Raw genomic sequence first — 108,305 nt, 5'->3', positions numbered from 1 at the left:
TATCTTGAGGCCACGAGTTAGTATCTTGAGGCCACGAGTTACTTATCTTGAGGCCACGAGTTAGTATCTTGAGGCCACGATTTACTTATCTTGAGGCCACAAGTTAGTATCTTGAGGTCACGAGTTAGTATCTTGAGGCCACAAATAAGTATCTTGAGGCCACGAGTTACTTATCTTGATGCCCACGAGTTAGTATCAAATTGAGGCCACGAGTTAGTATCTCGAAGGCCACGAGTTACTTATCTTGATGCCACGAGTTAGTATCTTGAGGCCACGAGTTAGTATCTCGAGGCCACGAGTTAGTATCTCGAGGCCACGAGTCGATATCTTGAGGCCACGAGTTAGTATCTTGAAGCCACGAGTTACTTATCTTGAGGCCACGAGTTAGTATCTTGAGGCCATGAGTTAGTATCTTGAGGCCACGAGTTAGTATCTTGAGGCTACAAGATAGTTATAATTGTTTATTTTTTTGACAAAGTGGGACCAGAGGGGCTCTGTAGTTTTCCTAATTAATGTTGTTCAGTTGCTTTGACGCAATCTTTTTTGTTTAAAGTGCTATATAAATAAAGATGACTTGACTTGACTTGATATCGGAGCTTTAATGCTCCGACTAAGTTCTTAAAGCACTATTGTATCACGCACTGTACCGATGCTTGTACTGAAATGACAGTACCACGTGACTGATGACAACGGAAGCTTCGAACGTCATGCAGTATTGGAAGGGACAGCTGGTTTGAAAAAATTGGCGCTTTGCATGTGTGTGTGTGTGTGTGTGTGTGTTTGTACACTTCTTTGGGATTCAGTAGAATAGTTGAGTCAACTGTAACTTCAACATCAGACAAAAACTTAATGCACGTCACACCCCTGTTAATTGTATTTATTTAAAATCTTGTTTCTAAATCAAGTGTATATAATAAGAGTCAAAGGCAAGAGTTTTTTTTATAAAAAAATGGTATGTTCCAATTTGGGGAGAGTGGGAAAAATGTGTTTTTAAGATGGCTGCCACTAGAAGTTGGGGCATGGACAGACAGAGAGCTGGGACAAGATTGTTGTGCTGTGTAGCAAGGGAAACTCCAGCCTCGATGTTGTAGAGGGGAGTTGGTACTGATTTTAGTACTTGCAGTTCTAGTTTTAGACTGTTTTTATTACAATCTTTGTTTTAAGCTCTTATACCTATTTATTTGCACATTTTGCACACCTGCTTAAATAAACAACCCTTTGGACCCCAACTTCGCTCATTGTGACTGCTTGGGTCATTTTGGCTACATACAAACTGCAAGTTTCAGGATTGACAACCATGAATGGCAGCGTGGTAACCATAGCAACATTGTGGTGTCTCGGAGAGAATGGAGGCTCGCAGATTAGCGAGTTTTGTGTTAGCTGCTGTTGACAAAACAAACATTAGACTGCAAAGACATATGAAAATCCGCTAAATGTAATTAAATCGCTGTCATCGGGAGAGGTGCCATAATCTAGTTTTTGTTCTTTAAACTGTTGTTATTGAACAGCCTACACTCTCTTGACTTCAACTACTCGGTCCACAATACACCTCTCTCCACATACATTTATATACAGTGAAGATGATCAGTGTATTGTTTAATTAACATGAATTTTCCAGTGTTTGTAATAAGTTACTCAAATATTTGTAAATTATCTGTGCATATAAAGAGGGTTTATCTGTGGTACAAGACAATTAAGAATCACATTCCATTAGCATATTCTTTTTTTCACCTTTAACTTTGCATCAGGCTTATACACACCATTTTTTTCTGAAACAAGCAAAATAACTTGAAAGATATATGCATGAGATAAATACCATTAAAGGGATCATATGATGAGATTTCAAATTTTCCTTTCTCTTTGGAGTGTTACAAGCTCTTGGTGCATAAAGAAGATCTGTGAAGTTGCAAAGTCTCAAATCCATAGAGATATTCTAAAAGTTAAGCCTCGTCCACACCCCCCTGAAACGGCTCGTTCTAACACGCCCCCACATCTCTACATCAGTATGTGGGAAGATTTGCATAACACCGCCCAGAGGTTCACACAAAGAAAGAAGGCGTACCTTTTATTTTCGGTGTAGTATTGTTGTTGCCGCTGCTGCCATGTCGTACAGAGGCTGTGTGTTTCACTGTGAAAGTGAAATTACTTTGTTTTTGCATTCCAAAAAAAAAAAAAAACACAACTAGAAATCATGTTTATATCACGTTTATAGTGGGTTTTATGTTTATGTCTCGTCGCTCCGTCCGGACAAGGCATCACAATATGTTAAGGCGGGTAACATTTCCTCACACGCTCGAGGCATTCAGCCAATCACAACACACCTCGCTTTTCAGACCGATGAGCTTTGTGAAAATCGACTCCTTTCAGAAGGCAGGGCATAGAGGAGAAACAATAATGTACAGTATGTGGAAAATAATGTGTTTTTTGAACCTTTAACCGCATAAACACATTTCATTACACAAATACAAAAAATAATGTTCTTTTTAGCAGCATCATATGACCCCTTTTAAACAACTAATTCCATCATAATAAATAACTGGATTCTTTGAATGGTGAATTCCTAGTTAGGACACTAGATGGCACAGTAATACATAATATGCACACTGTTTGCAGATACATAAATGTGCATATGTGTATTATACTGTAATCTTAAATATTAAGATACACAGGAATGTACAAGAGGCGAATGTGCAAACAGGATGACTCTGTCAGTATATCAATATGAGGTAGAGAATGATGAATATCTTACTGATTAAGTGAATATTAAGTGGAGACGTAGATGTTAAGAGGCTGGTTTTGAGTTTAGGAGTGTGATGGCCTGGGGGAAGAAACTTTCTTAAATATTTTAGATAAACAGGCAATGCTAAGTCTCTCAGTTTTTGCCATCAGGCTACGGAAGTGCTTCAGATGGCAGCAAAGTGAAAAGATGGTTACTGGGGTGGTTGGAGTCCTTGGTGATTTTAACAGCTCTGCTTTTGCAGTGTTTGAGGTAGATGTCCTGCAGAGAGGGGAGAGCAGACCCTGAGATGCGCTCAGCTAAGCGCACAACTCTCTGCAGGGCTTTGCAGTCTCTGCAATTACCTATTAATGAAAAATCATGCAATTTAAAAAAGGGCACACAGTGTGGAAACCTAATCTTTTCAAATCAGTGATTCGGAGCCGCATTTCAAACTGCCAAAGTCATGTGATTTCCATAAATGAGGCTTTGTTATATCATAACCGTTTCAAAACATTTTAGGCCTACATCTGACGTTAAGTGATGTTATGTCATGTAACTTTTTTCTTAGTAAAGGTTTGAAAAAGTGACTTCCTGAGTTGAACTGAAAGAAGAAAGCCTACTTATCTGTGTGTAAACTTTCTTGTACCGTTTCAGTCCAATGCTCGCAGGCATAAATTACTGTTTTTTCATGTGCTGCTATTATGCTACTTAATGCTTTCACTTTCTGGATGATGAATCAGATGAAAAGTCCCTCGGAAGCACAAGACCCAAGTCATATAAACATTCTACAAACCAGAATATCACAGAGATGTGGGCTTTTGATTAGTAACAGCAACCAACTATGTTCTAAAAAGGTACTAATATCAACCAGTACACCATACTAACCACATTTTTACAAACTATAGGCCTATTTATTTATCAAATTAAGTCTTTTTTCCCCAATAAAATGAAATGAAAAAGTAAATGGTTTACATTTTATGTTTGGATAGCAGCACTGTTATGCTACTGAAAAAAAGAAAAAATAAAAGATTAGCAACATTGCTACTTTTAGTTAGCATCACCTCAAAACTGATTAAAACTACAGTGATTATTAACCATCAATCATAAACTGTAAATCATACATTTATTCTTAAAATGACTCTCAGACATTGACAGAAAAACAGGATATGACCTTTATTTATTTAGAAAAATTTAGTTCTTAGAAGGTACTACTGTAGAGCTGGAAATAACTGCAGGATCACCACATAAGTAACCTAAATGTAGAAGATCATAATATATATGCACACAAATATATATTTTTATATTCCACAGTAAATTCTCTGTATGATTTAAGACATTAATAGCTTTAAAGCAGGTTTTGTGAAATGCAGAAATGAAATGATTTCATGTGAGCAGGAATGGAAAAAGCACTTTAACCACATGCTATTGATAAAGACGCACTTTCCACACTTCAGAGATGCACTCATCAACAGACATCGACCACAAGACACACTAGACACATTCTCATGAACAAGCTGCGTGTGACTGTGTGTGTCACAGATCAAAACACATTTGTGTAGAGATGTAAATAAATGTGAACATAGCAGAGTCTTCACTCCTTTTGATGAGTATTTTGCATCTGCATTAAATGCTATTTTCATGAGTTTTCACACATTTAAGTGTAAAATATAAACTTGCTCCATTTGATTTAGAATTGTATTACAAGGGAAGTGCTTTTGAAGTTTTTTACAAGACCATTTCAGACTTTAAACCCCTCAGGATGACTGATTCTCACCAAAGACTCAGACTCAAAAGTTGTCGCAGGCCACACAGCTAAACGACTGAAGTTTGATCATCTTCTCTTTGTGATTGGTGCATAATCCACATGATCCTCCTCTTCAGCTTTCTGTAAAAAAATAAAAAATAAACAAAAATGCCTAACACAAGAAAAAAATAATAATACAGGTTCATCCTGAAGAATGAAAGACTGAAATTATACAAAGACACTCAAAACAATAATTAATTGTCTTACTGATTTATGTGTGTTTCTTTTGTTGAATGTTGGCTCAGCATAAGTGATCTCATCTTCGTGAGTCTGAACTGTTTCAACAACAACAACAACAGATGCATTAAAATGACATTAACAAATTTAATTTGACATTAGGTCTATAATTTTTCACACAAATTCTTAACAGAGTATGAGGTGTTAGTCATTAAATTTATAGTAATATTCTTTAAACATAGTTCTTTACATATCAATCAAACCCAGGCAGGATGTTTAATAAATGTCATTTGTATGCTTTCTATGCTGAAATGAAAGCTTAACCCTTTTCTTAACAGTTTTTTATTATTTATTTATTTATTTATTTATTTATTTATTGCAATGATGGTACTATATTTTAATTTGACAATGTTTTTTATTAAATATTTTTTATGGTACATAATTATATGTGTCCAGTAGTTATGCTTAATTTTTTTTGTTTTTATTTATTTACTTTTTAAGCATTCACAACTTTAACTGTAATAAATCTTGAATGCTTTAGAACACACTTTCTGGTCTGGTTTATTTTTAAAGATGACATTATAGCATGAAAATTTGTAAAATAACATTTTCAAATTTTATATAAAATATATATTTCCCAAAAACCATTTTAATGTAAACTGTGAGAAAAGCAAAGACCCAAATCTAAACATGATGTGTTCCAAATTTGAGGTTGATATCTATTAAAAAAAAAAAAAAAAAAAAAAAAAAATCCTTTTAGTAAGAATTTGTTTGTGCGAGTGAGGCGAGTTAAATGACACATTCATTGTCATTGCATATTCAAACATAAATGTATTCTGATATGATTGAAATCTATAGAAAAAGCCAAAACTACTCATTATTTTGGTTCTTGTCATAAATAGAAACTAGAGAGTGTTAACTACGAAAATACTTGAAGTCAGTCTGTAACACTTGCCAGTCTTGAAGTCAGTCTGTAACAGAACTTGTTGTTCTGTTTTTCTGTGTTTCCTGTAGATGCAGAAGATCCCAAATCCAGCCATAATCAACAGAGATCCAGCAGCAGCAGCAGAGAACAACTCTATCAGAGAGAATGAGTCTGGAATGGTTATCATTAATGTAAGTGAATGTGTCACAGACAGAGATCAGGTCAGCAAATAAAACACACATATCAACACTGATATACCTGCACATGTCTGACAGAGTTGAGTGAGTGATGTCCACCAGGTGTTTCGTCTGGTTAGTGAATGAATTGTTGAGCACACAGCTGTAGGTGTTTTTATCCTGATATTCCACCTCCAGAGGTAGAGAGAGATCAGACACACTGATGCTGGACAATAAACTGTTTCCTTTGTACCAGGAGAGAGTCACATGACTAACATTCACCACTGAACACACCAATAAACAATTCTGCTGTGGTGATGATGATGATGATGAACATGAAGAAGAACATTGTGAAGAGTTACTGCTGATGACAGGAACAGACAGACGAGCTGAAAACATAAGAGTAGAAGAGAATACAGATCAATCTAAAAATGCTTGGTTTAATGTTGTAAAAAAAAAAAAAAGGGTTAGTGTGAAACAATTTTACAGTATGGGACCACGTTTTACTATCTATGTGTACCTGGGCTACCTTGCCAAATGGCTTAACACTAGTCACTAGACCAAGTCATTGTTTTGCAAGTCGCAAGTAAGTCTCGAGTCTTTGCATTCAAGTCTTGAGTCAAGACAGACAAGTCCAAGTCTAACTTTTAGCTTCAAGTCTTAAACAAGTCATTAGTGCTGTTTGCACAAATTAGTGTCTCTGTATTAATTACTACAGTCAACTTCAAGCCATTAGTCTATAGTAAGTAAAATTAAGTATAATAATAATAAATATATAATAATAAGTGGAGTTTCATGGAGGAATTAATTATTGTTTGTGAACAAATCGTGTAGGCCTAAGTGAATGAATAATTTCTTTCATGTTCACTGTTTCATTTGTAAATGATTCAGTGATTTTAATGTATCAATTGAATCAAATATTTAATAACTTGCCAATATGTAAATCAGACACTCATTTATCACCACTGACATAGGTCTAGAGAAAAGCTGAAAAGTAAGAAATATATAACACTAGTTAAATATATATATATAATATATAATAATATATATATAAATATATATATATATATATATATACAGGTCCTTCTCAAAAAATTAGCATATTGTGATTTAAAAGTCATTATCCATAATGTAAATGATAAAAAATGTAAACTTCATCTATTTTAGATTCATTGCACACCAACTGAAATATTTCAGGTCTTTTATTGTTTTAATACTGATGATTTTGGCATACAGCTCATGGAAACCCAAAATTCCTATCTCAAAAAATTAGCACATTTCATCGACCAATAAAAGAAAAATAACACAAAAAAGTCAACCTTCAAATAATTATGTCAGTTATGCACTCAATACTGTGGTCGGGAATCCTTTGTTGCAGAAAAACTGCTTCAGTGCGGCGTGGCATGGAGGCAATCAGTTGTGGCATGCTGAGGTGTTATGGAGGCCCAGGATGCTTCGATAGCGGCCTTAAGCTTAGAGTGTTGCGTCTTTTCGTATCTCAACTTTCTCTTTAACAGATTCTCTATGGGGTAGGTCAGGAGATTTGAGCACAGTAATACCATGGTCAGTAAACCATTACCAGTGGTTTGGCACTTGTGAGCACAGGTCGTGATGAAAAAAACGAAATTTCATTTTAAAGCTTTTCAGCAGATGGAAGCATAGCTATCTCCTGATAGCTAATTGACCCTGCCCTTGATAAAAAAAACACAGTGGACCAACACCAGCAGCTGGACATGGCACCACCGACCATCACAACACTGGACTTCAGGCAATTTTGGCATTTCCTTCAACTTATTTCCCGAATGACAAAAATTTGCTTTCATCCGAAAAAAAAACACTGAGCAACAGTCCAGTGCTGCTTCTCTGTAGCCCAGATCACGCTTCTGCCGCTGTTTCTGGTTCAAAAGCACACGCGCTGTGCACGGTGGCTCTATGTTTCTACTCCAGACTCAGTCCACTGCTTACGCAGGTCCCCCAAGGCCTATTCAGGGTCGGTCATCGTTGTGCAGCGTTTTTTTGCCACACTTTTTCCTTCCCACAGATTCCCACTGAGGTGCCTGATACAGCACTCTGGGAAACAGCATATTCGTTCAGAAAATTCTTTCTGTGTCTTACCCTCTCGCTTGAGGGTCCTGGTCATGAGCCCTTTTGGACAGCAGTCAGGTCGGCAGTCTTACCCATGATTGCGGGTTTTGAGTAAAACCAGGCTGGGAGTTTTAAAACCCTCAGGAATCTTTTAAAGGTGTTTAGAGTTAATTAGTTGATTCAGATGAGCTCGTTTATTTTCATGATATGCTAATTTTTGAGAATTCATGAGCTGTATGCCAAAATCATCAGTTATTGAAAATGACCTGAAAATATTCAGTTGGTGTGCAATGAATCTAACATATATGAAAGTTTAATTGATACTTACATTATGGAAAAATAATGAACTTTTATCTTACATGCAAAAATTTTTTGAGAAGGACCTGTATATTTAATATATAATTATATTGATATATATATAGATATATATATCTATATACATAAGATATATATATATATATATACACACACAGTATATAGGCTACAAATCTTTATAAAAAATTGCATGGATAAATAGAAGGAATGAATAAATGTGTTTTCTTGAAGCTCTATATTATTTTATTTTCTTACATAGGCTAGTCCTTTAACAAATATTGATAACAACAAATTATTCAAATTTCAAGAAATAAGGCACACACAATTATTCACACCGAAACTGTAGCTATTCAGATTCTTAAATATACAGTAGTCAACATTTGAAGTGGATCAAAAAAGTTAATCAAAATTAATCAAAGACAAGAACACATTTTGGTTTTAGGTTTTAGGACAACTTTGATGAAAGATTTTGATCCTCTTCAAATTTTGACTAGTGTAAGTCAATGTATTTTGTGGCTCAAACAATTCATAATGATCCTAGTTGAGGGCTTAGTTTAGGGACTATGTGCGCTATCATGACACGTGAATTCAGCCATTTCTGCTGAAAGACATGAAAGTGAGTGGCTGGTAAACAGGGAGAAAATTAGAGTGAAATTTTTAGGTAGGCTACATACAATGTGCGTTTGACGTGAAAAAAAAATCTAATTATGTTTGAAGGTTTATTACTGCCATTTCCATATACATCGGTTTTTATTATAATTATAAATGGTTTATAGTGATGATGTGCATTTTAAATTTCTGAAACATTAAATAGCCTAAAACATTAGTGGTGAAAAGCACTGACAAGCCTTACTTGGAAAGCCCCTCTTAAAAGCCACGCTAATCATAGCACCAGTGTGATCATACGCTTCAGTAACCAGGCTATCACAACTCTGTTTTTTAACCTTAACTTTCTCATCCATAGCTTAGACAGCATATACTCTAGAGATACAAACATTAGACTATTTACTGCTACATAAACACAACTGCATAACACTCCAGCTTATGCTAAGTAAATCACTCCATAAGACTATAAACATGACACTTAGTTTAACTGTATTGATTTTTTATTTAGGTGTGACTCAGACATGGATCTGAATCAACCACACACATTTAGCATAGTTAATGAAAACATTGCTCTTGGAAATAAATGAACACTTCATTAGACTTACTGCTAAATATGATGAACCCCATTTAAAGCACAAGTGCTTATATCCATTTAACAATTTTCATATCCATGCTAGACAAAGTTTAAAATGGCAATGACATAATAGACAACTTGCTGCTGCAAAAACACAATGTGCAGTAAACACTGTTACTTATGCTTCAGTGATTCACTCCTGCAGAGTAACACTAATCACCATTATGATGACTTATGAATAATTACTGTTATAAACAATTACATAACAGTTTCATAGTTAAAGACAACTTTATAATGTGAATTCACAGCGAATGACTGTGATGTTAGCATCATTCTGCTATTGATTCACAGTCATTTGTAAGAAAATGATCCAGCATGCATTTATTTCGCAGTCAAAGGATGAGTATTGTAATTAATTGTAAAGTAATACTCTGTACTAATGTGTCACATTGGTTTGAGTTTTAGTTCCCATTTATGTTCTCATTTATTTTTGTAATTTGTTTCATGTTTCTTGTCATGTATTACCTTTGTTCCTCATGTTAGTCTGCCATGTGCTCCCCCGTGTATGTGTCATGTTCTGATTGGTCGTGTTAGTCATGTGTTATGTTCTGATTGGTTCATTGTTTGATTGTTCACTGGTGTTCCTTTTTAGTCATTAGTCTCTCTCTCTCTCTCTCTCTCTCTCTCTCTCTATAGCCCTCATTTGTCTCATCTAAGTTTTGATGAAGTAACTTACTGTTTGATGAGTACAAGTCTAGGTCAAGTTCATGTCAATGCTCATATTTATGCTTAAGTCTATGTTTATGTATATTTTCAAGTCAAGTCATGTTTTAAGTTTAGTTTTTTACATCTACGTTTGTATTTTTATTTATTTATTTAATAAATAAATGTCAATAAATGCACATGGGTTCATCAAGCTTGCCTACAGTGGAGTATGTTAGATAATGACAGTAGTGAGTGTGTTTGACATCTTTACCAAAATCTTAAATGTAAATAGTTCTAATAAAATAAAACAAGAATATGTTGAAAGATAGGACAAATGATCTTTACTCACCATAGACAGAAACATTGAATGCTTTTGTTCTCACTCTAGTTATCTCTATTTGATAAACTCCAGCATGTTCAGTTGCGATGTTTGTGATGGTCAGAGATCCGGTTTGATCGTCCAGCTTCAGTCTGTCTTTGAATTGCCCATTAGTACCGTTATATGTGAAGAACAATACATACTTTTTATTGATTTCAGCTATAATGCACTTTTCAGCTCCATATTTCCACAGTATACTTTCGTCTTTCTGTATTTCAGTAATATCAATGTATAAAGTGACAGAATCTCCCTCCGTCACTGACACTGACTGTATTTCAATTGTTTCAGCACCAAACACACCTGAAAAAATGGAAGCGTTAGCGTAAGTTCTACTAGGAAGACTAAATGTCACGTCACATTACAATTAAGGTCTAGCCAATCGGCTCTCAACACGTTGGATATAAAAGCGCACTACTCACATCCTATTGTGTTTTGCAGATACTGCCGCTGTCATTTTTGCAACAAACTGTCGTTTAGGCTATTGCCCCGATTTCCCCTGTGTTACTTGCAGTTAAGTTTGTCTCCTGCAAACTATTGCGAGTTTGACATCCTCTCAAGATGCACATTAGATAGTTGGCAAGCTCTGGTATCGCGGGCGACTGTTTTTGGTCGTTTAGTAGTGTTGGATGATACACAGGCTTCGGAGTTTTTCTCGGCAGAGGAGTGAAACATTGGTGGAGTTCCGAGTGCTTCCAGTGTTGCCAGGTTTTTTCAAAACCGCAATTGCTACTCAAAACTATCCCAATCGTGTTTCGCGAAGGGTTCCCCGGAAAAATTCACATTCCAGGCGCTAAATATCACATTATTGGGGTCGCTTCAACTTGCGGACATGTAAAGCAACCCGCAGCAACAGTACAATATCCCAATTCCTCAGAAAAATCGGGACATGGCAAGGCCGGTGCTTACCGAGCTGTCGCGTCAGCGCTGCTTGTGTCTCTATCAACAAATATTTCATCTGTACGCTCACGTGAACCTGCACGCATGAAATCTCTCTGGGCCTGCTGACGGTGTCTTTAGGCATCTCTCCTTCATCAGCCTACACCTTTATAAGTATCATTTGTGTTTTATGCTCTTGGGCATACATTTTATTCTCTGCAAGGTTATTTACTCAAACGTTTAAGATAAAGCGTTTGGTGTTGCGTGGTGGTTTATCTAGCAGCGCTGCATGATCAAGATGTTAATCAAACTAATACATTCCATGTTTGGAACAACTCTTCTGTAGTGAGGCATTTCGAGGCTCGTTATTAAAGGCTTACAATCTTTATAGCCTACTGATAAAGATCGTTGCTCGCATTATTCCTTTCTGAAAAACGGGCTATGTTTCGCAGACCGTTAAGTATTTTTTGTCTTAATCATATGCTTTTGTCTTTGTTTATTCAGTCATTGTTTCATTTGTGTCTATCTACACAACAGGAATGGGGTAAGTATTACAACTTAAGTCTTCTGTTGCGTAGACCATTTCTGCAAAGAGGTCCTTGCTGTCTATTTCTGCACCAGCGTCCTCTGAATAAAAGCATGAATGTAAACTGACACGTTTCCCACATGCTCAAACACTAAAGTGTTCCCCAATACACAATAAATTGACTAAGCATTTTATCATTCTTTCGTACAATCCGTGTTCTTTTACCATTTTCAGGACATATTTAAGGTGATTAGCACTAGCTTAGCTACGTGCCGTTAGGTTGCTCTGATAAATAACTAGCTGGCGCTCTTTCTCTGTGTGAGCTTTTAAAGTATTCCATCTTGGAACTTGCACTCGTTAAGGCCTTCTATGGTCTGATGTTTTTATGTACTTCCCCTATCTATAGATTACTTCCTCTCTGATTTTCTCCTAAACTTCGTCAAAGTTTGGACCTGGAGGTTATAATTAGAACTATTCTGTTAATTTAGTTTGTGCTTCATGACTTTAATATCCTGGACAGCGCATGCTTACTCATAAACATCTGCTTTTAAAGTTATACAAAAATCTTTGTGTAAGGGCTTTCTTATGCTTTTACAGGATTCAATAGTTACTGAAGTTTAATCGGCTATTAAGGCATTATTGTTTAATTGAATGCATTCTATCTCCTTCTGCAAGGGTCACTCGCTGGGTTCCCATGGTTAAATGGGAGTCATCAGCTTCGTAGGAATTCCATGGCTGCAGATGCAGAGAACTTTGGCTCTCACCTCATCTTTACACAGGTCACTCTTTGGACTGGCGCTATTATGAAGCAGGCTCTATTAAGCTGATGTATATGGTCATCTTTCATTTGAGTTCTAGGTAAGAGTCTGCTCATCTTTAAAGTCCACGTAAACTGGAGGTCGCTGCTGACTTTATTTCATTGTGGTGACGTATTTTCCAGCTGAAACAGAATATTGAATAGAGGGCATGGTTTTGTTTGCGCTTCTAGTCTGTCTTTCACTTATAGCAAACTAATGGCTGGGGGGGTGTGTTTTAAGGATATTCTGGCCCTGCCATCAAACTGACGTCATTAGAAAAGGATGCCCATTCCACAGCGGGAGTATATGTTCAGATTTAGAATTAAGGATTACAAAGAAGATTATTTCTTTTTTTCTTTTCAGCGATTACTTAACTTGCACAGATCATTTACATTAATACTAGCCATGTGTGCTAGTAAAGCCAATTTTGATTTCACGCAGACTTTAAGTTATAATCGAGGCTTGTTAGGTCTTACCCGGCTGTTGCTGCCTTCACCTTACACAGACTGCTGAGGCACTTTGAATAACTCTGCTATGATGGTCATCAGGGACGTTGTCCATTAGTTTATGAAGTTTGGCCTATTGTGGCCTTCACATGTCACAGTGACTTTGCTTAAATTGAGTATCTCTTTTTATGGTCATGCTGATCTGGCTCATTTTCTATTTTCTTGGGGGAGGATAGGTTTCCTCTGCAGTTTCTGGCAGTTAGATGGAGTTTTATCAAGAGTGCGCAGGAGTCTAGCATAAAGAATTGTATCTGTGTATCAGGCTGCCATGATCCTCCTCATCGGATGTCCGTCAAGATCAGACTCTATTTCACGTAATGCTCAAGGTACAGTATAAACTCTTAGCAAACTACTGGTGGTGACTACTTCTCACATGCTCCCCATGTCCAGTTTTATCATGGTTTTTCACACACAATGGTCTATCGTTGTCATCTACACACAAGGCTTTCACATCACATAGTTTAAAAGAAAAGTACATTGCCTATCAACGTAATGTAATGCGTGTGTTTAAGGGTAAATTAAGCAAATACTGGTGGTGGTGTGTGTTACACCTATTCATTACATTTACTCTTCCAGCGCCTCTCGCAGGCTTCCGTCATGGCCTTAGTAGCTATACTCTCTACGGCCTCTTGTAGCGTTCTCTTTCTCAACTCACGGCCTATCGGGCCTTTGTCTCTGTGGGCTGGTTCAGCTCCATGTAGTCACGTTTAGAAGCTGCGTCTGTCACCGCTTCTATCACACTGGTCACAAATGCTGTTGAACTCAGAGTACAAACATCAGATATGAAGCTACTGGGAAGATCTAAGACATCCTCCGCATTTGAATCCTACATTAGACCTGAAATACTAAACATCTTAAGGAATATCAAGCTGTCCTCAATGTAATCTATAAGCAAATAATGGTGGTGGTACAATTCCTCTTCATATCACTCCCAACAACCTCTGATTACTGTGGCTTAACTTGGTCCTTTCTTTTTGTGGCCCGTCTTTCGTGGCCTTCCCCTCTGTTACCCATCTCATGGTGTTCCCACCGTGGTCTAATTACATGGCCTTCCTCTCTGTGCATACTGCATTTCACTTCATTCTACGGCCTCTTCTTGGCTTTCTCACTATGGTCCATTTGGACATCTGCCGGGGCCTTTTCTGTGGCCTATCGTGGCGCCTCTCTCACTGTCCGGCCTATCGTGGCCTCTCTCTCTCTCAACTGTCCGGCCTATCGTGGCCCCTCTCTCTCACTGTCCGGCCTATCGTGGCCCCTCTCTCTCACTGTCCGGCCTATGCCTATCGTGGCCTCTCTCTCTCACTGTCCGGCCTATCGTGGCCCCGCCTCTCTCACTGTCCGGGCCTATCGTGGCCCCTCTCTCTCACTGTCCGGCCCTAACGTGGCCCCTCTCTCTCACTGTCCGGCCTATGCCTATCGTGGCCTCTCTCTCTAATCACTGTCCGGCCTATCGTGGCCCCCTCTCTCTCACTGTCCGGCCTATCGTGGCCTGCCTCACTGTCCGGCCTATCGTGGCCTGCCCCTCTCTCTCACTGTCCGGCCTATCGTGGCCTGCCTCTCTCTCCCACTGTCCGGCCTATCGTGGCCTGCCTCTCTCTCTCTCACTGTCCGGCCTATCGTGGCCTGCCTCACTGTCCGGCCTATCGTGGCCTGCCTCTCTCTCCCACTGTCCGGCCTATCGTGGCCTGCCTCACTGTCCGGCCTATCGTGTGCCTGCCTCTCTCTCCCACTGTCCGGCCTATGTGGCCTGCCTCACTGTCCGGCCTATCGTGGCCTGCCTCACTGTCCGCCTATCGTGGCCTGCCTCTCTCTCCCACTGTCCGGCCTATCGTGGCCTGCCCCTCTCTCCCACTGTCCGGCCTATCGTGGCCTGCCTCTCTCTCTCCCACTGTCCGGCCTATCGTGGCCTGCCTCTCTCTCCCACTGTCCGGCCTATCGTGGCCTTGTCCCCTCTCTCCCACTGTCCGGCCTATCGTGGGCTGCCCCCTACTCTCCCCCGTCCGGCCTATCGTGGCCTGCCTCTCTCTCCCACTGTCCGGCCTAATCGTGGCCTGCCCCTCTCTCCCACTGTCCGGCCTATCGTGGCCTGCCCCTCTCTCCCACTGTCCGGCCTATCGTGGCCTGCCCCTCTCTCCCACTGTCCGCCTATCGTGGGCCTGCCCCTCTCTCCCACTGTCCGGCCTATCGTGGCCTGCCTCTCTCTCCCACTGTCCAGCCTATCTGTGGCCTCTCTCGGACGCTCTGTGGTCTATCTTCATTGCCATATAAGCTAATACTTTATGCTATAATCTGATGTTGTATTCTTATGTCTGGCTAATTATCTCAATTTATCTCTTTCGTTCATGTTCCAGGATCCTCTAAGAAAAACTTCATCTGGTGCGTATTACGTTTTTCTTCTTTCTTTTGGGGTAGGCTCCGCCCTGCCTTCGTCTTCGGCAGGATTAGCTGGTATCTACAAACTTCAGATCCACGCTACGGATGGGGCCTATGCCAAAATAACTTCTATTTTTTGTGTTTTTGGGAAATAAATACTTCAGTCTTATATCTACCTCCTGAGGTCTTTCTGGTAAAACAGAATTTACACAGTTTAATACATCTGATGGTTTACATAGCCTGAAATCAGCTGTAGATTTTATTGTATACATGTGAAGTTGAGAACATCCAGAACGGCAACAGAAATGCAAACTTTAAATGAAGGCTGCGATATGTGAACATACAAATATTTAGGTTTGGTTGCATAACTTAAAAAACAGATTAACAAATCAGGGGTTATAATTCTAACCTTTGTTTATGTGATTAAAACTTTCATCTACAGTTCATTTTGGCCGCCATGAATTGCAATTGTAATTAAACATCAATAATGCTAATATTACATTTCCTTTTTGACTGAAATAAATGTGTAAAATGTCAATTGTCTTTATAAACCGATACCGTTACAATTGTATTTTTTTAGAGTTACCGATACAGAGAGACTATTAGAATCAAAATTGTTTTGCCATGTAAATATGTATGGATGTGTAAAAAAATATATAAAATGCATGCTTAATCTTTAACTTGTGGAAAATCAGTGTTTATAATGACATCATTTATTGACAACAAATACTTGTTGATTATTACAGCCTAAAAGTACAAGTCTTAATGTGTTGGATATTTTCAAAATGTTTTCTTTTTTTTTTAAATGAGACATTTCGACTGAACGCTAAATAAGATTCAGTGCTTCATGGCTCATTTTTTTTGTTTTATTTTTTTCATAACTTTTGTAGACTTTTTAGATGGCTTAATATTTGAAAGCAACTTAATGGAAGGTTTTGACTTTCTAAGCCTCAGTGCAGAGCAAAAACAGAGACAGTTAATTTCATGACATTTCCAGACCTGGAAATTTCAATTAAAAATTCTGAACAGAGAATTTATAGTTAGTGGATTTCACAATATTCATAATTCATCAGAAAATAAGGTACAAAGGGAGCGGTACCCATTCAGAAGGTTTACCTGGGTACCTTTTTTACCCCTAAAATTGCATATTAGTACATTATGGTATATATTAATTTCTAAAGTGTACATATTTGTAACTTATTTGATATATATTTTAAAATAAATTTTATATTTGTTTTTGAAGTTTTGTTTTGACTTTTTTATTGCTCTAAATTAAATCATAAAAATTTGTTTATAACTTACCAGTCAGTCTCCACCAGTACAAACAGAACAAAACAATCATGAGAAACATTTTCTTTAGTTGTTCAGAGTCTGATCTAAAAAAAAAAAACTATCTGCTGAAAACATTCAAGCTGGTGTGAATCCTCCCACGACAGAGTTTGACCCTCTTATTTCACTCGTTGCATTTGCACAGTTACAAATTACATTAAAAAAGTATCCAGTAATGTAATCCAAGCACCACAATATGAAAGTAATATAATCTGATTACTTCTGGATTCCTTCATGGTCACATATGTAAATAAACTGTTTTGATTTGAAAATTGTGTATATTTATTCATTTTCTTAATTTAAGTGTTTAAAAAAAAAAAAAAAAAAAAAAAAAAAAAAAAATAAGTACAAAGTTAAAACCGTCTCTGATCTCACCGTGCCAATTTTATTGATGTTGGTCAGTTTGAATGTTGTTTTTTGTTGTGGGAGGTGTTGTTGTGGTGGTGTTTGTTTAGTTGTGTTTGTGTTTGTTTTTGTTTGTAGTTTCTTCCTGCCCTGCTTCTTTGAACTTTAACTACAGAAAATTGCTACGAGTCTTTTTTAAAGTCTCTCATGCAAATGTCCACAGATATGCAAGTGAACATGTGCAAAAAATCCAGTGACAGCACTATTAAAAAAAAACATTGTTCATGTAAAGTGATGTAAAACAACATTATACACAAAATGCAACAATGCACCCTCTTAGACAATGCAGATATACAGTGAAAAGTTATATGAATTTACCATTTTTAGACAATGTGTTTATACAGAAACATAAATACATTTGCTCAATGGTGCAAAAATACATTGTCAATGGAAACCTTTGGCGCTCCACAGATTGCAAACACAAAAATGCAATGGGCCTCATTCATGAAACTTGCGTAAATATACAAATAAATTCTGATTAATTTGCACATAAAACAGACCATCCCAAAAACTTTATTCAAACATCGCCGATTTGATAGTTAAACAGATGTATGTTATGCTGATAGTTAAACGTTTGTAAATGAATTCCAATCATTTGGAAATACTCGTGGACTCTCATTCACAATTAGCATAATCCCCACCTTTGCCTGGAATGCAGCGGAATATTCTGGTCTACTTTCTCAGGTTTGGCTCCAGTATATTGCATACATGCATAAAAAAGACTAGGCCATATGCCTATCAATAAATATTCAATAATGTGTGACCACCAAAGTGTTTTAGCCAGCTGAAAAAATGTCAGGCGCTCTTCTTAAAACGACTGGCTGGCGGCGCTTGAGAACGCTTTGGTGGCACAGCATTTTTCCAGCTGAGGCGCTTTAGTTGCTTTGGTATGGAATATTAATGGCGGCAACGTATTAGCCTACTAATATCTAATTTCTAAGAATTTTACTAAATATAATAAAGCAGTAACCAGTTATATTAAGAATGTAAGAATAAAGAATGTCTCTTTGGGTTTGAGCCTTTGCAACTTTAGGGATCTTATCTATTTACAAACAGCTTGTAACACTCCAAAGGGAAAGGAAATCTTGAAATCGCATCATATGACCCCTTTAAATTTTACTAGAATATTTTTTATGAATTAAAATATACAATAACATTTGACCTATTGATAAAAATAAAAAGGATGCTTTTATAATTATAGGATATGGTGCTGGTGTGTGTGATTGATCATTATGCAGACAAAACAAAATGACAAACCCACACTGATCTAAATCTGACTTAGGATACTGGTGAAATCATACAGAGACACACGACAGGTATAAATGATCTTACTGATATATGTGCGCTTCTTTTGTAGAACACTGGCTCAATGTAAGTTATCTTATCAACACAAGTCTCCACTAGATATTTTTCTTCAAAACGTTACTAGGGCTGTTAAAGCTGAAGTGTTAATGCAAACAATTAGTTAAATTTCAGGATTAACTTTGAAATTTTTCTATTTGAGTTTGGGACAGGAAAACAGAAGTCTTTGATAATTTTTGACCCTACATATATAAATGCCTTATTAATCTTGTTCCTATATACCTCTTTATGGTTTAATGTGTGGTTATATTAATTTTTTGTAAGTCCTCTGGTCTGGGTTGTGATACAGTGGGGATTGTTTGTGAAATGTACTGTACACGCCTAGAGAAAGAACTGTATATAAGAGGGTCTCTGTTTTATTGTCTCTTGATAAAAAAAATTCTTCTGGCATCAAAACCCTTACGAATTTGAGAATGATTCCTCACAGCATCGGATGAAACCACCACAGAGGCTCCTTGCGCTAGCTGTGCAGACTGCACAGACTCTCCAGCATTTTCCTCTGAATATCACAAGCCCCTGTGGCTTACAGCTACAGCAGCTGAAATGAGCACGAAGCTGCTTCACTTGCAACACAGGCCCTTACATCTCAGGCTTTTTCTCCAGTTACTTCTAATCCTTTTTCTTTTCAGTGGCCTCCAGCTCCCATAGCAGACGCTAGCATGAGGGCTGCCTCTGCTAGCTGTGCATGCTACACAGGCTCTTCAGGATGTCACAAACCCCACTTCCTTCCCTTGGCCTACAGCAGCTGAAGGAAGCTAAAGGCTGTCTCCGCTTGCAACTCAGGCCTACACATCTTAGGCTTTTCCTCCTGTTACTAATAACCCATTTTAATTTTTTTTTTGTAGTGGCCTGCAGCTCCCATAGCAGACACTAGCCCAGAGGCTGATTTAAGCGTGAAGCTGCCTTCGCTGACAATTGCAGCCCATGCTCGTCTCCCTCACAGCTCTGTACTTCATTCAAAATGTTGTCTTCCAGATCAATTTCTGGCTCCCCTCGAGCATCAAGACGCAGCAGGCCATCAGTAAGCCTGGGCCGCTCCTCACACTGCACTGCCTACTTCCTATTCTCAACCAATCACTGTGGCATCTTCAGCTACCACGCCACATGCAACATTGCTGCCTGCATGACTTTCCAACCTCCTACCCTTCCCACTCCCTTCCTTCTACCTTCGGCAGAAGACGCTCACGTGAGGCTGCCTCCGCTAGTCGCTCAAGATCAGCCATCTTACTCTTACCCTTCCGCTACTTCTTTCCCTGTCAATGACCAGGGGCTAATCCGTGCATGAGGCTGTCTCCGCAAATTTTTACAGCCCCTCCTTATCTTTCTTCTAACCCTTCTCTCAAATCTAAACCTCAGTGCACTTTATTCACAGCAGTCCCACTACCTACCCCACCGGGTGCTAATCCGTGCATGACTCACAATTACTTAATTTATTTCCTACCTCAATTCCATGGAGAATCTCCAAGCCGGGTCTATTAAAAGGTTACTTAAGTGGCGTTACATTTTTCCTCTTCTTATCAAAGGAATTCAGCATTCTCAACCATCAAGCCCGGATTCTAGACAACCTTTAACTCTGGACATCCTTACAAAATGCATCCCAAATCTCTGCACAGGGTACCATGAGATCCATACTGCTCGTACCCTCGATGCCATATTTTTTATTGGCTTTCTTCGGTTTTCTAAGTTCAGAAAATTGACGGGGCTCTCCCTTCTGGTGCAGCAGGGTTGCAGTGTGAGTCTTCCGTCTGTCGTTCTGAGTTATGCTTCAAACTTGGAGGTGGACGGGGCTCTCCCTCCCAGTGCAGCAGAGCTGCAAGCTCCCTTCAGTCACAGTGAGGGCCCCTCCATCCAAGGAATCAAAACCGGACCTTGTATTCAGCCACAAGAGGGACTCTCCCTTCCGGCGCAGCAGAGCCACAGCTTCCTTCGGATGCAACGGAGAGTCCCTCCACCAGTCGCTTTGAATTTCCTTGCTTATTTAGCATCGGATAAGGCTCTCCCTTCCGGTGCAGCAGATCCTGGCTCTCTTCGGTCATAGTGTGAGCCCTGCCGTCTGTCGTTTTGAGTTACGCTGCTTGCTCTGAGTCGCTCATTTGATATCTGCTTATGGTGCTCCTCTTCTAGCAGCATGTAGGGCTCGCCCAGTCCGGCGCTGCAAGCCACAGCTCTCAACGAGCACCGCACGGGCTCTCCCAGTCGCCCCTGCCCCCTTTTTTTCTTTGCAAATTTTAATCCATATCTCTTCACAGCTCGCTATTTGGGGGCAACTAAATATGTTGCTCTCTGGCTGCTGTCCTTAAGCTTCTTTTGGGGAGCTCTCTGGTTCGGGCTATATTCCGGGCTTGGAGGCCTCCCCCAGGGCTATATTCCCAACATATGTCTACTATTTGCTATCAGATTAGATGTAATGGTGAACTTGTGAAATGTTGAGAAGATTCCAGCTGCTCTATTCATTTTAGCTAAAAACAAACTTGTCAGCTCCAAAATCCAACAGTATGTCATCGTCTTGATGTATTTTAATATCATCAGTGTTTAGAGTGAGAGACGAATCCTCCTCCATCAATGATACTGTCTCACCACCAACAGCACCTGACTGAACATTGAAAGTTGTTTTGTCACAGATTAGGTCTCCTGATAGTTTAAAAAGTTTTTAAATGTCAATTGAAGAACAACAGAATAAACACATAATTAAGATATTTGGAACAACATGTTCAGAGTCTCATCTAATAACAGCAGAACGATATGTGAATACTCAGTTAACCCTCTTAGTCACACACACACACACGCACATTAAACATGTTATATGTGTAGTAACATATAATTGTCCTTAAGACTTTAAATGTTTATATAGTGACAAAAAAACTTTTATGTTATTTAAACTGATGAAAGATAGTATTCTATGTTAAATAGCTAATGTATACTAAATATTTTTGTGTATTACATTTTATGGTCAAGTAGAGCCTAAACTCTAATGATTTTAAAAACTTTTGTGTGTATATATACAGAATATATATATATATATCTATATATATATATATATATCTATATATATATGTGACGGGGTGAGCCAACGACAGACACCAGTGGGCGTGGCGTCAGGCCTCGGAGAGGTTTTTATTTAACAGAAAAACCAAAACAAGGGGGAATAAAGTGTCCAAAAGGGGAACAGTGTCCAAAACAACCAGGGAATCTGGTGTCCTCGTCGTGCTGCGGGGTTGGTGAGGGTTCTGGCAGTGTTCATGGAGGAAGGGTCCAGGTAAGGGGCAGAGTCGGGCGCGGCCGCACCGCGCTCACCTCTTCGGGTCGGGGCGCGAGGGGCGGCGGCTTCTTCTAGCGGCTTCATACTCCAGCTGGCCGCGGCGCTACTGCAGGGGATAGACGGCCCGGCATCCTGGCCCGACGGCCGTGTAGACGGGTGCGGTTCTCACCGGGACGCGGGGTCCGGCAGCTCACGTCTCTGGTGGCGAGGGAGTCCCCTCAACGCACCCTCATGGACCACGAGGACACCAGTGTGCATGCAGGGGAAGAGACGGTGTCTCCCGAGGAGAGGCGAGCGTGGGCTTTTAAACAGCGGCGGTGATGAGGCTCCATTTCCTTCAGGTGTGCCCCATCACACGCCGCCAGCCCTGACTCGTCCAGCGCCCCTCCTCTCTCCCACACCCACTCCTATCGGGAGCCTGGTGAAGGGCGGCGATTTAGGACGGGGTGCCGGTGATTATCTGGGAGGAGGCAGCTGACTCGTCACATTCCCCCCCCCAAGCGACATCCCCGTCCTCAGGGCGCAGCCCACACGGGAGTGCTACCTTCCTCAACCAGGCCCCAAACGGTCGGACGTGGGCGGGGCGGGGATTCCTCTCCGGGCAGTCCTCCCTCTCGCAGCGCGCCGGAACAGGGGCAGAGAAAACGGGATTTAGTCGACAGCCTCAACCAACCACAGGGTAAAATGACCGTAAAAGAGAAAGAAGTCACTTACCCCTTTGTGTGGTTGGGAGGCCGTCTCCTCCGTTCCTCCGTCCCAGTCCGGGTAACGCGCACTTTTGCAAACGAGAGGGAGTGACGTCATCAGGTGTTTCCCAACTGCGCTGTCTAGGCTCCGCCTTGCCCGCATTCTCCACCACTGTGACGGGGTGAGCCAACGACAGACACAGTGGGCGTGGCGTCAGGCCTCGGAGAGGTTTTTATTTAACAGAAAAACCAAAACAGGGGGGAATAAAGTGTCAAAAAGGGGAACAGTGTCCAAAACAACAGGGAATCTGGTTTACTGGTAGTGCTGAGGGGTTGGTGATGGTGTGTCAGTGTTCATGGAGGAAGGGTCCAGGTAAGGGGCGGAGTCCCGCGGCCGCACGCGCTCCCCTCTTCGGTCCGGGGCGCGGGGGGCGGCGGCTTCTTCTAGCGGCTTCATCCTCCTCGCTGGCCGCGGCGCTTGCAGGGGATAGACGGCCCGGCATCCTGGCCCGACGGCCGTGTAGACGGGGTTGCGGTTCTCAACCGGACCGCGGGTCCGGCAGCTCACGTCTCTGGTGGCGCGGGAGTCCCTCAACGCACCCTTCCTGGACCCACGAGGACACCAGGGTGCATGCACGGGGAAGAGACCGGTCTCCCGAGGAGAGGCGCGTTGGGCTTTTAAACAGCGGCGGTGATGAGGCTCCATTTCCTTCAGGTGTGCCCCATCACACGCCGCCAGCCCTGACTCGTCCAGCGCCCCTCCTCTCTCCCACACCCACTCCTATCGGGAGCCTGGTGAAGGGCGGCGATTTAGGACGGGGTGCCGGTGATATCTGGGAGGAGGCAGCTGACTCGCCACATTTATATATATATAATATATATATATATATATATAGTTTCAGTTTTTGTGTATGGAGTCATTAATACACTGAAAAAAGGTAACCTCAAAATGGCAATATGGATTAACTAGTTTCAAGTTTAAATTATTTTAAGATCATTGAACCAACCTAAACACATTCATTCATAGCAACAACCTAATTTTAAAATCCTGTGGTTAAATCAGGTGGAAATAGGTCTTTAAAGTAACAATTGCAGGGGACCGCTTTTTATAGTAGACAGCGTCTTCCGTCTCACATGACCAGGTTTAACTGAACATATACACTGACACTCACAGCTCAGCCTCTGATTAAAACTGAAACCTGTGGTTGGTTTTCTTAAGAAACTTGGTTTGATCTTTTGGGTCACATAGCATCTTGTGCATGACATTGGGCATTGAGATCATGTGTGTTTAGTTTGGAGGAGAGGGGCTTCTTCCTGTCCTGCATAAGTCTACGCTAACAACCAACCAAGATGAGAACCTGCATTTGACAAAGAAGGATAAAACACATGTAGAATGGCTGTCATCATTTATTTTGTTTTTAAAACAAATTGCTAAATGTTCAGTGGGGTTTTATATAGAACATTTACTTGTGCACCTTTTATGTATGTTTATATATGTGAGTTCTCATACCCAGCGATACGATGTTTGCAGATACCTCAAAAAATTCTACAATACAATTTTGATACAATTCGATCCAGGAGTATATGACTGATTTATCGACATTATGATTTTTAAAACAATTTACATTTTTATTAACTCACAAATGCAACCAAAATATATAACATGAACATTTTATCTGAAAGGATTTCCACATCCTGTACCTCAGTTGGAACATTCACATCAAAAAAGGCCTACACTTTTTTTTTCTTTTTTTAATAATAAAGAAAAATAAATAATTGAAAAAAAAAAAAAAATCAATGTCACACAATAAGATCAGTAATCTCATGATATGACAAAAGTCAAGAAAGTCTTTTGTGCTAAAAATGTGCAGTGTGTAAAAAGCATAAATAAAAACAAAAAAGAAGTACTCCAGTTTGTACAAAAAAATACTATTAATGTAGAAAACTAAATATACAAAAAATCACAAAAAACAAAGCTGTTAAAACTGATTTAAAGGGATACTCCACCCCAAAATGAAAATTTTGTCGTTAATGACTATCCCCATGTCGTCCCAAACCCGTTAAAAGGATCATTTTGGGGTGGAGTATCCCCTTTAAGACAGGGATAGGCAACTTCGGTCCCGGAGGGCCACTGTCCTGCAGAGTTAGCTCCAGTCCTAATTAAACACACCTGAACAAGGCAATCAGTGTTTTCGGGATTACTAGATAGATACAGGGCAGATAGATACAGTGAGTTTTTATGAGGGCTGAAGCTAAACTCTGCAGGATAGTGGCCCTCCAGGACCGGAGTTGCCTATCCGTGCTTTAAGTGATGTTTGGCTGCTACTAGGACTCAGTGAAAATAATCTGTTCTAGAGATCTTTTCTATAGCAGAAAATAAATACAATAGAACAAAGACACAACTCAAATAAACAGTGCCTTTAAGGTTTCTCAGGTAGGTCTAAAAGACATTTCAGATACAGAAATTTAATAATTATATGTAAAATAACCCTGGATAATCTTCACTGTATAAATGAAAATATATCCTTATTAAAGTTACAAAAGTTATTCAGTCAAGAGCAGTGAGAGATTTTGTTTTCTTTGACAGAGGTTTATTGTCTGCCTTAACTTTAAGACCGAAAGCACAGCCAATATACTGATACACACACGTTTCTTCTCAACTGTTTACGTTAAAGACATAAGCCTAACCGACTGTGTTTAGGAAATTCACCAAGACATGCATGTTGATGTAATCTTGTCTGTATTTGTCCATCCAAGCACATAAAAGTGGAAGAGAATTCAATTTGCATGCTATATTGTATTTTACACCCCTAATCTTTCAGAGAAAGATACTGGGGGTTCACATTAAATATACAGGTGCCTTTTTACATTATAGTTTATTAGGACCCTCTCAGAGCACAGGATGAGCTCCCCCTGCTGGCCACACTAACACCTCTTTCCAGCAGCAACCTGGTCTTCCCAGGATGTCTCCCTTCCAGGTACTGACCAGCCTCAACCCTGCTTAGCTTCAGTGAACATGCAGGTGAAAGCTTCGGGTTGCTGTTGCTGTCTTGTGCAGCCAGTCTCCTCAAGCGTCCCAGAGCTTTCCAGCTTTAGACCAGCATCACTTTGAAATGTTGTTCACTAGCATTTAGTAGTTCAACTTTACCTTCTCATCTTAGTCCCATTAGCCCCGAAGCTTTCAAATCCTAGAAACTCTCCTGAGAGCTTTGATGCTGTTTTATCTGCTGTTAAATAATAATATTAATAATAATAAAATACTAGATAGATGGTGGCATTTATCAGTAAAATCAATATAAAAAGTGATGACCAAAATACTGTGTAAATATCAGTCAAAAAATATCAAACCGATTATCAGCAGATTGCGAGTAATTATAACCATCTGTCATTATCAGTACAGAGTCATGTCTGCAGGTCCTATAGCAGGAATATGTGAGGGTATTATTGTTATTCTGCTGGTAGCTGAAACTGCTGTGATTTTACTATCACCACAATAACTCGACACAAGCATGACAATGGCAAGCATTATATGTATAGCTGAGCCTAATATAAAAAACATAACAGCCTCCATCTTTGATTTATGCAAGGAAAAATAGACTCAAACAGGAATCTTGCTGTTGAGACAGGCATTTAATAGCAGTAGCCTACAACAAGGTGTTGTGCATAGTTTATCTACAAATAACCTACTGACAATTTTGGTTTGTTTGTTTTGGAAAAAACTACTGCTACAGAACCGATGGCAACATGAAATAGCAAGAGGAAATTACTTTAATCCCGTTTATCACATGAATTTTTAAGCAGTTAAATATTCTGACTATTATTTAATGAAGGTAGGTCGAGATAGCCTCTGCATTGAGAATGAATGTCTCTCACACAAAAACAACAAAGATATTTGTTGCATCTCATCTACAAATCAATGCCGCTAAAGTTGCATTTCACCTCAGACAATCATCCCACATGAAAAAATACTATAGTAACTTACAGTAAATACTGTAGTGTTTTTGATCCATACTATAGTAAAGTGTATTATACTGTATATATTATAGTATTTACAACACTTTTTAATGAATGCTTTTAATTTAAATTTTTAATTCAAATATGAGGTCATGCTGTGACATATCAATCACACGGTTTCATATAAAAAATAAATAAATAAATAACAAGGTTTCACATGATATGAATTTTCAGGTCAGAGGATAATAAACCACAACATTCAGAACCATTCTGCTCAAAAGGCCTTCAAATTTAGACGAACGAAACCAATTATGTTGTAGGCTACTATCACCATCAAGCAGCATTTAAACTTTTTTTTTTATTTATTTTTTTTTATTAATGCCAAGGTACCAAAGATACAAATACAGATAACATCACTGTTACATGCAAAAAGAGGCGACATACATGCAAAGCACCATTTATAGACATATGCAACAGTAAATAAATAATACAAAACAAAAGCTTTAACAAAATAATTAAAAAAATATTAAATTGATTGTTTTAAAAGCTTTAAGATTCTTGGAAGATGAAAATAGTTTGGATATACTGTTGAACCTCTCTTTCAAAAACAATATATAAAGGATTTTGACGAGTGATTTTACTGAGGTGAATATGAGATTTTGCAAGAAGTAATAATAGGTTAATAATAAAATATTTATCTTTTTTATATTAAAGAAGCCAAACAGTATATCCTTAAAAAGCAGAGAGAAACCCTGTAGCACACTGGGATGGATAACATTAGAGAATTCAATCCCAAATAGCCGTGTGTGAGGACAGTCTCAAAAGATATGCATATCAGATTCATTAGGGTCACCACAAAAACAACAGCTTGTATCTATGTCTGATTTAAACCTTTCAAAAACATTTTAGCTGGGTAAAACCTGTGTAACAATTTGATTTCTCTAACCTTGTTAGTTATTATATATATTCGAAGACAGAGTCCATACTTTTTTCCCAATCAGTATGATCAACCACATTCTTCCAATAAGACACCACTTACGGAGTTATTACAAGCTCCTTTTGGAAAAAGTGATCTAATCTTATAGTTACGTGATGAAGGAGGTGACAAAAAAGCATAGTTTTCCTACTGGGATTTCAAATGGGTTTAAAGAAATAGATAAAGTGCTGGATGATCTAACGGCTTCCTTTAAAAGCATAACAACTCCTTTAGGAATAGCATCCATGACAATGGAGAATTCTTTTTTCAAAAAAATTTACATACAAATTTTGTTCATTTAAATAGCACTTACTGGACGTGATGGCACATCTCCACGTCATCGCGCTGCAGCAAATACATTTTCACTTCATTGGCGACACAATGCTCAACTACGCTGAATGCCAGCCGCCGTAAAACCAGAATATAATAAGACGACACTATGGCTTCGGGTTTAATGAAGAGGAACAACATTGCACTATTATGTATCATGTTTTATTTTTAGAAAACCTGGTGAAAATGAAGCTTCTCTTTGTTTCGGCCTTATTATTCTGGTGTATCCTCGACCATGGTAAGATATTTAGGCTTATCTCTCTCTTCCAGTGTTCTGACGATTTGTGCTATCCGAAATTTGCGGTTAAAACCGTGTTTTCATTAAAAACAGTAGACTACCAAACATGCGTAGGATGCTCGTGTGCACAACAAAAGATGTGGTCTACATCAGCGTCAGGAATGATTTATCTGGCATAAACAGACTGTCAATGACGAGTCCCATCATGCAGGGACAGCACCCTATTGGTCTTCTGTATTGACAGCGTTCTGTGTTCTGTAAACACAGTGCGCCTAGACGGAGCGATGAAGTAGCCTATCTATATATATAAATCTGTGCTTTCGCAGAGCAATAAACAGCCATTACAGAGTAATACACTTGTATAGAATGATATGGGAACATGAAAGGCTCTGTGGTGGAGCTAGCTGAAAAACCATGACCCATACTGGGGAATGTCACTTTATAGTTGTGATTTTTTTTTTTTTTTTTTTTTTTTGAGCATTACTGAATGTGTAATATTTGTCTGTGAGTCCTTCAGTTATCTTCAGTATGAAGATGGATTTCAAAATCATACAGTCACTGCTGGAATGTGTTCAAATATACAGGAGATGCTGGACAACTGTGTTTAAACTGCTCAGGACAAACAAGGGCTTCACTGAAACAACTGTCACACAAAAATAACAGATTTCAGTCACTTACTGTAGGTACTGACGCAGTATCAAGAATCAAGGGAATGTAAACTATTGAACCTGTTCATTTGTGTGCTATTAAAGGATTCTCATCAAGGCAAAGAGTTACATTAATGTTGTCAACTGCGGTGGAACAGAGCAGTTTTATTTCATAGAATTTGCATTTCATTGGGAAGAAATGGTGAATTGGTTAAAAATAGTGATTGATTTCTTCTGCAGGTGCATCTGGTGTTTGATATTGATGGAGTGTCAGTGATAGAGGGAGATTCAGTCACTCTACACACCGATGTTAAGACAAAAGCAACAGAGAGGAAAATCAGATGGTATTTTAATGACACTCGCATCGCTCAAATCAATGGAGATCACCATAAGATCTGTACAGATGTTCAGTGTAATAAAGGTACTGAGAGATTCAGAGACAGACTGAAGCTGGATCATCAGACTGGATCTCTGACCATCATGTACATCAACACCACAGATGCTGGACTTTATGAATTACTGATAAGCACACCAGCATGGCATGGACAGTGAAAAGAGCTTCAGTGTTACTGTTCATGGTGAGTCATGTTTAGAAATTACCCTTGTATGTGTAAGTCACGTTCATTAATATGTTAGTTATCCTTTTGCAGTGACATTTAGATGTGATTTTATTTTTAATTCACATACAGTATATAGACGACTTAATCAAAACCACATTACTGTTAAAGTAGAATTTGCAGACTTAAATTTGAATTTAGTTCAGTATGATTTACAACGTGTTGTTTTTTATTTGTTATTATAGATTTTTCAGTTACCTTCTACTGATCATCTCTTTAAATCCATCTCATTTCACAGTCAGTATGATTCCCCTCCCACCAGGAATCCAAAGTGCAAAGTATTTAGTTTCAAATCTCTTTAATAGCACAAAATGTTAATAAATGTTGCTTTCCAGACGAAGTCAAGAGGGCATGTTTTATTACTTACATATACTCAGTTCTTTAATCTTATGTGATGTTTTCCCCTAAAGATCCTCCAGCAGCTGTTGGTTTGTGTTTCAGGTGTCTCTGCTGCTGAACGAGATAAAATGAAGAGAAAGTCAGCGAAGGAGGGAGAATCTGTCACTTTAGATTCTGATGTAGTAAAAAAACCCAAATGATTTAAAGGTGTGGTATTTTAATCACACCCGCATCGCTCAAATCAGTGGAGAATCTCATTGATATCAGTACAGATGTTCAGTGTGAAGATGGTGATTTGAGATTCAGAGACAGACTGAAGCTGGATCATCAGACTGGATCTCTGACCATCATGAACACCAGAGAACCGGACTCTGGAGTTTATCAACTACAGATCAACAACAGCAGATTCAGCATCTTAAAGACATACAGTGTGAGTGTCACTGGTGAGTATCATTGTAGTCATTCAGTGCTTTTTCACTTGAAACAGTTTTAGAAAACTGATATAATTAAATCGGCCCAGTAAATGTTTTGTTGTGGCCTGTTTGAAGGAAGTTAGCTTTGACTCAATATTAAATTATAACTGAGATCAAATCTATCATCTTCACATGCACATCAAAACCGACAGACAATTGTCACAGTTTTGTGACCTTATGAATTAAAAAATTTTCAATTATGAATTTTAAATTATGAATCTTAAAATTGTCTATTGTTAATAGAAAAAAAATCATAATATTAGTCGGTTATTCTCTGAAATACTGTTTCTTGTTGCTGTTTTTAGCTGCTGGGTGAACAAATCCACCAGATGGCACCTTTATCAAATAAATCAATGTCATACAACTTTCTACTAAATATTGGTCAAAAGTATTGATAAAGTTGTTTCTCAGTCCATCTCTAGTAATAATGACTGTCTTTCATTAGCTGTTCCAGATTCAATTGTTGTTGTTGTTGTTGTTGTTGTTTTTGTTGTGGTTGTTGTTTTTGTTGGAGTTGATTTTATTGCTGCTGGTGTTGTCAGGAGATCTATACAAGCAAGAAAAAATGGCAAGTATTGCATACAGCTAATTTGACAAGCTGGAATAATGAGATTTATGTAAAAAAAAAAAAAAAAAAAAAAACACCACCCCACAGATACATAGACTTTAAAATATGGTTTAAAGTATGTATTTTTTTTTTTCTAATTGACCAAAGTAAATAAAAATAATAATGTATTGTTCATACAGGAAAAAAATGACGCAGTACAATGATCCTGACCTGGTGAGATACTATGTACAAAATATGTCTGTCTGTAAAAAACCTATGAATGTACAGAAACTGAGCACTGATAGGGCTCCAATATACTTAAAGTGAACTGGTTCATTATGTGTGATGTCATTTTAAAACAAAATTAGGCCAAAACAAACTTTTTGTTGCTGTTGTTTGTTTTTTTGGAGTGTTTTATTTGGGGGGGGGGTGGTGGTTGAAACGACTTGCTTTGAGCTACCATTGGTCTGTGGTGATTATGCGATAGGTAGATGGGGCTCCTCCTAGAGGTCTGCAAGCCTGTCAGGTCCCGACTCAGGTCGGACTCGGGCCAAGAATTTGATGAGCAGTTAGACACGGGCCGGGTTAGGACCTATATTTGTGGCCCGTGCAGGGCTCTAGCTCCTCCTTCTTTGACACGGAAATCTTCTCCAGTTGATTTATTCAGTTCAGTCCGTCGAAATAGTAAAAAGTAAAAAACGTGAATACTCTGGAGAGCTGCTTTATAGAAACTGAAGATGTTATTCTAACTGAGAAGTGACACTGACACTATTTTTTGTGTTTAATACAGTTAAGTTTCTTGCTTTAAAGCTCTTTTTTATAAAGTGCTTTATAAATAAATGTGACCTAAATAGTGTACCGAATTGCAGCTTGTGCAAACACAACCACATAGCTATTGATAAGATGCTTTCTTAACTGCTGTTTTCTCAGCACTGTTATTTTTGTTGTATGTTTATTCTGCTATTGAGAGGAAAGTGCACAGCACATATTTACATATTCATCTAACGCTGCTTTCAGCAGTGCAGACAGCATCGGGATGTTGGCAAACAGTATATGGCTGGTCACGTATTTCAAACTTATTTTTTATCCCCAAAGTGAGTAAGGAAATAAACTTCACCATGAGTATATTGGGGCTTTAGGTGGTACAGTATGTAGATGGTACAGTATGTAAATTTCATTGAGATGTTTTCTTTGAGATCTTTATATTCAGCAAGCATCCGAGAGAAAAAAAATAGTGTTTGTGTAACTGAATCATCAGGGTTTTTCACAATTATTTTTGTATTACCTTCTGTGAATCTGTTTTTCTTTCAGGAGAATAATGAAGAAGTATCATTCCTTATTCAACATGAGACTATAGGTACATCCGCTGATCCGGGTGTGAGCACACAGGAGGGTGACGTTTAAAGAGAAATCTGCTGTTCCGGTTATGAGCACACAGGAGGGTGACGTTAAAGAGAGATCCGCTGATCCGGGGTGTGAGCACGCAGGAGGGTGCCCGTTAAAGAGACATTCTGCTGATCCGGGTGTGAGCACGCAGGAGGGTGCCGTTAAAGAGACATCTGCTGATCCGGGGGTGTGAGCACGCAGGAGGGTGACGTTATAGAGACATCTGCTGATCCGGGTGTTAGCACGCATGAGGGTGTCGTTAAAGAGACATCTGCTGATCCGGGTGTGAGCACGCAGGAGGGTGACGTTAAAGAGAGATCCGCTGATCGGGTGTGAGCACGCAGGAGGGTGTCGTTAAAGAGAAATTCGCTGTTCCGTGTGTGAGCACGCAGGAGGGTGACGTTAAAGAGAGATCCGCTGATCCGGGTGTGAGCACGCAGGAGGGTGACGTTAAAGAGACATCTGCTGATCCGGGTGTGAGCACGCAGGAGGGTGACGTTAAAGAGAGATCTGCTGATCCGGGGTGTGAGCACGCAGGAGGGTGATGTTAAAGAGAGATCCGCTGATCCGGGTGTGAGCACGCAGGAGGGTGACGTTATAGAGACATCTACTGTCCGGGTGTGTGAGCACGCATGAGGGTGTCGTTTAAAGAGGACATCTGCTGATCCGGGGTGTGAGCACGCAGGAGGGTGATGTTAAAGAGAAATCTGCTGTTCGGGTTATGAGCACACAGGAGGGTGACGTTAAAGAGACATCTGCTGATCTGGGTGTGAGCACGCAGGAGGGTGACGTTAAAGAGAAATCTGCTGTTCCGTGTGTGAGCACGCAGGAGGGTGACGTTAAAGAGAGATCCGCTGATCCGGGTGTGAGCACGCAGGAGGGTGACGTTAAAGAGACATCTGCTGATCCAGGTGTGAGCACGCAGGAGGGTGACGTTAAAGAGACATCTGCTCCGGGTGTGAGCACGCAGGAGGGTGACGTTTAAAGAGACATCTGCTCCGGGTGGGAGCACGCAGGAGGGTGACGTTAAAGAGACATCTGCTCCGGGTGTGAGCACGCAGGAGGGTGACGTTTTTAAAGAGACATCTGCTGATCGGGTGTGAGCACGCAGGAGGGTGACGTTAAAGAGAAATCTGCTGATCCGGGTGTGAGCACGCAGGAGGGTGACGTTAAAGAGAAATCCGCTGTTCCGTGTGTGAGCACGCAGGAGGGTGACGTTAAAGAAAAATCTGCTGATCCGGGTGTGAGCACGCATGAGGGTGACGTTTAAAGAGAAATCCGCTGTTCAGTTGTTAGCATGCAGGAGGGTGACGTTGAAGAGAAATCCGCTGATCCGGGTGTGAGCACGCAGGAGGGTGACGTTAAAGAGAAATCCGCTGTTCCGTGTGTGAGCACGCAGGAGGGTGACGTTAAAGAGAAATCCGCTGTTCCAGTTGTGAGCAGGCAGGAGGGTGACGTTAAAGAGAAATCCGCTGATCCGGGTGTGAGCACGCAGGAGGGGTGACGTTAAAGAGAAATCCGCTGATCCGGGTGTGAGCACGCAGGAGGGTGACGTTAAAGAGAAATCCGCTGTTCCAGTTGTGAGCAGGCAGGAGGGGGTGACGTTAAAGAGAAATCCGCTGATCCGGGTGTGAGCACGCAGGAGGGTGACGTTAAAGAGAAATCCGCTGTTCCGTGTGTGAGCGCGCTGGGGGATGTCATTAAAAATATATCCGATGATCTGGCTGTGAGCCAAGACACTGAATCACATTACTTGCAGTAAAACTAAAGCCGGTTTCACACCGCACACGTAAGCAGCGCATATTTTTCCGGCACCTGTTATGACCCTTTATTTATTTATTTTATTTTTTGGTTTGTTGGTTTGTGTGTGTCTGCCCAGGTTGCTGCTGATTGGTTCCTGCAGAATCATTGCTGTCATCCTCTGATTGGTCTTCTCTCCCTTAAAAAATTTGTGGGGAAGAGGTTTTTAAACGAAGTTTGAGAATGATGTTTGTGTTAAGAGCACATCACTAACAGCCGGTTTTTAATTTTCTTGTTTGTGTTAAGAGCACATCACTAACAGCCGGTTTTTAATTTTCTGGTTTTCTTTGAATTGCCATTGTGTATGAAAATGTGGTATATAAATAAACATGCCTTGCCTTGCCTTGCCTTGCCTTAAAAGAGATGACAGCATTTTCTTTTTTTGTGGGTGGGGGGGGGGGACTATTGCTGTTTGTTCTGTGCTTGTGCTGATTTACCCCATTTGTAGTGATTGTTTGGATATTTATTGTTTTGAAACAGTACTCCGGCTTACCCGACCCTTGTCTGTTGTACGATTTTGATTTTGGATTATCCCTTTGAACTTGATGTTTCTTTGTAAATATTTATTGTGAATATTGTAAATATTTATCATTGGAGAAGTAAGTAGTCAGACGCCATCTTTGTTTTTGTATCGTTTGGATCTTTGTCTTTGGATTAGGTAGTTAGGTTAAAGAATTTTATTTTTGTTTCTTTATTTTGATAGGTAATTTAGAGGGTTTAATAATTTAGAACGTTTGCCATTTAGAAAGTTTTTTTTAGAAACATTTGTTTATTATTTTGGCCCATCGGCTCCTGAAAGTGGACTCCCAAATAAAAAAATTAGAAAGAAGTTGATTGTTCACACTTGTTTTTTCTTGCATGTTACACTCTACCCCTAGACGGGACGTAAACACACCCATGTTAAACAGGTTAGAGTATTCACACTGCATGCAGAGGTGGTGTGGCAGTGCATTGCAGGAGCAGAGATGAAGCGGCAGAGAAGAGATTGTTTCCATGCTTGCCGAGTAGTATTTTTGCTGCGCCGATCACGCTGGATTAAAGCCACAGTGCATTGTTCTTGTTAAAAAACCAAAAAAAAAAAAAAAAAAAGATTGAACACGAAAAATAACAACTTTCACCGTAAAATCAAAAAATGTGAGCTGTTCCGCGTTTCCAGGGTTGTGGAGTAACGGAATACATGTATAACGGCGTTACGTAATCAAGGATACAAAAATCTAATAACTGCAATCCATTACAGTGCATCAAAAAAACAATGTATTCATGGTCTGTGTATGTTTGATCATTTCCTATTTGGAATGGAATATCGAGAAATGAAAAGATGGCTCGTTTATTAGTTTTTCTGTTAGTTTCACAAATGGAATATGAGATTTCGGGCATGATGTCTCGGCTTTCCTCTGTGTATACATATCCCTTTACAAGTACAATTTTAGCTGTATTATTTGGGTCCCCTTAAAAAATTGCTCTTGATAAATATTGTAATTGTCCCCCTTTACTGTTAGACAAAATTACACCCCTGTCTGCAACATATTCCTGATTCAAACTGTTATGCATAGTTAACAGTGAGTGGGGGTTTCAGACAATAGTCTAAAGAGGCAATATTCAGCACCACACTCGATCGTATGACTCTTATTCTGTCTGACAGAATTAAAAGTTCGTACTGAAGGCGGAGCGATTTGACCTATCCGATTAAAGGGGCGTTTCAGCATGCCCATCTGTGTGAATCAAACCTGAATCAAAATCAAATCTCAATGTTCATACTATCCATCGTAAATAGTATGTGAGATTAGAATAAGTGTGTCCTAAAAGCATAGTATGTTGAAAAGAGATACTAAAAGTCTCTGGATGGTTACTATTTCAGGTCGATTTTTGAAGTGTGGATCAGTGCACACTCTGTTGGCTAAAATTGCCCACAATCCATTGCGCTTTGGTAAAGGATTCGGTCCAGAACTACAACACACAAATAAACGTTAGAAAAAACTACAAACGCGTGGAGGATGCGGCGCGATCAACGGTTAGTTAGAGAAGTTGTTAGATAAAAGCGTCTGCTAAATGATTAAATGTAAATGTTTGCGTTACTAATAATCAACATTTAACCTGGTAAAAACATATTTTTTTATTGTTATCCGTGTTGTATTTCATCTGCAAACAGCAATGTGAAGCTTTATAAACATCCATTTGGTCGTTAACTTTTAAATGCATCATTATGCAGAAAATGAGCAGAGTTCTCCGCATGAAAGACCCGCGACTGGCAGATCAACATGCTACTTCTTTTCTTAAATTAAATGTGAAGGATGTTAACTGTGACGAGATGATTGACAGGCCAGTTAACAGTGACATGCTGCGTGTAACGGGTGCGACAGAGCGGTCCTGACGCAATTGTGTGACGTGATAGTATGTCCCCAAAGCTTGCCTACTCTTCTACTACACACCATTAGGCCACACTTCAGGGGGAAGTTGTGGCCTAATGGTTAGAGGGTCGGCCTTGTAATCAAAGGTTGCGAGTTTGAGTCTCGAGTTGATATTCTGATTTGCTGCTCAAAAAACATTTATTATTATGATGATGTTGAAAACATCGTTGAGTAGAATTTTTTCACGTTTATTTGATTAATAGAAAGTTCTGAAGAAACAGTATTTATCTGAAATAGAAATCTTTGTAACATTTATAAATGTCTTTATCATCACTTTTGATCAAGTGTTAAAGCATCCTTGCTAGATAAAAAGTATTAATGTTATATAAATTCTTTTCCGAAAATTAAAAATTATACTCACTCTAAGCTTTTTAACGGTATAGTGCAGGGGTGGCGAACTCCGGTCCTGGAGAGCCGCAGCCCTGCAGTGTTCAGCTCCAACCCTAATTAAAACTCACCTGCCGGTAGCTTTTCTAGTAACCCTTCAGACCTTGATTTGCTTGTTCAGGTGTGTTTGATTAGGGTTGAAGCAAAACTCTCTGCAGGGCTGCAGCTCTCCAGGATTGACGTTCACCACCCCTGCTGTCTAGTGTATAATGTTACAAAAAGCTTTTTATTTCACATAAATGCTAATCTTTGGATCCTTCTATCCATCAAAGAATCCTGGCAACAAAAAAAAAATACCTCAACTGTTTTTAAATATTGATAAATAATAATAATAAAATAATAATAATAATTAAAATAAGGTTTCTTGAGCAGTAAATCATCAGCCTATTAGAATGATTTCTGAAGGATGTGACACGTGAAGACTGGAGTAATGATGCTGAAAAATTTAGCTTTTGATCACAGAAAATAAATTACATTTTAAAATCTATTCTAATAGAAAGCCCTTATTTTAAATAGTAAAAATATTTTACAACAATACTTTTGCTGTATTTTGGATCAAATAAATGCAGGCTTAGTGAGCAGGAGAGACTTCTTTATAAAACATTAAAATCTTACAGTTCAAAAACTAAAATTTCTGCCCCCCTCACTTCTGAAATGATGGCTACTCCCCTGCTGTGACCACGCCTTGGTCACCGTAGGCTTCCGGATAATTGAAAATGGACAAATAGCGGGAGCTGGTTGCTGAAACCACGCCCACCTAGCTCAACGGTGGTGACAGCAGCGGCAATCCACAAGGCAATAAACAGAAACATGTAAAAAACATGTACAAAAAAACTACCACCAGAGCCGAACGAGAACCGCACATAGACCGCGCCAACCTTTTTTCTGCTGTAAAGTTGGCCATTTTAACATGGGGAGTCTATGGGGATTGACTCCCTTTTGCAGCCAGCCTCTAGTGGACAGTTGATGAATTACAGTTTTAGTCACGTACAGAGTTTAGGTATTCCTTGGTTGGCTTCACGAGAAAGAGTGTGGGTGGTTGCTGCTTGATGCTACAGCCTAGAAATAATCTGTCAGCATATATTACAGTGTTGCTACAGCCTAGAAATAATCTGTCAGCATATATTACAGTGTGCATTTGTAAATCTACACAGAAAAAAATAATAAACAAGCTATCCTTTCATTTCTTGTTATTCCATTACAAATAGGAAATGAAATTATCAAGATGTACACAGGTCCGTAACACTTAAATGTTTTAACACTTAAATGTTTTTTTTAGTGATGCTTCTTCCGCACATTCAGTGAGAAACTAGAGCTGTCTTTGGCACAATGCAGAGACTTAATACAAATGTTATTTTTTAAAAATAGACATTGCAGAATCCTAGGAAATCTATTATCATTAAATTATACATTGGGATTATTTTGTCATAACTTTGTGTGCTATATGGGTACGTTATTGGAGAGTGTAATGTTTGTCACTACTGTTCTATATTGAACTGCATTACCCAAGAGTATTAGGGGGACCGGAAGTGGAAATAATAAAGGAAGAAAGGATGTCGAGCTGATAGTCGACACGCACTGCACGTTATGCCTGAGTTGTGTTTATTCCAGATACGTTGATCACGAAATGGTGAAATACGAATAACACATGGTGTCAGAGAAATAACGAAACTCACACAGATGAGAAGATTGACTCCGCCGGTGTTCCGATGCCCAGGATGGACTGGGATTCCCTCGATTTGCCTGACTCGTGGAGGAGATTCCGACAACACGCAGAACTGATGTTCAAAGGCCCACTCCACAAAAAATCGGAGGAGAAACATTTGCAGCTATCTCCTGTTATGGGTAGTAGAAAAAAGGCAGAGACATTTATAACACCTGGACGCTGACTGACAAGAACGCAAAGGTTTTAGGCACGTACTACGAAAGATTCAAAGCATATGTGATGCCGAAAAAGAACCACATCTTCGCACGGTACAAATTCCACGAGAAAGTACAAGCGGAAGGTGAGAGCTTTGACAATTTCGTCACAGAACTAAAATTATTAGTTAAAGACTGCGGATACGCCAATACAGACGAGATGGTAAGAGACAGGATAGTCTTCGCCATAAACTCCGCAAAAGTGAAGGAGAAGTTGTTAAACTATGGACCAGATTTAACCCCTTGAGAGAGCCATAGACATTGCACGATCTCACGAAATAGCGCAGGGACAGCTGAAATCTATGGGCCGGGCAGCACAGCACAACTCACACGCAACAGGTTGCGCATGCCGTGTTTCAAACGAAGCAATAAACAGAAACATGTAAAAACTACCACCAGAGCCGAACGAGACCGCATAAGATCTACAACATGCGGACGATGCGCGCAGGTGCATAGAGACAAGGAAAATGCCCAGCCTTGGGTAGACAGTGCAAGAAGTGCGGGAAACCAAACCATTTCGCAAAGGCTTGCAAATCGCAACAAACGTAGAAAACAGAAAAAAACGTACATGCCGTGAATAACGACACCGAACAAGCTTACGAATCACCTCAGGAATTCTTGATCGACACGATAACAAAAGAGCACAGCAACGTGATAAACGAACAGGTTTTTGCCGAAATTGAAGTAGGTTTCAGAGCTACAGAAGATGAAAATTTAAATTGGACACTGGGGCACAAGTAAATATAATACCAGAAAATAAAATAAGAGATGGTTATCGGTGTCAGCCAACTAAACCCAGCAACACGCAGATTGTCAGTATATGGCCGAGAACCCTTATCCGTGAGAGGAACATGCAGACTGCAATGCAAGCACAAAGGGACCAAAGCCATGCAAGAATTCTATGTCGTTGACACTCAAGCACCGCCTATCCTAGGACTAAGAGCATGTCTGGAAATGGATCTAATAAAACTGGTCCTCTCTGTACAAACCGATACCAGGCAAAGTGATGAGTTGCTTGTGCTGAGTGAGTTTGCTGACGTTTTTGAAGGGATCGGAGAATTCCCAGGCGAGTGCAAAATACACATAGACCCCAATGCAGTCCCAGTAGTATATCCCCCACGAAAAATTCCATTCACACTACGCAGTCGTTTAAAGGAGGAATTAGAGAGAATGGAGCGCCAGGGAATCATCGCAAAGGTAACCGAACCAACCGATTGGGTCAACGCTTTAGTTGTAGTGGAAAAACCCCGCACTGGGGCGCTTCACATATGTCTCGACCCGTGCGACCTAAACAAAGCGATCAAAAGGCCGCATTATCCATTGCCAACCCTGGACGACGTAATCTCCAGACTCACAGGCGCAAGATACTTTAGTGTACTGGACGCCAGATCAGGATACTGGGCCATTAAACTGACGGAAGAATCATCGAAGCTTACCACATTCAACACCGTGGTCGGACGGTACCGTTTCCTCTGTCTGCCCTTCGGGATAATCTCTGCACAGGATGAGTTCCAAAGGAAAATCGACGAGACGTACGAAGGACTGCCCGGAGTAGCGGCGGCGATTGTAGACGATATCCTAGTGTATGGTCGCACAAAAGACGAACACGACAAAAACCTGCGTGCAATGTTGGAAAGAACGAGGGCAAAGGGTGTCCGTTTGAATCCTGAAAAAAGCACGATTTGCGTGCCGGAGGTCTGTTACTTTGGACACAGACTCACACATGACGGCATCAAACCAGACCGTGAGAAAATTAAATTATGTTTTATTAACAAGGTTCAGGAGGAGTGTGTCAGATAATTAGCCTAATCAACAACCGGTGGACCACAATCAAGTAATCAATACCACAGTATAAATACCGCTGACTTGCCTCTATCCATTGACGGTTTATCAGCATTCGGCTCGCACCTTTTGCCATCATATGGCAGACTCAGCTTCTCCATTTAGAAGCTGAGGTCTAAAAGGGGGATTTTTTCAATTCTCTGGCCAATCTGCTGGGCCCAGGATTGCTCCTTCTCCGCCAGACACTGCCGCAAGCTCCGTGCTTCATTGCAGCCGCTGCTCTGATCGACCAGCCACACGCTCCCCATGACGCCGAGGCTTTACCTCGCATCTACCAGCGTCACGTCCAATTTTCCCCAGCATCCTTTCATCTTTCACCTGTGCTTACAGTTCCTCCAACGGGACGTTGACCGCATCTAATCCTGAGGCAAACAGCGATTAATTCCCACGCTCCGTCCTTGCGAAGGTTTAACAAAGCGGATCCGTACGATATAAGTTATTAGTCTCCCAGCAATCCGCCAAACCTCCACAAATCCACAACAACAGGGTGGCCAATATATCGAGCAAAACTCACAAGGCCCCCGAACTCGCCTCACTCAACAACTCCATTGCCCCGCGGCGCACAAAACCCGGCTCTCCTTAAGCGCTGACTCACAGCGGCAGGCTTCCAACTAGCCTGGGCCATGCCGCCGATCTCACCACAGCAAAGCCTCACTGGCTTCCCGCTTCGACTCAACCTTTTACCGTGGCTCATCCGGCCGCAGCGTCATCATGCAGCCGGGCCTCAAGCTCTTGCGCTAGTGGCACAGGCTGTGATGCAATACAGTTTTAGGTAAGTCGCTAATAGGTGTCGTCGGTTGCTGAAAGTTGTTAAACGACGTCGTGACACAAGGATCTTTATTTGTTTTCATTTATTTTATTTTTTTTGCCACGTCGCAAACGGCGTAGAATACAAATAAATTTTTAAGATTTTCTTAATTTCATGAGTATTTTTTCCCGTATTTTAAATTACACTTCACTCAGATAAACGGATAAAAAAGATTGATTTGTGAGAAAATGATTCAACTATGTACCTAAATGACTATTGATTATAGGCACATAAGGTTTACACACAGAAGAAACAATCAACAAGTGCAACCTAATTCACATGTGACATGAGTATTACTAGGCACCTCTCACCAAGTCTAGCCAACGTGTGCATCGGCTAGTTTTTTCATACTTTCTTCTTCTTCGCGTGATTAAGAGGAAATGCATGTCTTTTTAAACCTAATAACCTAATAACCTTAAAGTTGAAAAAAAAAAAAAAAAAAAAACAAAAAAAAAAAAACCGCTGCAGTTCTCGCTCCTTCAGGAGCTTTTCCCCACTGCCGCTGCAGTATCTGCTCCCGCAGGAGTGTCTGCTCCCGCAGGAGCCTCTTGGTATTTCTCTACTACCGCAGCAGTGTCAGCTCTCGCAGGAGCCTCTATCTATATTTCACAGAAGCCAAGGAAGAGAGTACAAGGAAGAGAGAAAAAAAATAAAAATTTAAAACCATTTTGCTTTAGGAAAACCAGGTTGATAGGTTAGTTTAAGAAATTGCTAAATCTAAACAACAATTGGCTAAAGTGGGTACACTGCAGGCTACCCGGGCTTTTTTTCCAGCATTTCCCATTTAAAACGTCACAAACCACCCTTTCCCGTGGCCTGCAGCTGAAACAAGCGTGGGCCCCTGCTCCTCTCAGCTCTCTACTTCATTTTTAAAATCACAATATTCTCTTTTTATAGCAACTCACTGCCCGTTCCACCAAATGCTGTTGCCTCGGAGTCACTTCCAATGGTTCACAACATCCGGGCCCAAATCCTGGCAAGGGTGCGGAATTAGATCCTTCATTTAAGGTCATCACTAACAATTAATTGGGTAACAGAGTTTTTCTGTGGATGATTCTGTTGATTAGTCGGGATAATTACAATTTATTTTCGTGTGTGTGTGTGTGTGTGTGTGTGTGTGTGTGGGAAAAAAAATATTAAAAAATTAACTAAACAACAGCCTTCTAAATTACCTAAAATACAAATATAACACTAATGAGGCTGTGGTGACTGGTTTAAATGAAGTATGAAAAGCATTGAACAAACTTATCATAATATCTATTGATCAAAACTTAACATAATGCATTATATCAAAAGCCTTCAAGGGCACCAACGTCCCAACACTTGTTTCTACATCTCACTACCCAGCAAACAATTTGGACGTCTATTGACCGTTGAGAGATGTCCATCCAACACGTCCCGTCATGGTTGAAAAATAGTTCCAAAATGACAGTTGAACCGACGTCTTTGATGTCTTCTGGACGTGAATTGCACGTCTTTTCTGCACGTCCCTGGACGTCTAAATGTGTCATCTTCTGGACGCCTAAATGTGTCGTCTTCTGGATGTTTAAATGCGTTACTGAATAGTTTAAGTGTATGTATATATAAGCCTGCATATAAATGCATTTTTAGGGAATGTTCTGTGTTACATATTATTTCACCGATTTATGCCGTCCTAACCGCGACTATTTTTGGCGGGGACATGATGTCACCGTCGGACCAATGTTTGCTGGGTGCGCAGTCTAATCCTCGTTTGGCTAAACATTTTATTGAAATGTACACAATCTTTAATATTGGACTATTCTTTATGACAGAAATGCTACAGCAATCATAAATCCTCGAACATGGACATCAAAACGTTGCCATTTTTCATTACCTTCAGCCATTCCAATGAAATAATCTGTTCAGCTTTCCCCATAGGCGGCACGAATTAAAGAAGGGTTCATGATCAGCCCTTTCGAAAGGCCCGCCTTCTCAGTTTTTTTTCCATTAGCCCATTGAAGTGGCTACTCTGAAAATTCTGCGACAAGAAAAACTCCCAAATCGATCTGCCAGCTCCATATAATTCGCCGCTTCCAAGCATAATCATCTCGATTGCTCTTAATGAATCCCCTCTCTCAACCGTAGACCAATGATCTTGCAACCAATTTATTAAAAAAATAAATAAATAAATAAATTGGTCTTAGCACTTGGCTGGCAAAAGTAGACATCACCTCAGCTTTCAAGCTATGTCCATGCATGCAGATCCATGACACTTATTTGGGGTACACTGACACAGGAAATTCAATTTTTCCGTACGCTTAACTTTTGAAGGCAAGCCGCACCAAGATTTTCTGACTCGTTAGCGGAAGCATCTTTTTGGGTTCGTTAAATAATTACGCAAAGTAATCCTCATAGCATCCCCCTTTTAGACAACTCAAATCGCTCTGAGTATTGAACTCCTGGTCAGGTGCTGCAAGAGTGTTTCCCGGCGGAACAATGTTTCTCTTTCAAATACCAGCAAGGCTCACCCATCTGATGCAGAGAGTAATGAATTCCCGGTCAGATGCCTCAAGAGCCTCCTGGTCGAGCAAACCTTGCCTTTTTCCATTCAACTACCGGCGAGGTTTTACTTGTTTGATGCCGCAAGTATTAAACTTCCGTCAGATGCTGCAATAGCTTTCCAGGTCGAGTGAATGTTTTCTTTCAACTAACTAACTTTCAACTTTTCTATTTTGCGGCCAGCTAGGCTTACCCGTTCGATGTATGGAGTTGGAGCTCCCATCGGATGTAGGTGAGAGCCGCCCGGCTACTCTACATTGCTGTTCCGTCTTACGCCCGGAGAGGTTTACCCATTCGATGCCCGGAGTTGGAGCTCCCATCGGATGATGGTGAGAGCCTCCAGGTTAGACAACCTTACCTTTTCCATCTTTCGGCCAGCGAGGCTTACCCGTTTGATCCATGGAGTTGGAGCTCACATCAGATGTAGGTGAGAGCCTCCCGGCTAGACACTATTTTCCATCCTTCAGCCAGAGAGGCTTACCCGTTCGATGCATGTGCTCCCTTCGAATGCTGGCAAGAGCTTCTGGCCGGCCAGACAACCATTACCTTTCCACGTTTTCTGGACGCTAAACCGATCTACCAATATGCAAGCCGTCCGATGCCGCGAGTATTAAGCCCCCACTGGACACCGGCGAGAGCCTCACGGCCTCACAAACCACCTTTTCCTTCCTATGGTCATTGAGGCTTACCCGTCTTATGCCGTGAGTGGCAAACTCCCATAAGACATCGACGAGAGTCTCACGGCCACACAAACTTACCTTTTCCACTCTACGGACTACGAGGCTTACCCAGCCGATACAGGGAGCAGGAAGTCCCTGTTGGATGCTGACGAGAGCCTCCTGGCCACCTAATTTGACCTTTTCCGTCTTACATCCGGAGAGGCTTACCCGTTCGATGCGTGTGCTCCCTTCGGACGCCGGCGAGAGCCTCCCGGTTAGACATCCTTACCTTTCGATTCTGACGGTTGGCGAGAGGACTTACCCGTTCGATGTGTGTGCTCCCTTCGGACGTCGGTAAGAGTCTCCTGGCCACGCAAACCTACCTTTCCATTTGACTGTAGGCGAGGCTTAAACCGTCCGACGCTATGAGCCTCGACCTCCCGCCAAAACCCTGCCTAAAACCCTCTTGGTTATCCTCACATCTTTTAACCGCGCCTGGCGAGGCTTACCCATTCGATGTTCTGAGTATGATACCCCATCGGATGCCGCGAGAGCCCTCCCAGTCGCGGTTTTCCTTTTCAATCTCCCCGTCCAGCGAGGCTTACCCGTCTGATGCGTGCGCTCCCTTCAGACGTCTGGCGAGAGTTCTCCTGGTCGGGTTTCTATACTTGCCGCCCGCAAGCAAGTCTCATCCATCTGATGCCGTGAGTCTTGAGCTCCCATCGGATGTCACAAGAGTCTTCCTTGTCGGTCAGCCCAAAGCTTTTTATCTGCCAAACTGAGAGGACTTAATCTCCAGTCGGAGGCTTCATGGGCCCTCTCGGTCAGCTATTTGCCCTTCGCCACCACTGAATAGCAGGGGCTTGTCAGCCTGTAGGGCCCTACGCTGACACTGTGACCTATTCCAGTCGAGGCAACCATCGGGTCCTCCCGGTCGGGCTATACAATCACGCTGCTCCTCCTCATCAGCCGGTAGGGCTCACCCGTTCCAACGCAGTGAGCTCCAGTTGATCATCGGCTCGAACCCTGCCGACCGGGTGCCCCAAACCTCGCAGTCCGGTACCAGCAGCTGGTAGGGCCTACCCTTCCAACGCTTAAGTCACTCCCACCGGAATACGTAGGCTCTTCAGGCCTGCCAACCAGCTGAGCCCTTCTCAGGAAAATAAAAACTAGCCCTCGCCAGTACTTACAATTATATTTTTGGGGGGCGTTCTTAATCTGGCGGCTGTCCTTTGTCCAATTGCTTTTTGGGGGGGTACTCTAGGTTCGGGCCATTCCCGAGCTCAGAGCCCTTCCCCGGACAGCATGCCAAATACGCATTTCATACCTCAGCTAATAATATGTAAGCGTGAACTAGTGAAATGATGTTTTATTAACAAGGTTCGGGAGAAAGCGCGTCAGATAATTAGCCTAATCAACACCGGTAGACCACAATCAAGTAATCAATACCACAGTATAAATACAGCTGACTTACCTCTATCCATTGATGGTTTATCAGCATCCCTCCTCCACCCCAACTCCTCACTTCAAGTTCACTTTATAACTAGACGGGGAAGGGGGGGGGGTACTCTAGGTTCCGGCCATTCCCGAGCTCGGAGCCCTTCCCCGGACAGCACGCCAAATACGCATTTCATACCTCAGCTAATAATATGTAAGCGTGAACTAGTGAAAGCCATAAAGGAAATGGAACCCCCGAAAAAAAACAAATCCGAACGGGAAACCATACTGGGTATGATAAATTATCTGTCCAGATTCGCCCCGAGACTAGCAGAGATAAACGCACCGCTGTGACAGATGCTGAAGCAGGGCAATGAATTCACATCGGACAAGACGCATAACGTTGCTTTCCAACAAATCAAAGACTAGATCACGAGGGAGCCAGGACCTGTATTAGCATACTACAACCCAAACGAAGAACTGCGGCTGCAGGTCGACGCTTCCAAAAATGGTTTGGGCGCGGTACTTCTCCAACAGGAAAAACCAATCGCTTACGCCTCAAAATCGCTCACAGAGACGGAACAGAATTACGCACAAATCGAAAAAGAACTGTATGCCGTTCTGTTTGGGTGCAAGCGATTTCACCAGTATGTATATGGGAGGGCATTCATTGTGGAATCGGACCACAAACCATTAGAGTCCATATTAAAGAAACCGCTTTCTGCCGCCCCTCCACGCCTACAGCGCATGTGTCTACAGCTGCAGAAATATGACTTCACGTTGCTCCACAAACCAGGTAAAGAAATACCCGCATGTGTCTACAGCTGCAGAAATATGACTTCACGTTGCTCCACAAACCAGGTAAAGAAATACCCGTCCACACCGTAATCAGCAACTTACCTGTATCAGACGAAAAACTCGCAGAGATCCGTGAGGCGACGAAGCAAGACCCCCAGCTCACGGCCTTAAAGCGTATAATTCACACAGGATGGCCGGAGACGCGAAGGAGCTGTCCACCGCTGGTGCTGGAATTTTGGAATCACAGAGACGAGATCTCTTTTGTCGACGGCATTGTACTAAAAGGGGAAAAAAGATCATTGTACCGCAAAGCCTAAGAAACAACATGCTGCAAAAGATACACACAGGGCATATGGGTGTGGAAAAAAGTAAACAACGAGCGAGAGACGTCCTGTTCTGGCCGGGCATGGGCAAGCAAATAGAAGAAACTGTGCAGAATTGCTATATTTGCCTAACACATCGTAATTCGAATCAGCGAGAGCCAATGATCGCGCACGTCATACCCCGATTCCCAAATGTCCATGGCAAGTGGTCGCAACTGACCTTTTCACGTGGCAAAGCGAAAACTACATCATAGCCGTTGACTACTACAGTTTTTTTTTCGAGCTGGAAAAACTACACTCAACCTCCATGGCTGCGGTGATCCAAAAGCTCAAAGGAATGTTTGCGTGCCATGGAGTGCCTGAGAAGATCGTGTCAGATAACGGTCCGCAATACAGGTCTCTCAGGAGTTCAGCGCTTTTGCGAAACAGTGGGACTTTGTGCACACAACAACAGTCCAAACCGCAAAGCGTATACTCACAAAAGCGCGTGAAGAAGGAAAAGATCCATACCTGAGCATTCTGGAGCATAGAAATGCACCTGTTGATGGTTTTTAAATCACCAGCACAGCTTCTCATGAGCAGACGGCTTCGCTCAATCCTTCCCATCACTGGCAAAAACTTCTGCAACCACAAACATGCAAACCTTCGGCAGTACAACATAAAAGAGAACAATGCCAAATTAAGCAGAAGTCATATTACGACAGATCCGCGAAATCACTCATTACACTGGAGCATGGAGCCCGCATATAAACTATGCCCAGCAAAATAACGGACAGTGGAAGCCTGCTGTAGTGTCGAGCGCATTGGAGGACGGACGCTCGTACATCATCCGAAACACCGACGGGTCAGGAATATCGCCGTAACTGCAAGCACCTGATGGACGTTAAGGGACAAAGTGTGGCAGTTTCAGCCCAGCTCGTTTCTAATGATAACTCCAGTTCCCAGGAAGATACAGCAAGCAACCACACTATAGAAAACTATAGAAAAAGGCAATCACACCTACACCCACTGATCATTGCGTGATTACCAGGTCAGGTCGCTTAGTTAAAGCAGAGGCAAATACTCGATTTATAAATGTCTTGAGCTAAGAACACTTAAGTGCATGCTTGCAATGGTAATTTAATGTTTTCATTTCAAATGTGGAAAATGATGTTGTAATGTTTTATTCTGCAGGCATTCTGCTACTGCTATTCATTTGAAGAACATTATATGATAGTTATATTCGATGTTCAGCTAGAGTTCGCCAGTTCACCTGGTACAGTTATCTCATTTAAATGGGGAATATAAATATTTCCTTAAGTCATGAATATATCCTAACTGAAGTTCATGTGACATGACATTCTGTTATTTCATGTTGAATTGTGTTTAAAAAAAAAAGGGAGATGTAATGTTTGTCACTATTGTTGTATATTGAACTGCATTACCAAAGAGTATTAGGGGGACAGGAAGTGGAAATAATAAAGGAAAAAAGGATGTTGAGCTGATAGTCGACACGCACTTCACGTTATGCCTGAGTTGTGTTTATTCAGATACGTTGATCACGAAAATGGTGAAATACGAATAACACAGAGAGGGGACCATGCATGGTTTTTGTTTTTCACTATAATATAAGAGAGCTTTTTATAAATGTGTGAATGTTTTGGTTTTTTTGTAAAAAAAATGTGAGTGTTGTGAGAGAGAGCTATGCCACAAGGCTCTAGACTCATTCTTCCCACTGGTCGCTCTTTTGCGACTTTCTCAGTTGGTCTCACTAGCACATCATTTGCAGTTTTTTTTTTTTTTGCTACAACATGGTATTAATCAATGCAGGCTGATGATGAACTTTTATCATAGTTTATAGTTATAACGAGTGTTCAACATTCAACGCGTTCTTTTTCATCAGTATTATTTTTGATTTAAATTTAGTGAATGGGAATTCCTCTTTTGCTGTGTTATAAGCCGGACTTTGGACACATTCACTTTGAATTCACGATCTTGGTGTCACGTTATATAAGAAAAGATAATTGTCTGTTTTGTTTATATACACTTTTCACTTTTTAACACTAAAACAATAGATTGATTGATTGTTATAGCCTACTTATAAAGCACAACAACAATAAAACAGTGGGCTATAATGACAAACTAGATAATGTTTATTAACAAAAATGAATAAGATAAGGCATGACTCCCACCGAATAATAAATTATAGAATGATTAGCGAACAGTGAGGAATCAAGTAAATAAATTAATAAAAAAAGAAAATAAAGAAAGCCTCCATGGGTGTAAGGTGAGGTAAACAGCAAAGATAACAAGCTTTTTGAAAACAAAATGAAAACTGAAACTAAACTGGCTGTCGGTGACAGGACTCGCATGTGTGACAAAAACTGTGAAAAATGCGACCATTTTCGCAGTCTATATGCGGATGTTTGCAGCGTGCAGCTTTCACTGGTCCAAAAAGCACAATGAATAACAAAATTTATTCAAATTCTGAATGAATTGGCCGAGAAAGCGTGCTCTGCGCTCCCTATAATAATTATAAAGCTGTCATTCATTTCAGTTTATTGTGATCTCACAAAAATCCATTATAATCAACGAGGCTCGACCATAGGAGGGGTTTAGAGAGACTGAATCTTAGAACTGCTTCAAAACAAATCGTTTGAGAATCGTTGGAAAATGAGGTGATATTAAATATATATATTGAGAAAAGGAAAGGGTTGTTTGACCTTGCATGCATGTAAACCTATTGTAGAAGACTCCCAAAACAATACTAGGAACCTTAGAAATGGCATAATAGGGTCACTTTAAGATCATAAAAATATTGAAGCTAAAAGTTTTCATAAAGCAGTTATTGGAGCGACGCCAGTAGCGTGAAAGGGGGTATCAAAGCTAAAAGTTTTCATAAAGCATTTTACGATTTTTAATGAAATACAAATTTTGAATAATGAAAATTTGTTTGTGTCTGCTATTCATTCAGTGTTTGAACCATTAAAGAAGAAGAAACCGGCATTTTCCGTATTTCATTTCTGGGTTAAAAAAACGAAAAACGAATGGACGCAAGAGTACACAGGACCATTCAGATTACAGTTAGATTTTGAAAAAGTGGGAATACTATTTGGATTACAATTGTTTCATTTAAAATTAAATGAGTATTTTGACATAACGCTATATATTTACCCACTGCATAGTTCCTAATTCCCTTCCACTATGTCACATTCAATGTTATGTCAGAAAGAGACTGATGAATGGGGTCTCGCCCAAGAGCCTAATCACCTTCGAGTGGTAACAAAATGAGCCAATGGTACACAGTGTATCTTGGTCTGCGGGATTTGCATCATGAGCTCCACCCCGCTGTGTGGGTATATAAGAAGCAGCGCAAGCAACTCACATTCAAGTAATCGCTTCGGAGCCATTCACATCTAGTCTGCTGGTTTTTCCTGGAGTGCTTTCAAAGTGAGACAGCTGGTGTTTGGTGTGATGGCGCGGGGTTCAGCGGTTTGTCGAAGAGGGAGTTTTCTGCCTTCTTCTCTCCAGCCCCAGTGTTCCCCTGAGTGCTTCAGCACCTCTGAAAGAACTTTTTCTAAAAAGAGTATACAGGTTGTGTTTGCGTCTTTTTAAAGATGTCATTCCGCCCTGTGTTTCTGTGTGGTGTGGTCGATATATGGCTCCTCGTGATGGCCACGATCGCTGTGTCACGGCGTGTCTGGGCTTTCAGCACGCAGAGAGACTGCATTCGTGGATGACTCATGTTCTCATTGCGGGGACATGACCCATTTCTGCATTAAGATTGAGACTCGATTACCTTAAGAGTTTTAGACACCCCCCAATCTAGTTTCTCTTCTCGTAAGAGGGCTACTTGCGATGCAATGCTCAGAGCATCTCCGCCTGGCGTGGTGGTCCCAAGCCTCCATCTAAGGCCTGTAAGTTCTCATCCATGCTTATGGCCAAGGCTTACAGAGCTGCAGGTCAGGCCGCTTCCACTTTGCATGCCACATGGCCACCCTTCAGGTCTACCAGGCCAAGGTGCTCAAGGAGCTGCACAAGGGCAGTGCTGACTCAGAGGGCTTGCAGGAGACGTGCACTACTACCGACCATGCCCTCCAGGCGGCGAAGGTCACTGCATGCTCCCTGGGTCAGGTGATGTCCACTTTGGTGGTCCAGGAGAACCACCTATGGGTGAACCTGGCAGACATGAGGGAGTCTGATCGGACTCAGCTCCTCACCTCCAGTGATATTATGTAAAAAAATAGTGATATTATGTGAAACCAGCCTAAGAGTGCTAAGGATTTTCAGTATGTAATGGTGAAGAGATTGTTACAGCAGCTTAAAGGATCCAGATAGGAACAGTGCATTTACAGTATTGCTGTTTCTTTAAACCTTTAACACATGAATGTTCCAGTAGCCCCTCACTGCGGAACACAAGATCCAGGGGGCATGGTTGGACTTGTGTTCTGCAGTGAGGACCATCTCGAATGTTTCGCCAATCATTATATTCAGGTCTTTAGTGAACTGGACCTATATATCCAACACGGATGGATCTCTAACTGCTACAATAGCATAAAACTCTCCTGATATTTAAAAAAAAAATTACAAAAGAGTAAAATAAAACATATTTCGTTACCTTTTGAAACTTGTAAAGGTTCAGTTTGAGCAGGTGGTTTTACCATCACGGTCATCATCAGACCCACATTTCTCCAATATTCAACATATGGCTAATATTCACGATTTCAACCATATTCTCAAAATTGTTTTCAATGTCATTAAAATCAATATTTTGATCATTGGCAGCTTCTTCGCCACATCCACTATCAAATGCTAGTGACAATTATATTTGATTGTGTACAGTAATTGCTCTTTCAGTAAAGCCATTTAAGCTATTTCAGGTTTTGCTGATGATATTCTTTTGTTTTTATACTTGTGGTAATTATCTGTGAAACATCATGTCATCGTGTATCAAAAATTTACCCTATTATACTATTGCTAGGGACCGGTACGGTAACAACAGGCCAAGATGAGAACCTGCATTTGACAAAGAAGGATAAAACACATGTAGAATGGCTGTCATCATTTATTTTGTTTTTAAAATAAATTGCTAAAAGTTCAGTTGGGTTTTTTTAAATTAGAACATTTACTTATGCACTTTTGTATGTTTTATATATGCAATTCTCATACCCAGCAATACGATGTTCGCTGATACCTCAAAATATTCTACAATACGATTTTAATACAGTTTGATCCAGGAGTATATTGATTGATTTATCGATATTATGATATTTAAAACAATCTAAATTTTTATTAACTCACAAATGCAACCAAAATATATAACATGAACATTTTATCTGAAATTTTCACATTCTGTACCTCAAACCGGGAATTCACAACAAAAAAAGGCCTACACTTTTTTTTTTTTTTTTTTAATAATAAAGAAAAAATAAATAATTGGAAAAAAAAAATCATTTTCACACATAAGATCAGTAATCTTATGATATGACAAAAGTTAAGAAAGTCATCTGTGCTAAAATGTGCAGTGTGTAAAAAACATATAAATCCTCATTAAGAAAAAAAAAGGATTACTCCAGTTGTACAAAAAAAAATACATTAATGTAGAAAATATATATATACAAAAATCACAAAAACAAAGCTGTTAAAATTTTTTTTAAGACATTTTTTGGGCTTGCTACTATGGGCTCAGTGAAAAGAATATTATTTTCTAAAGCAGAAAATATATACAATAGATAAAAGACACAAATCTAATAAACAGTGCTTTTCATGTTTTCAGGTAGGTCTAAAAGAAATTTCAGATACAGAATTTAATAATTATACACTCTTAAGAAAAAACTGGTAAACAGTACCAGAAAAGGGTTCTTCAGCTTGTAACAATAGCAGAAACCCTTTTAAGTGCTAAATAGAACCCTTTTTATAGGGTTCCATAAAGAACCATGCTTTGAAAATGCTATATAGGACCTTAATGGTGTTATAAATAACATTTTTTAATGATAGTTTTATTTTTATTAATATTAGTATATTAACATATTTATATCATTATTAATATTATCTGTATATATATTTTATAAATATTGTTTTTTTTTTACTCCCCTATCTGCCTGGTATTACAATATCCTGCAGTGTCTGTTAGGGTTTTACATAAAAACAACAACAAAAACGTGTCAATTTGGTACATTTATTTTTTTAATGACATGTGAATTTGGTACCAAAAATGACAGTGCTCTAACAACAGTTATTAGCAAAATACATTAATAAATTACAATTGACATTGAACATAAATAAATACTTAAAAAAGTAAAACAAATAGAAACTGGAAATAGTGAAATGAAGACCAAACTCCAGTGAAATATTGTATTTTCAAATTCCTCTATGACGCTGTAAGTCCATCATTGTGTGTATTTTGGGGGTGATTGAGTGGGCATTTCTCTCTGCAGATGACGAGGTTGTAGGATGTGACAGCATCTGAAATACACAACTGAGTTCAGAGTTACAATGTGTCTCCTTCCATGTATTTTTGTAAAAACACAGCACTAAAAAAAGGACCATAAATTAAAAATTTTTGTGTTACTTACTTATTGGTGAAGAGGAGAGAAGTGTTCCTTAACTGACACAGGGCTGGTCACACTTACAATACTCTCTTAAACTGAAAAGAGAACAAGACATGATTTGTAGGAAACCAATTACAATTTGAAAATTAAAATGTATAGATATTTCAAGAAAGAAATCATTTAACTGCTGAGAGTGTGTTGACAGTCTGTGTAGTTGGATAGCTGAACTCCAGAAAATCAGTAGGCCTAATGAGCCATCTTTTTTTAGAGTGAGCCTCTGTTAGTAATAAATAAGTAATTATAAAAAAAAAAGTAAAAGCCTAAACATAATTATTAGTAGCTTTAAATAGAAATGTTTAAGTTAAGTTTACTTGGGAATTGCCAGTACATTTATTGACTCTTTGCTTGTAAATTTTACTTAAATAGTGCTCATGACTGTGTGTAGTGTGATTTTATGTTAAATTAATTTAATTTAATACGCTGAAAATAATAAATTAAAAAAAAATAAGTTTGATTTAATTTTTTTTTCTTTTTTTTGGTTTGTTTGGGCATATATTTTTTGTATAACTTAAGTATTGAATTAAATGAAATCTGTAAGTAAGGAAATAGACAGATTGTTATCCTTTTTAAGATAATATGTCCACTCAATATAATTATTTCCCAAATGAACATAGAGACCTCAATACTTGGTACACCACACACAATGAAGAGTGGTAACAATCAGTGAATAGTGTTTGAGTATGAATGGGTCATTTTGAGTATAAAAATGAACTCCAGATGTCACAAAACAGTAAGTTACTAAACCTAACCATCAAAAGCAACCATAAAACAGTGTAAATAGAACCCGAAAACAGTGAAAAAATTTAACGTTTTCAATTATTCAATTGATATTTACTTTAAAAACCCTTGTAAACATAACAAACAGTTCCAAGTAAAAATATACTTATGAGATCCAACTTTAATTTCTACAAAACTTAAATTGAGTACTAACATAGAATTAACTTTTTTTTTAATTTTTGCCGGAACTAAATTATTCAGTGTAGAAATTACATGTGTTTTTATGTAGTATTTACTTCACCACAAAATAATTTTTATCAATGTACTTGGTTGTATTAAGGCACCTGCATACTGCTTTGAGGAGGAGGGGGTGAAGGGTGTTTTGTCATGTTCATTAAGTTGCACAAGCATGTCCATGAGACTTTGCCTCTACACCCAAAGCTTAATTTTGGGTGCTTTCACACCTGCCTCATTTGTTGAATCATTCCAGAGTTCGTTTCCCCCTTTGGTGCGGTTCGTTTGGGCAGGGTGTGAAAGCAGCAATCGCACTCGGCGTGCGCACCAAAGGCGGACCAAACAAGCGTACTGAGACCTGCTTGAAGAGGTGGGTCTCGGTACGCTTTCAAACGAACTCTGGAGCGGTTTTGTTTGTGGTGCGAATGTGATCCGACCTCGAACAGACCCAACTGCAAAAAAGTACTGATATTTTTGGACTAAACCAGCTGCCGTAGTCAGCTGCACTGTGCATTATGGGATGAGGAAGTGTTTGTTGACAGTTTGCACTTTAGCATGGCAGCTCGTGGATTAATGCACGCCTCCGCTTGAAGTTACGAGCGATGCCCGCTCGCCGTTTGCAGTGCATTAGAACGTTGTTTTCAAGCCGCATCTGCGCTTCAATTATAGAAATGTATTGTTTGCATATTGTGGTGTACACAAACAATGTAATAAGTTATGGCCAGGGACAAAACCAGCCCGCGCAGTCGTCTCTCCATAGTTGTGTTGTCTCCGTGTTGTTTGCTGGCTTTTCCTCTTATGTGTAAATTTTTCCCGCACGTAAATTCTGACCAATCGAAAAGCAGTTTAGGAAATACGTCATGGCCAATGAGTGATGTGGATGTTGTCATGTGACTGCATTTTTGGTTCGTTTCAACTGATTCGGGACCAAAGCAATCAGTGTGGTGTGAAAAGGAACCAAAAAAGGCTGAAAAATGCTACAATGTATAATTGTTTGCCCTTGGTTCGGACCAAATGAACCGAACTAGAGATGTGAAAGCACCCTAAGTGTTCATTCTTTTGAACCAAATCAGTGCTATTTGCTACTTGGAGATCTTTACTTAAATGGTTAAACTCACTCACATGGTGGGAGGCCACAAAATAGCTGACCTTTTTTACTCAAGTTTTACACATATGAACTTATTTTATTTGAGCTTGTGGAGGAGAAAAGATGCATGTATTATGTAAATTATTATGTAACCGTTGCTGCAGAAAGGTCACTAGCAACTTCACTGAGAGATATGCTATTGTGAATGCAGTAAACTAAACTAACTGCTGGTAGCTGCAACTGCGCTGTGATTTACTATCACCACAATAACTCTATACAAGCATGACAATGGAAAGCATTAGATGTAGGCTATTGATGAGCCTGATATAATAACATATAGCCTCCATCTTTGATTTATGTAAAGGAATAGACTCAAACAGGAATCTTGCTGTTGAGACAGGAAATTAATAGCAGTAGCCTACAATAATATTTAGTACATAGTTTATCTACAAATAAATAACCTACTGACAATTTTGTTTTGGTTTTGTTTTGGAAAAAACTACTACTGCTACAGAACCGATGGTAACATGAAAATAGCAAGAGGGAAATTACTTCAATCCCATTTATCACATGAATTTTAAGCAGTTAAACAATCTAAGTAATGAAGGTTGGTCGCGAGATAGCATCTGCATTGAGAATGAATGTCTTTCACAAATACAAATCAATGCCGCTAAAGTTGCATTTCACCTCAATCATGAACCGCAGAGCAGCTGCAGCTCGAGGCCAGACTTCAGCACAGGCTTCCTATAGTTTCTGAAATGTAAGGTTAATTAAATCTTTAATTACATGAATCATTTTTTGGTGGCATAACTGACTGGATAATGAATCTAGAATCTCAGCGTGTTTTGCTTGATACTGCCATTATAGGAGAGTAAATGTTGAAATTAGTTATTGTATGTGCTTTTCAATAAAAGGTAAATGCATTTTAGGCTTTAATGTTTAGAGTTTCTTTTTTGTGTTTGGATTTAAGCCACGGTCTTTGAGCATGCACAAATTCCTTCGGATGCTGAAATGATATGACCATGCTCTACAGCGTCGTTTTAAAAATAATTTACCACATAATAAATAATAAATGCATCTAAAATGTTAAAACATACAATATACTCTTTCCTGCAGCGCTGAAGTTTTAAAATATATGTTCTTTTAATTCAAATATGAGGTCATGCTGTGACATAACGATCACGGTTTCACTTGATATTAAAAATAATAATAATAATACATAAATAAAATAACCAGGTTTAAATAACCAGTATCACGTGATATGAATCTTCAGGTCAGAGATAGTAAAACTACAACATTCATAACCGTTTCTGCTCAAAAGCCTTGGGACGTGGACGGCACATCTCCACGTCATCACGCTGCAGTGCGTAGGGAGCCTACCAAATTACATTTTCACTTTTCATGGTGACACAATGCTCAACTACGCTGAATGCCAGCCGCCGTAAAACCAGATTATAAAACGACACATTTGGCTTCGGGTTTAATGAAGTGGAACAACATTGCACTATTATGTATCAAAATATGCTTTATTTTCTAGAAAACCTGGTGAAAATGAAGCTTCTCTTTGTTTCGGGTCGGCCTTATTATTCTGGTGTATCCTCGACCATGGTAAGATATTCAGGCTTATCTCTCTCTTCCAGTGTTCTGACGATTTGTGCTATCCGGAAATTTGCGGTTAAAACCGTGTTTTCATTAAAAACAGTAGACTACCAAAACATGCGTAGGATGCTCGTGTGCACAACAAAAGATGTGGTCTACATCAACGTCAGGGCTGAGTTTATCTGGCATAACAGACTGTGTCAATGACGAGGCCCATCATGCAGGGACAGCACCCTATTGGTCTTCTGTATTGACAGCGTTCTGTAAACACAGTGCCCCTTGACGGAGCGATGAAGTAGCCCTATATATATATAATTGGAATGCAAAGTAAACTGTATTTCAGTGATAGGTTTTTTTTTATGTTAACTTCTTATTCTTTGTATTGTCGTTAACCATAATGCTGCAAAATGCATCTACTGCAGGCAACGCAGTCACCGGCATGACAGGATGAGAAAAGCCACACACACAAACAAAACGCTTTCTCACTTGAAAATTAAAGGGGTTTTTAGTCTGAATAAAATGCTAGTAAGGGACTGTAAAATGAATAGATGTGATTATGATCATTTGATAAAATGTAAAATGAAGAGAGGCGCGCGCCATTGAGGTCATTTTAGTTTGTTGACTGTTTCCCTGCACGAAGACCACTGAACGCGGCTCTTTAAATGGTTTTGTGGTGCTCGTTGTTGTATTTTAAAAAACAATTGCAATGTTTTCAACTGACATTATGGTATTTAAAATAAAATTATGCCAAACATAACTGTGGCGCGCGTGGTGTGACTGCGCTGCAACATTAAGTGAACCTCTTCCATCGGCGCTGCTGCACCAAACAACACAATGTTGCTAACATTAATTGGATCCTGACTGGATTCTGTCCCTAGAAAAATGTCAGATTTTTTTTTTTTGCGTTCCGTTACGCTTATTTGTTTTTTAAAAATCCGGCATACAGTGCATCAGATCGTGGACAGTGCATGTGTAGGCCTATACGAGGACGAAGCAAGCGCTGATTGGAGGTTTTTTGCTCATGTCTCATTCGGCCACAAATCCAAATGTTTCCATATTCGCAATGCATTTGAAGTGGTAAAACTATTATTTATAATGTAAACTGACTTGTACTTTACACTATACGCATTCGCATAGTTAGACGGAAAAGAATCCTCTTCATATGAGCAAAACGTCGCTTTGGCATAACAGCAGAGTGAAGCCGGTATACAACGGTATATTTATTAAACTGACCAGTGTAACCTTTTAAATGTTTAGTTGACTATTTTATTTTGATAATGAACAGACTGCTGCGAATGTTAAATTTTGAATCGCTAGAATATACGTGTGCAGCAGGCTCCGGCTTAAGCGATCGAAAACAGCTGAGACATAAAAAAAAAAAAAAAAACCTTTTTCCGCAAAAGTGTTTCCTTTCATTTGTGCGCACACAATAAAAACAGAAGTTTTGTGCTCTTGTAAAATAAAGCAAACAAACAGAATGCGTTGTCATCCTTTTTCTTTTTTTCCCCGTGAACTTATGGAGCACCGCCACACTTCTGTTTTAAATCCGTTATCTTAATTAAGTCAGATATATTTCGCATATTAAAAAAAAAAAAAAAAAAAAAAAAAAAAAAAAAAAAATTATGAGAACAAAATTGTTATTTTTATGTTGGGCCTATTACTTAGGCTGCATAGGCTATACATTTTCCCTTAAAGCATCCCATTTTTGTCCCAGGGCTTGAGAACCTGTGCCTAGTACTGTAGTGGTCCATGCAGAAACTTGTGAACGATGCTTGATGTGGCGTCACCGTTTTAGCGGACATCATTGAACGCTCCTGTAATTGTCTGTGTCGGTCACACAGCGCCTATTAATCGCTGTTTTTGAAATAACAGCAATTATTTATTTACAAATTATAAGCTCTGGTTATGACAAGTGTGGTATAAAAATCTTTGTTTATTAGAGGAATACTAGGAAAATGTTAGATCGCGAGCATGCCTCTGGATGCTGTTCGGGCCCATAGCCTTTATTAACGCGGGCTTTGTTCTGGTTTGCCGGGTTGGTCACGAATTTCCACAAATTCACATCCACATTGTTTCTTTTCTAAATCTTCACAGTCTAACCCTCTAATTTCGCAGGTTTTATTTTATTATATTTCACTTTTAATAACTGGTTTTCGCATCTCTTACGGTTGTAAACATGTGAAGGGAAATTAAAGATTTAATGAATTAAGAATTCGTTCGATTTATTAATTTGTTCCCTTATATCACTTAAATCATGGGTTATTTAGGGAACAAAATTACATGAAACACTGAGACAGGTGGACAGTACTGCCACAAATTAATAAGTCACAGGAACGAATTAACAAGTTGTAGGAATGAATAACGTTACTATCTATCGCCTGTCACTGTGTCCCCGCAGCCATGCAAAGCGCACGATATGAAACAATTATCTGAAATGAAATGACCTTAGTTACTACATTTCTATTGCTTTTTATGTTGAAGAACTTTTATGTTGTTTCTATTTTAATGTACTTTAAGTTTAAATCACATTAGTTAAAAGCTTAATTTGTACATATGATGAAGAATGATGATGCTTTTATATACCGTCACCGTCACTCACAGCCGCGCTCGCACGTGTGTTCTGCGCATGAGCCGCAGCAGCCCAACATTAAATCGGTTAACCGACCATCGACAACCTTAATCGATTGTATCGCTTATCGACAATTAATCGATCATCGATTAATCGTTGACATCCCTAATATATATTATATATATATATATATATATATATATATATATAATGAAGATGAAATGACGTCAAAAAGATTCGCAGTGTTACGTAGGGTAATATTTGTGGAAGTGTACATAAGACTGTAACGCGTAAATTAAATTAGCATGCGCAAGAGAAGCTTTTGTAAAGGTGTAAATCGCGTTTCAAGCGTAAGAAAAAAATTAGTTTGCAGCATTTTACTGTTACTTTTAATGTGAAACTGCAGCTTCATGCTTAAGCAAAATAAATATGATATGCATGCTTCTGACTTCCATTTTTCTGTGCTTACACTTTTGGCACGTTTTTTTTTTTGCTTTTTCCGCCAAAAGATGGTCAAAAGCACTGCAAAGCCTGCAAAACGGATTGACAGCAGAGAACAAAATCACTGTTGCAAATTTCTAAATGACCTTTTGTGCATGTGGGGCAGAAAGTTCCCGAAATAATCCGATATGTACAGCTCCGTCTTTCTTTTCTCTGCACTTACAATTTTGGCACGATTCTCTCACTAACTGAGTTTTGCAAGGTTCCCCCCCCCCCGAAGGGCGAGGGAGGGGTCCACCATCTTCTTTGTAGCCAATGAAAATGAGCCTCTTGCTGACCATCTTCATTTACTCTTATCTGATTGGTTCAATAAAACACATCATATGCCAAGACATTAAAGGGTTAGTTCAGCCAAAAATGAAAATTTATGTCATTAATGACTCACCCTCATGTTCGTTCCAAAACCCGTAAGACCTCGTTCATCTTCGCGAAACACAGTTTTTAAGATATTTTAAGATTTAGTCCGAGAAGCTTTCTGATCCTCCATTGAGAATGTATGTACGGTATACTTCGTCCACGTCCAGAAAGGTAATAAAAACTCATCAAAGTAGTCCATGTGCATCAGAGGGTCCGTTAGAATTTATTGAAGCATCGAAAATATATTATTTTGCTCCAACAATAACAAAAATTATGACTTTTATTGAGCATTTTCTTCTCTTCCCGGGTCTGTTGTGAACGCGACTATCTGTGACTGTTGACGTACGACGCTGCTGACGTGTTTTTCTGGTGCGCCCAATAACAAAGAAAACGACGTCAGCAGCGTCGTCGTCGTCAGCGGCATCACTGCACTGTTGTGAACGCGCTCATAACAGACCGGAAGAGAAGAAAATGACGAATAAAAGTTGTAAAATTTTTGTTATTTTTGGAGCAAAATGTATTTTCGATGCTTCAATAAATTCTAACTGATTTTTGTTATTTTTGGAGCAAAATGTATTTTCGATGCTTCAATAAATTCTAACTGAAGGACCCAGTACACCACCTACATACATTTTCAATGGAGGGACAGAAAGCTCTCAGACTAAATCTAAAATATCTTAACTGTGTTCTGAAGATGAACGGAGGTCTTACAGGTTTGGAACGACATGAGGGTGAGTCATTAATGACATAATTTCCATTTTGGGTGAACTAACCCTTTAATCTTCATTTAGTTCAAAATAGTTATTGCTGCAAGAATGGTACTTTGAACATACTTTGAAGTCCAGACACGGCCGTTCAATCCAACGGCCGTCGGCTGCCCTGCTGATTCATCATCAAAAAGAAAAAAAGTGTCAAATAAAGTAACGTTGACGAAAACCGAACCGAACAAAAGGGAGTGCTAATGCAATCTATTTTTGCTTATAAGAAACCGAAACTGTCATATATTGCCCCGCAGTGGCCAGTAGTATACGGCCCGCTGGGGTCCCACACTTTAAGACTCATTAGGATGCATCAGTTTTAAAATATTTGAAATGTAAGTCACCTAAAAAGATTGTTTTCAGTTTATGATGTCAATACTATCTCCAACCAGGAGAGGTTCAGCCACTCCCTGAATTTAATTTCAGTGTAATAGGACATCCACTCCAATGTAAACATTCCACTATAAATTAGCAAATAATAAATGAAAAACTGACCATGAAAACAGCATTTTTCCAGTCAAGATGGTAAAACAGATTATCTTTTTACCAAGTTCAAGGGGAGTACTTATATGTTTGGAAATCTGTTATTCGTCATCAAACAGCTACGCACAAACAACATGGGACGCCAGAGTTGCACTTGCCTCAAATATCAAAGGTAAAATGCATTGTCATCAAAAGCTTTTTGCCAAATGCATGGACAGAAATGTTTGCACTGAAAAACTATGTTCTTAGGGTTTCCATGGTTCCTTAAAGTCTTAAGTTAAATTGTTTAAATTTTAAGGGGGCCAAGTAAACTCTAAAATGATACATAAAGTCTTTAATTATAAGAGGTCTTAAACAGAAAAACAAGAATTGCAATATAAGATTAGTATGTAGATTAAACTACAAAAGGCTATGATTTCACTAAACTAAACTTGAGCACTGCACGTTTTCAAAGTCAGGCGCGCTGCTTTGTGCTGCCGTTACCGGGGAAACTGCTAGTTCTACCAGAAAGACTCAGGAGGTGAAGATAAACCCAAAAGTACTTATTTACAAAAACCAATACAAAGAACATAATTTGGCGAAGGCCCCATCTGTAGCTTGAATCAGACGTTGTAGATTCCAGCTAATCCTGCCGAAGATGAAGGCAGGGTGGAGCATACCCCCGCATGGACGGGGCCAACCTGGTGGTGGTGGGGAGGATGGATGGGGAAAACGTTGTGGCAGTATCTGCAAAACACAATGAAGGGTGAGTAGAGGGCTTTATATTATTCGTGTTGAGTGCCGATTGGCTAGATCTAAATGTAATATGTGACTTGGCATTAAGTCTTTCTAGGAGAACTTGCGCTGACGCTTTCCATTTCTACCAGAAAGACTCAGGGAGGTGAAGATAAAACTAAAAGTATTTATATACAAAACCAATACAAAAGAACAGAATTATTTTGGCATAGGCCCCATCTGTAAGCTTGAATCAGACGTTGTAGATTCCAGCTAATCCTGCTGAAGACGAAGGCAGGGCGGAGCATACCCCACGACCGAGAAAAGAAAGAAGATTAATACCCCACCAGACAAAAGTACTTCTTACAAGATCCTAGATCCTAGATCATAAAAAACAAAAAAAAAAAAAAAAAAAAAAGAAGAAAAAATAAGATTTAATTAGTTATAATTAAAGAGATTATAAAAGCATTTAAGAATGTATCAGATTATAGCTTAAGTATTAGCTTATAGAGTAGAGGAGATGGGCCACGATAGGCCAGACAGTGATAGACGCCACAACAGGCCAAGTATTGGTAGAGGCCAAGATAGGCCAGGTATTGATAGAGGCCAAGATAGGCCAGATAGTGATAGAGGCCAAGAAAGGCCGGATATTGATAGAGGCCACGATAGGCCGGGTAGAGCCACGATAGGCCAGACAGTGGACAGAGGGCCGGATAGGCCATACTGAGAGTAAGGCCACAGAAAAGGCCCCGGCGGGCCACAGAAGATGGGAAATGACCCCGACAGGCCACAGTGGGAACGGCCCCAACGGGCCACAGAAGATGGAAAAGGCCACTTTTTCCACTGTCGGGCTAGTGCAAGCCAGTGCTTTAAACAGGCCAGCCGGGGCGGGGCGTAATAGCCTCGGGCTTGTAGCACTGCGGGCAAAATAGCGCTGAGTTTCCACCGTCGGGTTAGAAGGTCCACTGCGCTTCACTAAAAACCCGCCCTTTACACACCTCTCAGGAACAACGTCACACAACCCCATCATTTCACCAACAAAGAGAAGTTATCAGAAAACTAATAAGAAATAAGTCACTGGAACAAGCGATCACAAAACGAACATGATAAAAAGCGGCGGCCGTTTTTTTTATTTTTTTTTTTTTTTTTTTTTTTTTTATCCAAATTTTTTTTTTTTTTTTTTTTTTTTTTTTTTTACATAGATCATAATGAATTAATTTATCAGGATTTAAAATTAGTCACAAAGAAATAAAGTGTTATGAACATAGCCTGCTTATTCAGACATGTCGGTTTCTGTTTATTTGTAGTCACATACATCATATTTTAGAAAGAATTTCTATATTTTATAAAAAGCTCCCGAACAAAAACCATTATTATATTTTAATGACATAGGCTAGCCAGAGCTAAACTCGAGACGAGACTTATGACAGATAAAATATGTTACTAAATAAATACACAATTGTGATAGAGAAAATAAGAAGCTGACGTGTGATTTCTTCAAGTGGTCGTATTTACCATGTTTACTATGGTGACGTTAATGGCTAGCGTGCATAGTCTTTTGCATCGCTTATAAATATTTCTGACCTTGTATGGTGATTATAATCCACATCGGATCAAGTTATTTTAAACACTCGCTGCTGACTGAAAGTGAGTTAAAAAAGTTTTTAATGCTGGTGTTATAGCTGTTAGCTTTCTGAAATGATCCACGGCACTGACGCAACTGTTCTTTTGTTCTTATCTAGAAAAAGCTGGCCCGCTTTGGCCCAAGGTTTTCTTCGGGCCAAAAAAACCCGGGCCGTTGGCTCTGAGAAAGCACCGGAAAGTGACAGTGGAAATGTGACTGGCCCTGGCACGCACAAGCACACACCCCCTTTTGGCAAGAAAAGTGGAAACGCGGCTAATGGCCGCGGAGAAAAGCCTAGCTAGGCCACAGATGGAGATGCCCCAAGATGGGCCATATTGAGAAAGCCTAGAGGCCGTAGAATGAAATGCCTCAGTAGGCACAGAGAGAAAAGCCATGTAAACAGACCAAGGTGGGAACACCACGAGATGGGTAACAGAGGGTAAGGCCATGAAAGAAAGGCCACAGAAAGAAAGGCCAAGTTAAGCAGCAGTTTTGTACCACCACCAGTAATTGCATATAGATTACTTTGAGGACAGCCTGATATTCTTTTGAGATGGTTTGTGGTTCAGGTCTAATGTAGGATTCGAATGCAGAGGATGACCATCTTCCCAGTAGCTTGATAGTTTATGTTTGAACTCCAAGTTCAACAGCAGTAGTGGCTAGGGCTGTCAAAAAAAAAAAAAAAAAAAATTGAATTTCGAGTGATACATCGAATTTAAAAATAAAAATCCACATTCGAATGCAAAATCATTGCACTTTTGGCATATTTCGTGCATTTTCTAGAGGGACACCGTTGGACTCACGTCTCGCACAAGAGAGAAAGCCATGTAAAATTAATGTAAGTTCATCTAAGCTGAACTTTTTATATTCTTTTATCGTTGCTTTATGGTAGGTTTTTCCACATTGCACTGCCTCTTCTGTTTTAAAATGAAAAATGTAATTGGCTTTCCGTCCTTTGTATTAAACTATGCATACATACATGATGCTGTTTTGATTATAGTTGTTTAAGCAACTTAATTGTAATTGGTTTATAAACATTATTTTAAATAGTATTCACTTCACAGTCATGTATTCTAATGCTTTGAATAAACGTGCATTAGTAATATTTTTTGCTCGATGCACCCTCTTGTGACCTCAGGAGAGAAGCCAAAAGCTTTTCTTCACCCAAACTGAAATTATGCATTTTGAATATAATTTGAATTTTGATAATATATAAATACAAAATTTGAATTTAGTTTCTCAGCTTGATGGCGGATTACAGGAATTCTAAACCACAGCATTGAGTAAAAGAGGCCATTAGTTTAGGTTAAATGATAGAAGTAGAATTAGGGTTCTAGCAGTGACTTTAGAGCATATACACAGATACATTAACATTCTTTAGGCTAGACTCCTGCGCACGCTTGATAGAACTCCATCTAAATGCCAGAACCCGCAGAGGGAAACCGATTCCCCCAAAAAATAGAAATTGAGCCAGATCAGCATGACCATAAAAAGAAGAGATACTCAATGTTAAGGGAAGACCCCGATAGGCTGTGATATGTGAAGGCCACAATAGGCCAAATTTCATAAACAGTAATGGACAAACTGATGACCACCATAGCAGAGTTATGCAAAGTGCCACAATAGTCCGTGTAATGTGAAGGACGCAACAGTCAAGTAAGACCGAAGTCAATAGGTATAAGGAACAGAATGACAGAGGCGTCGGACTGGGGGTAAAACCAGTACTGATTACCAGGGCCCCAAAGGAAGAGAGGGCCCTTGAAAAGTCTGAAATATATTTTATTTTACCTGGATATTTTCATTTCCTAATTAAATTTCATAATGAATGTCAGATGAAACGTAAATTTTGTGTATTGGCTGAATAACTTGGTTGATTGACTGACTGTCTCATGATCCCACCCCCCTTGCTAATGCGCCAAAGGGTTTTGTCCATCTGCACGCAGTTTGTTTATGTTAGTTGAGCATCTGGTGCTGGTGGAGCGCTGTAGAAATGTCTTTCTCAAAGAAAGCCAAATCAGGCCACCAAAAAAGAAAGGAAAGACGGGAGAAGGAAAGAAAACAAAATGAGGGGGAAACAATTGGTTACTGACTTCTTTTCAAAGAAAGGTGAGCACCAACCTAGAACACAAAATTTATAGTGCTAAACTGCTTGAATATTCCCGCGAATCCGCGATCGTTAGTGCTCTAAAAATTAACTGAGACAACCCATTGAAAGAGCAGAACATACACTTTCAGATGGCAATTTGGTTATACATGTAATCTCAGGTAAAGGCTACATAAATAAACTGTACACTAACAATGCTGTTTGCATACAACACAACATTATAATAGCGTAATTTTGAAACATGTTTAATTTTGAATGAATAGGCTATAATATCTAAAATTAGCAATAGTAGGCTAATCAGTGTCATAGGTAGCTTGTTAGCTCATCAGTAGCTACAAGTGAAATTCGAACAATTAGAATATTGTGCAAAAGTTCATTTATTTCAGTAATTCTAATATATAATATAGTTCATATATTAATATATTGATACAATGGTATAACTAATATATTATATAGACTCATTACATGCAAAGTGAGATATTTCAAGCCTTTATTTGTTTTAATGTTGATGATTATTTATGGCTCACAGCTTACGAAAACCCCAAATTCAAAATTTGAATATTGTGAAAAGGTTTTCATAGCTGTAAGCCATAATCATCAAAATTACAACAAATAAAGGCTTGCAATATCTCACTTTGCATGTAATGAGTATATGTAATATATTAGTTTCACCTTTTAAGTTGAATTACAGAAATTAACTTTTACATTATGTACACAAATGTTTAGAAATGAACAACATTATATTTTGTCAGATTTAGTAGAAGCAGATCTTAACTTGTGAAACACATGGCCCTCAGTTTCAGAAACTGTCACATCAGGGAGGGAGTGGAGTAGCAACAGACCCTTCATTCTCTTCCTTGGATTTGAGACAAGGTGAGCTAATATAGTTCAAAATGAAAGCAAACCATGTTTAGCCATTCTGACTGAAAGGTGTTAAGTGACACTAACATCATAGTGTGTTTTATTTTAGTAGGTTATAATTAGGATAAGACGGTTAATATTAAATGTATCCTTCATGTAGAGAAAGATAGAGAAAGATGTGATTGAGGATGATGGTGGAAGTGAAGAGAGCAGGGAGCATGAGTGTTGCTCTGAGCACAGTGTGCAAATGAGAGATGGAGAGGGACTGGAAAGTAAGCAGAGCAATTCAGACCAGTTTTTGTCAGAGGATCCATGACTATGGCCAGATAAATAACTAATGATCAGAGAGACACCATAGTATGCAGGCTGGCAAGTAAAGGTACAGAGAAAACAAAACAAAATGCCACCTAAAGATATGGAAGGGAAACCATTTCCCATTTATCTTGAATTTGTAAAGTCAGCAAACAGCCGTGAAAAAAATCAGAAGAGACTGGCTTATTCATAGTGAGAGTGCAGAGGGCTCTATATTGCATCCCATGCCTTCTGTTCTCTCATGAGCTGACAAAGCCGTCAAGAAGTGCTCTGAACAGCAAGGATGGAGTTAAATTGGCACACATTAAATGGCAAAGAATGTACAACAAATTTGGCCAGAACATGAGACAAACATGCCTCATAAACAGTGCTATGTGAAATGGAAAAGCCTTCAGCACTCATTACTGGCAGCAACTGAAGTTGATGGTCACCTTCAAAGACAACTATTGGCAGAAATAGAAAAGAATAGGCTTATTCTACAGAGGCTTTTGCATGTGACCCTACATTTGGCATCACAAAACCTTGCATTCAGAGGCAAAAATTCAAATTTAGATGATGTCCACAATGGGCATTTTCTTGGCACTTTAGAGTTGTTGGCACATTATGATCCCATTTTACACGAGCACCTGGAAAAAGTAAGGGAAAAGAAGAAAGATGGGTCAAGGTTAACACACTATCTAAGTCCTGAGACGCAGAATGAATTCATTGAGCTCTGTGGCAAAAGAGTGTTGAACGCTATCCTGGCGGAAAGAGAAGCTGCAATTTACTTCTCAGTGATATGTGACCTCAACACCAGACATCTCTCACACTGAACAGAATGTGCTATTGTTGAGATATGTACATCAAGATGTAGAAAGTGATGTATGGAAGATAACCGAGAGATTCTGTCTATTGAAAACTTTTATAAAAAGACAGGCAGGGAAATCTCTGAAATGATTCAGGCAGTATTGCAGGACAGGGGCATACCATTAGAGGACTGTAGGGGACAGGGTTATGACCAATGGAGCCAACATGTCAGGGAAAGTGAAAGGTGTGCAAGCTGAGATTTTAAAACAAAACCCACTTGCTACGTACTCCCCCTGTGCTTCCCATACCCTCAATTTGGTGGGTGTACATGCAGCTCAGTCATGCCCCGAGGCCTCAACATTGCTTGGCAGTGTTAATCGCCTATACAATTTCTTTAGCGCTAGTCCAGAGCGATGGGCAATCTTGAAGGAAAAAACTGGATGCTCTCTTCATCATCTCTCTGACACTCGATGGAGTGCCCGGATTGCTGCGGTACGAGTGGTGGCAACTCACCTACCCTCTATTCTGGTAGCACTACAATGTGTATTAGATACATGCAGCCTTACAAATGATGGCAAGTCTGAGGTAAAAGGTCTAAAAAAATATTTCAACACATTTGATGCAGTTGTTCTACTCACTGTGTGGGTAAAGGTACTAAAGTGCATGGAAAATCGTAACCAGATTCTTCAGGCAGGGGATATTTCTTTGTCCATTGAGGCTGCAAACATCAAGGCACTACAAGAGGAAATGCAGGATCTTCATTGTGAATGGGACTCCCTCCTTGCCGAGGCCTGCTTAGTAGCCCTAGCCATGGAGATTCCTGCTCAATTTCAGGGTGAAGAGAAGCGGAAAAGGAAAAGGAAATGTATGCCAGATGAGAGTTCAGAAGATGAAACTAAAGAGAATGCTTCAACTGTATTCAGAAACCAGGTCTTTTTGTTGCAATGAACAGCATAATCAGTGATTTAGGTGCAAGGTTCCAGACCACAGCCACCATATGCGAAACATTTGCACCGATTCTGAAGTTGGCAGATATGTCAGAAGAAGAGATAAAAGTAACATGCCGGGCTCTGACAAGAATATACCACAAAGACCTCACAGCTGAATTTGAGGATTAAATGCTGCACCTGAAAGCAATACAAAGGCCACATTTCCTCATAATCAGTCCCTTCTTCAGCTCCTTAATGACATATACAAGCTGCAGCTACAGAGCATTTTTGGACAAATCTGTATTGCACTGAGGATTTTCTGCACCCCACCAGTCACTGTTGCTGGTGGTGAACGGGCTTTCAGCAAATTGAAATTTGTTAAAAACTACTTGAGGTCAACAATGTGCCAGGATAGGCTCAACAGTCTTGCTCTTCTCTCCATTGAAAGCCAATTGGCAAAAAAAATTGGACTTTCAGGACCTCATCAATGACTTTGCCAGCAAAAAGACACGCCAGTGGGCATTTACTGGGGAATAACTTCAGTATAAGCTATACATTTGAGGAAGCTATAGTATGTAAGCAATAGCATTTGTTTCATTTTGCCTTTTTTCTCCAGATAGTGAATAACTTGTTTGATTGCACTGACTAGTGACACAAGTTTGTTTGTCTTTTATTATGAATGGAGCTTTTTGTTCATGTACAAAACTAAAAACGGCATTTTTAAGATTTAATTTATGCCTTGAAGTAATGTAGCGTAATTAAAATAATTGTTCTCTCAATTAAAATTGGACTATATACCAGACTATGATAAGTGTGAGATGATGACTTTAGCACGTATGGCATTAATATTAGGCTAACATCAGTGGCATTTACTGAGAACACTGCAATGTCATATAAGCTATCTGTTCCCTTTGTCTTGTTCATTCTGCAAATAAAATATGACTAAATCATATTTTGACTAAATCTTGTTTGGTTATCATATAGTACGCAGTTTGTTCATGTAGGGATTAAAAAACTAAAATAGTATTGGGGGGGCATGGGGGCCCATCAGGACTGCCTATGCATAGGGCCCGGGATCTTGTGCAACGCCCCTGCAGAATGAACCAACACCAGTAGATGCAAAAAAAAAAAAAGCCTTGATTATAGCTTAAAGTCCGCATGATATCAAATTGACTTTACTAGCGCACATTGCTAGTCTTGATGTAAACAGTTAATCATATTGTTTGTCTTCGTAATCTTTAATCAAAATCTGAACATTTACTCACGCTCTGGAATGCATTCTTTTTCTGATGATGTCAGTTTGACAGCTTGGGCAGAATATACTTAAACACACCCCTCCAGGCGTTAGTTTGCTATGAGTGAGAGACAAAGACCAGGGAGCGCAAACACAAGACCATGCCCTCTATTCAATATTCCATTTCAGATGGAAATACGTCACTACACTGAAATAAAGTCGGCAGCAACTTCCGCTTCACCTGGACTTTAACATGCCCTCTATTCAATATTCCATTTCAGATGGAAATACGTCACTACACTGAAATACGTATACATTAGCTTGATAGAGCCTGCGTTCATAATAGTGCCAGTCCAAAGAGTGAGCTGTGTAAAGAAGAGGTGTGAGCCACGGTTCTCTGCATCTGCAGCCATGGAATCTAAATGATTGCATTGTAATAAAATGCCAAGGTTAGTAAGATGATCAAATAAAGTAATTAAGTTTTATGCAGAAAGCGTAAAAACACATAAGTATAAATATCGGAACTGTAAAACAGAACTATTCTCTGGATAAACGAAACTGTTAAACAGGTCTATTCTCCAGCTTAACTCCCACGAAAGCTTGATAGACTGCAGACAAGACTCTATTTAACCATAGGAACCCGACGAGCGAACCAATAAATATTAGTAGTGTTTGGAATTAGGACAAAGGATAGAAAAATAAATCTTGATACATTACCCTTGCAGAAGGATAAGAACACTTTACATTTAACAACGATGCCTTACTAGCCAATTAAACTTCATTAGCTATTGAATCCTGTAAAGGCATCCTGTAAAGAAAGCCCTTACACAAAGATTTCTGCAGAACTTTAAAGCAGATACGAGATGAGCATACACTGTCCACGACATTAAAGTTCACGGAGTACTAAACTAAACTAAATTAACAGAATAGTAGTAATTATAACCTCCAGGTCCAAACATTGATGAAGTTTAGGAGGAAATCTGGAGAGGAAGTCATCTCTCTAAAAACATCAGACTATAGAAAGGCCTTGACAAGTGCAAGTTCCAAGATAGAATACTTTAATGCTTACCACACAGAAAGAGCACCAGCTAGTTATTTAATAGCGCAAACTAATGCCACATAGCTAAGCTAGAGCTAATTGCCTTAAATATGTCCTGAGAATAGTAAAAGAAAAACAGATTAGACAAAAAGTATGATGAAATTATTAGTTATTCAATATATTGTGTATTGGGAAAACTTTAGTGTTTGAGCATAGCAAGAAAATGTGTCCGTTTACGTTCATGCTCTTATTCAGAGGACACTGGTGCAGAAATATACAGCGAGGACCTCTTTGCAGAAATGGTCTATGCAACAGGAGAGACTCAAGTCGTAATACTTACCCCATTCCAGTACAAAGCATTCCGGAATTGTTGTAGATAGACGCGCAAATGAAACAATGACTGAATAAACTAAGACAAACGCATATGATTAAGACAACAAATATCTTACAGTGTGCTAGACATAGCATATTTTACAGAAATGAATAATACGAGCAACTATCTTTATCAGTATCAGTATAGAGATAGTAAGCCTTTAATAACGAGCCTCAAAATGGCTCGTTAAAAAAGAGTTGTTCCAAACATTGAATGTATTAGTTTGAGCAACATCTTAATTATGCAGTCCTAGTCTGCTAGATAAATGAACAATCACGCAACACCAAGCGCTTTATCTTAAACTCTGCGGATATTTGTACATAAACGTTTGTATTGTAAATGAATTTTTATAAATCGTTTATTAATGTTTATAAATGTTAATATTAATGATTTTCATTCATTGTTTTTTATTTCATGTTGTGTGTGTGTGAATATGTGCATATATATATATATATATATATATATATATATATTATATATATATATATATATATATATGAGATATAATGTGTGTGTGTAAAACAAAATGCATCCTACCAATTGCACTGTCCCATATTCCAACACACATAAAAAGTGTTCCTTTATAGGTTAGCTCATTCTTTCAAATCATATGTATTCAGAGTGACCCTGTCTATCACTGTATTCAACTCTATTAATTTTCAAGGCTTTTTACTGTTTAGTTTTGGAGACAACTAAAAGCAAATTCACATAATACATTGTTGTACTTTGTTTATTTTGGTTTATTTAAGTATATTCAAACACTCTTCCTTTATAGGTTAGATCATTCTTTCAATAGATATGTATTCAGAGTGACCCTGACTATCACTCTATTCATTTTCAAGGCATTGTATTGTGTAGTTTTTGAGAAAACTAAAAGCAAAATCACCCCCAAATAACAAAATACATCCTAGCAATTGCACTGTCCCCATGTTCCAACACTCATAAAAAGGGTTCCTTTATAGGTTAGCTCATTATTTCAAATCATATGTATTCAGAGTGACGCTGGCTATCACTGTATTCATTTTCAAGGCATTTACTGTATAGTTTTGGCGAAAACTAAAAGCAAAATCACCCCAAATAACAAAATGCATTCTAGCAATTGCACTGTGTCATCATTTTCCAAAACTCCAAAAAGGGTTCCTTTATAGGTTAGCTCATTCTTTCAATTGATATATGTTCAAAGTGAGCCTGACTATCACTGTATTAAATTTCAAAGCATTTTACTGTATAGTTTTAGAGAAAACTAAAAGCAAAATCACCCAAAACAAAAAGGGTTCCGCAATTGCACTGTGTCCCATTTTCCAACACTCATAAAAAGGGTTCCTTTATTGGTTAGCTCATTCTTTTAAATCATATGTATTCAGAGTGACCCTGGCTATCACTGTATTAATTTTCAAGTCATTGTACTGTATAGTTTTTGAGAAAAACTAAAAGCAAAATCACCCCAAATAACAAAATGCATCCTAGAAATTGCACTGTCATCATTTTCCAACACTCATAAAAAGTGTTCCTTTATAGACTAATAATAATAATAGCAAATAATGTTTGTTATATAATACTTAGCATGTGTTTTTAATCTCAAAAGATAAGGTATTTGTTTCAAATTAGGGCATGTAACAGGATGCAAGAGCTAAATTAGTTTAGCCAGGTCTTATTTTAAATGTCATCAAAAAGAACTTTCCTGACTTCTTTTTGTGCTCTTATTTACATTTACATTTACATTTAGTCATTTAGCAGACGCTTTATCCAAAGCGACTTACAAATGAGGACAATGGAAGCAATCAAAAAAAACAAAAGAGCAATGATATATAAGTGCTATAACAAGTCTCAGATAGCTTAACGTAGTACACGTAGCAAGGGCTTTTAAATAATATAATAAATAAAAAGAAAAAAACAGAATAGAAAAAGAATAGAGAAAGCTAGTGTTAGAGGTCTTTTTTATAATTGTATAATAAATGAAAATAATATAGAATACAAAAAGATTAGATGGGTAGTTAGTTTTTTTTTTTTTTTTAAGAATATAATTAGAATAGTGAGTGCTAAAGTTATAGGGTCAAATAAAGATGGAAGAGATGTGTTTTAAGCCGATTCTTGAAGATGGCTAAGGACTCAGCTGCTCGGATTGAGTTGGGCAGGTCATTCCACAAGGAGGGAACATTTAATTTAAAAGGCCGTAAAAGTGACTTTGTGCTTCTTTGGGATGGCACAATCAAGCGATGTTCACTTGCAGAACACAAGCTTCTAGAGGGCACATAAGTCTGAAGTAATGAATTTAGGTAAAGGGGTGCAGAGCCAGAGCTGGTTTTTTAGGCAAACATCAATTCCTTGAATTTTATGCGGGCAGCTGTTGGTAGCCAGTGCAAATTGATAAATAGAGGTGTGACGTGTATTCTTTTCGGCTCATTAAAAATTAATCTTGCTGCTGCGTTCTGGATTAATTGTAAAGGCTGGATAGAACTGGCTGGAAGACCTGCCAAGAGAGCATTCCAATAGTCCAGCCTGGACAGAACAAAAGCTTGAACAAGGAGTTGTACCTGCCAAGAGAGCATTCCAATAGTCCAGCCTGGACAGAACGAAAAAAAGCAAATCTGCAGGACCGGACTGTTTTAGCAACGTGGTCTTAGAAAGTTAGCTGATCATCAATCATAACTCCAAGGTTTCTGGCTGTTTTTGAAGAAGTTATGGTTGATGTGCCTAACTTGATGATGAAATTGTGATGAAACGATGGGTTTGCTGGAACCACAAGCAGTTCTGTCTTGGCAAGGTTGAGTTGAAGGTGATGGTCCTTCAAGAACTGAGCCCTGAGGCACCCCAGTAGTGAGATGTTGCGACTTGGACACCTCACCTCTCCAAGATACTTTGAAGGACCTATCTGATAGGTAAGACTCAAACCACTGGAGTGCGGTTCCTGAGATGCCCTTTGTCAGTAGGGTTGACAGGAGGATCTGGTGAACTATGTCAAAATCAGCGGATAGATCAAGCAAGATAAGTATTGAAGGTTTGGATTCTGCTCTTGCCAGTCTTAGGGCTACAGTAACTGAGAGCATGGCAGTCTCAGTTGAATGTCCACTTCTGAAGCCAGATTGGTTGCTGTCAAGGAGGTTGTTCTGTGTGAGAAAGGCACAGACTTGGTTGAACACAGCTCATTCAAAGTGTTTTTGCAATGAACGGAAGAAGGGAAACTGGTTTGTAGTTCTCTAAAAGAGGTGGGTTGAGGGTGGGTTTCTTAAGTAGTGGAGTTATACAAGCCTGTCTAAATGATGAGGGGAAAACACCAGTGTGGAGGGATGTGTTAATGATGTGAGTGAGTGCAGGTACTCAGGAGAACTGCCGGAGAAATGGCTTGAATGAGATGAGATGTAATATGATCAAGCGGACAAGTAGTATGATGATTAGAAAGGATGTGTTTGGAGACTTCTGCCTCAGAGAGTGAAGAGAAGGATGTGAATGAGTATATGTTTGCTGGTGAGATGTGCTTGATGGATTGTGGTGTGGGAAATTATCCACTGATGTTTTAATTTTTTTAATGCATTGGAGACATTAGCAGAGAAGGAAGAGAGGAGTGACTGATACACAGTAAGGTCAGTAGTATTTTTGGATTTGCGCCACACTCTTTCAGCAAGCTCTAAGCTTAGAATGATGTTCACGTAGAACATCAGATAACCAAGGGGTTGAAGGGGTGGTACGGGCTGGCCTGGAAGAAAAGGGGCAAACAGTGTCTAAACAAGATGTAAGAGTGGAGCAGAAAGTATCAATAACACTGTTAGTAACAAAAGATGCTAACAGTTCAGGGGAAGGAAGCGAAGATGAAACCATTGCAGATAGCCGGGAGGGTGAGAGTGAGCGTAGGTTTACGTCGAAAGATGACATGTGGAGGGGTAAGTGATGTATCAGGAACCATGTTGAGGTTAAGAGTGAGGAGGAAGTGATCAGAGGTGTGCAGTGGAGTAACCAGTACATGATCAGTGGAGCAGTGTCGTGTGTAGATAAGGTCCAGTTGGTTGCCTGATTTGTGAGTAGCAGTAGTTGACACTCGGTTGAGATCAAAAGAGGTAAGCAGAGTGTGGAAGTCAGCAGATAGAGGTTTATCTAGGTGGATGTTTGAAATCTCCAAGCATAACTAGGGGAGTACCATCCTCAGGAAAGGTTGAGAGCAGCACATACTTCATCCAAAAAGTTACCTAGTGGTCCTGGGGGTCGATAGACAACTACAAAATGTATTTTAAGAGGGTAGGTAACAGTAACTGAATGAGATTCAAAGGAGCTGCTGATACCCAAAGATGGTAAATTACTTATTATTATTTGAATTAATACAGTAATAATAGTCAGGGTAACTGTGAACAGGAATCAATTGAAAGAACGAGCAAACCTATAAAGGAAAGATTTTTATGAGTGTTTGAAAATAGGACATAGTGTAAAAATGCTTATGCACTCAGATGCTTGGAGTATTTTTATTAAGGTTTGAAAATGAGACATTATGTAAAAGTGTTTATCACTTAGACACTTGTGAATTGTGAATTTGCCTTTAATTTTCTCCAAAATTATACAGTAAAAATATTTACCATTTTTTAAGTGATAATCTTGGTCACTCTGAATACATATGAATTGAAAGAATGAGCTGACCTATAAAGGAACACTTTTTATGTGTGTTGGAAAATGGGACAGTGCAATTGCTAGGATGCATTTTTTGTTATACACACACACACACACACACACACACATAATATATATATATATATATATATATATATATATATATATATATATATATATATATATGCACATATAAACAAACATGAAATAAAAAAACAATGAATGCAAATCATTAATATTAACATTTATAAACATCTATGAACGATTTATAATAATTAATGTGCAATACAAACGTTTATGTACAAAAATAAAGTATTTAAAAACTAAAAATGTAAAATTAAAGTTAAAATAAGCAAATGTATAAAGGTTAACATGTGTATGACAACTTCTTTACTTGCATTTTGACTGCTCACAGCACCCATACCGTAAGTGTATGATTACACGCGCAATACAAAAAAAAAGTGTGGCGGGCTTGACCTTGTATTTTCAAAGCGCAGCTGGCTTGACCGCAGTATATTTTTAAATGTGAACCAGTGGATTGACAAAAAAATATAATAATATAATTTATTAATAATAGCTAACTGTTAATTAGTTAATATAATAATTGATACATTTTGCGCTTCCCTCTTTTTTAAAAATTGTTTAAAGTCTGAAATGTGAAGAGCAGGTCTTAAAAGGTTTTTAAAGCATTTTTTAACTCCTCCTCATCCGAGTGGACGCGGAGGTGGCATAGTAACAATTTTAATGAACTCTCTCTCTGCATGCTGTCGATTGGTCCCTGGAACGGTCTTTTCCAGCATTGAATCTCAGTTTCTTCACTTGGACTGGAATGGTCCTGTACTGTCTAGTGGTGATTTACCATCCTCCGCACTGCACTAAGGATTTTATACAGCATTTCACTGAACTGATCAGCAATATTGCCACAAAATTATGATCGCTTTCTATTGGTGGGCAACTTTAATATCCATGCCTGCTGTCCGTCTAAACCCTTGTCACATGAGTTTCTCAATATTTCGATGCTTTTAATCTATCCCAGTGGATCAGTGACGCACATCCTATTCACGGACATACGTTGGATCTTGCACTCTCATATGGGCTTGATGTGACTGATATTGTGGTCTCAGATTTTATGATCTCCGACCATAAGCCTATATTATTCACACTGTCTCTTCCAGAGCTCTCTTATTTTTCAAATACAACTGTAAGTCTTTCTCGCTTCTACTCTCCACAGTTTTAGCACAAAATTTCAACTTGAGTTTTGCTGAATGTTGCTCACAGTTGCACTTGGATCAACTGTTAGCTGACTTGGATGCCTGATCAACATCTTAGCCTCTTGAACTCTGTCTGGCTTAAGGCAGCAAAATGCAACTGCCCCCCTTAAGCCTCACAAGCAAAAAAAATCTGTACTGTGGCAAAACTCTGATACCCGACTCCTAAGACAAAACTGTAGAAAGGCAGAATGTAAATGGAAACAAGATAGCCTGCATATCTCTCTTCAAATGTTCAGAGACTCTCTTACTTCTTACCAGGCTGCAGCTAAGTCTGCAAAAGCTGCATACTTTTATAAACCTAATTGAGACTAATCACTTTAACCTAAGGTTTTGTTTTCAATTATTCAATCTGTTACCAATCCTTCTGTTAACACCTTGCCTGTTGCCTCTGATGCTCTCTGTGAAAGCTTCTTGAGATATTTTAGTGACAAAATTACTAACTTAAGACTTGGTGTCTGCCCCCACTTTTAACTTTAACCATCTCTCCAATCATGTCATCTTCCGCTGCATTTTTGGATGCTTTTGAACCCATCAGTCTCCAGGAATTGAAGGAGGTGATTGACAATCTTAAACCCTCATTCTGTTCTAGCGATATCATTCACCCCAAATTTTTAAAATTAATTATTAATTTGATTGGGCCAGGTCTGCTGTCTCTTATTAATAAGTGTCTCCAAACTGGCTCTGTTCCTGTCGACTTTAAAGTTGCTACAGTCACTCCTCTACTCAAGAAGCCTTCACTGGACCCCACTGTTCTAAAAATTTTTCGTCCAATTTCTGTTTTGCCTTTCATTTCAAAAGTTTTAGAGAAAATTGTGCTGAATCAACTTCAACACTTTTTGACTAGTAATTGTATTTATGAGGTTTTTCAATCTGGTTTAAGTCTGCTCACAGCACTGAGTCCGACCTTTTGAGAGTGTTAAATGATAATTACCTCTCTAATGATTCAGGGGACTCTGTGGTTCTTATTCTTTAGATTTATCGGCTGCTTTTGATACCATAGACCACTCCTTACTATTATCAGATTAGAGTCTTGGGTAGGTCTAAAAGCAAACGCTCTGAAATGGTTTCAGTTCATACCTATCTGACAGAAAGTTTTGACTGAGATCTGACCTGTGGCCTTCCACAAGGCTCTATTTTAGCTCCCTCTCTATTTTCTCTTTACATGCTACCTCTGGGTTCTATTCTAAGAAAACATGGTGTGTCGTTTTTTCATTTCTACGCAGATGACACTCAAATCTATCTTCCAGTTAAGAAAAACAACTCCACTGCGATCACTTCTCTTCTCCAATGTTTTAGAGGAGGTTAAATTATGGCTAGCCCAAAATTTCCTCTTCTTAAACGAGGACAAGACAGAGGTAATTGTTTTCGGTCCTAATGAGAACTCTCAGTGTATAAGCCCTGAGCTTGAAAGTTTATCCGTTTTTAGATCCTCACGGGTGCAGAACCTAGGTATTATTATTGACCAACACTTAAAATTTGATAGGACATATCTCCTCTGTTATTGGATCCAGTTTCTATCAGCTTCGTTTACTGTCTAAAATTAAAAACTTTCTCACTCCAAAAACTCTAGAAATGGCTGTTCATGCGTTTGTTACGTCGCGTCTAGATTACTGCAATTCTTTATATTGCGGTATATCTAAATCTCAAATTGTGTGACTTCAGCTTGTCCAAAATGCTGAAGCCAGACTTCTTTTAAAGTGTCGTAAACATGAACACATCACTCCAATTTAGATCCCTTCACTGGTTGCCAATTTGTCAGAGAATAGACTTTAAAATTATCCTCTTCATTTATAAATGTCTATTTTATCTGAACTTAGCTCCTGTCTATTTATCTGAACTTCTTCATCCTTATACTGCATCAAGAAGCCTACGTTCCTGTGACCAGGCTTTGTTGGTGGTCCCTCGCGTTAGGCTACAGCGTAGAGGGGAGCGTGCATTTGCGGTGGCAGGGCCACCACTCTGGAATACCCTGCCTTTAGAGATCAGACTGGCCCCTTCCTTGTCTATTTTTAAGTCCTTGCTAAAAACTTTTTTATTTTCCTTAGTGTATTGACTACTGTGATATGTTAAATATTTAAATGGGTGGTTTTAAATTTTTGTCTGGTCTATTTTCCATATATGTAATATTCCTGCTCTTCTGTAAAGCACTTTGGTCAGCCTGGAGGCTGTTGTAAATGCGCTATACAAATAAAATTGAAATTGAAATTGAAATTGGTAATATTCTTGCTCTTCTGTAAAGCACTTTGGTCAGCCTGGACCCGGTTAGTTTATGGTACCATTTGGAATAACTATTTATTCATTTAATTTTAATAAGCCCTTTTTAACTGTCCTCTTATGTTGTTTTGAGAATGTTTTGTAGGCCAATAATAAAAAAATAGGACCTCTGTACATTTGTTTGTGGCAAATTTACATACAATGCAATTATTTGTTGGGGTGATATTGCTGTCAACTGACAACAAAGTTTCCCTTCTCAGTTAGCTTAACTGCTCAAGTTTTATAGTTAATAAAATCTTTTAAAACAAATTACATTAATTATAGTTTTAATTTCCTTCAATAAAAAGGAAATTGAGTAAGACGATTGTAAAAGGTGTGTGGACTTGAAAATGCTGGCCCTCATCACTATCAAAGTTGCCCATCATTGCTACAGAGCATGTAGCCTATGAGCACTATATTAAAATCCCAGGACCCCCCTAGTCCGAACGTTTACTGCTATTTATTACTTCGCACATTGTCTGACATGAATAGTCCATTCATTCATAAAGGGACAACAACGATTATACAATGGGTTACATTTCAGAGATAGGCCTATTGTGTTAGAAAATGTTAGATGATAAGTCTAATTTACATGACACATACACACACACACACACACAGAGAGAGAGAGACATGTGAATACTCAGAATAATTCCGTTGTTTCAGATTTCTAGATTCTAGGTTTATGCTTATTATTGTCATATTATACACATCTCCTACTGAAAAAAAAAAAAAAAAAAAAAAAATATATATATATATATATATATATAAACCATCACATATAATTTTTAATGGTTTTACTGGTTATAATGAAATTGTATTGGTTTTAATGGAAACTGTAATGGGGCCCTGTTGGTCTCTACTGTTAATTGGTCACCTTCTGTTGGTGGCTTTTGTTAAAACCATTACATCCTAATGTTATATGTCCCAAAAAACACTCTACATGATACCATTATTTAATGGTTTTAATGGTTAAAAATTGATGGTTTGTAATTTATGTGATGGTTTCTATTGTTTTTGTCAGAAGGGTCACCATGGGTTTTGTGATGTTATTTGCCATAAATACGACAGAATTGCTGTAATATTAGAGATAGTAGTGACTGTTTGTAGTTTTGGTGGACCTATTTGGGAGAAAATCCAGGGCTGTTTTTTCACTCCCAGTCCATCCCTGTGAACAACTGTCACAAAAATAACAGATTTTCAGTGACTTACTGTAGGGTACTGACGCAGTATCAAGAATCAGGGGTGTGTAAAACTTTTGAACCTGTTCATTTGTGTGCTATAAAGGATTCTCATCAAGGCAAAGAGTTACATTAATGTTTGTCAACTGTGGTGGAACAGAGCAGTTTTATTTAATAGAATCTGCATTCATTTGGAAGAAATGGTGAATTGGTTAAAAATAATGATTCATTTCTTCTGCAGGTGCATCTGGTGTTGATATTGATGGAGTGTCAGTGATGGAGGGAGATTCAGTCACTCTACACACCGATGTTAAGACAAAGCAACAAGAGAAAATTAGATGGTATTTTAATGGCACTCCTATCGCTCAAATCAATGGAGATCAGAGTTATATCTGTACAGATGTTTAGTGTAATGAAGGGACTGATAGATTCAGAGACAGACTGAAGCTGGATCATCAGACTGGATCTCTGACCATCATGAACATCACAAACACGCACTCTGGAGTTTATAAACTACTGATAAGCACCAGCAGCTGGGACAGTGAAAAGAGCTTCAGTGTTACTGTCATGGTGAGTCATGTTTAAAAATTACTCTTGTATGTGCAAGTCACGTCATTAATATGTTCTTAGTTATCATTTTTGCAGTGACATTTAGATGTGATTTTATTTTTAATTCACATACAGTATATAGACGATTTCATCAAAAACCACATTACTGTTAAAGTGGAATTTGCAGATTTAAATTTGAATTTAGTTTCAGTATGATTTACAACATTTTGTTTTTTATTTGTTATTATAGATTTTTCAGTTACCTTCTACTGATCATCTCTTTAAATCCATCTCTTATTTCACAGTCAGTATGTTTTCCCCTCCCACCAGGAATCCAAAGTGCAAAGTATTTAGTTTCAAATCTCTTTAATAGCACAAAATGGTAATAAATGATGCTTTCCAGACGAAGTCAAGAGGGCATGTTTTATTACTTACATATACTCTTGAATCTTATGTGATGTTTTCCCCTAAAAGATGCTCCCGCAGCTGTTGGTTTGTGTTTCAGATGTTCCTGCTGCTGAACGAGAAAAAATTAAGAGAAAGTCAGTGAAGGAGGGAGAATCTGTCACTTTAGGTCCTGATGTAGTAAAAAACCCAGATGATTTAAAAATGTGGTATTTTAATGACATTCTCATCGCTCAAATCAGTGGAGATCAGAGTAAGATCTGTACAGATGTTCAGTGTATGAAGGTACTGAGAGATTCAGAGACAGACTGAAGCTGGATCATCAGACTGGATCTCTGACCATCACAAACACCAGAACCAATGACTCTGGACTTTATAAACTACAGATCAGCAGCAGTAGATTCAGCATCATAAAGACGTACAGTGTTAGCGTCACTGGTGAGTATCATTTTGGTCATTCAGTGCTTTTTTACTTTAACAGTTTTAGAAAACTGATATATTTAAATCGGTCCAGGGGAAGTCGTGGCCTAATGGTTAGAGAGTTTGACTCCTAACCCTAAAGTTGTGGGTTCGAGTCTCTGGCCGGCAGTACCACGACTGAGGTGCCCTTTGAGCACGGCACTGAACCCCCAACTGCTCCCCGGGCGCCGTGACGTTAAAAAGTCATCCGATGATCCGGCTGGGAGCACGCAGGGGCGTGACGTTAAAAAGTCATCCGCTGATCCGGCTGGGAGCACGCCGGGGGGTGACGTTAAAGGGTCATCCGATGATCCGACCGGGAGCATGCAGGGGGGTGACGTTTAAAAAGTCATCACGATGATCCGGCCGGGAGAACGCCGGGGGGTGACCTTAAAAAGTCATCTGATGATCCGGCCGGGAGCACGCCGGGGGGGTGACGTTAAAAAGTCATCCGATGATCCAGCTGGGAGCATGCAGGGGGGTGACGTTAAAAAGTCATCCGATGATCTGGCTGGGAGCACGCCGGGGGGTGACGTTAAAAAGTCATCCGATGATCCAGCGGGAGCCCGCAGGGGCGTGACCGTTAAAAAAGTCAATCCGATGATCATCCGATGATCCAGCTGGGAGCACGCCAGGAGGTGTGGCGTTAAAAAGAATCATCCGATGATCCAGCTGGGAGCACGCCGGGGAGTGATGTTAAAAAGCGTCATCCGATGATCCGGCTGGGAGCACGCAGGGGGATGACGTCAAAAAGACATCCGATGATCCGGCTGTGAGCTAAGACACTGAATCACATTACTTGCAGTAAAACTAAAGCCGGTTTCACACTGCACACGTAAGCAGCGCATATTTTTTTTTTGGCACCCCATCTTCACAGGTTAGAGTGTTCACACTGCATGCAGAGGTGGTGTGGAAGTGCGTAGTAGGAGCAGAGCAGAAGCGGCAGAGCAGCCATCGTTTCGGCGCTAAGTGTATTTTTGCTATGCCGATCACGCTGGATTAAAGCCACAGTGCATTGTTCTTGTAAATAAAAAAAAAAAAAAAGTAAACACGAAAAACAACAACTTTTTACCATAAAATCAAATAAGTGAGCTGTTCCATGTTTCCAGGGTTGAGGGAGTAACGGAATACATGTATCAGAGTTTACGTAATCAGGATACAAAAATCTAGTAACTGTAATCCGTTACAGTTACATCAAAAAACAAAGTATTCAGATTACAATTATTTTTTTTTAAAAAGTGGTAATACTATCAGGATTCCATTTGTTTAATTTAAAATTAAATAAATGGAGTACTTTGATTTTTTAATTTAAAATTTATAAATTTTAATTTTTTGTATTTTTTTATAATTTTTAATTTATAATTTTAAATTTTTTGACATAATAACACCCATCTACAATTATTCTCCATCTATTCAGCATCTGGCTCATATTCACAATTTCAACCATATTCTCAAAATTGTTTTCAATGTCTTCAAATCCATATTTTGATCATTGGCAGCTTCTTTGCCACATCCACTATCAAATGCTAGTGACACTTAGAATTTGATTGTGTACAGTTAAGTGCTCTTCAGTAAAGCCATTTAAGCTATTTCAGGTTTTGCTGATGATATACTTTGTATTATGCTTGTTGTAATTATCTGTGAAACATCATGTCATCATTGTGTATCAAACATTTTCACAGGGAAGAAAAAGAAAACACGATGAAAATTTCATTGGTCTTGAAACATTCCTTATCCAGTGGCTCACTTTACAAACATATTTTGATTTTATTTATTTGATGCTATAAAAATGGGGTGTGACATCATGATTACATGAGTCTAATTAAGTTTGGGCAGGACCTCCACTTCACGACTGTCACCTATGCTTTTTTTTTTTTTTTTTCTCAGTTTTTTTTTACAGTTTATGTTTGAATTGGATTACGTTGATGTTAATTCATCCTCTTTGAGTACATGGACGTGCAAGCACAATCAGTTTTTTTTTTTTTGTCTGCATTAACAGTTTATGTGACTCCAGCAGATCAATAAAAAAAAAAAAGGAAGGACAACATCTGATGCTGGACATGGGTGTGCTTTTTGTGCTTTTTGTGTCAAATAGCCTACAGTATAATGGGACTTTAGTATGTAAATGGGATTAGAATAAGTAACTGGGAAATAAGCGCAAATGTCAGGGGTGTGTAAAAAACCTCCATGCAGGGCCCAAAAAGTCAAATTGTAGGGGAAGTTCAGAAATTTTTGATTAATACTGCGTGTATCCTTAGTAAACTGTGTTGTAAAATATGTTGTACTATCTTTCAGGTCACCTGATCCAGCATGACATCAGGTGCCTTTTTATGCTCAACCTGGGAAATGCTGAGCTGGCACCCAAAAAGTCTGTCTTTAAAACTGACTTGAGACATTTGGGACATTTTGAAAACACATTCCATGTGTGTTCCATAGATAGTTTCATGTTATGTGTTAATGTTTTTGTGTGTGTGTGTTGTTGCATTTCTCTCTGTGATATATTCATTTACCCATTAAACTGTGCATTTAATGCCAGTATGAATATCAATATGATGAAATATATGTAGTGCATTTGGCGTTATTTCAGCATGCAACAGAATGTTTCTACTATTGTCTGGAGCCATGTTTATAAAAAGATGTGAGAACAAGAATTGTTTGTATTGTAAAAGTGTATTAATTAGTTGATATGTATATATAGAAATATATATATGCCCTTGAATTCTAATATTTCTCAGACACACAATACGATCTCTCAGTAATATTGCAATTTAGTTTGAGTGAATCTTTTATCTGTCAGATTTAGTATTTTATGGTAAAACTGTTTTGTCTAAAGCAGAAGTCAAATGGTTTTATATGAACAAGAATGGAAAAATGCCTTCAGCTGCTTTCACTCACACACACACCTCAGACACACCCACACAGACATCACACACAGTCTTCCAGCAGTAGACACATTCTCATGCACAAGCTGCTTGCCGACCCAGAAGATCAAACCACAGTTCTGTACAGATGAGACAAAGGCAAATTCTTTTTAGGAGATCATTTCAATAATCAGTCTTTATTTATTATTACACGTGGTGATTCTCACCAATCCCTAAACTCAACCAAACACACAGTCTGAGGTTGTTGCAGGAAGAAAGCAGATCTGATACTAGAAACACACTGAAGATCATCATCTCGTGGCAATGGGTGCATACTCCACATGATCCTCCTCTTCAACATGCTGAAAAGAAAATCACACAAGAGAGGATAATACTAAAAAAAAAAAAGAAAAGAAAAGTGTGACTCTCTTAGAAAGACAGATTCTGTGACTTTCTGGCTTCACTGATTCACATGAATATACAATATAATGTATTATCTTATCTGATTTGCTTTCAGATGTTTTACCGGTTCCTTTCTGCTAAAAAGTAAGCACACACAAGGTTCAGTCCACTTAAATTTGTAAAACAGAACTTAATTATTTTGTATTGGGATTTAAAAATCTATACTTCCCAGCATGTGTTTCACAGCACACCATTAGGAGAGTAAATGTTGAAATTAACTAAGTAAATGTTTTTTTGTTTGCTTGTTTGTTTGTTTTTGTTTTCAGCAAAATGAAAGACATTTAAAGTGTTCATTAGTGTTTAATGCTCCTTTATGTTAGGGATTTAAAAGAGTTTCTGTTGTGTTGTTGAGTTATGGTCATCATCTTGCTGAAGAGTAGCACTTGTGCTTTTGGTGTGCATTGCACAATCATTACTCAGTGAGAAATAACACTGCCAATAATAAATTATGTTTACACTAATATGTGATTCTGCTATATATTAGTTAGCTGACACACAAACCTGGATTGTTTCTGTCTTATAAATCTGAATTCATTTTCTGGAAATATTTTCTTCTGTTAAATTAAGTTCATTGAACAAACTGTTTGTTTTGAGTGTATGTCATATCCACCTACTGAAAGTTAAAAACTGCAGTGTTGATATAGAAGGTTTGATGACCATGACTTTTTTTTTTTTTTAAGTTTCTTAGTTGACAGAGACTAGACAGAGTAACATAAATTGGGAATAGTTTGTCTTACCGATTTCTGTGGATTGTCGGATCAGTGTAAGTGACCTCTTCTGTATGAGTCTGAACTGTTTTGACAACAACAATAAAAGATGCATTGAAATTTGACAGAACAACAAAACACAATATTAAATGGTTCTTTTTTTTTACATAATGTTATATTAAGTTGTTTTATTTTTATTTATTTTGTTATTATTTATACTTTAATTTTTGATTTAATTATTTTTGATGTATATAACACGTTTAATTTTAAAGGTAGGGTAGGGCAAGTTTTTGGAAAGGCTAGCAATAGCGCTGCCAAGCTAGCTCTTAAAGCATAAGATCCCACCCTCCCTGCAAATCACTCTCCAAAGCCACGCCTCCTCCAAAACACATGAATGCACACAGACAGAGCAGAGGCTAATCAGTGACATGATGAGAGACGGTGTTGATGGAGGGTTGAATGAAATGCTGTCAATTGACGTCATGTCTCATTCACCAGTGAGAAAATACTACAGTACAAAGCGCATAATATTACAGTAATAATGCCTTTCATTCTCGCTCAGTCTGCAATAGTGTAATGGAGCGTGCTGATGACGTATCATGTCTGTGCAAACAGTGTGCATGGAAGTATGGGATAGGACAGCCTATCGTAGCCCTTGGACCGAGGGATGTATGGATACACATTCACTCGCAGATGGAAACATACATGGGCGCAGAAAATTGTCAGCACTGCTCTACGACTGGTTTTTGATAAAAATTATTTGAAACTAAAAAGCTACACGTAATGTAGCCAACACTTGCCTGCTTGATCAGTTTTTATGTGCTTCCTGCAGATCCAGAAGATCCCGACTGCAGCAATCAACAGAGATCCAGCAGTAGAGATCAACATTATCAGAGATACAGAGCCTGTGAGGATAATCATTCATGTAAGTGCATGTGTCAGTCTGATCTACAACAAAAGAGAGATCAGCTCAGTGAATAAACACACATTATATTAGTGCTGCTGTACCTGCACATGTGTGACAGAGTTGAGTGATGTCCAGATGTTGAGTCTGGTTGCTGATGGGATTGTTGAGCACACAGCTGTAGGTGTTGTTATCCTGATATTCCACCTCCAGAGGTAGAGAGAGACTGATGCTGAGATAAGACACACTGATTGCTGGAACAATACACTGTTTCCTTTGTACCAGGAGAGAGTCACATGACCCACATTCAACACTGAACACACCAATGAACAATTCTGCTGTGATGATGATGATGATGAAGAACATCGTGAAGAGTCTCTGCTGATGACAGGAACAGGCAGACGAGCTGAAAACATGAGAGAATAAACTGAAATATGGGTAAATGTACAAAAGTTTATTTTCAGTTCAGTGTGTTGAGTAAGTGTTTGATCTGTCACCTCAAACTATAAGAGCAAGAATATGTAAAAGACAGGACAAATGATCTCTACTCACCATAGACAGAAACCTCATCTGTTGTTCATAAAGTCCATCATGTTCAGTTGTGATGTTTGTGATGGTCAGAGATCCAGTTTGATCGTCCAGCTTCAGTCTGTCTTTGAATCTCTTAGTAGTATTGTTAAACATGAAGAAGGTTAGTTTCTCAGTGCTGATTTTTACTATGAGAGACTTTCCAGCTCCAAATTTCCATGTTATGTCATTGTCTTCAGGTATCTCAGTAACATTAGTTTTTAAAGTGACAGAATCTCCCTCCATCACTGACACTGACTTCGTTTTGTCTCAGCACCTGATGAACATGAAGGGGTTTTGTCACAGATTAAAGCTCCTGTTGGTTAACACATCCTGAAATCAGCTGTCGTTTTAATCATTTATATATGAACTGAAGAAAATCACAACAGCAGCAGAGACACAAAATGAAAGGGCATATATACTGTATGATAAAATAGATTTCACACCTTGATTTTTTTTTTAAAGTTATCTACTATAGAGCAAAATCATTGTGCAAGGTTACAGTTTAATTGTGCTGAATATTCTCAATTCTTTTTTTTTGACAAATTTTGTCTCATGATTTTTGATCATTGTGCAAGGTTACAGTTTAATTGTGCTGAATATTCTCAATTCTTTTTTTTTGACAAATTTTGTCTGACTAGGGCTGGTCGATATGGCCACAAATGTGGATCTCGAAAAATCAAGATCCATATTGACCGAGAAGATTTTCGATTTCGATACAAGTTGTTAATGCTTCCATCTTAAACAATATATGCCTGAATGACTTGAAGCCACAAAAATGAGCTGGGTTCCGTTAAATTAACACCTTTAAAAAAAGGTATTTTATATTAAAAAAAAAAACTACAACATTTCCAAAAAGTAAACATAGTACTATTGTAAACCATAATTCGTAAACATTACAGTTTTTTTTTCTTTTCCCACCAGACACTAACTGTAACATGTCTGACGTTAATAGGGTACATTAAAATTTGCAAAAATATAAACATAAATAACTATCTCAAACTTCTAGCACAAGTGCTCCCAAATTTGTAAAACTTTTCAGTTTTGCGATGTTTTTTTTCTTTTTTTTACCAGGAAGATCATGGGCGTCCCCCAACCCCTTGTCTGCTTTATAAGAGGTAGAATTAAATTTGCAAAATGTAACCCAAATAAATTCAACTTTTTAGCTAGTGCATATCAACAATTGGTAAACCTTTTCAGTTGTATTTATTTTTTTAATTTTATTTGCCAGGAAGACTGGTCACTGTGTAAAAAGTAGCTTGGCTTTTTAAAAGTTTATTTTAAAATGTGCCTAAAACCGGAAACATTAAAAATATACAACAACGACTATTGCAAAGCCAATTTTGTAAAACTTTTACAGGTATTATTTTGCCAGAACCTACTCTGTCCTGTCCATGTGTCCTGGCTTGTAAGATGTAGAATAACTTTTTGCAAAATGTGAAACACACAAAATTTCAACTTTTAGCTAGTGCACACAATTTGGTAAACTTTACTACAGGTTATTCTTTATATATGCTAGAATAACACTATATCCTGGTCCACAGTGTCCTGCTTTAAAAAGCTTGCCCTGTGGCAGGACACAGAATTACCACCCACCTGGGCTCAAAGGCACGCTCTTGAGGGTGAGCTGGTGTCAGAATACACAGGTAACCGTTTTTGCCAGGAGTGACTCACTCTGGTGTATAATTGCTGACATTGATCTTCCAAACCATTTCCAGGGGGGTGGTTCTCTGCTGTCTGACATCATAGCTTGCATGTAGCCATTTAGGTTCAGCTTCCAATAGCCGTGCTCCTGGTTTCTGTGAGCTCAGAGTTTGACGACAAGTACTCTGGTCGTACAGGACCTTCTTGAAATACGCTGAGCCCAGTGTCATCTTTCGTCCCTGGCAATCTGGCTGGTGAGCAAGCAGCCACCTGTCCACCTTTGCCTTCCTCCGCGTGAAATGGATTGGAACTGCCCGGAGCAGCTTTGCTGATGTGCACACTGACTCATTGCATACCATGCTATCTGACAAGCTACAGCTCTCTGGAATTCACAGCCTTCAACCTTTAGTCATCTTTGGATGTAGCGTGTCTTTAAAACGAGGAATCAACAATGGATGTCTATGCACTCAAGGAATATCATCAGATGTGCATGCTTAGTCCAAATATTTCCTCTTCAGATTAGCTTGAGTGACATGATCTAAGGCTCTTGATGGTCACTTGGATGGGACTCCGAGTACATCAGCTAGCAGTTTCAACATACTTTCTCACTGAAAAGATGCAGTACAGGTTTCAGGTACGACACACAACTCACATATTTTTCAAACACAAAAAAAGAAAGAGCATCAATCAATGGAATCAGCAAGTTGGTTTAGACTCCGTGCGCGTTACACACAGACTCCAGAAAACAATACGATTGTTTCAACTTTGCGAATGAGGTGTAAAGCCAAAGATTGCCCTTGTTTTTTTGATCAGTCTGATAAAACTGTTTTGCTCAATGGCACCAACTTCTTCTTGCCTCTAGCACTGATAACTCGTGCTATACTGGCATATGTTGCGGACTCTGCGAGTGTTTTAAAACACCAACGCTTCATGTGGGTGATTCTGTTATTCAACTTGTCTCCCGGGCAGGGCTTGTCAAGACTCCTGCTTGTGACCGCTAGTTCTCGTTTCTTTTTTCTTTCTTTTTTATCAAGTTTCTTCTGTTTCTTCTTTGTTTTTCCCAAGAAAGAAGAAAAAGCACTGACAACTTATTATTTTTTTTTTTCACACAGTGCTAACCCATGGGCTCTTTTGTGGATTTCTCGGTCTCGCTTTTTCCCTCATCTCCATCCCTGATGATAAAGAAAAACAATATAGGGTACATTATGTTTAGAATCTTTTAGAAAGTCAAAGACGATCTTTGTAAACATTACCTACATCTAGCTGATGATGAGTTAAAAATGGATATTTTGTATGTGAATACAAATTATTTATTGGTGATGATAACTTACACCATGTTATACTGAGTTTTTCGCAACTCAGCTGAGAAAACTAAACATTAGCCCTTACAACACTAGGGCTGGACACTTTAATCCTACAAATCCTGAGTTTAAATAAAGTCTAGTTACACTGCAACAATAACTTTAAGCTTAAGCATGCACATGACAAACTTTAATGTCACAGAATGTAACTGATCAAAACGGAACTAATTAGAGGGGGGTGGAGAAACTTATCACAGTTATTATTGTGGCATAGATGCATATACGTACATTTGAAAACATGAACGAACAAAATTAACCATACTTAACTATATATGCAATATTTATCAAATAGCGTAAAAGCAAGGCTAACTCGACCATTTAATTGTATTTATCAATACATCTGCCGTCCTTTACATCACAGGCGACCACACACAAGTTGTGTTTTTAGGACATGTCGAACATACAGACACAGCATATTCCTAAGTTTAATGCAGTCAAACGTGACTATCGCTTTAAATGCTGTGAAATCAATTAGGTACTAATTTTATAAAGGTCCTCATAACATGCTGTTTTAGTCCACGTCAAACCTTTAAATTTGTTTACGAAGGTTCACTTACAAATGGCTAAGATGTAGCCGGTGACCAAAACATGGCATACTAGTGTCCGATTTTTAAGCTAGACAGCCTTGCCGATGTTTTGCGGCCGTATCATGGACTGTTTTGATGCACACCTGGCTGCTACCTCGCTAAGCCCCTAAGAATTGCCGAGTGCATCCTCCAGACCCGGCAGAAAGTATTTTCGCAGGAAATGGTCTCTCCGGAAAAAAATATGCTCGTTGCAAGCACTTTGATTGCAGGACACCACCCTCGCTCTAAATGTAATGAATGGGAGGCTCATCTGTGGGCTCGTATGTTCTGGCTCGAACGCATAGGTTTCGGTAGTTATTGTGTGTCAAAATCTATTAACACGTGTTCCTTCTAGATTACTGTCATCTTTTTTCCGCGGCACTCTTACTCTTCATATCGCGCTGAGCCAGTGCGGTTTTGGGAAAGTAGTTTCTGCCAGGAGTTCGTCACCGTGAAGTCAAGCACTTTAACTAATTTCCTAAACCCGTCTTGTTCCACTGTGCTTAGGGGCATCATTTCTTTTGCTACAACAAAGTAATAAGAAACGTGGCCCTGGTTATGGTCCTTGCCTCCTTTTTGAGAACTCTTTTCTTCTCTCTCATAGGGGTAATAGCCACCAAAGACGACACGATCGATTTTTTGCTTCGGTCACAGCCCCACTGCTAGCCCTCTGCTTTGTTGACGGAGTACCCTCGGCCCGCATTTTTCATGCTCCTCCGTCGTGGGTCGTTTTTGTGATACTACTACTTTTTAGGTGAGGGAATAGGTTGGGTGTGTTGCCAGTCTTTGTTTTTTTTAACAACTGACGACAACTGTCCAGATCGTATTAAATCTTGCGCTTCGTCACTTTTTTGATAACCAAACCACTTCCCATATTACGAATTCGTGCTACCCTTTTTTGTCGACAATTTTCGTCATTTGTTGATGATAACCCAGGTTAGTTTTTCACTTCCGTCGCTACTTCCACTCATTTTTGGGGTCGTTTTGGTCGTCGTTTCGAGTTCGGTTGCAAAGTGCGGCTGAGGACTGTGTATGACTTGGACGTGCAACGTGCACGAGCTGCTGTCGTCATATTTCTGCTGTGGTGATTGGTTCTTGATCAATCCATTACGAGTGTAAATGGCCGATCTTATCCATCGTATCGATTTAAATTTTATCGCGATTCGATGAGAATAACGTTTAATCGGGAGACCCAGCCCTAAATCATACTCAACGCAGCACAAACATAACAAACCACGATGTGAGCGGGCCTTTTTGTTCAGCGGGTTCTGTGTCTGGATCTTATAAAAAAAACCTCCACTACAAACTCCCACTCCCTCCACTAGTCCTGCCCAAGCAGAGATTGGACCCTCCTAGTTACAGGCTGCATTTGCATATTACATTAGTTATAGTTTCAGCTGGCCCTTATTAAGACATTAGCCATTCTTAATGTGTGAAAATATTCTATATTTTAAATATGTAACATTACTTTTTGTAAGGTAGTTGTTCTGAATTGTGTTTAAATGGCTAAAAGTAAAGCATATTTTGTGAGATTGTGCGTTTTAACCCTGCATTTTCATGGTTTTAAAGACTGAAATTAAAGTCTACTGATTTTTGAAAATTGTTGGTGATGTGTATGTGAAATTCAGCAAGTTCTTAATGTTTGTTGTGAAAATAAAAACAAAAAAAAAAGCTACTATGACTTATAAGGTTAAAACTAGTCTTGCTCATCTCAAAGTGATCAGTTTTGTTCAGCTTCTGAGATCCAAACTGAAAGCTGCTACACCTTTCAAAATGGGCTTGTAATACTTGTTGAAGAGTGGAATGGCTCTTTCACCAATATAGACACTATTTACCGGCTCCGGGGTACTGACCCACCAAAGACTGTCCGATTAGAGACGAAACGAAGAGATTTGCACTTGTTTTTTATAAGACTAACCACATTTATTGTCACCACTCAACAGACTGTTTTGGTCGTGGCTGTTGGTTTTTCTACAAAATGAAACAGTGACTAATAAACATGAAATTACCATAATATACATGCTACTAGTTAACAAAAAAAAATATTATAAACAAACTGCCGATAAACAGCACAATAGATAAAGCTTTAGTAATTAAACATGGAACATTATAGCCCCGCCCAATACAAAGACATGTAGAATACAAGGAAGGTGTAAATTGCGCATCTTATAATCAGGTGCACAGCTGTAACTTGTACACCTTATTAGGCCGCTGCCGCTTGATGAAGCGCCACTCTGTATGAGCTACGGAGTCGCATGCGCTTTAAGAGAAAGTTATTTTTATAACAGTATACCAGTTAGATATACGAAATGCAGCGAACCCTGTGTTCAAATTGGGAACCTTAACTCGTTACTAATAACAACAAATGTTTACTCTAGCACTCATATGTATATAAGCATTAAACAAACAGGTTACAATGTCACCAATGCTACACGCTTATTTAACTGGACGCATACAAAGATAGCTATCGTCACCTCACGGACGTAATAACTTGTATACATAAGGTGAAAGTCTCTTCTCTCATGACTATATAGTTAGTGATTCAAACTTACTTTTTGCATCACTGCAAACACTTTGTATTTGTCCAAAAAGGCCGAGTCTTTAAACCATTCCAAAAACAATGATGTTGCAGAAACTTAAGCGTCCGACCCGGTTGCACCGCACTGAACTTTCAGTACCTGCAGGGCGGGAGGGGGGGTCATGTCGGTCAAGGTTTTCGCACGGCGAATTGGCTAGGTGAAATGGTCGTGTATGTGATGTGTCTCAACATGTAGAAGGAGAAGATTACGATAGAGGTAGAATAATTAAAAACCCATAGCCTTTTTTACATGTGAGTTGGTGCACTACCAATGCATGAAACCAAAGCCCCACTGATATCCCCCCCCCCCCGTCCACATAAGTCAAACTGGGAGATCGAGGAGGAGGAAGGAGCGTGAAATAAGCACTAAAAGGTGAACTGACAACCAAATTTGGCTGCAACATGTACATGGGCTATCCGTAAACCATAAAGACGCGTCACGATGCAACTACAACTTCACTGGTTATAATGGGAGCGTTAGTTCAGTCAAATTACAGAGCATACTGATCATGGTTTTAAGATTTGAACATTATAATTGATTATATATGAGATCCAGCAGCAGAAATCAGCACTGTGTAAAAATAAAGGTAGGCCCTGATATGTTATGTATAAAATAAAAGCGGTACGTGTGAATGGAATGTGAAGGTTTGTCTGATTTACAACAAACACTACGAAACAACAGCACTGTACAGTATGTGGTGTGTCAGTGCTTGAAGAATTTTTTATTAAACCCCCGGAAAAATACGCCATTTCTCATCTCCTAAATATATGTATGGTGTGTAATAAATATGGTGGGTAACAAGATTCATTTGGAAGCGAGGGTTTATAGATCACAATGCAAGCGGGGAGAAGCTTCATGTTACGGTCGTCACAAACGCAGATGACAAACATCGAGGATTCATGTACAGCAGGTTAAGATTTAAATTCATTTACTTTTAACCAGGTTGAATATGGGAGAGGCACTTGAAATGTAGGCCTTGTTTATGTACACTGTACATGAGGTTGTAGGCCAATTAGCTATTTAGGTTAGTACATTAACACGACTGGGCACTGGTCAAATCACTGGACAATCACTCCCCCCGCCTACAATACCTGCCAGACCTGAGACTCGAAACCCACAGCCTTCGGGTTACAAGTAAGACTCTCTAACCATTAGGCCACGACTCTAAGTTAAGCGCTTACTAGTAAAAAAAAGTTAATAGGCTGTGTAAAATGTAAATAAACACAGAATGCAATGAGTATTTGCCAATCTCATAAACCCATTTTTATTCATATAGAACAAAAAAAACATATCAAACTGAGGAAATATTTCATTTTAGGTAAAAAAAAAAAAAAAAAAAAAAAAAAAAAAAAAAAAAAAAAAAGGTGGGTGGCAGCGACATGTCAAAACAGTTGGGACAGGGCCATCATGTTTACCACAGTGTGGCATTTAGGATCAACTTGGGTTCAACACTTTTTTTTTTAATTGACATGTTTTCATTTGAATATAGCCTACTTAAAAAAAATTAATAAATAAAAGAAAAAAGAAAAAAGAAAAAACGGATGCTTTTATCTTTATTATTGGCCCTTTGAATCTACTTTGAGATGTATTTTATAGCATCTTACGTGTCTCGTTAGGTAGAGCTGTTATTGTTCCAGAGGTGAAGTCTTATTTTGGTCCCTAGATGGCGCTCCGAGAAAATGACATTCTAAGTTTAAAAAATTCTAATTTGACAAAATGTGTAGTTATTGCATTTTGCTTTTGGGTGGCAGCACTGTTATACTACTGAAAAAAAAAAAATCTAGGTTGTGTAGTATCATCACAAAATAAAAACTATATTATTCCAAAATCTGCAAAATGTGACTATATAAGGCATGACAATATTAACAAATTATAAACATTAACATCATGTTTTCTTGAAATAATGGGTATTGTGAAAAGCACTATATAAATAAATCTGACTTGAATTGACTGATATTTTATCACACACTGTTTTATCCGAGTGAATTGTTTGTCTGTTAGAATCAGTATTTCACAATAAAGTCTGTTTTGTTAAAGCTGAAGTCAGACTGTGAGTTTCATATTAGAAAAAAAAAAAATTGAAAAAAAAGTCCTTCAACCTTACACTAATGACATCTCAGCAGCGTATCTGTGTCTGTGTCAAGTGTCAACCACAAACATCCAGAAGTAATGTTCATGCAGAACCTGTTTGTCCACAAGTAGATCAGACCACATTTCAGCACAGATGTAGATAACTCAGACATTTATGAAATGAGGACACAAAATGTTTCTTGTCTCGGCGATTTGTTTAAAAAAAAAAAAATAAATAAATAAAAATAAAAAATTCTTTAAGAGGGTTTAAGAGTCAAACATAATGTTCCAGTGGGCCACACAATTTTTTTTAGTCCATCACTGAATATTGCACTTCAGCAATCCCATAACTCAGTCCACAAGTTTTAAAGAGCTCAGATGAAACTACAGGCTCTGAGGTTGTCACAGGAGCTTCCTGTGAAAGTCACCAAAGCGGGGCTGGTATTTGCTTGATTATCTTCTTTTGCCGATAAGCGCATACTCTACACGATCCTCCTCTTTAACATCCTGTAAAAGACAAAAGAAAACCATTTAAATAAAAAAAATATAAATATAATAATTAAATCTTATTGTCTGTGACATCATACTTCAGTGAGCAGTGGAAATATTAAATAATGTAGATCTGTTAGTCTTTAGTTACATTTGAAGAAGTGTCTTGAGTATTATGACATATGAGTCACTGTTTCTCGCACTGAATAAAGATCTTATGAATTTAAACATATCTAATATGATTCTGTTTTGTATTTTTGTGTTTATCACACTGTTTAAATGATACACACAGCATGAATTAGTAATAAATAATCTTACCGGTTTCTGTGCTTTTCTTTTGTAGAACATCGGCTCAATGTAAGTGACCTCATCTTCATGAGTCTCAGCTGTTTCAACGATAATAATAATGGATTAAAACAACATAGCATTTATGTTTTCAGTGTGTTTTAATAAAGCATCTGTGAGACAATTAAATAGCCCACTGTCACCTATATAGATATTTGCCAAACCCCACATGTACATATATTATTGTGTGTTCTTTACATTGACCTGTGTGCTGTGCTGAAAGTCCTACACCTAATTTGGCCTCATTGACCCGAGTTTGTGTACCTTAGTTTTTGAGTGAAAAAAGTGTGGATAATTTAGGCAATGTTCAGTCAAAAACTGAGGTGCATAAACTCAGCTCAATAAGGCCTATGATCAAACGGTTCCAAGAAGAAACACAAAAGCTGTGCTAATTGAAAGAGAAAAAAAAATTGAACGCAGTATTTGGTAACAATATTAGAAATTTATAAGCAATTTTTGTAGGCTGGTAATTATTCATTTATTTATTTATTGACTGGGAACACCATAAGTGTAACAACGTGTGTGTGTGTGGGGGGGGGGGGGGGGGATTGTTGTTATATCTTGTTTGAGCAAAGTCAGGAAGTTGTAGTCCTGTGTGAAAAAAAAAAAAAAAAAAAAAAAATAAACATGAATTGGCATTTTCAAGAAAACAGTTTAAAAGGAACTACACTATTAAAGTATATTATTTTTTGTTATAACACTTATTAATTTCATTATTTTAGATGCTGAGTCTGTAACAATACAGAAACAATGATTGGTGTGATCTATTAATAAGTGAACATCACAGTTATTTTGCTGCCTTACATTAAAATTAATTATAATAAAAATTAAATTAATTAAATTAAAAATTAATTAACACGTTTTTAGTTAATTCCGATTTCGCAGCAAAGGGTGGTGATGTTATTTGTATTTTTACAAATAAGGGTGGCTACTTATTTGTATTTTTTAATCTTTTATTGTGTGTTTTTTTGTTCTGTCGCTGTCATTCTGTTGCACTGCGGAGCTTCTGTCATACCTGGCAATAAAGCTCATTCTGATTCTGATTCTGATGTTCGATATGCAGGCAAGTAAATATGCACATCAGGTCAAATACATTTCTTTGTAAATGAATGTGACAAAAGAATGTTTTAACTTTGATATATAACAAAACAGAGCTGTTGACGCATACCGTGACGCATACCGTGAATTACATTCAACCTCTTCGCTCCAAAAAAAAAAAAACTTCCCAAAATGTGTAGCTAACTCGCATGTGTTAAGTTGCTTTGGACAGTGTCTCTTCCAAAAAAAAACTTCCCAAATCTGCTTGGGTAAATTTATTGCTTAGGTTAAATTAATAATGGGTGTATTTGAATGAATCATATTTAAGTTAATTTTAGTATTTTTGATGAATTGAATCCAATCCATTTTTTTGGTTTCTTCCCGTGAATCAGACAGCACTTGCTTCGTTATGTTTTAAATCCCCTTTACTGTTTCTGGTGGCATGATAAATGGAACTTAAAATGCGCTGCATACTCGAATATACACGCTTTTCCCCTTGTTTCATAGCTAACATAAATGCTCTTCACTGGTTTAGAGTGGTGTAGCTGGTTTTAAAAGCAGTTAACAAACAGATTGTTTGGCTGCACAATCGCTGAAACCAGCAAACAAGCTGAGACTGGTTTAAGATGTTATTCAGCAGGGTTAACAACACCTAAAATATTAACTTACAATTATTAAGAAATCGTATTCAAAGTAAGCTATCGTGCTTGTTGACATTATACAATTTGCCTCGCCTTCCTAAATAAAAACACACCCATCACCTTTGGATACTGTCACAATCATGTAACCAGGAACATCGCGACCAATATGTAGCCTAATACTTGTCCTTTATTGTTTCTTTTTTCTTCACGTGTGTCTTTTTCGATCTTTACACTGAACTGAAGAAAACTTTTTAACAGAACTACTTTCTAATCGTTGAAAAGAAGACATCGATTAGACGTATAGCAAATGTGTCTGAATACAATTTAATCGATTGACCAAGTGAAGGAAAAAAATAATGGAAGTCTTTATTATGCTCACTATGTTTGTTTTTGTCATTGATGGTAAGTTACATGAATTTTCAACCGTACTTATTTTTAGGGATCGGTTTCATTTCACATTAACTCTGTCTTTATCTTAACCCTTTGTCTTCTGTTTTGCCCGTCGCTGTTTTTTTTTTTTTTTTTAAATAATGTAATTTAGTATAATTTAGAGATATGAAGTAACATGATTTTCAGTCTTAAAGAAAAAGAAAAAAAGGATGACTAACTTGTAAAACTAGAATAAGCTAGGTTTTGTTTTGTTTCTTTGAAACTGGCCCCAGTTCTCACTTTAACATATACATTGTTCTTCGTTTTAGTCATGCAGATTTAAAAATTAAATTACAGAATAAAGCTGATTATGCATTATAAATTTGCATTAGACATATCTGTGTTGTGTCAAATAAATCTGAGAATGTATTTTAGTCCATCGTGGTTTAAATGTCTGGGGCTGTAAAAACATTTTTTCCACCTCAGAGATTTTTTGTGATCTAAATCTGTCTGTAGGCTAATGTTTAGTTTCTGTTTCCATTGCCATTCCATTGCATATGTTCATTCCTTTTTCCTTTGTTCCAGTGTCTGTATGTTTTCTGGGTGTTAACTGATTTCGTTCACCCTTCTCTTGTTAACCCTCTGATGCATGGTGTTCACTACAGTGGATATTTATAAATATTTACAGATATTTGGTACAAAAATATTTTTCAACTAAATAGGATGTCAGAAATATATTTTTATCCAATTTTATTTAACAATATTTGTAACAGAAAATAAATCTGTCCATGTTATGGACGTTATGCACCAAAGGGTATATTATTGAGCTTATATATGAATTCCACCTTATTTTGTAAATTTTAGCAAAATTATGATATAATTTACACTTGAATAGTTTTATTAGACAACAATATTAAATAGTCTTCGGATTTTATAATTTATTTCAATGCTTAGAGTCTATATTTATTAGGTCATATGTCATGTAGGCATAAACGAGGACAGGGATATGTCTGCATGATTGCATTCGAGTGTGTGCTTGTGTGTCTGTTTTTGTGCTCATCCATGATAGTGGTTTTGAGACATAAAATATTATGTTTTTCAAATGTCTTTTCTATTGTTATTGTTACTTAATGTTCCAAGACTTCCAATGAAAAAGCCTCTAAAAGCCACATCTGTCAAAAATGAGATACTGAGTGAATGCTCTCTGCACATATTATACAATCATCAAATACTAGAACTTCAACCCATTCAGAAGTACAATACTTAGACAGAAACCTGTACATAACCTAGGTGTCTGATAAAAATTTTAATTTTGATGAAAAACGTCAGACTGACTTCTTAAGTCTTCTTATGTGTATTCATACCGTTTGCACTTAGTAAATGTTTTAAAAACATCTTCTTTTAATAAAATAAAATATATTGAAAAAAAAGCATGTTATTAGCATGATTTTTCACTTGTTTAAAAGTAAAAACTATTACTTTTACTTTGTGATTTAACAATTCAATTATGAAAGGTTTAATTTAGATTTTATTATCCTGTGTATACATTGCTGTCAATTTGTTAGTTTCCTTAATTTTGTGTTAAATCGCTGTTACATGTTTTTTTCGGCTATTCCTTTTTTTTTTACTACAAAATGCTGCATTTACATCTGCTTCTCCACATTTTCCAAAATTCATCAAATTTCTGTGGTGTTGAATTCATTGTAAAATGCACACACACTCTTAAGTATTTATTGTTTATTTTTGTCTCCAGGTGTGGTTGGATCAAACTCTGTGTCAGTGAGGGAGGGAGATATCGTCACTCTAAAAAGTGATGTTACCATGAAAGAATGTGACAAGATGCTGTGGTATTTTAATGACGCCCTCATTGCCCTAATCAATGGAGATCCCAGTAAGAGTTGTGTGTATGATGGAGAAGGTGAGATATTCAGAGACAGACTATCAGTGGACTTTGAGACTGGATCCCTGACCATCACAAACATCAGATCTGAACACGCTGGACGCTATGAAGCAGAGATCATCAAAAGCAAGAGCTCAGAAACCAGCCAAAGCAACAGCGAGTGTGACAGCACAAAAATCATCAAAAAAAAGATCAACATTGGTGACACCATAAAGATATTCAGTCTGTCCATCAGTGGTGAGTCATTTAGTGATGATTCAGTCATTAGTAATATGCCCCACTGCATTTTACAAACAATTACTGTTGAGCGATTGATTGAATGTTTTTCTGCAGCTAGAAATGGCTATAGAAAAATAAATAATTAAAAAATATACAAAATGCAAATTATATATATATAGATATATATATATATATATATATATTATATAATATATATATATATAATATATATATATATATATATATATGTATTTATTATTATTGTTTCCTTGTGTTTCCCAGCCTCTCTTTCTGGTCCTGACAAATCCAATAAAGAATGGTACAGTGAGGGGAATGAACAGAAGTGTAAAAGGAGTATGTTTTCTATTCGCTTCCTTTTTTATTTATTTACAATAGATGATACATGTATTAGTTTATTTACAAAGGGTGACAGCTTCATATATAGTCCTCTTCTGATCTCTTTCAGTAATGTTCAAGTGTGCCAGTTTTGATTTCAGTGTTAGTTTTATTACTATATTGTTGTTTTATTTATTTTTATCTAAAGTGTTGTTTTATTTATTTATGCCTGAGATAAAGTGGAAAAAAATAATCAGTCAAATGATTTAGCAATATACCCACATTTCATAAATCATCTCCAATATGGAAAGATCTCTATATTTTATAACAGAGGAATTAGTCTTTCACTTCTCTACCATGTATCTCTAAAAGAGTCCATTAAGAGAATTTATCCAATGAATGATGCACTAACAATAATCTTCCTCTGTTCTAGATTCAGTTCGGACTTTAGGTCTTATAGCAGGGAATATGTGCTGTTGGTGTTATTCTGGTGGCTGCAGCTGTTATTGGTGTGATTTACTGTCGTGACAAGAGCTCTAAAAAGGGCAAGTATTATAGTGAGAGGAAAACATCATCTTCATTAAGGCAAAATTAGTATTTAATTGTCTGTGATTTTTTATCTTTTTAACAGAAGACATGAAGAAAACAAGTCTGAGCCATCTGTTGACAGTCCAAGTATGAGGTAAGATATTGTACTACTGTAGCATGTATAAAATATACAGTATGCAAATGACATGTTAGAATTTTCACCAAAAAATGTTTAAGACAATTATATATAGGACCCTAGAGCAAAAAAAACAGTCATAAGTCGCTGGGGTATATTTGTAGTAACAGCCAACAATACATTGCATGGCTCAAAATGATCAATTTTCCCTTTATGCCAAAAATCATTAGGATATTAAATAAAGATCATGTTCCATGAAGATATTTTGTAAATGTTCTATTGTAAACAAATTTCAAAAACGTATAATCATTAATAGTATACATTGCTAAGGACAACTTTAAAGGCGATTTTCTCAATATTCTGATTTTAATTTTAATTTTTTTTTTTTTTTTTTCACCCTCAGATTCCAGATTTTCAAATAGTTGCATTTCAATCAAATATTGTCCTATTCTAACAAATCATTCATCAATGAAAAGTTTATTTATATTTCTTATTTATATATCTTATGACTGGTTTTGTGGTCCAGGGTCACATGTATCTTTTGCTTAGGGTGCCAGTAGAAGATATAATTTCCAAACATTCTTTTTGCCATGAACTGTATTCATCCAGTGACATTTCTATATGAACAAAGATTGTGACAACAGATGGTATAATGCAAACAGAGATATGATCTCACCATCATCCAGTCTGTCTGGAATGACATGAAGAGACAGAAAAACTCAGACAGAGTAAATGCATGGCATCTTCAAAATGCTTGGAGAAATCTTTAGTATCTGTACATTAACTGTATTTTTATATTTCCATTGACTGAACAGAAATGGAAAACAAAACCTTTCAACTCAGTCTTTATTAACCTATTATTGATGACAGACGTGCTGAGATTCTATAACTGTAAACATGGTAATTTCTCTCTCTTTACCTTCTGATTCATTGTTTTCTTATAGAAGGGATGGTCCCCCAAATGGTTCAGGTCATGCTTAGAAGGGAAGGTTTACAATCTGAACACTGGCAACCATATATCTGAGTGGACATCTGAGGGTTAAACAGGACTGAAGGCACATTTGACTGTATTCTCCTTTAAAACTGCTCTCCGCTGGACACAGTGGTACTGGAGGCAACACATTCTGATATGTTGCCATTAAAGCAAAGGGATACACAACCTGAAACAGAAGAGAACACAGAAACATACGTCCCAAGCCCTAATTATATTTTAAAAGTCAAAACAAATGAGTGTAAAAAAAAAAAAGAAGATTACCACAGTGCTTATGTATTATATATTAAGTAATGCAATTTTATAGGCAGTCCACTGTAATGTTAGGAAAAGTATTTACATTGTAATAAAGCAATTCATAGCATCATTTTCGTCATGCAAACAAGGCCGATCAGTGTGTTCTGGATTTTTTTTTTTTTTTTTTTTTTTTTTTGTATACAACTGATCTAGAACTACGTGTAAGTCCCATATTCTGTCACTCAAACAAACTTTGTACTGGACAGATATTTTATACATGTAACGTCATGCATGTATAGCTTAGAAAGAAACAGTATAGCTTTTCACTGTGATTATTTTCTTAGTCTACATAAAAACATACTCGCTACCAAGTGGTATTTCATGTAGCCAAGAAAAATAACCACGGCAAATAACTAAGGTGAATAAAGTTGTACTCATACTTCACAACAGTATGTATTTAGAATGAACACTAGAAGAACAAATAGGTTTGCAATCCAAGTGTCTGAAAATATGCATCTCTTATGCATTAATCGAAATACATTCCATATACTTGTCATAAGAGCTTCTTCATCTTTCTTCATTTAAAGGGTGGATCAAAAACTAAAATAATGCATTACTGCTACCTGCTGTTAGCCAGGACCAACGACACCCTATTTCCGTGCTATAGTCCAGTGTTCAAGACCTCCTGGGTATTATATAGTGTTTGGTTTGACATAGTGTTTTATTATTTAAAATACATATACAATACATTTGAATTTGACAAAAAACTATCTAATAATTTGATGCAAATATAAATGGACAACATTTTGTGTGTGTGGATCTATAAGTAAAATAATAATGTGCATGCAAAATACAAGATAGAACAACATACCAAAGGGATATAATCTCAGGTGTGTGATGCTGAACCCTTAGATTAAATTCTAAATTTGTTGTTGTTGTTATTTTTAGTTTGTTTGTTTGTTTTTGTATTGTTTGAACTGTTCTGAACTGATGTTTTATGTGCAATAATAACTTGCCCAGTCTTCATTAAGCGCAGACTGATTTTAAATAAATATATATATATATATAGTATATATATATATATATATATATGTATGTTTATGTTTTCGTTTGTTTTTATATATATGTATGTATGTATGTGTGTGTGTGTGTGTGTGTGTGTATATATATATATAAAAAATGAAAAAATGATGTCTTTTCAAAAGGTCATGGTCAAAATTAAAACCGTTGGAACATATAGATGTTATTCATTCTTTCTGACAAACAGCAAAAAGACAATGTGAATTACAGTAATAGTGTTTTTTTCCACAGTATTTTTCCCACCCTGTGCTCCAGTGACAGCTCAGAGCCTAGTTTCAGCAGTCATATCAAAGCAGTAACTAAATCAACATATTTTCATCTCAACACACTGCAAGATAGATGTTTCCAGATTTAGAGAATGCCGTTATCACCAGCAGGGTAGTGTATTGTAATGGCCCCCTTATACCTGCCTTTCTTAAAATACTATTAGAAGCGGAATGCATGAAATATAAGCATTGAGTTCACCTTATTTCCTGAGATATTCTGTGTTGGACACACACTATATTGTACTTTCTGTGTCTTAATTTTAAATTCATCTGCTTTAATGTGGTGAATGTCGAGTATTTTTTTTACTGTTCACTGTTGTTCTTAACATGTCCACAGTGAGGAGCTATGTAACAAGCTGTGAAGTCATCGCTAGCGTTCATAAAATACATCCTTATAAAATGGGACAGGCCTATATGAATTGGAATATTTATGAATAAAGACTCGTTTTTTTATATATTAACAAAAATATATTAAGAAGACTTAAAAAGACAGCATTCTATTTAATTAAAAATAAAATGATTTATGTTGTCATTATACTAAACCAAATATTGTATTTATTTTATTTCTTTCTCACAATAGTGTGGATTAATTTTCCACATTTTCCACCCGCTTAGGACCAAGACAGTAGCTGTTTTAAATGCCTGATCAAATGTTGTCGCGATAGCTTGTTGTATGGCTAATTGAGCTGCGGTAGCTTGTTTTTTCAAATTATAATAATTTTATAAAAGCAACATACACAATGTGCTGTAGTCTAAGTGCTGCGTTCGACACCATAGATCACAACATACTCAAAGATAGATTACAAAACTATACAGGTTTCCAAGGGCAGGCTTTAAGATGGTTTAGATCCTACCTGTCCGATCGCTACCATTTTGTTTATTTAAATGAGGAGTGATATCGCCCATCACCAGTAAAATATGGAGTGCCACAAGGATCTGTCCTAGGTCCTCTGCTATTTTCAATATGTAACCCCTTGTTAATATCATTAGAAATACGGGATTAGTTTCCACTGTTATGCTGATGATACTCAACTATATATCTCAACAAGACCAGATGAGACTTCAAAATTATCTAAGCTAACAGAGTGTGTTAAAAATGTAAAAGATTGGATGACCAATAATTTTCTCCTATTAAATTCAGATAAGACAGAGATATTACTTATTGGACCAGAAAACATTACACAGAATCTCGTAGATTACAATTTGCAACTAGACGGATGTACTGTTACTTCCTCTACAGTTAAAAATCTGGGTGTTATATTAGACAGTAACTTGTCTTTTGAAAATCATATTTCCCATGTTACAAAAACAGCATTCTTCCATCTTAGAAACATTGCCAAGCTACAAAACATGTTACCTGTTTCTGATGCAGAAAAGCTAGTTCATGGGTTCATGACCTCTAGACTGGACTATTGTAATGCACTGCTAGCTGGTTGTCCTGCATCCTCAATAAACAAGCTACAGGTAGTCCAAAATGCACTGGCTAGAGTCCTTACCAGTTCAAGAAAATATGATAATATAACCCCAATACTACAGTCTCTGCACTGGCTACCTATTAAGTTCTGTATCAGTTACAAAATATCTGTGGGGGTACTCTGCTCTGCCCTGGTGGGCTCCAGCTCTGCCTGCGCCGCCCTGGTGGGCTCCAGTTCTGCATGCTCCTCCCTGGTGGACTCCAGTTCTGTCTGCTACGCCCTGGTGGACTCCAGTTCTGTCTGCTACGCCCTGGTGGGCTTCGGTTCCGTTTGCTACATCCTGGTGGGCTCCAGTTCCTTCTGCTCCACCGTGGGGATCTTTGGACCTGTCTACCCAGCTGTGGTGGTCTTCAGCTCCATCTTCTTTGCTGGCTCCGCACTGGCTTCCTGTTTCGCCGGTTCTGCCTTGGTCTCTAGTCTCTCCACTTCCACATGGACCTGGTCCTCCGTCCCTCCCCCTGTTCTGCCTCTGTTCCAACACCCTCCTTAATCGTAAAGTGTTTGGAGTGTCTGGAAGGGGTGGGGGGGTGGGGTATGTCATGAATCTGGTTTAGAAACTTTCGTTCACTCACCACCAGAGGTCACCTGCTCACTACATGGACTCTTGCACCATACCCACTGTTGCACTTCACCCCAGACTACAGTTCCCATCATCCATTGCACTGATTACACGCACACAGCAGAATGCACTGATTACACACACACAGCTGAATCCAATCACACATTCACTATATAACACTCACTCAGATCACTTCCAGACTGCCGAGTATTGTTTAGCCTAGCTACCTTACCAAGCACCCGTTTGTAAGGAAGCTTGTAAATTAATTTCTCTATCCAATGCGGTCACGTCACGTGACAAAAGAACGAACGATAGGTTAAAGTCTTTTATACAGTCTTTTTTATTAAACAATACAAACATTAAAACATTAAGGCAGTACACTTAAAATCATAAAGACAAAAAAAAATAATAATAAAAAAATAATATACACACAGATTTGTTGCCAGGGTAATTCCTTTTATACAGTCTATGAAGCTTATGGGACTGTCACGTGATGAAAGAATGACTCAAACCTGAAGACTTGTCAGATAAGAGGTGGAACGAGAAACAACAAGAGACAAGCAGAAACAAGTATCAAGTGTCAAGAGTTGTCTGGTAAACATGTCCAGTTCCTCCTTAGATGGTGTAATCATCTTTCCACACTGAGTTTTTTTTTTTTTTTTTTTTTTTTGGAGGCGGTTAAAATAGACAAGTTTTTCCAGGTAAGATGAGTGATGGCATGTATGAATCATTATCACATCTTAATGTGTAGTTGCTGCATTTTGCTTTTGGACAGCAACACTGAAATGCTACTAAACACAAAATAAAAACATTTGTTAGCAGCGTTGCTACTTTTAATTTGTTACTCCCAAGACTGTTGAAAACTAAAGAAACTCTGAACATCAGCATGATAAATAAACATTACAACAGTAAATCACAGATTGCATTTCTTCTTAAAATGACTCCTTGACATTGACAGGAATTGTAATCAGGCGCTAAAAATAAAAGGTTTGTTGACACACCTTTTTGTCATATACAGGATATGACAAAAAGGTGTGATGTCAAGAATGCTTCTCAGAAATGTAGCTCTCTTACTGGAGCTGCAACTGAAACTAACACTGCTGATCAGGCATGTCATGGAGAGATATGCATATGCATATACGTATCAATTTTTATATTTTACATTACACTGCAGGAAATTTTCACATTTCGCATTCACACAGCAATATCAATGTCAAAGTTTTAGACATTGATATTGCTATGTGAATTGAATCTCTTTTTTTATTTTTCAGACTTTGTGTGAACAGGTATGGAAAAAGCCCTAAACCCCACGCTATTCACACAGCACACAACTAACACCTTAGACATACACACACACACACTGACAGCAGTCCAGCAGCATATATTCTCATGAAGAAGCT

General features: G+C 38.5%; 3 long non-coding RNA genes across 3 annotated transcripts; all 3 read left to right on the top strand.

The window, feature by feature from the left end:
• The first annotated feature begins 27,856 nt into the window (after positions 1-27,856).
• On the top strand, positions 27,857-81,899 carry LOC122134986. The gene is made up of 2 exons (XR_006153232.1): positions 27,857-28,082; positions 81,404-81,899. It is a non-coding gene; the product is annotated as an uncharacterized LOC122134986 (long non-coding RNA).
• Positions 30,909-33,598, top strand: LOC122134992. Its single transcript, XR_006153245.1, has 2 exons — positions 30,909-30,939; positions 32,017-33,598. It is a non-coding gene; the product is annotated as an uncharacterized LOC122134992 (long non-coding RNA).
• A 20,376-nt stretch (positions 81,900-102,275) lies between the features above and the next one.
• LOC109054495 lies at positions 102,276-103,969 on the top strand. Its single transcript, XR_006153235.1, has 2 exons — positions 102,276-102,315; positions 103,242-103,969. It is a non-coding gene; the product is annotated as an uncharacterized LOC109054495 (long non-coding RNA).
• Positions 103,970-108,305: the final 4,336 nt, after the last annotated feature.

This window comes from Cyprinus carpio, chromosome A22, assembly GCF_018340385.1.
Source record: "Cyprinus carpio isolate SPL01 chromosome A22, ASM1834038v1, whole genome shotgun sequence".
In the NCBI taxonomy this organism is placed as follows: Eukaryota; Metazoa; Chordata; class Actinopteri; order Cypriniformes; family Cyprinidae; genus Cyprinus; species Cyprinus carpio.
The sequence above is the reverse complement of the archived record's forward strand: the minus strand, read 5'-3'. Positions and strand labels throughout refer to the sequence as shown.